The sequence below is a fragment of the Poromitra crassiceps genome (genome assembly GCF_964638095.1).
Source record: "Poromitra crassiceps genome assembly, chromosome: 15".
In the NCBI taxonomy this organism is placed as follows: Eukaryota; Metazoa; Chordata; class Actinopteri; order Beryciformes; family Melamphaidae; genus Poromitra; species Poromitra crassiceps.
Genome location: NC_139634.1, coordinates 22579108 through 22723286, shown reverse-complemented (window position 1 = coordinate 22723286; position 144179 = coordinate 22579108). Strand labels below are relative to the sequence as shown.

Here is a 144179-nt window from a genome sequence, read left to right as displayed (position 1 = left end):
CGTAGCACGTATGCCTGATTTGTTATGAATGATTTGTTATGAAAGTTTTAAACTTTAGACGGTCGCTGTAGCGCCACCATCAGGACTATTGGCGCCAAATTTGTGAAGTTTGGCATGGGAGTCGGGACTGGACCTTTGTGCAAAGTTTGGTTTATTTTCATGCATGGGTAGTCCAACTTCCCAGAAGAAGGAGAAGAATATTGGCAAATAAACAGTAGCCCTGCTGCTTCGCTGGCCCAGCCACTAACAATAATAATAATAATAATCCCTCAAATACTCTGGCGGACCACTAGTTTGAGCCCCGGAGATCACCACTGTTTGGGAACCACTGGAGGGCTATACAAATAAACTAGAGACAAGGCTACACTGGCTTTCGACATGGGGTCCATGGGGGAGTTCCAGGGGGTCCCCAACAAATTGATGAAAAATCACAGATGTTGTACAGTTCCTACTAGTTTGATGCAGGGCTGGTCACTTAGCATTTTCAGAAGGAGCATGGGTGCCCCTAAGTTGAAAAAACTAGGAACACACAAATAATTTAGGGGCATGATAAAAATGTTATTAAATAATGCGTTTCTCCTTAACACGTTGACTGCCAATGACGAGATATCTCATCTTACAGAATCCAACCGTTGAGTGCCAAAGACGAGATATCTCGTCTTAAAAAAAAAAAAAAAAATTTTGACGGTCGGGCGTGGATCAACGCTCCCCCCGTCTCCTATAAAAATATTGGAAGTACTGAATGTGTATAATCTATTTTACCGACCAACTAAGTGGCGACAGTGCTCTCCCGACAGAGAGAAAGCCAACCAAAAACAGCCGCGGGAGGAAGCCATTCTCAAGGAAATGGCTTGGCGATTTTACAGTCATCAGTCACCAGACTCGCCCGAGAGCGGCCGCGCCAGCAGCAGCACACCGAGAGCGGAGAGCGGTGCCTGGGTGCTGGCGTGGGGGATTGCAAATTTGCATAATAGATTATGGGTGAAACACCCGCAGAAAGGCCAGAATCGCACGCATTCCGAAAACCCAGAAACGAACGAGCCTCATTCTCATACTGTAGGCGAAAACGCTTTCACGCTGCTGCACACGGGCGCACAACGGTGGGGGGTTCCAAAAATAGACTGGGTGGGCAGCATAAAGCCTAGAATCGCACAAAGCTTCATCAAAGCTCTCAACCGAAAATCCAAGAAACGATTGATCCCCATCCACAGTCCACACTCGCCACACTCGCCGACGAGGGGCCGCCAGAGAGGGAGGCTGCTCACTGCTCAGACAGGCAGGAGAAACTGGCTTGTGACAAACGCCACCAGACACGCCCACGGAGGGAGGAGTTTGAAGGAGAGGGTGTTCAGAACTATATTGTTCAGATGTCTGATCTCTCACTGATGCCAAAAATAAATGGTTAAAGTGACTGTTCTGCCTGTTTGATTGAATTTCACAAAACTGCGATTATCTCAGCTTCCTGTCTCAGACGCTGAAACCATGCTGTACTCAACGGCTAATATCTACATAACTACTAACTCTACAAACTAACTCTTTTAGACAGAGAAAGCACACATTCTATTAGTGCTTTTGTGAACTTTGTGTTCACAAACTCCAAGCAGAAAATAATCCTCGGCTCTTGTAAAATGAGCCAGAATCCTCAAAAAAACCCTCTGGCAGAACCTACCTACAGTAAAAAAAAAAAGGCTGGCAGTGAATGTGTTAATAAAGGGATATTAGGAGACATTCTTAAACAAAATAACATTTATTTGAATATGAAACGTACACTACGTTTTAAAGTGAATTCATGTGCAACTGAGGTATATTTTCAAAACTGCAAGTTACATTCCTCACAAACCTGTAGAACAAGAGTGCAGAGAGAATACAAATAAAATAAAATAATCAATCCTAGACATGTGCGGGCTGCAGAGAGAGTGCAGAGAGCGTAATCTAGAGAGGAGAGTACATGTGGCTTCAGTGACTACGTTTACATGCACACAATATTCCGCTTTTTGCCCATATTTGGAAAATGTCAATATTCCGACTAAATTAATAATCCACTAATATTCCCGTTTACATGCTCGCCCTCCCCGACACGTGAGGGAGGGGGGGGGGGGGGGGGGGATGCAGATAGGCGGAGCCTCAGAGTTTTTCTGTTGAGAATAAACAGAGCAGCACTATTCTTATGAGCATCACTTGGTCCATTTCAGGAGCTTGCTGCTGAAAAGTTTGGTGTTGCGCATCCAAGTCTTTCATAAAAAAGTGGGCTAGTAGCCTACGTTATTACCACGCAGGCTCGCAACCATTGTGGACCTCCGTGGGCACTGGGCACTGTGACTACTCTCTCTCTTTAAATTAGGGCTGCCACAAACGATTATTTTGATAGTCGACTAGTCACCGATTATTTTAACGATTAGTCAACTATAATCGGATCATATCGCACTATTACTCAATCGCTCTGATTTAGCTATCATCAGCTTCTAAATTTAGCTTCAAGTTGTTTTAAGCATGTGCCAAATAAAAATAAAGACAATTAAGATGATAATTCACTCAAAAATAATATTTTCATGAACTTTAAAGTTTAGAGCATGTAGCAGAATATTTATTTCTGGCATCAATGTACTTGCATGTAATAAATGTAATATAGTGCAAAATAGTACACATTGAAATTGAAAACATATAGTGCAATGAAATATGTACTATCCATTGAATGAATAATGCAAAATAAAATTAGGGCACTACTACGTGGAATGGAAATGGAACCAAAAACTATTCACTATGTATGCAACCAAAATATATATATATAACAAAAATAGATTGTTTCAGTCTTCTCAGACATCAAACACATTTTTAAATGTAGTAAGTAGAGTGCAAACTGCGGAGTAAAATGAGGTTTCCAGTATTCCCGTCAGCAACACATGAGCTTAACGTTGCTATGATGACAACGTTACAGCAGGCTTTTAACGTTAATGGCTGAGTTTCCCAACAAAGAAGCTTCTTAAGAGTTAAGAAGCTTCTTAAGGAGTTAAGAAGGCTCCAAAGAAGTGTTTCCCAAACGCCTTCTTAACAGCCTTCTTAACACATCGCTAAATAAGGCTCTTAAGAAGCATCTTAACTGGAGCTGTCCACCATCTCGGTGTGAGAGGTCCTGTGCGGCCCACTAGATGGCACTCTGAGCCCACCAGTGGGCCACGACTCAGTGGTTGAGAAACACTGTTGTAGAATAATCTAATCGTGGTCATGTTAAACAAGAACTTCTTCTATTAAACATTATTTATTTCAGACATGGACTGCAGTTCAAATTGCTTTATATACACGGCATACAACAAAATTGCGAGAAACACTACAGAATTTAAGCGACCTTGGGTTCTGTGAAAGGTGCTATTATAAATCCACAGCATTCTTATTATAAAAGGAATCCATTCTGATTAGAGGAATATACAGCCTACGGTAAAACATTTAAAACACAAGTAACCATACATACAGGGGAGATTTTCAAGTGTTCTCCAATTTTAAACACTAAAGGGTGCATGAAAGAAAGGAAAAAGGGAAAAACACAAGAGGAACAGTGGACACAAGTATCTCCTTTTGCCTGACACGGCTGGATCTGCCAGTGTTTCATCATTAAGAAGGTGTTAAGAATGCCGCAGACCCTTCTTACAAAACCTTCTTAACGAAAGATCATCTTAGTGCTAAGAAGCTTTTGGGAAACGCAGCCTTCTTAACGGAAGATAATTTTAGGCTAAGAAGCAATCGGGAAACGCGTTGGCTTCTTAAGAAGGGTCAAAGAAGCTTCTTAGCGCTAAGAAGCTTTTGGGAAACTCATGCCTTCATAACGAAAGATCATCTTAGGCTAAGAAGCAATTGGGAAACGCGTTTGCTTCTTAAGGGGGCCTTAAGAAGGGTTAAAGAAGCTTCTTAGCGCTAAGAAGCTTTTGGGAAACCCAGCCAATATCGTTAGCCAATAGCTAACGTTAGCAGCTAGCTAAAACTTAACGTTGCGGTTGGCAGTGAGCTAACAAGCTAATTAGCCTTCATCTGCATTCGCCACAACGTGCTTCCTTTTGAGATGCTCGTGCATCATACTCGTTCTGCCATGATAAGCGAGTTCAGCTTATTTAGCAGATTTTGCACTTCACATTATTGTGGGTGAAATGCTCCCACACTTTGGACGTATGAGGACGGCTAGACATTTTTTCTGTGGTGCACTGGGAGCGAGCGAGCTGCAAGCTGCTTGTTTTTCCGCTGACGAGAGATCACATGCTTTTTTTTGACAGTCACCATTGGTTCAAGGCAACGCTGTGTTGCCTTCAAGTGAACTGGGACACAGGCTCTCAACTTTAATGCCATTCTGATTTTTAACGCTCTGAAAAAAAATATATATACTGTATATATTGAAGGTCGAATTCTGTACTCGCACACGTGCCCCAAAAGGCATTTTACAATTTGCACTGTTCTATTTTTAGTCGCATATGTGAGTAAAACGGGCGCAGTCACCAGCCCTGGTTTCACGTGGTCAGACCCAACGTCTTACGTCAGCACGCTTCCAGCAACAAAGAGATCAGAAAAAAAGTCTGCATTTCTGGGTTTTGCCATTTTTCACATTTTTGCCATTTTTCCTTTATGACATCATATCAGTGAATAAACAGTGACATCATCAGCAATTTATTACATCACTGATGATGTCAGACTTTGTGACATCAGTGATGTCATAAATCCTTTCTTGCTGAGGCTATAAGTTGGACCGGTAGGAATTGAACTTTATAATGGGAGTCAACGTGACAAAACTTTTGTTGCCCATGGCGGAAAACAGCGAGGACTTGGTGGAGAAGGCCAAGCTGGCTGAGCAGGTGGAGCGTTACGATGACATGGCCGCCGCCATGAAGGCTGTGACAGAGGGGGGTGCCCAGCTGACCAAGGAGCAGAGGAACCTGCTGCTGGTCGCTTACAAGAACGTCGTTGGCAGCCGGCGCTCCTCGTGGCGTGTGGTGTCCGGCATCGAGCAGCAAACCCAGGGCAGCGGCATGAAGAAGGCTACGGTCAAGGAGTACCGCAAACTGATTAAGAAAGAGGTGCAGGGCATCTGTAACGATGTAGTGGCTCTGTTGGACAACTACCTCATACCCAACGCCAATCTAGCAGAGAGCAAAGTCCTCTACTTAAAAATGAAAGCAGATTACTTCCGTTATTTCGCTGAGGTGGCTGTGGGAGACGAGAAGAACTGCGTCATCGATAAGGCACGGAAAGCCTACAGAGTTGCGTTAGATACGAGTAAGAAAACCTTGCACCCCACCCACCCCATCCGTCTCGGCCTCGCCCTCAACTACTCCGTCTTCTACTACGAGATCGTCGATTCACCCGAGCACGCCTGCAAGCTGGCTCAAACGGCTTTCGATGACGCCGTCGCAGAGCTCGACGTGCTGAGTGAGGATTCGTACAGAGACAGTACGCTGATCATGCAGGTGATGAGAGATAACTTGACACTGTGGACCTCTGAGGACCAGAGTGATGGCAAAGAAGAAGACGATGCAGATCCCAGATATTGAGGGTGGTTTCTCACTGGGGACCAGGGACCGTTTGTAAGAACACTTCCCCAAACTGACTTCAGGTTCCCTGTTCGTTTGATCAGTGTGAATGTTGCGTTCTTTGCCCAGGCATGGAACAGCGAACCGTGCCCGAGTCCACTTGAAAAGGTGGTCTGGGGGGACCCTTCATCCATGCCCGGGCATGGTACACTTGAGTGTGAACACAATCGCTATTGCTTTACTGTGTGACGACCAGGTATCCTATGGTCTGGACTTTTGTTATACCCTGGGAACCTGACGCTAGCTACCAGCTCATTTGCAATGTGAATGGTTCCATGTCGCATTATTATGAGGTTTTGGCAGAACATGCCCGCCTACGCAGCAGTCAAGCCCTGTGATTGTACTGGAGCGCGCCAATACGCCCCAGTCACATTTTAAAGACAGCTCAGGCTCACACTAACCTCGCGTCACCAGGCTCTCTCTCAAAGGAGAAGGTTCACACATGTCACAAATCTCCCACACTGCATCCACGTGTCATATAATAAATTATGCAGGCTTTCCGCTAGACAAAATAGCTGCAGGACATGTCCTTTAAGATTTCAAATACAGGACAAGTGGGATAAATTCAGGACACATATTAAATCTGTGGTTATTGAGCTTAAAAACAATTGATATAGAGAGCCAAAGTGAAACATCACTTCCTCCTTTCTCCCTGTACTGTACCAGTGCTGCAAAAAATATGAATGGCGGTGGACGGAGGATAAGGTTACTTTTTGGATCCCGTTTGAATTGTGCCACAGGGTGCCAACGCTAATTTTGTCAATTTAAAACATAACTTTGCATGTCAAGAAAGTCACCGTTTGTCGTCAAACTGAAACGTAGGGGTTAGTTTCGTATAAAAACTACATAGCTCGTGGAAGCTCGTGGCATGTCGCCGGTCTTCAGCTTTGCTGGTAGAGAAAGTGACATCACTTAGGCGACAGTGTATGTAGTCTTTCTGATTTATAACTTCTAGTGCAACAGTTTGGCGACAAACTGCGACTCTCTTGACATGCAAAGTTACGTTTTAAATTGACAAAATTAGCGTTGGCACCCCGTGGCACAATTCAAACAGGATAAAAAAAGTAATATTATTCTCCGTCCTCCACCATTCATATTTTTCGCAGCGCTGGTACAGGGAGAAAGCAGGAAGTGACGATTCACTTTGGCTCTCTATAGGCTTAGGCTATATGAAGAATGACATAATTAGGCATGTAGATTTACATTTTTTATTTGAAAGTATAAACAACCAATAACACTCAATTAGCCTATCATTTCCAGAGGTGCACCCGTGCTTTTCCGGTCCCACGGTGCTGGTGTGGCGATGGTCCAGCTTGTCACACGTCGTGTGGAGCTGTTTGACAGTGTTACCAAACAATAAAGTGACAGGTCAATATTCTTAACGTATGCCCATTATAACTCAGGGGATTTAACACGGGGGTTACAATTAATTGCGTTGGGAGATCATTTACAGGACACGGTGTCCTGCAGATTTTAATTTGCAGGATTTTGATTAATCTTAAAGTTGAACTGAACCTGTTCGTCACATGCATATGAGTCCGTTTCAGACTGAAAACATAGTTTGTCTAAGATGACAGGTTGAGAGGCGGGTCATTGTATCATGTCGATGATTTTATTTGACAATTCTGGGGACTGGATTGGGCTTTGGCCAATCCTGGCGTGTTCCGCCTCCAAATCGAGTGGAATTCATTTGTTGTGGCGCTCCCCTTGGGAAGAGCCTGGTGACGCGAGGTTGGTGGCTGAGTGGAGCTCAGCGAGCCGCAGGCAGCCAGCTGCCTTCGTGTTGCCGGGCGGAGAGTGCAGCACGTCGGCCTGGAATCGCCGAAGTGCAACCCCTGACAACCAAGCTCTCGGATGCGCGCACCATTATCGCTGCTGTAAATACGATATCCCTGGAATGTGCGTTTTAACGAGCCAGTTACATTTCTTTGCATTCTTAGAGATTATAGTTTTTGTTTTTTGTTCATGTTTCTAACAGTTGGCCAAGTTAGTTTATGGGATAGGAATTCTACCAGATGACAGGCACTAGGCGCCATTTTCTACTTCATTTGGAAGAGAAAATTATCCTGAAATTAAGATTTGATTGACGGCTGCATGTCGTGATATGATTGGTTGAAATGGGGTAGAAATTTGATAGTACTAGGTGACGTCAGCAAACTGTACATTACTGTTATCAATGAAATCTTGAAAAATGAACTTTTGATGTGAAAAAGTGTGAAAAACTAAAGAAATTAGATTGTTGTGATTTGTTTTGCATACATTATTAAATAGGTGCACTGCATACCCAGGTATTTGAACTAAAAGAAAAGAAAAGTAATTTTTGGGTTCAGCTCGACTTTAAAGGCCAATGTCCTGCAATTATAGGACAACGGAAACCCTGAAATTATGTTCACATATGTTCCTTAATGTAACATGTGAACACTAACGTGGCTTCATTTGATCAATATTGCCCAACTCTAGCTCACCTCAAGCCACCTTTCCTTTGTTGTGTGTGAATTTTGTAAATAAACAAGACACTAGTGCTGCACGATTAATCGAATCGCAAACGCAATCGCGATGTCAGCACGTGCGATTACATAACCGCAAAAGTGTGCGATTATTTTATTTTTTTCACGTCTTTTTGAGTGTGTGTGTGTGTGTGTGTGAGAGCCTCCTCTAAACTAACGTTACACGCGACGCAGCAAACACACGTTTCTCTGCCATCACACTGGGCATCAATACTAGCGGGAGACTTCTCCCATGCACTCCCGCAAATAAGTAATGTTATGTGCAGCAAGGTTAATTATCTACCGAGAGGGCGAGAGAGAACATCCATGATCGCTAACAGCAAGCTATGCTAATAACTAGCTAGCCGTTCGTTCAGAAACGCATGTAAACAGCCGTGTGATCAGAGAACGTCAGTAAAATAAGGAGAGAGCTGCAGGTGCTTATGCAGAACTAGTGCGCGATTAAGTGCACAGTGGGGATGACCCGCTGTGATGAAGAATATAACGAGATTAACAAGGTTGATAGCAAAACACTGTTGCAGCTGCCAGCACTGGCAGCATCACCTCCAGGCTAGCTAACTAGCCTGTCACATGACGCCTTCATGGTCCCTCGTTAAAAGTCTGCAGATGCACGTTCTCACCTCTCTCTCTCAAGAAGCGTCACGTGAGTGTGGCGTTTAAGGCCATCTGTCGCTACAAAATAAATAAACGGGGTGTATCATTCATTAGTATTGCTGGACAGACATGTAACTAACTTTGCAACTTTGCTGAGCCATCTTCTATGTGCTGTAACACAGTGCAGTTTCTATTTGACTGGTGTTTCTTTTTTTACATGTTTGGGACAGGCAAATGTCTCAAAATGTTTTATTTTTTTGTAAAGATAATTTAATTTCAAATTGTTTTATTTTTTTAGTTTTAATATATTTTAAATTGTAACATATTTCATGTATTTTATGATGATATGTGAAACCGTGGTATTTTTGTCGAAGGTTATCATACCGTCAAAAACTCATGCCGGCACATCCCTAGATACCTCTTGTTTATTATATCGCAATCACAATCGCAATCGCAATATTGTCCACCCTAATCGCTAATCGCACCTTTTCCCCAAATCGTGCAGCACTACAAGACACGGACGTCGTCTGAACTTCGGTTTTTACCCCGAATATTACAAAAGACCTGATTGATTCATAACAAGCTTAAAGTCATGTTATAGCAGTCTGGCGCAATTAGTGACAAGCAAGACAACACTTTTTATGCCTCCGCCGGCGATAGCCAGGCCGAAGGCATTATGGATCCGGGGGCCGTCCGTACGGCCGTCCGTCCGTACGGCCGTCCGTCCGTATGATGTTTGTGTACGATGTTTGTTAACGCGATATCTGAGGAACGCCTGGACGGAATTTCATCAAATTTGCCTCAAACATCGACTTAGACTCAAGGATGATCTGATTAGATTTTGGTGGTCAAAGGTCAAGGTCACTGTGACCTCTCAAACGCCATTTTCAAGCTTGTTAACGCGATATCTCAGGAATGCCTTTACGGAATTTAATCAAACTTGTCTCAAACATTGACTTGGACTCAAGAATGAACTGATTACATTTTGGTGGTCAAAGGTCAAAGCTCAAGGTCACTATGACCTCTCAAACGCCATTTTCCAGCATGTTAACGCGCTATCTGAGGAACGCCTGGACGGAATTTCATCTAATTTGCCTCAAACATCGACTTAGACTCAAGGATGATCTGATTAGATTTTGGTGGTCAAAGGTCAAAGGTCAAGGTCACTGTGACCTCTCAAACGCCATTTTCAAGCTTGTTAACGCGATATCTCAGGAATGCCTTTACGGAATTTAATCAAACTTGTCTCAAACATTGACTTGGACTCAAGAATGAACTGATTACATTTTGGTGGTCAAAGGTCAAGGTCACTATGACCTCTCAAACGCCATTTTCCTGCTTGTTAACGCCATATCTCACGAATGCCTTGATGGAATTTCATCAAATTTGCCTCAAACATCGCCTTAGACTCAAGGATGATCTGATTAGAGTTTGGTGGTCAAAGGTCAAAGGTCAAGGTGAGCTCTCAAACGCCATTTTCAAGCTTGTTAACGCGATATCTCAGGAATGCCTTGACGCAATTTAATCTAACTTGTCTCAAACATCGACTTCGACTCAAGGATGAACTGATTACATTTTGGTGGTCAAAGGTCAAGGTCACTGTGACCTTTCACACACCCAATTTCCAAGCTCTGTAACGCAACATCACAGGAGCGCCTTGACGGAATTTCTTCCAATTTGCCTCAAATGGCGATTTGGACTCAAGAATTAACTAATGGCGGAGGCATAAGTCCACGTTGCGGTCGTTCTAGTTTTGTATTGAGTTTGGTATCAGTGGGCGAGTGTGAGCCCCATACACTCAGCGTTGCGTAGCAACAACACCGGAAGTCCACCATGTCCTTGTGAGTTCCTAAACCATGCAATACAACACTAATGTTAATGTGGTGATGATGTCATCAGTGAGTTATGTCATCAGTGATCCCATCAGTGATGATGATATCACAATTGCTCAAGTGACATCACTGGTGAGATCTATTGCTCACATGTAAACGTAGAATTTATGCCAACATTATGACATCATCGATGATAATGTGATATGACATCACTATTGTAGTGGTCGACCACCGGGCTTCATCACTGTCTGTGAGATCACTGATTTATGACCTCATCGGTGATATAGTATACTATAGTAGTGACCTGCCCACCAGGTCGACCCATCTAGAACTGTATGGCATCATCGGTGACCTGGTCACTCAGCCACTAAGGCCCCACGTATGACATCATCAGCGACCACTTTCTTTCTTTGGGACAGACGTACATACAGACCGACTTACATATGGACAGACAGAAGGTAATCTGCGCTGGACTTTACAAGTGCTGCACAAAAACCTCAAACTCACCCTCTGCTACCAGACAGTCTTGCAGTCTCGCGCAGAGAGTATTGAAAGTCAGCGAGGCTCATGAACATTTTTAATTATTGAAACAAACAAACGGGTAGACCGGGGTCGATTCTTTCTAAACAACAGTTCAAGATGGCGCCGGCATCTTCTTCTTGGGTGTACACTGCAGTCATTTGAGCCTGTCTCTCTCCATCCACCTTCCTCTTGTTGTTAAATATAGCAGCTCCCAAATCATATTATCTACAGAAACAAGCTTCCATTCTGCCTCTCCTCCCATCGATTCAACACCGGAATGTTTGACAGCCAGGCTGGGGGGGTCATTTTTCACTATCCATTTGGTATACTCTGAGTGAGAGAGAGAGAGAGAGAGAGAGAGAGAGAGAGAGAGAGAGAGAGAGAGAGAGAGAGAGAGAGAGAGAGAGAGAGAGAGAGAGAGAGAGAGAGAGAGAGAGAGAGAGAGAGAGAGAGAGAGAGAGAGAGAGAGAGAGAGAGAGAGAGGTGCCAAACTGTAACCCAATATGAGGGTGAAATATCACTCTGTATAACACACTAATCGGAAATATCACTCTGTATAACACACCAATCGGTGTCTGCCAGAGTGCACACGCACACTCACTCACACACACACACATACGCACACACATGCAAATTAACACATACACACAAGACTGTATGCCTACATGCACACAAAGGTGCAAGTTATTACAGATTAGTGTGTGCAGTGCGGACAAAAAAATCACACATTTTCAAAACAATTCTGTAGACACACACTTGCCTGCTGTGCTGACAGGGCAAAATCTGCCTCATTTGAGGCTCATAAAACAAATGGTTTCTCATCAATCTGTTAATGAACTCTTTATCTGGGAGGTGGGTGATCTTTCCGACCACACGTTTTCAGCAGCGTCGGTGATAAACGAGCATTTTGGAGCGCGCCATCCCATAATTGGCCCATGTTTGTATGGATGTACAGCACCTGTTACAGAGGTATTCCCAAGGTCCCACCCACTGGATACATCGAAATAAATCACAGCAGGGGCCTACTGAGGGCAGAGAAACATCCCAAATAGTGGAGGAGGAAAATAAACTAACCTGTCACAGGCTTATCATCCTGTATATCTGTCACAGGCTTATCATCCTGTATATCTGTCACAACCTTATCATCCTGTATATCTGTCACAGGCTTATCATCCTGTATATCTGTCACAGGCTTATCATCCTGTATATCTGTCACAGGCTTAACCTGTATATCTGTCACAGCCTTATCATCCTGTATATCTGTCACAGCCTTATCATCCTGTATATCTGTCACAGCCTTATCATCCTGTATATCTGTCACAGGCTTATCATCCTGTATATCTGTCACAGGCTTATCATCCTGTATATCTGTCTCAGGCTTATCATCCTGTATATCTGTCACAGGCTTATCATCCTGTATATCTGTCACAGCCTTATCATCCTGTATATCTGTCACAGGCTTATCATCCTGTATATCTGTCACAGCCTTATAATCCTGTATATCTGTCACAACCTTATCATCCTGTATATCTGTCACAGGCTTATCATCCTGTATATCTGTCACAGGCTTATCATCCTGTATATCTGTCTCAGGCTTATCATCCTGTATATCTGTCACAGCCTTATCATCCTGTATATCTGTCACAGGCTTATCATCCTGTATATCTGTCACAGGCTTATCATCCTGTATATCTGTCTCAGGCTTATCATCCTGTATATCTGTCTCAGGCTTATCATCCTGTATATCTGTCACAGCCTTATCATCCTGTATATCTGTCATAGGCTTATCATCCTGTATATCTGTCACAGGCTTATCATCCTGTATATCTGTCACAGGCTTATCATCCTGTATATCTGTCTCAGGCTTATCATCCTGTATATCTGTCACAGGCTTATCATCCTGTATATCTGTCACAGGCTTATCATCCTGTATATCTGTCACAGGCTTATCATCCTGTATATCTGTCACAGCCTTATCATCCTGTATATCTGTCACAGGCTTATCATCCTGTATATCTGTCACAGGCTTATCATCCTGTATATCTGTCACAGGCTTATCATCCTGTATATCTGTCACAGGCTTATCATCCTGTATATCTGTCTCAGGCTTATCATCCTGTATATCTGTCACAGCCTTATCATCCTGTATATCTGTCACAGGCTTATCATCCTGTATATCTGTCACAGGCTTATCATCCTGTATATCTGTCTCAGGCTTATCATCCTGTATATCTGTCACAGCCTTATCATCCTGTATATCTGTCACAGGCTTATCATCCTGTATATCTGTCACAGGCTTATCATCCTGTATATCTGTCACAGGCTTATCATCCTGTATATCTGTCACAGGCTTATCATCCTGTATATCTGTCTCAGGCTTATCATCCTGTATATCTGTCACAGGCTTATCATCCTGTATATCTGTCACAGCCTTATCATCCTGTATATCTGTCACAGGCTTATCATCCTGTATATCTGTCACAGGCTTATCATCCTGTATATCTGTCACAGGCTTATCATCCTGTATATCTGCCTCAGGCTTATCATCCTGTATATCTGTCACAGGCTTATCATCCTGTATATCTGTCACAGGCTTATCATCCTGTATATCTGTCACAGGCTTATCATCCTGTATATCTGTCACAGGCTTATCATCCTGTATATCTGTCACAGGCTTATCATCCTGTATATCTGTCACAGGCTTATCATCCTGTATATCTGTCACAGGCTTATCATCCTGTATATCTGTCACAGGCTTATCATCCTGTATATCTGTCACAGGCTTATCATCCTGTATATCTGTCACAGGCTTAACCTGTATATCTGTCACAGGCTTATCATTCTGTATATCTGTCACAGGCTTATCATCCTGTATATCTGTCACAGGCTTATCATCCTGTATATCTGCCTCAGGCTTATCATCCTGTATATCTGTCACAGGCTTATCATTCTGTATATCTGTCACAGGCTTATCATCCTGTATATCTGTCACAGGCTTATCATCCTGTATATCTGTCACAGGCTTATCATCCTGTATATCTGTCACAGGCTTAACCTGTATATCTGTCACAGGCTTATCATCCTGTATATCTGTCACAGGCTTATCATCCTGTATATCTGTCACAGGCTTAACCTGTATATCTGTCACAGCCTTATCATCCTGTATATCTGCCTCAGGCTTATCATCCTGTATATCTGTCACAGCCTTATCATCCTGTATATCTGTCACAGGCTTATCATCCTGTATATCTGTCACAGCCTTATCATCCTGTATATCTGTCACAGCCTTATCATCCTGTATATCTGTCACAGCCTTATCATCCTGTATATCTGTCACAGGCTTATCATCCTGTATATCTGTCACAGGCTTATCATCCTGTATATCTGTCACAGGCTTATCATCCTGTATATCTGTCACAGGCTTATCATCCTGTATATCTGTCACAGGCTTATCATCCTGTATATCTGTCACAGGCTTATCATCCTGTATATCTGTCACAGGCTTATCATCCTGTATATCTGTCACAGGCTTATCATCCTGTATATCTGTCACAGGCTTATCATCCTGTATATCTGTCACAGCCTTATCATCCTGTATATCTGCCTCAGGCTTATCATCCTGAAAATCTGAGAGATGTGTGTGGGAGGTCTCCGGGCCCTATCTTGGTACAAGCGATATCCGCTTTTTATATCGATCGATATGCGGCGTGTCTATGCTATTGTCGGACGAGCACTCTGGCCACGATAGCGGCCACTAGTGCGCTGGTTTTTGTACCTTGGCGCACCTGTGGGTGTGCCTACCTGGCTTGGCTGCGCTAAATCCTCATGTTTGCTATCGTCCCTATGTGCACAAATTCTTTGCGCTTAGACATCTGCGCCTGGGCGCACGCAGCAGAACATCGTTGCCTCGGCACACACAGGACATGGATTAGAGTTCTCAATGGTCCAAAAATATCTAACCCGACCCAACCGAACCCACAAACTATGAATTCCTTTAACCAGAGACTATAATAGAATATAATAGTTTAGATTAGGATATAATATAATAGTAGGCTATTGTTTAGAATAGAAGAAAATAGTTTAGAATGGAATAGAATAAATCAATCATCAATAAATCAATAAATCAATCAACAATACACCATATCATGTTCTATCCCTGGGTGGACCAGTGGAAAGGATATGAGTGAGGCGGGGAGTGGATGAGAGGAAAAGCAGAGGGCAGAAGTAGAAGAGAATAGCCTACTTTGTATCTTTATTGTGCATGTGTGAGAGAGACAGAGAGAGAGAGCGTGAGCGGTGATGGTCACCGCGGAGCGGATGATCCTGGAGAATACAAGTGTTTCCGACACGGAAAGGTGGATCTGCACTAGGGCTGCACAATTAATCATATTTTCATCGGCATCGCAATATGAACATGCCATGCGCAATAAACAACAGGCAAAGACTGCCTGAAACGCAATGAATAACAAAAGTGGTTTTATCAGAATCAGAATCACTTTTATTGCCACAGTATGCAAGTTACATACGAGGAATTTGTCTTAGTGTCTGTATGCAGCGTAGCGGTTACATCAATATACAGGGATAAGAAGTAGGAAGATAACTAACGGCAATCGCAAGGTTGCAAGTGCAATCAAATCGAATCAAATCGAGTCAATATATACAATATGCACATGAGTGGTGAATTGTTCTGTGGATGAACATTATTTACATGGGTCATGCATTCCCACTCAGCATCTGATCATTTTGTCTTGTGTTGTAAATCCAGCGTACACCTTTCCCTTACAACAGTGCGCTCCGCCCCTCTACCAAAGCCCAAACACGCTGTGTGTAGTTTCAGCTAGAGATGGGCCGATACCGATACTGGTATCGGTACTTGGCGCCGATACCGTACTCAAGTACTCGTATCGGTATCGGGAGAACGTCCTGATACTCTGGCCCGAGTACTGTGTAATTTACAATTAATACAAAAACTCAGAGAGTTACAGAGAGAGTTACAGAGAGTGACTACTAAGCATTTATTTGACTGTTTACTATTATTTAACATACTGTTGTACTCAATTCTGTTTTGGGTTTTGGCTGTGCTGGTGTGTGCTGCTTAAAGAAGGTAAAGAAACTGTAAACAAATAAACAGTATCTTAAGAATCAGCAGTGTTATTATTTTCATTGTGGTAATTGAACATTATAGTATCATTAAAAGTACAAGGCATGACAATGAAACGAAATTGGGGGAAAAAAGGGGGTAAAATAAGTGGTTACTCAACAAAAACAAAAAGTACTCGTATCGGTACTCGGTATCGGCGAGTACCCAAAATTAAGTACTCGTACTCGGTCTGAAAAAAATGGTATCGGCCCATCTCTAGTTTCAGCTAGAGTCAGTGTATATTTAATTTCTTTATTCAGTGGGCATAGGCTATGTTTGGAGTCTATGTTAGCATTATTAAAGCAGAAAGACATAGGAACTGTATAGCTAATATGCATACTTTAATATTTGTTTATTTATGACAAGTCATCGCTATATTGAACAATGTTATCGCACATCGCAGATTTTCCTCATATCGTGCAGGCCTAATCTGCACTTCCGCTTTCTCAGCTCACTGTATTTCTCCGTTCATTCGCCGTGACCCGATAACAATGGCACAGGTTAGACAAAATCGGGGATGTAACGTTCCATTTTGTTCATAATCCAGGAACAAACAACCATATCTATCGTTTCATAGTTTTCATACTGAGGAAAAGTTACAAAAAAGATAGATTTTTGCTTTAGAAGAGACATAAACTACAGCGTTACCAGTGGACAGTAGAGCGTGAGTGTGTGTGTGGTTCTGCTCCGTTTCATGCGTATCCGTAAGCTTTCAGAGGACAGACAGAAATAAGCACGAAATGAACGCAGAGTACGGACAGAAGGCTCTCTCCATCTCCGTCTTTAATGTAGAGTATAATTGGGCCTTTACAGTATGCTTGAGAAGTTGTCGACAAGGGACTTCCAGAGTTCTCGGTCATTTGCTTTCTTTTCCATCTGATACCAGGTGTAGTCCAGCCCCATGATGTCTGCCTGGAGATCCCGTTGCCAGGTGTTCTTTTCCGGCCTATTTTCCTCTTCCCTTGAGGGTTCCATGCTAGAGCTTGTCTGGTGTGTTTGACATTGGTTTTCATAGTGTGCGCCCGATCCATCTCCATCATCTTCTTCCAATTTCGTCTGCTGCTGGTGGATGTGTCTTCGTCCACAGATCGTTATTTTTGGTTGTCTGGCCAGTGAATGTTAAGAATTCTTCTCTGAAGAATATACATACAACTGGCTAATGTACATATACACCCTAGACACCGGCTGACTATTCTCACTGCAATCAAGCTAAAATGAATGGATGCTATTACACCACATATTACTTTTGTTTTCTCGGCTATTTCTTAATGCATCACTCTCTGTGTGTGTGTGTGTGTGTGTGTGGGTGTGGGTGTGTGAGGATTATACCGTGTAGGCTTGCTTGTTGCATAACACTGATAATCAGCTGATGTTGTTGCGCTAGCTAACATTAGCCGCTAACGTGAGGTTGCGCTTTCCATTTCTCATCACAAGAAGCCACATCAAAAAACGTTGCATGAATGCAGCAATTAGCCATCATAATGATCAACTAGCCAGCATTACAACTAGTCTTAATCTTGATAAGCAATCATATTGATTTACTAACTTAACGTTAATTACCTTGTCTCGGGTAGGGCATTCACGACTAGTGAATTTTACTAGTCAACTAGTCGTCCCTACAGGTAGTAGTCGGAGTACCCCCCCTCCCCCCCCCCCACCCCCCCCCCCCCATAAAAACGCTCAGCTCACATCAAAAGGTCTCACATACAACCAGGCAGATTTGAGATTGTTGAGATGCAGGCATAACTAATGTAGTAGACCTTTTCTGACCAAGCTTTATTCCCAAAGCATTTGGCAATAACTTGGTATAAAACGGCATGGCTGATGGCTGTTTTCTCTAACGTTATACTTTTATAATCCAGATAGGCCGAGGCTTCACACGCTAACATTTCGTTGTTTTTCCACTTTTAATTTGAAGATGAAAAAGGGAAATGGTACGTGTGAAATGATAGAATTGACAGACCAGTGTCAATTCAATTTACTATTACACCATTTCCCTTTTCGGCCTTCAAATTAAAAGTGTGAAACCCAGCTAACAAAAACGTTGCATTATTCACAAACAAATTGGTAACGTTACTTAAGTAATGACAGCTAGTCATTTAATAAAGCATGGTTAAAACAAACTCCACTTACACTTGAAGGTCTGACATGCTGCTATCCTGCTGGCTGTGTAGTCCTGCTTTGGGGCGCTAAGTAACGTTAATGTTAGTTAGCAACCTAGCCTGGGCTGCTCGCTGCTGTCCACATTACAGTCCGGTAGGATGCTTCAAAAGTGACTCTCCTGACACCGTACAAACAACTGGCCGCACTAAAATGAAGTAATGGTTTATGCTATTGAGTATTCTAAAATAAAAACGAAAATGTGAGGTTTGTTATTTAGCAAATGGTTGTTGCACTCCTTCTTCTTTGTCAATTGGAAGGGTCGCAAGGAACCCACAGCGCCCCCCAGTGGCATATCTGCTGTACTGCATTATTAACACTGCACTGTGGAAAGAGGGAAAACCAAGAATGACGACTAGTCGACTACTAAGCACAGTGTCGACTAGTGGTTTTACTAGTCGACTAGTCGGTGAATGCCCTAGTCTCGTGTCCGTCTGTATAATGGATGTCTTCTGTTCTGGTAGGTAAGTAGCGTTACGGTCTTACAATAGATGCACACTCCACTGAGTTTTTGTTCTTTTTCAACTTGAAGAGATCCCAAAACTTAGACAGATTCTGTCGTTTTCTCTGGCCTGTCTGGCCAGTTTCTTCGCTATTTTCTCCACTTGGCAGCCATTTGCAGCCTTGTCTTCCAGGGCGGAAGCGTGTTGTGCCACACTAATACTGTAAGTGTCCGTGTGGAACAGTCTAAAAATACAGTCTATGGTCTAAAAGCCGTCAATAGTTTTTTTCTAATCAAATTACTTTATTTCCTCGAGGAATCATTTCAGCCCTAATCTCTTTCATTGTCCTCCTTGAATTTCAACCTTCATCGCATTCATTCATTCATTCATTCGTGCCCTATTTTTCCTTTGCCCATTGAGGTACTCTTCAGTAAAATGTTCTCTGTTTATGTTGACTTTTTTGAGTTGGATGATTATGAGAAACGTGAGCTGTGTTTTAAGAAAGGAGCCTTCTTCATAGGACATTTTTGTTTTGTTTAGAAAGTGATGTAATGATCTGTTTTGTAGTTTAAGGAAAATGTTGACTTGTGACTTAATTGTACCACTATAGCGCTGGCTTATATATATTGTATGTTTCATATTTTGTGTGTCTTGTAAGCCCATGTGGGCTGGGCACTGTTAAAAGTGCTTGACACAATGAATCAATCACTCAATCAATCAATCAATCAATCAATCAATCAATCAATCAATCAATATTTCTGTATGCAATTAGCAACCCTCTGGATGGGGATAATTCGTTAACTCAAATTGCAACATGAAGAAGAGCTCACAGGGGGTATTTGACGTCTCTTACAAGGAAGACATACTGCTTCATGTTTTAGTGGATGACGGAGCACCTAGGGTACAGCCTGTCCCATATACTGTAAATTTAACCACACATACACACAATTAATCATAACACTACCACAAGGGGTTTTCCATACTTTGGTTGTACAAAGCTCATGTCTGCAAAAAGTTTCAGAAATTGAGAAAGAGTTTAGTTTGATTTGGCATTTTGTAATGTGTGGTCATTGGAGTGGCTTAGTTTGAGGGGAAAATCTTTGGTACATGTGTTACAAAGTAACGTGTTACTGTAATCACTCATTATTCCACTGCAGCATAATGACTGCAGCGCGGTTCTCTCTATGTTCAACTCTTTGTCTGCGTTCATGAACAAGGCTTCAGGGCCCTATGGGCCAAATCTCAACCATCATCAGGCGCTTTCTATCATCCCTGCCTCAGTCTAGACTGCAGACTAAAGGTGGTTTTGTAGACTGGCTTCAAATTATGGATTGAAAAAGCGTTACTGGATCCAAACATTAATCAAAACTTTGATCAGCGATTCGTGGTTGTTCCCATGTGGGTGTGAGAGAAGGTCTGGAAAGCGCCTGACAGGTTTATCTGATTGGATGATGCAAATTGAAAGGGGTCATACATATGAATGAAAGGCTGCAGGGATAATTGTGAAGTGGCACCAAAGAGGTGTATCCTTAAAGCGAGAAAAACATGATTCAACATAGCCTCGAGTTGGGACGTTGTCGGCGGCAGCTAGACATACGTACTCGAATGAGCAAAATTAGTAATTGTGTGATTTCAATGGATTAAAATGACTAGAAGTTAGCCCAAGGAGAGAAGTGCATATAATTGGTCAAAGCTTTGACTCCTGTTATCTCCCCATCTAAATAATAGTGTACTTGTGCTGTTCACGTCAGCTGCATCGACATGACGATTTCGTCACATTCTCTGGGGAGCTGCATGCCGGCAGTCTCGCTGGCCACGGCGTAGCCTTACAGCACACACGGCGAGGGCTTTCACGTCCGTCCGTGTATAAATTACGCAGTGCTTAACCGATTCGGAAGGAAGTTGTGAATGAAAGGTAGCAGCGAGAAGACATGTTAATGCTTGAACTTACAGTATGCTAGCTTCCAACAGGGAGAACCCTCTTGTCCCTCCTAGTGCTATAGCACTTTGCTAAGGGAAGATTGTCCTCGATCTGACAGGGCTCTCGGCCATGGCCTTTTCCAGGTCACGTTGGCTTAGTCTACTTTCTGTTAGTTCAGTCTGGATCTCTTGTCCAACTGTTCCTGCAGCAGCCTGTCTTACTTTGGATTCAGTAAACCAGGGGAGATTACAGTAGGTTAGAGACAGAAACATTCAGCCCCTTCTGGTACGACCTCTATACCCACGACTGCATGGCGCAGTGGCGTGCCTGACCAAGTTGGTGCCCTAGGCAAGATTTTTGCTGGTGCCCCCCCCCCCCCCAAAGAAAATATAATAAAAATGATATCGCAGCTAATTCCACCACTGCAGTGCAGGCTCAGAATCGGCCTTCCCCAGTGGTGCTGGAATTACTTTTAGGTAGGGGGTGGTGTAAGGAAGGGACTCTCTGTGCTGCCCGCGAGGGCAGCCCCGAAGAAAATTTGACGTTTTTTGGACTTTCATCCATATTTAGAAGAATATTTAATTTTAAATTAACATTAGGCTTATACTGTTGTGATGTCATTATTCAGTATCTTCTCATTTTCTCACTCACTTTCATGTAAGCACCTGCTCTCCCTTTAGTCGTTTTACACTACAACAGACAGCAACACAGGCATAAACACTCAACTTATTATTATTATTATGGAAAACCAGATTATGATGAAAATCAAACACTTTTGAAGAGAGAGTGTATGAAATAAGATTAGAGCTGGGAAGCACAAACTGTTTTTTAATGCATTTTGTTGGTGGTATAAACACAAGACAGCCAAATCCAACAACCCACCTTCCAGTTCCCTTGCCCTTCCCCCACTCTGGGGAAAAAGCTCCGAGCAGGTAGAAGGGGGCGCGGCCGCGGCCGCACAGTGGGTGGGGTGATATGGATTAGGGACCATGGTGAAAGTGCTGCAGCCCAGGCAGCCAGAAAGCATGAATTAGAAAAATGATTTAACTATTATTTAAAGACTTAAGACGTTGTTGTGCTTATTTTTTGTCTACTATTGTAAAATAATAGTAGGCCTATTATCATGAAAAAGTATTTGTAAAAAAAAAAAAAAAAAAATTTTTTTTTTTTTTTTTTACCCTCCCTGGCGCCCCTAACGGCTCAAGCGCCCCTAGCATTTGCCTAGTTCGCCTAATGGACGGGGGGGGGGGGGGGGGGGGGGGGCGCGCACACACCCCAATCACCATCAACGGCACAGTGGTGGAAAGGGTGGACAGCTTCAAGTACCTGGGAGTCAACATCCACCAGGACCTGACTTGGGCCGGCCACACCGCCACTGTTGTCAAAAAGGCCCAACAGCGAATACACGGACTCAGGCGCCTGAAGAAATTTGGGCTAAGGCCAGAAATCCTTAGGGACTTCTACAGAGGCACCATTGAAAGCCTGCTGACTAGCTGCTTCACCACCTGGAACTGTACTACGGGAACTGTACCACCATGGACCGCAGGGCGCTACGGAGAGTGAGACGCGCGGCCCAGCACGTAACAGGATGTGAGTTGCCAGAACTGCATGAACTGTATAAACAGCGGTGCCTCAGGAGGTCCCTGAAGATCATCAAAGACACAAACCATCCCCACAACAGCCTGTTCTCCCTGTTACCCTCAGGGAGAAGATACAGGGTTCCAAAAGCACGCACAAATCGCTTGAGGAACAGTTTCTTCCCGCAGGCCACGAGACTCCTTAACATACACAAATAGTGTAGTAGCCGTACTGTACCGTACTGTAGCTGCTACCATTACGTATGTCTAATGTTTAATTGTATGTTTAATAAGGAATATGCTATTTGCACCTGTATGTCAAATACGCCAAATTTAAAACGCAGAGTTTAATTGTATGTTTAATAAGGAATATGCTACTTGCACCTGTATGTCAAATACGCCGAATTTAAAATGTTTAAGCACGTCTAAAGTATGCACATGACATGTGCACCTGAACAGTGAATATGCCACTGTCTCTGACTTGTCTTATCACTATACTGCCTTATTGCTTGTTGTGTCTCTTGTTGTTTTTGCACTCATATGCCCTGTTATATTTGTACTATGTTGTAAACTGAGTCCACAGCACAATAATTTCACACGTGATACTTGTACCATGGAGTGACAATAAGAATCTTGAATCAATTTAAAATGAAATAGATTTGGCAATTTGACTGGGGAGGTGCTTTGCGACCTGTGTGTACTGTGTGTACTGTGTGTACTGTGTGTAGCTAAACGTAGTCGATTTGGAAATGCCACAGTGAGGCATCATCTGGGGAATGGTATGGCAGAGACCCAGTGAGGCATCATCAGGGGAATGGTATGGCAGAGACCCAGTGAGGCATCGTCTGGGGAATGGTATGGCAGAGACCCAGTAATGCTGAGGCAGCATACAACTATAAACTGAGAGCAACTGTAAGATAATTGTGTCATTTATTTTGTGTGTTTCAGTGAGTTCTTTCTGAAAAACCTGTTGTAAATCCCACTGAAAACACTACATTCAGAGAATGTTGGTGGAAGAACAAGACTACTGGGGGGGAATGTCCATCTTAACAAGTAATGTTACCCTATATTCAGTGTTAAAGCATATTTTTTCTTTAAATAAGTGACACATTTTATGAATGGGGTGACAATGTATGACTTAATGTATACTGGACAGCTAGTGTCATTTCTGTGCTGAGAATCCCACCCACTTACTGTATTTCATGCTCTCAAACCTGGCTTGAATATGGTACCTCATTCTCATCCTCTCTTTACAGAAGATACTTTTTATTCATTTACAACAGAATGTACACATGCTGAGGCACAACCAAGACAGTGTTAGACTCGGGTGTCAAACTCATTTTAGTTCACAGGTGCAATTTGCTCTCAAGTGGGCCAGACAAAGAAAAGCAGGGAAGTAATAAGGTATAGCTATAACTTTCACAGCTGCATCACTGACCTCTCGGCTACGACTAAAAACAGATTGGTTCCTCAAACCCGCCAACAATTCATTTATCTTCTGTATTCTCAGTTGTCCTCGTATGTTGTATTTTTCAGCATGAGTCTGATAGTGGCACCGAATATTATATTCTTTGAACAGTGACAGGTGATCTGAACACACCATCACACTGACAGGTGCTGTGAACACACCATCACACTGACAGGTGATGTGAACACACCATCACACTGACAGGTGATGTGAACACACCATCACAGTGACAGGTGATGTGAACACACCATCACACTGACAGGTGATGTGAACACACCATCACACTGACAGGTGATGTGAACACACCATCACACTGACAGGTGATGTGAACACACCATCACACTGACAGGTGCTGAACACACCATCACACTGACAGGTGATGTGAACACACCATCACACTGACAGGTGCTGAACACACCATCACACTGACAGGTGATGTGAACACATCACACTTACAGGTGATGTGAACACACCATCACACTGACAGGTGATGTTAACACACCATCACAGTGACAGGTGATGTGAACACACCATCACACTGACAGGTGATGTGAACACATCACACTTACAGGTGATGTGAACACACCATCACACTGACAGGTGATGTGAACACACCATCACACTGACAGGTGCTGAACACACCATCACACTGACAGGTGATGTGAACACATCACACTGACAGGTGATGTGAACACACCATCACACTGACAGGTGATGTGAACACACCATCACAGTGACAGGTGATGTGAACACACCATCACAGTGACAGGTGATGTTAACACACCATCACACTGACAGGTGATGTGAACACACCATCACAGTGACAGGTGATGTGAACACACCATCACAGTGACAGGTGATGTTAACACACCATCACACTGACAGGTGATTTGAACACACCATCACAGTGACAGGTGATGTTAACACACCATCACACTGACAGGTGATGTGAACACACCATCACAGTGACAGGTGATTTGAACACACCATCACAGTGACAGGTGATGTGAACACACCATCACACTGACAGGTGATGTGAACACACCATCACACTGACAGGTGATGTGAACACACCATCACAGTGACAGGTGATTTGAACACACCATCACAGTGACAGGTGATGTGAACACACCATCACACTGACAGGTGATGTGAACACACCATCACACTGACAGGTGATGTGAACACACCATCACACTGACAGGTGATGTGAACACAGCATCACAGTGACAGGTGATGTGAACACACCATCACACTGACAGGTGATGTGAACACACCATCACAGTGACAGGTGATGTGAACACACCATCACAGTGACAGGTGATGTGAACACACCATCACACTGACAGGTGATGTGAACACACCATCACACTGACAGGTGATGTGAACACACCATCACACTGACAGGTGATGTGAACACACCATCACACTGACAGGTGATGTGAACACACCATCACACTGACAGGTGATGGGAACACACCATCACACTGGCTTCCCATTGATCTCTGTGAAGAAAATATAAACTGGTCCATTTGTCTGGAAGACCCGGCACTCTGTGTCCACTTTTCTCCTTTTTGACAAAGTTTCTCCTGCATGAACATGACGCTTGATAGTGTTGTCGAGTCACATAGCTTACAGTACCTTCGCAAATGGGATCTATTCTACAACATAATAGCGTCCAGGGCCTGCCCAGTGGACAAGTCAGGAATAGCAGTGCATTTTATTGAAACATTGGAATGAGTGCAATTTTCACACTTTGCAAAGTCATCCTGCAGGCCGGATTGGACCCTTTGGCGGGCGGGCTGGTTCTGACCCGTGGGCCGTATGTTTGATACCTCTGGCTTCGAGCTATCAAAGTATTTATTTCTCTCTCTCTCTTTTAGTAAGTAGGCGAAGGCACTGAAAGTAAAAAAAAATCGAGGAGAATTGTGATGACTGAAATCATCATATTCTTATTCTTCCATCCCTGACAGATACTAATGTTTGTACACTGGGCTTGTTTGGAAATGTCATTTGTCCGCTCGCCCTTCTCGACAGGACATTTGCAGAACACACATAAACAGACACACACACACAGTCTCTCTCTCTCCCCCTCTCACACACACATACACACACACACACACACACACACACAGCGAATCTGTTTGTGTGCGGCAGGCAGCTGCTGGGTTTGCATCTTATTTCCTGAGGTATTGATTTCTTGCCTGGCATCATGCCTTGCTCGATCCCTCGTCATTATGCCCACTCTGACTTGAACAGAGCGGAGTGCAGCCAACATCACTGTTGGATTGGAGATTGTATCTGTTCCAAACAAACAGGAACAGATCAATATATTGTAAACCAATGAAAATTCAGTTGTACTGTAGAAAAACATTTCTCTCTTTCTCGCTCTCTGTCTCTCTTTATATTGGAAATGATCAAGTTATGGCTTGGAGACATCTATAACCAGGGATGCAGTGAAGGGTAAATCCACACAAAAAATTGTCTACATAACTTTTTCTTTGCAGAATAGTTTGCCCGCATTTTTAGACAGACATAAACCAAAAAATAAATAAAAGAGTTACCCACACACACACAACAGTCAAAGTTCAGTTTTGGAAACCATTTTCAACTGATTCCAGAAAGATATTTAAAGCTATGTGTGATTACTTGGCATGTCAGCGGCTACTCTGGTCAGAATTAGCAACTGCACTCTTTCAATCTCACTGCCGTTGCACTTTGTGTGTGTGTGTGTGTGTGTGTGTGTGTGTGTTTCAATGTCGGACGGACAAACCCGTCTTTATTGTCACACGACAACTAGGGCTGTGCGATTAATCGATTTTGAATCGTAATCGAATTAATTAGTTAGGACGATGTTAAAAAAATGAAAATCGTATTTTTTTTTTTTTTTTTTTTTTTTTTTTTAATTTAAATTTAATTTTCACTTTAACTAGGGTAAGTACGTTACGCGGGGCGGCTCTCTCTCATGTACGCATGCTGCTACTTGTGTAAAGTCTCTCTAGAGCAGTGGTTCCCAACCTTTTTACACCAAGTACCACCTGAGAAAGTAGTTGGCTCTCCAAGTACCACCATATGACCGACGTTAAAATACAGTCTATTCAGCCAGGCCCGTAGCCAGAGTTTGAGAAATACCCAGGTCATTTTAGCGCGGTGTGGGGGGACCAGGGGGGGCTGTGCACCCCCGGATAGAAAATTTTGTCCATTTTAAAGTAAAATGCTTCAATCTGGTGCACTTTGAGAGCAAAATGAAGAGGCTAGATCTATAAAGAACTACATACATCATGTTAGATTAATATCCTCTTTACTGTGCTGTTGCTTTAAAATGATACAAAAAATAAATGTCTCCCCATATGATATAATTTATATTCTGCATACAGGTCACATGGCAGAATACTGCTCAATTAAATACAATGGCCCATCTACACAAACATCACTTACAGGGGAGTTACTTACCCATTCACTTCAATAGAACTGTCCCCAAAGTCTAGCCCCAATCTAGCCTCAATGCAAAATCTGAATGTTGTGAGTTATCTCTCTTCTATAGCACACAGAGAGGAAGCAAATTGTTGCATTTCCGATCAACTGTCGCATTAAAACATCAATGACAGATTAATAGATCTGGGGACCAGGGCTATTAACACATTAAGTGCCAGAGACGACCTAACTCGTCTTACATAATCCAGCGCTTAAGTGCCAAGGACGAGCTAACTCGTCTTACATAAACATTTTTTTTTTTTGACGGTGGGACATCAATCAACCCCTTTTACATCTTCGAGATAACTATTTGGAGCAAGAGCATGTGTGTAATCTATTTTACCGACCACTAAGTGGCGACAGATACAGAGAGAAGCCACAGCCACGGGACCCGTACAGCCGCCTCCCGCGGAAATGGCTTGGCGATTTTACAGTCAGGAGCCCGGAGACACACACACAGAACGGACAGAGATCCCCTCCCCCCCAGAGCCGCGGAGCAACGCGCGAACACACACACACACACACACACACACACACACACACACACACACACACACACACACACACACACACACACACACACCGCGGGAGCAAGCCATTCAAGGAAATGGCTTGGCGATTTTACAGTAATCCATTTCAGACTCGTCCCCGCACGCAGGCAAGCAGGCAGGCAGGCACGCAGACAGACAGGCAGGCAGCACAACGCGCTTCTGACACGCCCGCTGTTAGGAGGAAGGAGGAGAAGACACACGGAGGGAGGAGTTTGAATGAGAGGGGTGTTTCCTGTTGTTATGGAGGAAATTACTGTTCAAAACTATTGTTTAGAATGTCTGACGGTCTTACTGATGCCAAAAATGAATGGTTAAAGTGACTGTTTCACAAAAAGCCATTTATCTCTGAATAAATTTCCAGACGCTGAAACCATGCTGTACTCAACGGCTAATATCTACATAACTACTAACTCTGCAAACTAACTCTTTTAGACAGAGAAAGCACACATTCTATTAGTTATTTTTAGATGATTGGTGTTCATGAATTCTTAACAGAAAAGAATCCTCGGCTGTTCTAAAATGAGCCAGAATCGTCAAAAACACCCCTGGCACAACTTACCTACAGGAATGAAAACATGGCTGGCATTCAATGTGTTAAAAAAAAAAAAAAAAAAAAAAAAAAAAATTGGTGTGGAAAATACCGAGGTCATGACCTCGGTGTGCTCAATGGTAGCTACGGGCCTGTATTCAGCTATGCACAGTTCACGCAGGAGGCAAATTTATTCCAACCTGCAGCCTATGTGCAACCTGCAGCAGCTGCACTTGTGCTGGGTTGACTGCTGTCTTCACCTCCTTGTGCTTCATCGTTGCTGCTCTCCTCTACTACAGCTCTTTTACGATTCCCTCCCGTTTTGATCCACTTCATAATTTAAACATTGGGATTCCAGGGTTCAAGTACCACCAGCAGGGGGGGCGCAAGTACCACCTACCTTGAGAAACACTGCCAATAATATTAATAATTATTATTATTATTTCACTTTCACATGTTTGAAAACTACTACTAATGACCACCATGGATTTTGCACAAAAACTAATTTTTTTTTTTTTTTTTTTTTTTTCACAGAGCCTTCCAAGTACCACCAGCAGGGGTCGCAAGTACCACCTACGGTACGCGTACCGTAGGTTGGGAACTAGGGATGTTCATTTTGAAAATTTTCCAAAATCGATAATCGGTGAGAATTAACGATCAATTATCGATTATCGATTTTATTAATACTTAGAAAATTTTCAATATTTTCAATTTTTTTTTTTTTTTTTTTTTTTTTTTTTAACAAAATGAATGCCTATGGCAGAAAATACGAAAGACAACGTGTTCTCCTCAATGAACTCTTTATTTCAATGTGTCTCCTCTCCAACACTGCTGTCCCCGGCGCATGCCGGTTTGAATTTCTCATGTTTAAAACAGTTTTGTTGGCACAAAGGCCCGTGCCCAGCCAGAAAACTAGAGACTATATGAAGCTCCACCTCACGTTAGTCGGCTGTGCAATGGAGTGGGGCAAGGAGGAACGAATTCCACCCAAACCTAGTCCAAAAAAAAAAAAAAAAAAAATTTTTTTTTTTTTTTTTTTTAATAATTAAAAAATCGATCCAAATGCCACAGGATCGATTCCAATCCTTAACGATCGATTATCGATTTTCGATAATTGATGAACATCCCTATTGGGAACCACTGCTCTAGAGGCTGTGATACTGGCTACTAAAAACAGCAGCACAATGGACTTATTTCAACACCTCCGACCAAAAAGCAGCTTGTTGCACTGCAGGCTGTAGCCTACAAGATAACGATTGCCACAACACACTCACGCGCGCACACGAACACAGACATTATCACCGGACGATGAAACGTTGCCAGTTCACATAATAACAAAACAACACGTGAGGCCACCGAGTACTGATAGATTGGCTGTATTCATGGCTGCCTCAGCTGACTCACCTGTCCCTGTGTGTCTGAATTTCCCCCTAACTGCTATCGCAGTTCCACGCATTCCTGTTGTGACTTTGTGTTATTCTAGTACAGATATAACTCCGAGCACGGGTGGTCGCTTAGACACTAATATAATTATCTCACGGAGGAACACGCAAATCCACCAGTGTCAAGTTAGCAAGCAACAGCCAGGAAGTTAAGCATAGCAGCGGCAAGCTAAAACAGGAAGTTGAGTTGTTCTACCTTCAGAGTAAAAGCGTAAATTGTCAATTATGGAAAAAAGGGGGGAAAAGAGCTCTGCAGGGCAACAAATGTTTAGAGAAGTATAATAGTATAAGAAATCGAAATCGAAATCGAAAATCGAGTTTTGAGAGAAAAAATCGTCAATTTTAGTTTTAGGCAAAATCGCACAGCCCTAACGACAACCCAACACATGCTGCCAGCCACACACACATGCTGACGGTGGCCGGTGAAATATAGTCTGCTTTTAACACATCCAGGGTTGTCCTTCCTCCGGGGGGCAGCTTTCTTGTGTACAGCGCCCGGGGACCAACTTCAGACGTTGTCGTCACTGGCCAGGTGATGATCTTCTGCATGTTTTTAGTGGGGGTCCATACCGATGTTGTATGGCGGAACCCCAGGGGAGCACGTGGTGAACATGCAAACTCCACACAGAAAGGCCCTTTTGATGAGATAGCCCACCTGGGCCATGGGCACTGAGGACATTCACACCCTCAGCGCCCACAGCTTCCCAGGCGGGAATCGAACCCAGGACCTTCTAGCTGTGAGGCGACAGCGCTGTGTGTGTGTGTGTGTGTGTGTGTGTGTGTGTGTGTTTGTGTGTGTGTGTGTGTACACTACTCAATGCCTCCAAAAAACAAATTCATTATTTTTTCCACTTTATTTATTTAACCTTTATTTAACCAGGCAAATCATTAAGAACACATTCTTATTTACAATGACGGCCTGGCAAGAGACAAGGGCTCTTGAAGGGGGGGGGGGCTGAAAAAATACATCAGAAACCTTCTCCAGCGAACTCAACTCAGTAGGCTATTCCCAACATCCCCATAGAACACGTCCACTCATACAAATACCTTGGCATCTGGCTTGATGACTCCCTCAGCTTTAACATTCACATCAGCAATCTTCAAACCCAAATCAGGGAATCTACCGCTACACTACCCGGACACCATATAAAATGTATTTTTTCAGTAAAAAAGAAAAATGTTGTAGCTTTACTCACTTCCCGGTGTTTGCATCCCATCTACTACAAGAAAATAGGTTGTTTACATAAGCAGCTTCTAATGTTAATGAGCTAGTGCTCTGGTTGGCTGGCTATTCTGGAATCATTTCCCTCCTCTTAGCATTGATTGGTCGATTTCACACAGCTGGAGCAAAATCTGGCTGCTTGTACAAGGTTTATAGTTGGTGATTGGGGGGGAATGTCCAAGCACAGCAGAAACCATGGCATAATTATTTGCTGCAAACCTTCAAACACAACACTATCCAGAATACAAGGGAAAAAAACATGCCTCATTTGCATATTTCTATTCGTTGAAATCATTAAGCAGAGGATTTGTTGTGGGGAGAATTAACTATGAGACTGATTCTCCAGTTGTCTCCTATTAGGGAGATGACCTATTCGTGTTGTATCTGCTCTTTCCCTTTGAAGTTTTGCCTTTCCTTTGAAGAAAAACTGACACCCCTGCAAATGATAGCTTATCTGCATAAACATGGCTTCGTACACGTAACTTGCATAACGCTCTCTGACTCCCACCATGTTTACGTGCAGGTAATAAGTTGTCTGTTTTGTTTGTGTTTTGTTGTTCGCTCAAGGTCGAACCCATGAGCTCATCATCATTTGTAACAATGATTAAACCTTTTTTTTTCAAGTAAAATTGTGTTATGTCTTAGCCAGGCTATGTCATGCAAACTAGTAGATTTGAGTGAGTTTTTTTTCTTTATCACTTACAAATTTCATTTTAACCCCAGCGCATGAAATGACGAATGAAGTGACGTCACTGCCACCCAAAAATGCATAACCCCGCAGCAGTTAACTAGTATGAGTTGTGCCAAACAAACGTTAATATCTCAAAAAATATACATCACACGTGAGTGAAGTGCTGCTTCTTAGATGCTTTTGGTGTGAACCAAGATGTAACACTTTTTAATCAAAAAACCATACAAAACGGCATGGCTGATGGCTGATTTTTTCTCTGCTTAGTCTACTTTTCTAATCTAGAGAGGTCTGCTTCACACAGCACAGCCTATACGAGCAGGGACTGACTGTATGTAGTGTTTGTCTTTGCTAACACGTTCTCTAGCAGACTGACAGACCAGCGTCAGTTCACATGTAGCATTTCCCCTTTCCGCCTTCAAAATAAAAGCGTAAACTACTCTGTACTAAACTAATTCTAACCTTGCTTGCAAGATGGATAACCTCGCGAGATCAAAAGAGACTTCTCTCGACGTAATCCATCTTGTCATGCACAGGCAGTTAGGATGATTGGCCGAACCATGCCGGCTCGACGAATCAGCGGCAGCCTTAGGCGGGCTTAGACTCGTCTGGGCAAGTAGTGGGTACATGGTCTTTGTAGTTCTTTTCGCTCGTCAACATGGCTGCCGCCGCGGAAGTGACAGGCAGTCTGAATGAAATTGAATGTAACGTTCCCGATTCTATGTATTAAATTCTAAAAAACGACCCTCAACATTTGGGAAGGCTAAGCCACACAACTAGTTCGTTATAATCGAACGTCATGCTTCGAAGGCGACTTTACGATGGTGAGGACTCAATCAATGATAGACTACCACGGAGATCAGGCACAGGCACCTTCCTCCGGTCGCGAACGTGACGTCAGAGGCATGGCGATCTGATTGGTTGAAGTTAACACGCACCAGCGGTGATAGACAGATGGGTCATCCAATCACCTGCCAAGTACCGTAAAATACCAATTAGAAGCCGACTTCCAAATTGCCGCGGGTCCCATATATAAGCGGGGTCTGGATACATATTTTGTACATAAAAGCAGGTCCCAATTTGACGCCCGGTTAGTTTTTTCAATGTTTTCTTTTTACCTTTGCGACATCCTGTTGAATGCATCTCCCAAACACAACGAAGAAGAAAAATCGGATGAAGAAGACGAACAACGAGGAAACGAGGAACAACGAGGAAAAAAAACACATGCACGAAACTTGCTGATCAAAATTCGTTTTCCGTCAACATCTGATGATTCTGAAAATTGTGTAGGCATTTCCTGAAGATTTTTATACACTAAAACCGACATCTCTGGTGTAATAATTATTTTGAGAAATGTGCCTATATGGTATGTTTCCCTGCCAGCGGGCATAGAAGTCGGCTTCTAATTGGTATTTCACCGCACACTGCAGCGGAGGGGGCAGCGCATGCAGCCAGCGGAGGAGGCAGCGCATGCAACAAATAATCTGCTCACATGATGATCATGTTCTCTCACCTTCAGCGGAGAAAGTTTAGTGGTAAATACCGGTAGGTCACAGTTCAGCTCAAATTTTATTTGATTTCATGTACAGGCCAGAACTGGCATGCAATGTGCTCTGCTGCGCTGAGAGGGAGGCGCGGCTCTCCCCATAGACAAGCAATCGTGTGGAGGGCTGTAGCCAACTCATTAAAATAAATGGTTTAAATAAACAATTTCATACTATTTACAATCTTTTCTGAGCAATATTTTTGTACAAAAATAATTAAAGCAGGTCCCAAACTGCCGCAGGTCCCATATTGACGCGGGGTCTGGCTACATATTTTGTCAATTAACGCCCGGGCTAATAATTGGTATTTTACGGTAGCTTGCAAAAAGTGCCCTCCTCCGTCAGCGGGTCGGGTTACTGCATTCCCAGATCGACTGGTTTAAAGACAAATGGCACACAGAAAAATGTGTAGACTGAGAAAGAGGAGAAAGGCAGAATGAGAGCGAGCAAGAACAGGCTTTCTTGGAATTTTAGAATTATAATTTTTTAATGCAAAATGAATGAAACATAAGACCAATTTCACAACTGAAATCAAACCAACAAGCAAACAAAAAATAAGTGTAGACCAAACGCAATAGTCTGCATGACTCTGTACTAATTTCCTGGCAAAACAGCGAAGCAAGAAACAACATTCTCCCACTGCGTTTAAGAGTTAACCTACTCAAAATCATTTCAAGCCTTTTCGCTCATATAATTGAATATACAGTAGATACAGACCTTTACAGAGGTGAGATCATCCTGGCCCTGTAGGTCTTAAACACAGGACCTTCGATGGTCTTCGATCACATGCGGAGCCATCAAAGCCATCAGCATGTTCCAGTGCAACCTACTGTGATCACGGTGCATGTCTCTGAGCCTCGCTCCACAAGGCCTGACTACAAACGACTTCAGAAGCCCAGGCATGTACACCAGCCCCTGCTCTTCTACCCCGCCAGCCTGCAATGTGTTACCGTTCAAACATCAAGGAGAAAGGCTAGTACAACACAAGACCCAGGCTGCTCTCCAACAGAGCAACAATATCAATCACAGCAGGAGTTGACTTTTTATGGATTTCTGACATCATCTTCACTTAAATAGGCATGTTGTTACCTATACAGTAAAGTCCATAACATGAATAAATGTCAGTTTTGCTACATTCTTTTCTATCTATAGTGTTACAACATAATACTGTAAATCAACTTACTGTGAGTTCGTGAAAACCAAGATATTGACAGAAACGAGACTAAAACATGTTACGACATTTCTTTGCACTGTGGTCTCCTCTCACAAATAGTGAAACTTCAAAGGGGACATACGTGCAAATGTGATTTGCTTTCATTTTGGGCTTTCGAAATAAATTGGTAAAAATTCCCTGGGGCTATGCAAATCGAGGTATCCTGAAACAAAGCAAAATGTACTTTTGCAGCAGTCAGACAAAACAAAAGGCTGGAGCTGGGAAAGTCACTTTAACTTTCTCTGCTGGTGGAGGGAATATAATGTGCTTCATTAAGTACGAGTGTGCTTTGAATCAAATCGATTGGTTGCGCTGTCTATCATAGGACTCAAAACCGGTCAGCCTAAAGCAGTGGTTCAAAACCTTGGGGTCGTGACCCCAAGTGGCGTCACCTGGGTTTCAATTGGGGTCGCCTGATTTTTTTTTCTAGTTCTGAGATTAAAGTGGTAATCTCTAAGATTTCAGTTTTGGTCTCTTGGGTGACACCTATTAATGGCAATGAGTGGTAATTGCAGGTGAGATCCAAACAGTGTTTCTCTGTGACATTAGTCAGTTTGTTCGGCCATACTAGGGGTGGGGAAAAATCGATTCACTTAAGTATCGCGATTTTTAATGTCACAATTTTTTGAATCTATCTTTTATTCCAGAATCGGTAATCGCATTTTTTTCGTTTATGTATGAAATGTTACCACTTTCATCCAGCGCTTCCCTCTGCTCCGTGGCTCATACAGCCAATCATGTACCTTGTTAGTACAAGTGACACGGAAACAGCCAATCATTTAACAGACAAACTCCTCGAGTGCACCCGCCCCATGACCCGCCCCCACTCACACACAGCAAATCATATCCCTTGATCCAGAGCCGAGAGTCCCGACATCTCCTGCAGCACTGTCGAGTTGCAGCAAAATAGACAGTTTGTGTTGTACTCTGAAAGGGTTTCCCCCCCCCTTGAATCAAATTGTACATTATCAGCTTTATTTTAGCATGCAAAAGTAGCGCGATACCCATTCCTGGCTAATGATCGAGTCTCGCATTTTGGTCCTCCGCTGACGCCACTCGTTTGATCTCACCCGGCGTTACAAAGAATTCGATGTGGGCGAGTTTCAATTCGTGTTAACGTAACGTGTTAACATGTGTTCTATTAACTCATTCATGGCCAGTTTAGGACTGCCAATATTTAGCACAGGCCAAAGATTTTCATAATTGTTGGTCATCTTTCAAGACCCACAGTAAATTATCTATTAGCACCAGAGTGATTTGCAATACCTCAAAATGAAGATGTACGTCTCTGGGTTCACCAGGAAAAAAAAAGTGAGCTTTTAGCATGTTCTGTACTCTACTTATATCCATTTATATACACCCTGTTTTCACCCAATAGGTCTCTCTGAGATGACAAACAGGAGAAAATGCAATTTCTGTAAAATACACATTCTCAAGCAGAACTCGCTCTCAATTCTTTTATTTTGAACTGTATTGACATCAGACATGTAAATACTATTCGTTATGACACAAATGAAAAAAAAAAAAAATATATATATATATATATATACACATGAAGTGCTTTTTTTTTACATTCAACAATACAGCAGTGTGAGTGAGTGTGCAGACAGACAGACACACAGACAGACAGACAGACAGACAGACAGACACACCGACAGACAGACACACACACACACACACACACACACACACACACACGATCCCCCTTCGTTGCGTGATTTCTAACCCCACATAGGATAAGCAATAACCACGCCCTGTGGCGCCGGGATTGGCCAGGAGCAACACTGGAGGGCACGCAGCCCAGCGATTTCATGAACCAACTGAATAGCTCTTGAGAACAGACAGCGGGCTGCTGTGACTGCCGCTTCTGCCTTGTGTGTTTATTTTGTTTTGTTCTGGTCCACCCGTCGTCGTCCATGTCTCCCTGTCCTAGTATCCTCCCTGCCTGATCGTTCCCGTTTTCCCCTCGGCTATTCAACACGTCCTCACCGCCCCTCTGATCGATCATTTCCTCATTCCTCCGATGATCAAACGCATCTCTGGATTACCGTTTTCTCCGGCTGGCACACAGGAAAGCGACCAGCTCCTGCAGCGCGCGAGGGGCGTTTCAATGGCGTTTCTCCTGTCTGCACAAGGCAAGCTCCTTATCCGTTTTCTGCTTTTCCTCCTGCTCAATTTCAAAACAACAGCTGCGGTATGTGTTTGTTCACGTGTTGTCTTAGATGATAGGGACCTGATACTATGTCAGGGGCTGGGGAAGTGTTTGAACTACGCCCTGCAGTAATAAAAACAAAAACACGTCAAACACGTCATTGGCCCTCTGGGCTATTCCTGATAACACGTCAAAGACGTCATTGGCCCTGAATGAGTTAATAAGCGCCCAGGAAATGAACGTTAATGTTAAGACACCAATTTCACAAATACGGACGTCTGCAACATTACTTTACGGAATGCGGGGCACCCGCAGCTCAATTCACTTCTGTGAGCAGAGACAAAGTTGAACTGTTGGAAAGGTTTTACTTGTACTTTGGGACAGGAATAACTCATTGTGTCTAGGGATGTCAATTTTCGGTTAATTTCACTTTCGATTAACCGACGCTAATAATCGATTAACCTATCGGTTAATTCATAATTTTTTAATATTAATTTTTTTTTCTTTTTTTTTCTTCTATTTACTCAATGAGCTCATGCCCAAACAAGGCGTGTCTATTTAGATGCTGAAATGTTAATGCTTTTTGTGTTAGAATTATGCCTTTATTTTTTGTTGGCTTTGCTGAAATTTATAAGTTTATTGCCACATTTTGATCAGGTAATCATTCCAAAATCATTCTGGCTCTTATATGGATGACAAGGAAATATATTTTTGAGAGCTTTATTTCCTGTTTATGTAAACATTACAACAACAACAATCTGTTATTTGAAATTATTTGAAATAACAGATTGTTGTTGTTGTAATGTTTACATAAACAGGAAATAAAGCTCTCAAAAATATATTTCCTTGTCATCCATATAAGAGCCAGAATGATTTTGGAATGATTACCTGATCAAAATGTGGCAATAAACTTATAAATTTCAGCAAAGCCAACAAAAAATAAAGGCATAATTCTAACACAAAAAGCATTAACATTTCAGCATCTAAATAGACACGCCTTGTTTGGGCATGAGCTCATTGAGTAAATAGACAAAAAAAAAAAATAATAATAATAATAATATTAACTGATAGACCGACAGCAATAACCGAACAACGACGTTAGCGACGGTTAATCGATTAACGGTTAACCGTTGACATCCCTAATTGTGTCATCTATTGAGCACACAGCTTATGACTTTATGTCTTCTGCTTGGGTGGGGTCTTGATGGGTATATAAAACTATGGAGAAATGTATGCATTTTCAGCGAGGCAAGGCGTTTTCTCGCCCAACCAACGACGCAAGGTCCCCAGCGCGGTCGCCCTCCACCCCTACAGCCTATGACATATTTGTAGTTAAGCAAGTCAAAGCAAAACCCAGGCTTTTCCACACCTCTGATTCACCTAACGTTAACACTACAACCCTGAAATACACGTTACCAAACGGTTTTTTAGAAGGCTGGCAACGCTAGGCTGTCATCAAAGTAAAACGTCACCATGTCTGTAAATAATGCTTGCAGTTGCACTTAGAGCATGTATGTGTGTGTGTGACAAATTAGACCTACCTGTGTGCCTTGAAAATAAGGTGGTTCAAAATAAAGTGGCTAAATGCAACCTTTTTCTTCTCATGTTTTTTATTCATAAAAACAGGTAATTAAAATTATCAATAATTATTGATATAGACTGATATGAAAGATGTTATATCAATATACTTTTTAACTATATCGCCCATCCCTACTCATGATATAATATACAGTCTCTAGAAGTGTATGATTGAACTTTTCCCATGTTCTAATCTAGTGTAAAAAAGCAAACAAACTGAAAAAAGAAAAAAAGAAACAAAAATCGCAATCAATCATAATATCGAATCGCAATAATCGTAGAATCGCAATACTTAAGTATCGCAATATATATCGAATCGGCACCCAAGTATCGTGATAGTATCGAATCGGGAGATAAGTGAATCGCCACAGCCCTAGTAACCACCCGTAATGCTAGCAGAGACTGGAAAAAGGCAGCTTGTTATCCTACTTCATACAGGAATTGTCAAGAACCTACAGTAACCTACAGAGTGAGTATATTGTGTTAGCTCCGCCCACCCTGTGTCACCACAGAAACCATGTTCATAAATGCTGCAATACTGAAAATGCAAAGGCTTCCATCAAGGCTCAATGGCTCAATCACCATTGTGTTAACTAAGATAGATCGTGACTTAACAGACATTTATTTAGATGAAAATCTTTGAGATTATAACTTTAAACCAGGATTCTGAGAATAAAGTCAGAATTCAGAAAATAAAGTTAGAATTCTGAGTTTAATGTCAGAACTCTGAAAAAAACAAGTCAGAACTCCGAGATTAAAGTCAGAATTCTGAGTTTCTTGTCAGAATTCTGAGATTAAAGTCAGTATTCTCAGATTAAAGTCAGTATTCTGAGGAAACAAGCAGCATACTGTTACATGTCACTGATGATATTACTGATGGTTTACCGGAATTTGAGTGTCTAAGGTCCCTAGATTTTTGTGATGTCAAAGTGGGGTCCCAAGCCAAAAAAGGTTTGGAACCTCTGGCCTAAAGGAATACGAGTACAACAGAATTTAAGAAAGGTGAGAACAAAAGCAAGAACTTGAAGTCTGCATTGATAAAATATACAGTATATGAAAAATATTTGGGAGTTTATATGACCAATGACCATGTGGCCTTATAACAAAATAAATAATTATTTCTCTTTTTATGCACCTTTAAAATTAAACAAACTCGATCACCACATATATATTTGTTTCACATAATATTTCTGCTTCACATAATCTCTCTGTACACTCCTGTGATGTGTTTCATTTATTATTCTGTATTATATCGTACTTCTGCTTCGCCTTCAGCCGCCCACATCAAACGGGACGATCCTCTGCTCGCCCTGAGAGTGCTAGCCATGTCTAAATAAAGCTTTGTGATTGAAGTGAGCTGAAATGATTTCAATCGGAGATAAATCCTCTTATTCTAAGAAGTGTTGGAAATACAGCCAGGCCATCTGCTGGGAGTTCCCGACTACAAAGAGCAGATAGCTTTTAACTTTCCGTTTGGCTTGCTGCTTTGGAAACGTGAGTGTCAGGAGCACAATCAGCCTCTGTGATATCGAAAATCATCGGAGAGCTCATATCATCAAACTGTTTCACAAACTGCTTTATAATACACATTATAATACGGATTCATAGTCCCATCCCTGTCACCAGAATAAAATGTTGGCATTGGGAGGAAAATAGAAAGATACGTAAAATGTAAAAAGTGCCTCAATTTAAGTTTTCTATTTGACGACCAGGGATGCAGTGGAGGGTAAAGCCACACATACTGTAATCAATTATTTCCATATTATCTTGCCATCTGTTGACTGTTTTAAATATACGTTTGGTAAAATATGTTGTCTTGCAGTGATGGAAATTAATTGCCAAGTGAAGACAGGATAATTCCACAAAGTTTCCTTGCTTTTTGGACTACCCTCTGTCCTATCTATCTATCTATCTATCTATCTATCTATCTATCTATCTATCTATCTATCTATCTATCTGACAATCTGTCTAGCACGCTCGCTAGTCTAATGTAGCTGTGAGGCATGATGCAACAAAAGATGACAATTCGTTGACTGATTTAATGAGCTGAAGCTGTTCTTTGGCTTGGCAGCAAACATTTAGACTATTTTATTAACAAGAACTGCTGACTTTCAGAGTAATGGCTCACAATGTGGCTGACATTTCCCACTCCAAAGAATTCATTGCAAACCAATTCCCCATCGCTGATGTTAATTTTGATATTCACCTTTAATGATAGGCCAGCGTAATTAGCCTATAAATCATTGTGAGATTCAACAGAGAATACTCATAGTCTAATAACAGTGTGGAACGAAATGTCGCACTCCATCATTCTGTTCTCATAAGACCAACATCATCTTAAATGCTACTGTATCAAAATGTTTGTCTGTGGACAGTGTGGTGTGGCGCTTTCCACTGTTTGGACTGTTTAGACTAAGCATTGGGAATAGCTGATTTATAGTCGTACCACTGCTGACAAAGCACTGTGTTTGTGCCTACTGGGGGTAATTTGTGGAAACCTGTGGATTAAATATACATTATGAAAGTTATTACTCAGGCGGAGATCAGCATTGTAACAGCTAAACCTCCCAATAGCGCTCAAAATAGCCCTGTCTGTTTCACACATTCAGACAATAGCTCTCAAAATAGCCCTGTCTGATTCATACATTCAGACGTCAACATCAGCAACTTTGTTATTGTGTAACTCATGAGAAAAGTTTAGCAGTAATAACATTAGGCACATTAGGCACCATATTATTTCATGTAGCTAGTGAATGTACTTCATGCCCACTGGCACTGCTGAAGAAACTCCTATCTTCAGTATCTATCTATCTATCTATCTATCTATCTATCTATCTATCTATCTATCTATCTATCTATTCACTGATACCTGCATAGCTTTACAGATGTAGAAAATGCATAATGACCCTGGAACAAAGCAACAATTGATATTAGACTAAATAAATACTCCTTAGTAAATTAGGGAGGCAAATACGCACTTGTCTCATTCTCTCTCCACAGACCTTTTGGGGATGCAAAGTTTCGACACTGACAATGGGATATTTATTTTTGCTGCAGTTTAAAATCCCCAGCAGCAAAGCCTGGGGGTGATGCACATTAAGATAACATTCAACCTCCCATCCTTATTAAACATTGTTGTCTTACTAAACATATCTCGATGGGGAAAACCCACAGGACACAAAGCAGACCTGTGCATAGAGTAAACAGCCAGTAATGCATTACAAGTAATGCGATTACAGTTTATTGATTATATACTGTAGTAACTTCATTACAAAGGAAAAATAAAGAAAAAAAGGAACCTAATCTATCCAGGTGAGGTTTGCTGAGTGTGCATGCTCTTTTGCAGCACAGAAACCTGAAACTGCACATATATTTCCACCAGGGAAAAGTGGGAATAAAGTCAAGTTTATTATTGTTACTGAGTAACCGTAATAGAACAGGGAATAGTGGGAATAAAGTCAAGTTTATATCGTTGGCTACTGAGTAACCATAATAGAACAGTTGGGGTTTAAATCAGCCTGGTCGCCAGAATAAAATGCAATCTACGGATACATAGAATATTGAGGTTTCTGAACCAAAAAGATGTTGCAAATCATGTTTAAAGATACATGACATACTGAAATAGCGCGGTGGCCATTAAAGGGTGCTGTGGTCGGGGTGGATGGAGGGTGGAAACAGCTTTCACACTGAATGGGCCGTGTTCAATCCTTCCAAAGTACATTTCATCCGTACGTCGCATTTCACGTTTTTGTTATTTATCCCTAACAAAAACCTTAAAGTCGAACTGAACCCGTTTGTCACGTGCGTCACAGTCCGTTTCAGACTGAAAACATAATTTGTCTGAGATGACAAGTTGAGAGGCGGGTCATAGTATCATGTCGATGATTTGATTTCTGCGGACTGGATTGGGCTTTGGCCAATCCTGGTGTGTTCTGCCTCCAAATCGAGTGGGATTGAGCATGTTGTGTGGCTCTCCTCGGGAAGAGCCTGGTGATGCGAGGTTAGTGGCTGAGTGGAGCTCAGCGAGCCGCAGGCAGCCAGCTGCCTTTGTGTTGCGGAGAGTGCAGTGCGTCAGCCTGGAATCTTCGAGGTGCGACCCCTGACAACCAGCAGGCCCTCAAGCGCGCGCCTTTATCGCTGCTGTAAATACGATATTCCTGGAATGCGCGTTTCAACGAGCCAGTTACATTTCTTTGCATTCTTAGAGATTATAGTTTTTGTTTTTTGTTCATGTTTCTAACAATTGGCCAAGTTAGTAGTTAGTTTATGGGATAGGAATTCTGCCAGATGACAGGCACTAGGCGCCATTTTCTACTTCATTTGGAAGAGAAAATTATCCTGAAATGAAGATTTGATTGACAGCTGCATGTCGTGATATGATTGGTTGAAATGGGGTAGAAATTTGATAGTACTAGGTGACATCAGCAAACTGTACATTACTGTTATCAATGAAATCTTGAAAAATTAACTTTTGATGTGAAAAAGTGTGAAAAACTAAAGAAATTAGATTTTTCTGATTTTTTTTTGCATACATTATTAAATACCTGTAGGTGCACTGCATACCCAGGTATTTGAACTAAAAGAAAAGAAAAGTCATTTTTGGGTTCAGCTCGACTTTAACCAAGTTGTTTTGCTTGCCTAAACATACCGTAACCAAACCTGTTGAAGTTGTTTTATTTGCCTTTAATAGAGCTGTCACGATTCCTCGAGTACCTCGAATAACTCGAATAATTAAAATGATCGAGGCCAAAATGATTCGCCTCGACACGGCATTTAGAGACTGTGTTTCTCACGGACGCTTACTGGTGTGGCACAGCGCTCTTCCGGTGTAAACACGTGAGGACACATGATCGCAGACAGACCAGAGAGCAGCTATAGCGAGCGGACCCCGCAAAATGGAACGAGGTGGCGGAGAAAGCAGACAGGAGGAGCCGGGAAGGGAAGAACCAGGGCCGAAAAAGCGACCGAAACTGTCTAAAGTGTGGGATCATTTCACGCTGAAAAAGGACACAAACTCAGTGGTGTGCAAGTACTGTAACGATACTTGCATATCACAACAGTACCTCGTCAATGCTTCAGCACCTGAACCGTAAACATCCAGTCTACGCATCCACCAGCGCATCTACGTCGAGCGGAGCAAGGTAACGTAACGTTAACTATACACAACGCTAATGTAAATGTATGCTAATGATTGCTACTTGATATTAAGACTAGTAGTAGTTGTGCTGCTGGCTTGCCACGTTGCCAATATGACTATTAGTAACTGCATTCACGCTGCATTTTTTTGATGTGGCTTGCCGTTTTCTGTGAGAAATACAAAGCTCAACCTAACATTAACGTTAGCGGCTAATTTAACAGCGTTGTGTGTGTGTGTGTGTGTGTGTGTGTGTGTGCGTGTGTGTGTGATCACACTAGCCTGTTGGTGTGTGAGAGTGAGTGTGTGTGAGAGAGAAAGAGTGTGTGTGTGGAGAATGTACATTTACACACCCTAGACCGGTCGACTCTTCTCATGATGATTGCAAACAACTATTTAATTGGTGCATTTTAGGCCCCAATTATTACACCACCTGACCTGTTATCTTGCTATTCTGATATTTGTGTCAATAATAGGCAAACAGGTCTAGGGTGTGTAAATGCGCATTCTCCAGTTTTGTTATGAACTTAACTAATAAATATCAATATTAATTATTATTTCACCTCTTTTTCAGCGGATCACAGCGTACTATGGACAGCTTTGTAAGGACGGGTGAAAAAGATGAATGGTGCCACTGCCAGTTCTATGCAATTTAAAAATAAAAATGTTGTTTTTTCTAAGAAAGAAACTAATGTAGTTGTTTATTTGAAGAGATTTATCTTATTTTTTGGTGTATTTTTACGATAAGCCTTTGAAAACACAAAAAAGGGTTCTTATCCGATTACTAGATTCGGTAGAATACTCGATTACTAAAAGAATCGATAGTTGCAGCACTAGCCTTTAACGTTGAAAAGGCAGCGAGGTTTTCAAATTAACTGCCGTTTTGTTTCAAAGTCATGTTGAGATTGTTGGTTTGGTTTTAATGTACATTAAAAGGCTTGACATTTTGTTTCAAATGTTTCTGTTGAGATTGTATCTCTCCGTGGATTGCAGAAACGTAAAATGGTCACTCACTTCTACGCTAGCTTCTACACTGCTGCCACTTTTCTTGAAATATAGCTAGATCCTGCTTCACACAAAATGTTATTGACATAAAACGACTATCCACAATGCTAATTATTTTAGAGAACTGCATCTTTACCTGGAGACATCAAATGGAATTCAGCGTTTTGCTAACTACAGTATAACATGTGATAGTGGTGGTAAAAACTAACAGCTCACTGCTATAACACTCACACAGCTCTACATGACATGTAAACAACACGATTGAGGGATGGCTAACATTACAATGCTAACTTTAGCTGCATGGTACAAGTAGCTAACTAACTTGCTATCCAAATTATGCCTATAATATCGAACAGCATTTGATTATCATGTTTGAAAAGGGGATTGATACTCTTGTAGGGACGACAAAGGAGCGGAGGTATGGTTGACCCAGAAAGTCTCTGGTGTCCTTTATTTACCAAGTCCCTATCATATTACAGCAGGTTGTGGCTAGCTAACAGGGTTCGAGCTCGCTAGCTGTGAGCTGTGGCCTAGTTGCCTCCAGTGCGGAAGCGTAGATTGGAGAGCAATGACGTAGCTTATAGCCCATCTGCCCATCCCACCAGAGTCACGTGACTGCACTTGAGGTTTCTGTCCCAAGTCCGCTGAGGTCGCTAGACTCGCTACTACACTCTACTACTAATGACCACCATGGATTTAGATTTTTTTTCTTTTTCCAAAAAATCTGAGGGAGCAATTGCTGCCTCAGTTTTAATGGGCATTATGCCTCTGGTTAGAATGGACGTTGCCTTTCCTGTGTGATCTGGGTCTTCAAATCAGCAACTTTTCTGTAAAGCCTACTTCTCTAAACGATGCCATTATTAATTAAAGTGTTCCAGTATCTCCTGATTGAACACACAGCCTGTGAAAAAGTGATAACATTGTCTCTGTGTTGTGCTCCCGCCCACACACACGCACGCCCCCCCCCACACACACATACACACGCATACATGCACACACGCACACGCGCACACACGCACACACACACGCACACACACACACACACACACACACACACACACACACACACACACACACACACACACCGTTCACCTCTGAAGACATCCTAATCCAGATCATATCTTGACAGAATTCAATTTCCCATCTGAAATTAAAACACTTAATTGCTCTGAAATTGATAGCAGGAAGTGAAGCGATAGCTGCTTTGCACTTTGCCTCAGTAATGTAGTTTATTTTCTTATTTTGCTGTAATATATAAAAAAAAAACACCACAGTCATACTAACACTGATGCATAAGTGAAGGAGCTATAAGCCTTATTAGCTTTTCTTTTAGATTACAGGCAGACAAGCTGTTTTTTTGGCTGAGGCTGCAGTCAAATTAAATTGTGCCATGGGAGAGGAGACAAGAAACGAGAGGGAAAATGGAGTAGAGCACATCAAATCAGGCTAGAAAGGATTATCTGAACCAACCAACCCGTTCTCTTCAATCTGCGTACAAATAACATGACTTTCCACTTCAGATTACGTGCAGTGAATACAGCAAAAGGTCCAATTGCGTGCAGTGCATAATACCAAACAGTCTTTTGCTGCAACCACCAGAGGTCACCGCAGTCTCATATTGCAATAGGCCGCTGACATGTAAGGGCGTGGGGGTGGATTGGGTGGACCATGTAAGGGTGTAGGAGTGGGATGGGTGGGCCCACGGTAGCATCCTCGTCTTAGTTCCTCGTCACGACAGATCCAGTTCGAGTCGTGATGTGTACCATTATTAACCCTGTTTAAACAGTGTCCCGCCCCCGTAAGATTATTTTTTGGGGGGCATTTTTGCCTTTATTGGATAGGACAGTAGATTGACAGGAAAGGTGGGGAGAGGAAACCCGTTTAACCGGTTACACAGAAGCTGCGTTCCGATCTGCTAGTAGTTCCCCTTCGAAGTGGACTAATAGTGGAGTAATATGGCTGAATACTAGAGATGCACCGATTGCCATTTTCTTGGCCGGTTCCGATTTCCGATTTTTGAATAGTCTGACTTGCCGATACCGATTTTGGCCGATTCCGATTTTCTTTCTAAGAACAACAATTGACGGGTTATTTTTTGACGTCTTTTTTTTTTTTTTTACTTTGCTTTAATAGAAAATTGAGATTCATGTCACATTTCTTATCATTTGCATGAGGTAGGACGATCTCACTCAAAAACATCTCAAAATAAAAGTCTTCCAGGTTACTGGAGTGGACAGAGCTTTTCTTTTTTGTGTAAATACAATGAATATAAAACAACCAGTATATCCCACAGCTATCATGCTTTTATTTTTCCAAAAGAAAAAAGGTGCAGCAGAACAGGGGCTCCAGATGGAAAGTAGCCTATGGCTAAATCTGTTACAAAGTATATCTTCCCCTATGGTGTTTAATGTTTTTTTTTGTATATGACCCTGCCAAATAAACTAATAAAATAAAATAAATAAACGTCAAAATGTTATCCATGGACAAGGAGTTTATAGCCTACAGCAGGGGCACTCAATTAAAATTCAAAAAGGTCCAGTTAGAGAAAATGTCCTCAAGCAAAGGTCCGGAACATTGTAACGTAGCTTGCGCTATGATTCAGTGCCATTGAACTCAATGATTGAAGTAGCCTAATGGTACAATGTCTGTATGTAGTCAACAACTGACTGTTAAATCAAAATAAACATCAACAATGCTTATTTACAGTTTTCATATTTAACTGGATTAATTATAGCTACATAACTAGCCTACTATAATAAATAAATGTTCTTTTCTCATTTCAAGTAAAATAATGCATTTACAAATAACATACAACAGAGTGCTTTGGAAAAATGTTTATCTTAAAATAAAGTGCTTTAATTTAAGAGAAATGCGTTTCCCCTTTTCTTCACTCCATTTCACATTTAACACTCTCAGCCAACAAACAACCTTTTCTCTTGAGATAAGTGAGCTCCGTATCTGTCTGTCGGTCTGTCTGTCGATCAATGCAATTGCAATGCAAACCTCGCATGCTGTTGCGGTGGGCAGTGAGTGTGCCCTGGTGTGTGTATGTGTGTTTGCTCATGTGTGGCGCTTCCATAGACCGGTCAGGATCGCACCGCACTTCACACGAGACATACTGGTTTTGATCTGCCCGTAAGAACAATGAATGGACGTGTAAGAGTGGTTTCTTTTGAGCACACCATGTGAAATTACTATCTCTCGCCTCAACTCGCCTCTGTCCGTGTGTCTCGCAGCACCACTGAGAACGAAGCAACAGAGAGAAACGATTCGCTTATTTGATTGGCCGAGAACCAGTATTACCGTAAAGACTAGAAAAGCATGTGCCGGTTAAAATAGAAACGCTCCGTGAAAATGTAAGTTATCAATGATTTGTAGGTTACAGGGCTCGGTCCGGATAGGACGGCATCTCGGTCCGGATGCGGACCGGAGTCCGGACTTTGAGGATCGCCGGCCTACAGTATATAGGTCTGGAGCCCAGAGACCTTCGAAGCCATGCCCACTCTACAGTTGTGGATTTGGCTGTTATTGAGTAGATGAGGAAATGAGTTTGAGTTGACTCAGTTTGAATATCGTAGTTTACACACAGAGTCCGTTTTTTTTAATCCGCCATTCGGGAAAAAAAATCATCTCCCATAGAAAACCTTGCACACTGGTCCGATGCGTTTTATTATTATGTTCTTCGTTCTATTCGCAATACGAAAACAAATAGTCCTCTCCTGTATCCACGTTACAACGTGACTGACAGATAGCAGCAGGCAGCGCTGATGTGGACTGCAGCTGGTCGGGGAAGAGGTGAGGCCGGTGAGGTGAAGCGAGCCGCTCAGACTGGAGTGGACTCCAACCTACCCTGCCCCTCCTCAGCTTATTTTTGACTTGCATGTGTGACAAACTGCTAGCTTTGTATCGTCTTCACTGACGGTGAAAAATGTCCACACTGACGAAGACATGCTGTGGCATGTGTGTAGTGGCTGCTTTTGTTTTGGCTGCAACTCATCCGTCTCGGTCTCCCTGCTTTCGGGTGCGCGCACGTCACGTGGAAATCGGCTCACAGAATCGGCTATTTAGAGTGACCGGCGCAGATCACCGGTCGAGGGCGATCACGTGGAAATCGGCCATTTCCGGTCACGTGCCGATCGATCGGTGCATCCCTACTGAATACCCTGTGCAGTCCACTTCGCAGGGAACTACTAGCTGATTGGAACGCAGCCAGAGTCTCCCTGTCTCGCTGTCACGACCGCATGCTTCCTCCGATACATGCGCAGTCACCAGCTACTTCTTTTCACCTGACAGCGAGGAGTTTCACCGGCAGGACGTAGCATGTGGGAGGATCACACAATTCCCCCCAGTTCACCTCCCCCTGAACAGGTGCCCCGACCGACCAGAGGAGGCGCTATTGCAGCGACCATGACACGTACCCCACTGGCTTCCCACCCGCAGACACGGCCAATTGTGTCTGTAGGAACGTCTGACCAACCTGGAAGAGCCGAAAGTACGACTTCCGGGAACTGAACGCAGGTCTCCGTGGTGGTAGGTGAGTACACTACCCAGACGCCCCAGTCAGATGTTCTGTGATCACCTTCTAACAACTTTTTCACTACACTAGCCAATGGTAACGTTTCGTGGTGCTACCTTGCAGATGGAGCCAACCTAAATGAACTGCAGACTCACTCTGGTACAAAGACTGTGGAATCTAAAACACATATCAGACTAGATGACTTATACTCACTTAGATGAACATTTGTTGCAGTGAGCATTGCGCCGGCCTCTGAAAACATTTTTGCGTGACCGGCTGAAACATTCATCATCACAGGACAGACACAACAGTGTGTTTTTATGACCTGACAAGAGTAGAATGATGATCCATGTGTCCCCTACAGCAGCATGTCTCTCTGGATATCTGGATAGTTTGGACATCACACATGGTCACAACTGGGGGAGCCTAAGGCGGTGGCCACACTGATCTGTCGGAAAACGGACAGAATGATTGATGGATAAGTTTCTGTCTATCTGGACGTGGCAGAAGAGACCCTCCTTGACTGTGATTTGCTAAATGGATGGTGACGAAGTCATCGCCCAGAAAAAGTTCACCTGGGTTGAACTTTGCGTCAGGACGACACACGGCTGTCATCGAAAATGTCAATGAATTGAAGTGAATGGAGACACAACGGATCAGTGTGTGTGACTTAAAGGAGAATTCTGTTTTTTTACAACCTGGACATTATTTCCAGTTGGATTTATGTTTTACAAGTCACCCTCAACAGAATTTTCTGAAAATAAAGCATTGTCGAGGCAGAATTGCCTGCGCAACGGCCTGAAATAGAGGCCGCAGGGCAGTGGTGTCAATCTCATTTTAGTTCACGGGCCGCATGCGACCCAATTTGGTCTCAAGTGGGCCAGACAAAGAACCAATGAATAATAACCTATAAATGACAAAATCTCAAAATGTACTGGTTTCTTTTAGTGTAAAGAATTACAAGTACATTTTTGTAGGGTTATCTCAGCTACCATCACACAAATTATCAAATTTACTGTCTGTAACTGTGCATTACAATTGACGGCAACTGTGCAATTCTCTATATTCGAGGGTAATGAAAATAGTTTACCATTTAGTGATGAACACAGAAAACATGAATAGGCTACTTAATATTTATCTTGCTCCTGAAACCTGGTACTTCTTACGGCGGAGACACACCAGAAGCGTCTCCGTCGCGGAGGCAGTTTCATTTCGGCGTCCTTCTTAACAGGGGAAAGCGATCACACCGTCCACGGTGCGTCGTGTCCGTCTGGTCTAGCTTTGATGCGAGCCGCCAGCGGCCACGTGCAGCCAGGCATGTATGAAGACATGTATGTTAGGGTTATGACTCCTGTCAGTGTCCCTGACCAAGGCAAAGGCAAACGAACTGGAGTTGGTCCCCGGGGGCTGCACTGCGGCTGCCCCACTGCTCCTAGTTCTAGGAAGATTCCTAGCAGAGGATGGGTCAAATCAAATGCAGAGGATGAATTTCCCCAAGGGGATAAATAAAGGATAACTTAACTTAATGAAGTCAGTACAAGTTGTGAGCGACGCGGAGCAAAACAGAGCGCTTCCTTATACTGGCATAAATGTGAGCCAATCTATTTCCCTCTCTCACCCTGCTGTCTGGGAGGTTCCACATCCGGGGACTGTGTAACCAAGTCCTGAGGAGCTTCTATCTTTCAATGTGAGAGCAGACAGAGACAGGGTGAACAACACGCTGGCTGCAGCAAGGTATATACAGCATTCATTTTCTCATTGCCTCTATAATGTGTCTATAATAAGGATATGAGCCGCTGCGTGGCATAAACTATTTACAGGACGTTAGCAGGTGCCCCTACGGCCTCTGTTTGATTGTAAAACATAAATCCAGCTGGAAATAACGTCCAGGTTGTAAAAAATAAACAAATACAATTAATTATCCTTTAAGCCGTGCATTGGGTATACAAATCTGATTAAGTAGAGATTAATCATACTAAATGCACCAATTACTGTATAGCTGTGTAACTGAAGTCAGTTAGCAACTCCACTAACAGACTACGCAGGATTGTCTGAATTGGACTGAGTTACATGAGTCATGGATGAGATGAGATGAGATGAGATGACAACTGTATTGTCCCCTAGAAGAAATTTGTCTTGGGCAAAAAGTGCATACAGCCACATCACAACATTACAACGTCAGACGACCACAAACAAAGTTACACAGAGACACTGCAGTATTGCACTAAAATCACAGTGATAAATGCACTACAAGACGTGATAATTGCACAAGCCCCATTGCACAATTTGTTCAACTCTATTCGAACGAAGACAGACATTTTCGAAGGTATACAAATAAACAAAGTAAAAACAGTTGAAGTCACACACAAATCAGCATCACATTCATGTATACCAAGGGAGGATGCAAATAGTGTACTGCACATACATACCCAATAGGAAGATTGCACGTTGTTACCTCATGCGATAGAATAGTAAAAGAGAAAACCATGACCATACTTCTTAAGAAGTAGAATATAAAAGAGTAAAAGAATAAAATCATAAAAATCATAAAATAATCAAATCAAATACAAGAGCTTGAGTGACAATACCTCCTTACATAGAGGACCTCCTCCTATAATCCTTTGGGATGCTACAACCATGAGGTAGAGCTGGTTGTTTGTTAAGTAGTGCAATAGAATTTGGGAGGAAGGAGAGCTTATAGCGGTTGCTCTTGGATCGACTAGCTCTGTAAGGTCTGCCAGAAGGTAACAAATCATATTCAGAAAAGAAAATATGTGATGGATCCTTCAGAACTCTATGTGCCAGACTGATTACCTTTTTCTCAAAGATGGTCTGAAGTGGCAGATCTTCCTTCTTACCTATCACTTTCATGGCTGTTTTAATCATTTTTACAATTCTAGATTTTAGCTGGACAATGAAAGTACCAAACCATGCTGCCATACTGAATCTAATATCATAGCATGTGTCCAGAGGTGAAAATCAACCGCAGTAGACAATTAGACGTTATTCTTTGACCACACATGACGTGCTCAGTTCAATACAATGGTAGTGACTCCAATATTTGATTCAATCCACTAGATGCCCCTTAACTAACCTTTGATTCAATCCACCTATGCCCCTTCACTAACCTTTGCAGAAAACAAGATTCTGAAGATACCAAATTCCTCAATTTACAAAGACTTTCGTTTCCCTGTTGATAGGGAAGATTGCTTAATCCTCCCTATTGTGAAAATGGAACTTTATTGTTTATGTCAATTACAGGCCACCATAGCCCCAGGGTTAAGGAGGCACGGACTTGATGCCTTTTTAAAAAGTGAAGTCACTCTGTTCTTTTACAGGAGCACAGCTGGCAGGTGAAGGGAGCACCCCATTACTAATCTCCATTCATTCCTATTGATTCACCTTCATCAACCATTTAGCCCCGCTCAGCCCCGATCATTACCATTCGTTCCAAGCCTCTGGACCTTGGCCTCTGTATTCACAGCATGATGGTAGCATCTGACATTTGATTAAATCCCCATTCGCAAGCTTCTTGTTGTGGAGCATCGTGATGGACTGATGACTGCCATAGCCATCAGAATGCAGTGTGGGTGTTTGATTTGTCTGATGGACGATGCATCAGGATTCTATGTGGGCCAGGCTGTTGTCCCCAGTTGCTCTGTCTCTCCCAAAACCCAGACAATTGGTCAATATAACCTTTGGTGGCCCAGACATTCAAAATCCAATTCAAACTTTATTTTCCATCGGTGGCTCTGCATGCTGCATTCATTTGTACAATAGTCAAGTCTACTTTTTCTTTAATGCATCTGTAATGATGAAGACAGACAGTTGACAGGTCAGGGTAGCCTGTTGTTTAGGGAGACTGTCCCGGACCGTCCCCAGTTCAATCCCAACACTAGCAGATTGATCAAATAGTGTTCAATTTACTGCAGGAAACATGGATCATAATCTGTAAGGCTCATATTCAGGGATTTATCAGCAAAATTCTCCTCTGGGGAAAAGCTGTAAAAAAGTTTGTGTACATGTAGTAAGTAATTATCACATACAGTATTTAATCATATATATGACTGTCAAGCATTTTGTAAGAGGTGATCTATATAGATTAATAATGATATTTAGAATAATTCCTTTAATCTGCTTGCGTGGTTGGCGTAATATAGGCTGCAGTATTTTCTTTATTTATTTAACCCATTAGGCTTGCAAGCCATGCACCTAAAGCTGCCTTCCCATGATAAGCAATCTTCTCTTCTCCTACCACGAGAGAGCGGAGAAAGGTCAACATTTAAACAATTAGAACTTTCAGCGCAGCACACGGTGGCAAATTCAAGCAGTGCGCGATGCCAAGGATAGCGCTGCTGCATATTTAGGAGGGATCACTAGGAAAACAACGGCACAGCGGGCGCAGAGCTGTTTTACCACGGATCGTGTGGGGGGCTTAAGAAACAGCAGCTTGCATTCAACACCCGCTATAAAGACATTCATTCTATGTAGACTTGGATCAATATAGGCAGCCTATTAAGCCTCTACATGTAGATTTCCAAATGATGAGATATTGAAATAAAGTTAGACCCCTAAAGTCATGTTTTACGATGTATGTACCGGTAAAATACTCTACGTAGTCATTTGTCTGATGGTTTTTCCCACAAAACGTTTAATTATCTTGTTAAAATCAAAATTATATCTACTCCTCCCTCATTAAAAATGCTAGAGTATATGAATATGCAAATATATTTAATCTCAAAAGTTTGATGATGGACGCCGACACATTATGGGCCCTATCTTCGCGCACCTGTTTGCGCGTGCCTTAGGGCAGGGAAGATAGCAGTCCGCCTTGCGCTGTCCGCCAGGTGTTATGCCGAGTTTTGCACCCCAGCGCCGGCAGCATCCCCACCTCACAGGAGCATATTGTAATGATTTATACAGAAATGTAACTGTTTAAAAATGATATAATTGTCTGGTAGGCGTGACCTCCCTGACTTCTAAGTTAAAACAGCCCCGAAATATGTTGGGGCTGCAATTCTCGGCCGGGATGCGGAAACGTTCACGGCACGAGTCGCAGACGCAAATTAGAGCCGTGCCAAAATCATCTGGGCCCCAAAATGCCTGCGCAAACGGGGTTTGGGCGGTCTTAACTACCAGAATTATTCACAGGCGTGGCCAGGCAATGCTGGGCATTACGTCAATCAAAACCAATCAGATTCCCGTCTTGCAATGGCTGTTTGCGCGAGGCATGCAATATGCTGTAATTCTCACCATGCATAATAGAGTGTACTCACTCGTGCGAGGACAGAGAGAGCTTATTGACAGATCGTCTGTGGTGCCAACGACCCTCCGGGTTGTGAAGGTAAATAGCCTATGTCCATTGTCCAACAAGTTTTCTCAATTCATTTCCCTCTTTGCGATGTGATAAAAGTTTCTCAGTGACTGAGTTATAGTTGATTGCCTCACTGAATTATCTGCTAATACCCAATTTTAGCAGCATAATTTGATGTCTAGGCTGTGCGTAATAATACACGATTTTCAGACGGCAGCCCGTCTTTTATTGTCACACAACACACTACAACACATGCATGCGGCCACTACACACACTCATGCTGACGGTGGCCGGTGAAATATGTCCTCTGCATTTGACCCATCCAGGCTTGTCCTTTCCTCCAGGGGGCAGGCCAGGAGCAGTGGTCGCTATTTCTTTCCAGCGCCCGGGGACCTTCATTGGACCATCATTGGACCAACTTCAGATGTTGTCGTCACTGGTCGGATGACGATCTTCTGCATGTTTTTAGTGGGGGGTTATCTGGCCTGCATTTAAATGGCCTGCATTTATATAGCGCTTTTATCCAAAGCACTTTACAATCAGTAGGTAGTCTACATTCACCCATTCATACACCGATGGTGGCAGGCTGCCACGCAGGGTGCCTACACACCACCGGGAGCAATTTGGGGTTCAGTATCTTGCCCAAGGACACTTTGACATGCAGACTGGAGGAGGCGGGAATCGAACCACCGACCTCTTTGATCCAAAGCGATTAGTGGACAACCCGCTCTACCTCCTGAGCTACAGCCGCTACAGCCGCCCCTACAGCCGCCCCTATCTACGGAGGAACCCCCTGGGCATGTGACATCTAATGACATCTCCAAAAGGAATTCTACTTTGCACTGCACTGCGCTCAGCGCTGCACAGAGATTACGGGTGCGCTCCCAGCGCAGGGAGGTATTTGCGCATAAGAGGTCCTTTTCAAAGCTCTTAGCGCAAAGTGATTGCGTGCTGCTGACGATAGGGTAATGCCATCTATCCCCACATTTTAGCGCTGAAACGCCTGTTTTGGCATGTGGCAGCCAATGCCCAGTACAATTATCACAGGCATGCGCTTGTGTCCGCCCCCAATTTGCATTGCGCACGGCGTTAAACGAGCGCAAACGCTAAATTAGTGCTTTTTCGAAGATAGGGCCTAGTGTCTCCTATAGACGGTTTTCACTGAATGGTCAGTCCTCCACGTTAATGTCCCCCCCCTTTATGTCCATAGCAAACACTGCAACAGGAAGTAAGCTGGGGTTCAATTTGGAATGTTTTTGTTGTCAAGATAAAACCGTCTGTACTTCACTGTAAAGTCCATTCTCAGTACTGGAGACTAGGTACTCTGAGTATTATGGTTGTAACGATAGGATTGTTAGTTCCTAGTTCATGTTGTTCCGGGGAACAGTAATACTGTGGCACAAGTCAGCGCGGCTAGGCTAGAGCCAACTTTATGTATAATGTTCAGACAGATTATGCTGATAATAAATGTCAGTAAGTAAGCAAGAGACTAATGCTTTAACCGTCCGTTCTGTATGGTCAAAGAGGCAAGACGGTGACATGGTTAGGTTTAGTAGGTAGCTTCCACCTCAAGTGTCATCTCCGACCATACAGCGCCACCAAAGAAGAAAAGCCAAACGTGGAGAGGAAAACTTTTCCAGCATAGGAGTGAACAATTGGAAGAAATGCCAGATTCTGGACAATCATGAGAAGAGCGATCACCACAAAGTGGCAGTGCAGAAGATGCTGGCTTACACACAGGACACGCCAATCGCTGTGGAGCTAAAGAAATATCCAGTTTTGTTGTATTTTATTTTGTTTATTTTATTGTCCCCCATTTCAAAACTTATTCTGGCGCAGATGCACTGCGCATCATTCTGCACAGAGAAGCTCATAAATTCAACTGAAGTAACACTTTTTTTTTCAACATCAGGAGGTCTTTGAATAAAAACAGATTAGCCTATTATGAAAGGATGTCATACACATCGCTATGTACAAATCATCTGTCCTTTTGGTAATGAATTGGATAAAATGTCATTGTATAAAAAGTAAACCAGGGTAAATGAAAATGTCCCCTTTCATGCTTAAATAGCTTTCTAAAGACATATGTTTCTTTAGAAGATCCCACCCAATATCCTGCAAAATTGATTTCTGGGTCATGAGGCAAATTATTTTGGAAACACTGGATGTCTTTGGAAAAGTTTGAAAAGCACTGACTTTGAAGCCCCCGGCGGCAGCGGTGGTGGCGGGCTGCATACATGAACTTTTTTCCATTCATTTTTCAGGGTTCTTCATCCACGACTCTTTGATGTATAGGCAGCCAATTAGACAGACCACTGGCAGGTTGGTTTGATTTAAGGTCATTCCCCATTTTCCTTGATTCTCTTTATAGACCACGGATGTGTTCTCTCTCTCTCTCTCTCTCTCTCTCTCTCTCTCTCTCTCTCTCCCTCTCTCCCTCTCTGGTATATTGTCGAGGGTCCTTTCCTGTTACTCTTTATAGACCAGAGATGTCAAGCAGTGAGGCAATTAGCACTATACTGTACGTACCTCTGCATGGTACGACCGATATTTTGGTTTGCCTTTTGTTAAAAATCAGGTATCTGTCCATCATTCTTATTCACCTCTGTTATGATGGATATGATCCAGGGTGATGGAGTACATCATTGTATCATTTCTTTCATCACAAAATGATCTTGGTTTGGCTTTTATTTTATGGCATTTTAGGGTATCCTAGTTAATTTTATTTCTGTTCTTAATGTGATTTGTCTTTGGCATTTAAGTTAATTTATTTAGTTGTATAATGTGTTTGTTTGCTTGGGCTTTGTGCATTTTAATTATGTTATGTTAAAATCAAGGGGAAATAATAGATCTCGACAATCTTATTTCAGTAACTTTTGAAAGAGATTGTTATGTAGCTGTAATAAGTCAAATCAATAAGAAAAAACATTCAAGCATACAAAATAACATTGGGCGGGGGGTGGGCCGCGCCGCGTCCATCCCGAGGACCCCCATTCTGCGTAAATAGGGTTCCCAAAGCAAATCTTGGCCATTTCCACCACTGATAACAGCCAACGGGTGTTTTCGACCCTTGGGTATAGTACAGAGTCCTGCACCGGGTCGGGGTTCCGCGGGTATAAATGAACTAAATGCGGACGGGGGGCGGGTGGAACAACGACAACGTATGAGCCATGTATGTTTTTCTGTTGCACTCAGACTGAGGCAGGGGGTGTGTCTGGCAGCTGGTCTGACTGGAAGTCGTGGAGGAGGAGAAAAGTTTCTGACGCACGTTTTCCGCTTTGTTTACATAACCGGCATTGTTTCAAGTATGCGGATACCGTGCATTGTGTGACGCTATATGGACTCCACAAAACATTCAAAACTCAGCTGCGGAGTCAAGGTGATTGATTGGAGACAATACGAGTCAGACAGATACTGTAATAGGCTAACATTAGCCTCCACTACAACCATAGTACCATACTAGCTGGCTGTTTTCATAGCAACAGTCAACAACATGTCATGGATGGATACCGTGAAACTGGAGAGGTCTCATCCCAACGTGGATTTACGTTCCTGCAACAGCGATCATAAAGGCAGTATGGATTATACCGGACATATTGGAAATAGCTGGTAAGTCACTTTGCTTGCTGTAACTGTCTGTAGTGTCTGATAGCAGAGCTATCCAGCTGGTTAGTCAGCTAGCAGCTGCTAAGAGCTAATTAACGTACATCAGCTGACGAGTCTCGGCCAGAAAGACTGCTATTCGCCTCCCGTATGAAATGGTGGCAGTTTCGTTAGGGTCACTACAAAATGTTTGCACTGCAGATTAACGGTTATTATATATATGCGGTTCCGGGTCGGGGCGCGGGTCTCATGTCTGCGGGGCGGGGTGGGTTGCGGTACTGATTGATCATATGTGCGGGTTCGCGGAGCGGGGTCGGTATTGCACGTCGCGGGGCCGGGTCTTGAAAATCAGACCTGTGCAGGACTCTGGTGTAGTATAATAAGCATATACCACGGCCTGTCGTGAGCTATTGCTTAAATATATCTACATATAAAGGAGTGGTATAATGGAGATATTACCATCTATACTGTTTTTTTTTTTTTTTTAAACTGTGTTTATTATTTTTTAACACATAAGACAAAACAGTACAAATCATATACATACGCACAGGCTTAGAAACATATTAAAACAGACAACCACAAAAACAAAACAAACAAAAAACAAAAAACAAAACACCTGACAAAAAACAAAACTACAACACATACTTGGATGCACATTAAAAAAAAAATATATATATATGTATATATAAACAAAATACTGTCAGTTCCTCCTTGACACTAGTATTCAAAGGAGACTTTCTCCACTCCTGTCCGACATATTCATACTCCTGAAATGATCTACAAAAGGTTGCCAAATCTTGTCAAACTTGTGTTCCTGCTTCCTCAGAGAGAACTTTATTTTTTCTAGTTCCAAATGCTTCATTACATCATTCATTAGGTTTAAATGGGTTGGTGCAGATCTCTGCTTCCAGTTCAGTAAGATGAGCCTCCGTGCCAATATACAGACAAATGATACCATATAATGTTCGTCACCACTAATTTTTTCAGGATCAATAATTCCCAGAACTGCCGTTAAAGGGTCTAACTCAATAGGTCTGTGCAGAATGTTTGAAAATGTTTGAAATATGCTATTCCAGTAGTTTGATAACCTTGGGCAAATCCAGAACATATGAGCTAATGATGCCGGAGCAAGCCCACAACGATCACATGAAGGGTCAATATCTGGGAATATCTTACTAAGCTTTTGTTTAGACCAATGTAACCTATGAATTATCTTGAATTGTATAAGACCATGTCTTGCACATACTGAGGAAGCATGAACCTGCTCCAAAGCCATCTGCCACTGCCACTCCTCAATTTCCCCACCCGAATCATCCTGCCACGCCACTCTCAGGTGTTCTACAGTTTCTGTACATGTCAACTCATACAAAATCCTATATATATAAGATATGCCTCCTTTGTAATGTGGATTCCTCAAAAGAATAGCTTCCATTGACGACTGATCTGGAGAATTAGGAAAGGATGGATCATTTTTTTTAACAAAGTCCCGAACCTGTAAATATTTAAAAAAATGTGTCCGTGGTAAATCATATTTGTTTTGTACCTGTTCAAATGATGGAAATACATTTTTAATAAACATATCTTTAAAAGTAAAAATTCCTTTTCCAAACCAATCCTCAAAAGTTGTATTGTTGAATGACGGTGCAAAGGAGTGATTCTTCGTAAGAGGACCCTGAAGAGAGGCAGTCTGCCATCCATAAAATCTTCTGATCTGAGACCAAATCTTAAGTGTGTGAGAGACTACTGGATTATCTAATGTTTTAGGATATGTAGAGGGTAATGCTGAGAAAAGCAAAGCAGAAAGAGAGGTAGGAGAACAAGAAATCTCTTCAATGGCTAACCAGAGTGGAGGTTTCTCTTGTAACCAGAAGGCCATCATCCTTATATTACTCGCCCAGTAATAAAGCTGAAAATGTGGCAAACCCATTCCACCTGTTGTTTTTGGTCTTTGCAGAAGTGCCTTCCGGATCCTGGGAGGTTTTTTATTCCAAATAAACTCTGAAATAATTCCATCTATACTATTAACACATTCAGTGCCAGCGACGCCATATGGCGTCATTAGAAATTTACCGTACAGTGCCAGCGACGCCAAATGGCGTCATAACTCGATTTTTTTTTTTTGACGGGGGGGTGTCGATCTATGCCTCTTACATCGCCTCTTACAATATTCAGAGGTATTGAATGTGTCTAACCTATTTTACAGAACCCTTAGGTGGCGACAGCGCTCTCCAGATGAGAGAACGTGGAGTGAAACACACAGAAGAAGTCATTGGGGGGAAGGAAATCGCATCGCATCCGTCCGTATGCAGCGGCTTCATTGAAGCAACGTTTAGCTGTGCCCCTGCAGCAGCCAATCTGCTATCACAATTGAGCACCTCGATGTCCGCTGCAACAGCCTCCGTGTCCGCTGCAACACATGATCAGCCGTGGATTTGTTATTATTCTCAACTCGAAGCATGGGAGCTGGTACACGCGGCTGTAAAAAAGCAGGATCTAGCTGACTTTTTCAGTGCTGAGACACTCCTCCCACAACGGGGGGGGGGGGGGGGAGGAGGAGGGGGGGAGGTGGGCACGCAGAGCCAAGTACACAACACAGACCCAGACAGCAGGACAGGGTTGGCAAACGCAAGCCAGAATATCCGATGCCCACCAGCAGCAAAAGATCAGCAAGAAGCTGCAACCAGCAGCGCATGCAGGCGCCAGCGCTGCTGGTTTCAGCTAAAAATATTATTCTTCCAAACAAAATTCCCTTGCCTTCACTGTTTTATTGAAGGAAATTATTTTTGAGGTGTGACTACATCAGAAAATTAGCTTCAGAGTCAGTGATGTGCTTGAAATGTTTAATTTCACAAAAGGCTCATTATCTCAGCTCGTAGAAAAAAAGCTCTGTTTTTCGTTCGATCAAGCTATCTTCTCCGGCTCATAACTAAAGAACGGAAAATGGGATCAATAAACTTTTTTTTGCAGGTGATAGAAGAGAGTCTCATCGTTATTTGTGCGTGTTCAGTGTTTACATAGTAATTATTAAAGAAATTATATGACTGTTTTAAAATGCATTGCGGCCTATGTGGCACAGCAAGCAACCTTTTGCCCAAGGGCCGTGGCACTGAAAGTGTTAAAAAAACTTTTCTTAATGTATAACGGGATGCATTGAAACAAAAATAAAAATCTTGGAAGTATGGTCATTTTGATTATATTAATTCGGCCGGCTAATGATATTGGCACTTGTGCCCAATTCTGTAAATTTTGTGTTGTTTTCTCAAACAGAGTCCCAAAGTTCTCCTTGTACAGGTCTGAAAATGATTTGGTGACATTGATTCCTAAATATTTGAATTCCCTTGAAACTTTGAAAGGGTAGGACTCCAGGGGTTGTTCACTGATTAACACTTTAATTGGAAACAGAATACTCTTACTCATATTTAGCTTATATCCGGATATACGTCCAAATGAACTCAAAACTGTAGTTATTGCAGGAATTGACTTAGAAGGGCTGGAAATGTATAATAATAAATCATCCGCATATAGCGAGACCTTCTGCTCATTCCCTCCTCTAACAATCCCGCTATAATCACGTAGATTACGTAAACTGATCGCAAGTGGTTCAATTGCTAACGCGAAGAGCATCTGCGAGCTCGGATCTCATCTATACTGTTTTCTATGGTGTTTTCAGAATACAGTGGCACACAGAGAAAATAGACCAGACGGTGAAACTGGCGCTCCAGATCATGAGCTGCGAGCGGAGCTCCGCACCACAGCCAGTGTGAACCACCGGATCCTTTTGTTTTGAGGCCAAAACAAAATCTTATTTAGGCCCACCAAAACCCTAGAGCCAGCCCTGATCAGCTGCCTTCACTCTGTTCATGAAGATCAAGACTGTTGTTTAAAGGGGAGGTTGGGAGGTGGGAGGCAGACTGTTTTGACATATTCCGTTTCAAGTTTGAGTGTTCTTTGCTAAATCAAAAGGTTAAGAACACTACGTTTGCATCAAAGTTCCCTTGCATCTTTCTTTGAGCTCAATATTGTCAAGATGGGATCCCAAAGAGCATTCATAGACATGGCCACACTGGAGATTCAGTTTGTGAGGATTTCCACAAAGAAAACTACATGAGGCTAAGGTTAAGGAGAAAATATATGCATGTAAATTGTATTATATTTATAGTAGCATATTCTATTTATTTTAATTTCTTCTTGCATAATTTATGATTTGTAATGTTCTCCCCTCCCTTAAGAAGGGACATGATTATAAGGTCCCAATGTGCCCAATTATATGCACAATAAGGCACAAGCTCCTGTTACAATGTGTTCTCGGAGTTAACTGTTACTTATTGCCACCAAAGGGGTCACACTCACTGTGAGAATAAAAACATTTCAGGATTAAAAAGAAGCCTCTCTAAATTAGATTTCAAACAACTACAAACACATTTTCAAATCTAAATAGAGGACGAAACACTCAAACTGATTTAAAAAATGTGGATTTCTCCCTGTTTCTGTTTTTCCTGGCTGCCGGTGTTAATATTGAAAGCAGTGGTGTCGGCAGAAATTGTACAGTATTTTGGGTGGGCCAGCTTTAACAGAAAAAAAGTCCAGCCTATAAAAACTTGGAAGTAGAAAAAGGACAAACGGACAAACTGAAAAATAAAAAAACTGCAACAATTTTACTTGGCAACATTCTGCATTACAAAGGCAGTCACAGCAAAACACTGCGTATACATCATGCTCAACCAACAGAGCTCATTTGAAAGTCATAATTATCATATTATGCCACCATCTCCAGCAATACCATCATCAGGCATTGGCGAACGCCACAGTATGAGAAAATGTAAAACAGCCCATTAAAGTGAAGGCCCACTTTCTCCCCAAACCATATGCAAATAATGATACTTTCCAGCAGCTGCATCTGCATTAAACTCCTAAAAGTGGATCCGGAACAGGGAGCAGGTAGTGACGCAAAGCCTCCAAAGTCCCAAACCTCACTTGCTCCAAAGCGTTACAGGAAACACTGAGCTACACTGTACGCTCCACTTCCCCAACATCAATCACTGTTGCTGGAGCCAAACACGGCGATGCATGAGGAAACCATCACTGTTGCTGCAGCCTAACATGGTGATGCACGAGGAAACATCACTGTTGCTGCAGCCTAACATGGTGATGCACGAGGAAACATCACTGTTGCTGCAGCCTAACATGGTGATGCATGAGGAAACCATCACTGTTGCTGCAGCCTAACATGGTGATGCACGAGGAAACCATCACTGTTGCTGCAGCCTAACACGGTGATGCACGAGGAAACCATCACTGTTGCTGCAGCCTAACATGGTGATGCACGAGGAAACATCACTGTTACTGCAGCCTAACATGGTGATGCACGAGGAAACATCACTGTTGCTGCAGCCTAACATGGTGATGCACGAGGAAACATCACTGTTGCTGCAGCCTAACATGGTGATGCACGAGGAAACCATCACTGTTGCTGCAGCCTAACACGGTGATGCACGAGGAAACATCACTGTTGCTGCAGCCTAACATGGTGATGCATGAGGAAACATCACTGTTGCTGCAGCCTAACATGGTGATGCACGAGGAAACATCACTGTTACTGCAGCCTAACATGGTGATGCACGAGGAAACATCACTGTTGCTGCAGCCTAACATGGTGATGCACGAGGAAACATCACTGTTGCTGCAGCCTAACATGGTGATGCACGAGGAAACCATCACTGTTGCTGCAGCCTAACACGGTGATGCACGAGGAAACATCACTGTTGCTGCAGCCTAACATGGTGATGCATGAGGAAACATCACTGTTGCTGCAGCCTAACATGGTGATGCACGAGGAAACATCACTGTTGCTGCAGCCTAACATGGTGATGCACGAGGAAACATCACTGTTGCTGCAGCCTAACATGGTGATGCACGAGGAAACATCACTGTTGCTGCAGCCTAACATGGTGATGCACGAGGAAACCATCACTGTTGCTGCAGCCTAACACGGTGATGCACGAGGAAACATCACTGTTGCTGCAGCCTAACATGGTGATGCACGAGGAAACATCACTGTTGCTGCAGCCTAACATGGTGATGCACGAGGAAACATCACTGTTGCTGCAGCCTAACATGGTGATGCACGAGGAAACATCACTGTTGCTGCAGCCTAACACGGTGATGCACGAGGAAACATCACTGTCACTGTCGTTCAGTATCTTGCTGAAGGACACTTTGACATGCGGACTGGAGTAGCCGGGGGGATCGAACTACTGACCTTCAGATGAATGGATGACACACTCTACCTCCTGAGCCAAAACCACCTGAAGGGAGTACACAGGTCCTTGAAGGTGTTCCAGGCTCCTTGAGGGGGTTCCAGTGGTCCAGAGGAGGCCCACCACACTAGATGCCTGATAATCTGTTATAAAAAGAATAAGAAAAAAACAAAGGAAAAGAGAGGGAGAGGGAGACAAAAAGGTACACTGAGGGAGGCCTCTGAGCACACCCAGACTATCTCATATATCGGTGATGCCATTTTCTTGGCACCACCATATGCCACACAGTGAATGGGAAGTCAACACCAGCTACATAATTACCAAGGCCCACCAGGGGCGTCACTTTCTGCACCAGCTTCAAAAGTTTGCGTGACTGGGGGAGGCGATGCTGCACTTCTGCAAAGCTATTGACAGAAAATGTGTACAGGTAGTGCAGTGGTAGATTCCCTGCCTACCAACATGAAGCTCACAGGTTCAAGCCCCCGTGTTACATCCAGCTTGATCGGACGTCCATACTGGGACAATTGGCCACGGGTGGGAAGCTGGGTTAAGGTTGTGTGTCTTGGTTGCTGCACTAGTGCCTCCTCTGTTCGGTCGGCGCAGCTGTTCTCTGCCTTCTATACCTCTCTTCTCCTCCTCACTCATATTCTCTGCCTTCTATACCTCTCTTCTCCTCTGCCTTCTATACCTCTCTTCTCCTCACTCCTGTTCTCTGCCTTCTATACCTCTCTTCTCCTCCTCACTCCTGTTCTCTGCCTTCTATACCTCTCTTCTCCTCCTCACTCCTATTCTCTGCCTTCTATACCTCTCTTCTCCTCTGCCTTCTATACCTCTCTTCTCCTCCTCACTCCTGTTCTCTGCCTTCTATACCTCTCTTCTCCTCTGCCTTCTATACCTCTCTTCTCCTCACTCCTGTTCTCTGCCTTCTATACCTCTCTTCTCCTCCTCACTCCTGTTCTCTGCCTTCTATACCTCTCTTCTCCTCCTCACTCCTGTTCTCTGCCTTCTATACCTCTCTTCTCCTCCTCACTCCTGTTCTCTGCCTTCTATACCTCTCTTCTCCTCCTCACTCCTGTTCTCTGCCTTCTATACCTTTCTTCTCCTCCTCACTCCTGTTCTCTGCCTTCTATACCTCTCTTCTCCTCCTCACTCCTGTTCTCTGCCTTCTATACCTCTCTTCTCCTCCTCACTCCTGTTCTCTGCCTTCTATACCTTTCTTCTCCTCCTCACTCCTGTTTTCTGCCTTCTATACCTCTCTTCTCCTCCTCACTCCTGTTTTCTGCCTTCTATACCTCACTTCTCCTCCTCACTCCTGTTCTCTGCCTTCTATACCTTTCTTCTCCTCCTCACTCCTGTTCTCTGCATCCTATACCTTTCTTCTCCTCCTCACTCCTGTTCTCTGCCTTCTATACCTCACTTCTCCTCCTCACTCCTGTTCTCTGCCTTCTATACCTCTCTTCTCCTCCTCACTCCTGTTTTCTGCCTTCCCAGCAGTCATTTATTGAAAAGCCACCAAGGCCATTTTGTTGCTTTCAGCACTGCACTCAGTGTGTGTGTGTGTGTGTGTGTGTGTGTGTGTGTGTGTGTGTGTGCGTGCGCATAGTGATGTGTGTCTTTTTCCACAAGTGTGTGAGTGTAGAGTGTGGATTTATTGTCTCCCTACTACAATAGTTTCTGGCAACCTATGGCTTTATTGATTGGATGGAACAGTGATGGTGGAAGGTGTGTGTCTCTGGGGCCATTATGTCAAATCCCTGTTCGTACACACACACACACACACACACACACACACACACACACACACACACACACACTCACACTCACACTCACACACACACACACACACACACACACTCACACTCACACGCACACACACTTTGGTGGTGTTCTTGACATCTCATGTTGCTTCCACATCAAAAAGCCTGTCTTTTTTCCTGTGGAAAATGTGTTATTTTACGGTCTCCTCTGAGATGATGACTTTATTTGATAGAAGTTTTATTGAACCACTTAATGATCTGCTGCATTGCTGCCTATGGTAATTTTACTTTTTGGAGGAAAAACAGGCTCAGTAGCCTCATCAAAGTGGCTAGTAAGATTTCTGAGAGGAGTCAAACCCAGCTTACAGACCTTCGTAAGAGGCAGGTGTTCAGAAATTATTGAGGGTTATTTCCCTTCGGCACGGTGGCTCATTGGTTAGCACTATTGCCTCACAGGTCTCTGGTTCAAACCCCGGTCCATCCCAGGTCCTTTCTGTGTGGAGTTTGCATGTTCTAATTAATACTCCTGTCAAAGACATGTATGTTAGGCTCAATACTCCTGTCAGTGCCCCCGAGCAAGGCACTGGCAATCCAACTGGAGTTGGTGCCCAGGCTCTGTACTGCGGCTGCCCAGTGCTCCTAGTTCTAGGAATGTTCCTACCTTCCTGGAACTGGGTCAGAGGATGAATTTCTCCACAGGGACAATCAATCAGAATCACTTTTATTGCAACAATATGCAACATTACATAGGAGGAATTTGTCTTAGTGTAAGTATGCAGTGTAGCGGTCATATCAATATTCAGAGATAAAAAGAAAATGTCTAAAAGACAAAACCAGATCATTGCAAGTGCAGTCCAATATACGGATATGAGGATACAAGGATAACTTTAAAAAAGTGCCAACACCCCCCTCTTTGGACAGTTTGAACTGTTACCCTCAGGTCGTCTGTTGAGGGGACCCGTTATGATGAATAAGCAATATAAGGTCCCCTCCCTGCTGCCATTCAATTCTTAAGTCTGCAAAAATCACACTGCTTACTGACTTCTCCACTTTGACCTTGATGCTGAATTAGGGCTGCACAATATATCGTTTCAGCATCGTCATCGCAATGTGCACATGCGCAATAGTCACATCGCAGAGCGTGCAATATCAAGTAAGGTAAATTAACTCATAACATACAGTAATGCATGCCCTCTCGGTGACGTTCTAAGCTCTTTTCCTACTAACTATAGTACCTTTACTCACTTAGGATCCTGCAACTCACCCTGTCTGTGGCTAAAAACACACTAACTTCCTACTACGTCAACCGTGCACGTTACCCACTAGGCCACCTTCTTAAATGAGCAAGGCTTGATAGACCTATTCAAGACTTTTGGTGAAAATTCCTGTATTTTTTCATATCGCAATATATATCGCAGAATAAAAAAATATTGCAATGTCAGTTTTTTCCAATATCGTGCAGCCCTATGCTGAATGTACTCTTTTCAATCACTGCCCACTATGTCCTGTTGTTGTTGTTCTTGTTGTTTTTGTTGTGTATCAGTATGTTGGTGTTGTGTGTGTTTTTGTATGATTTGTGTGTTTTTATATATCCTGGCTCCAAACCAATTTCCCTGTAAGGGACAATAATGATACTTTGACTTTGACTTGAGTATTCTATTGCACCTGCATGGACATAATGATAAAAATCGTGTTTTCCAGCTAAGTTAAATCAATTTGTCTCAGGCGTCCATTGTGAATTTGGTGGCAGAGCTTCTGGATGACTCATTCATCTTTTTGGGCGGGAATTTCATGTAGATGTGATTTCTTTAAATTCATGATGATGAATAGTGTGAAATAAAAAGGCAGGATTTTCCAATTAGATTGTCCCAAGCTGGCCTTTTCATCATCCCTCATCTCTCATAATTACCATCTCTCGCCTCTTATCGCTTTCTCTTTCAGCTTTTTATTTTCCCTCTCTCCCTCTCCCTTTCTGTACTTTTGTATCTTTCTCTCTCTATCCAGCCTGGTCGCCTGTTTATGTTTCTGCAAAAAGTCAACATTTGTGAACCAAAATATGTTGTATATCAACATTTCTAGATAGATCAAAGTATACACGTCATACAGCTATTGAAATAGCGTGGTGGCAGTAAAAACAGTTGCCTTTCACACTGGAGCGCCGTGTTCAATCCCCAGCATGTTCAAAGCCTACATTTCAACCGTGAGTCACTGATTTGCGCCAAATAACTTAATAATAGCTTGTAGGGTAATAGTTGTTCCACTGCAACATCATGGCGGCTGGGCTGTTGTTAAAAAAGCAGAAGAGCTTGATCTCTTGCCTTCAATACTCTTTGTCTGCGCTGCAGCGGAAGTTACTTCGGAAACAGTATTCTTCTTTCACGTTAGTTTAGCTGCAAGCTGCAATATTGCTTTAATATCAACAACCGGCCAACAGATTTTAAAGCTGGTGGGCTTAATGGAAAGAGCGTGACTCAAACTGGTTAACAGTTCAATCGAATTTGTCATTGAGTGGCATTTTGAGCCCAGCGAACATTGTTACAACAGCAGGCAGCGGTACGGCAACCATTTTAGGGCACATCCTCCTCCATCAGAGTATAGGCTATCGTTCCTCAGTTTAAGCGTTGTCAGTTGTCATGTCTCCTAGTAAACTATATCGAGTGTGCTCTGAAACACCTTCAGTCCTCACACGAAAACCCTGTCATTCTTCCTGCATTACTGTTTCACTCCTCACACGTCGGTCATCGCACAATCATCAGTCCTCATTCCTCAGTCATCACTCCTCACATCTCACACCAAAACATTGTCATTCCTCCTGCCTCACTTATCACTCAAACTAGCTGTCAGTCATCACTCCTCACGTCTCACACAAAAACGTTGTCATTCCTCCTGCAGACTAGCTGTCAGTCATCACTCCTCACGTCTCACACAAAAACGTTGTCATTCCTCCTGCAGACCAGCTGTCAGTCATCACTCCTCACGTCTCACATGAAAACGCTGTCATTCGTTGTTTTGGTTGTTCTTCCGTGTGTGATGGGGAAACCGCAAGAATGCCTCTGTGAATTTAGCAACAATTCTTTACCACTTCACTTCAGGTTGAATGATTTTGCCTTCAAAATAAAAGCGCAAGTTTTTTAATATTTACAATATACATTAAAGTAGTAATCTATGAGACCCCACAGAATTAACATAGTAACACTAAGAGGAACATCTAGTTTAATGTTTGATGACAATAGACTGGACTAGTTGGGTCTCATAGATTACTACTCAGCGACTCAGCGACGTTTTCATTTAAAATAAATGTCAGTTCATTTGACATGTTGATATGCAACATATTTTGGGTTCCCAAACGTTGAATGTCACACATCCGTGGTTTGCAGAAATGTAAACTATCAATATTAGGGTCCCTTTTCACAGCAGCCAACACAGGGGCAACCAAAACATTAATGAGGGCCCCAGCACTGGAACACCTAAATGGATTGGAAGTTGGAAAACCATTAATATTTTGGTTGCACCTGTTCACCCTGCCTTTTAGACACAAAATGGCTGCTGTGAAAAATGTCTATTCTGGCAACTGAGTTGCCCTATGCCTTCTTCCCTCCTTCACTTCCACAGACCCTTACCTTTCTGTCTATCTGGTGTTTCGCCTATCCTCTGTCTTTCCCCCTCTGTATCCTATTTTTACTTTCCCTCTTCCTTCCCTCTTTCTCTCAATATCTCCGTCCCACCATTCTCATTCAGATATCTTAAGGTGAGAGGTCAAGGGACCCCTTTGAAAATGGCCAGTTCTTCCTTCACCAAAATTCTGGGTTGTACCAAAGGATGCCTTATGCCTGGTTCAGACTACACGAATTCAGCCCGATATTAGACCGATTTGGTCGTGCGCGACAGATTTTCAGCGTCGGGCCCGAATATGACCGTCGGGGACGACGATCGGCCGTCTTCACCTCTTGTAGTGTGACATAATCAAAGACCAGCGTCGGGACCAGTCGGGACGTCTAGGACGCCTCACGACGCCCTGACGAAAAGACTGGCATGTCAGTCTTTTGGACATGGTTTCGCCTAGTGTGACACCCCGGAAGACAGGTATCAGGTCCTGGGGAGACCGCTCCCTGCTCGATACAGATTTCACCCGCTCGCACTCACCGCTCCGCTCCGCTCAAAAGAATAAAAGAGATAAAAAGGCCAGGGTGTTTTAATTTGCGTTTAAACGCCTGGGCAATGGGCATTGCTCACTACAAATAACATGAGCTCAGCAGAGTCGGCTGCATGTTCGTTTCTCTTCCTTCTCGTCTCGCAGCAGCTGGCAAGAAAATAGTGGGCGTGCACATGAAGTAAGTTGGAGGTGGAGCGGACATCACAGTGCATCACAGTAGAGCCTGTCACTCATCCAAATAACGTTAATTCTGCAAGGGATATATATAGCACCTGGATTACATACATGTTTCACATAGGGTTGTGTTTGGATTTCAATGTTTTATTTTGCCCAATATTGAAATGTTCTACAATTGCATGTTGGGCTAACATAAACATTATTTCTATCTACCACTTTAGCCTATTTAGGCTGATTTGGTTGCTATTTCTTGTCAATGTATTGGCCTCAATGAATGCTGGGAGATTTCGTTCAAAGGTCCGCCTCCCCGACGACCTGTGAACTCGCTGACGACAGCAGACGACGTGATGACGGTGGCATACGATGCTCTGTCAGTGTTAAGTGAGAATACACTTGTAGTGTGGCCAGTCTCCCGACCAAGACATGTCACGAATTTACGGCAGTATGATGGCCTCGTCTGACATGGTGACATCGTGAACGACAAAAAATATCGTGTAGTCTGATCCTGGCATTAGGTCTTCTAGTTTCATATGATACCAGTATCTTCACTCTACCTTTAAAACTGAGCCAGCTACAGCCTCTGAAAGATGTCGGCCGCGCAGGACACTGGACACCAAGGGGCAGAACGACAGGTGCTCAAACCCCCTATGCCCCCCGCACGTGGCATGCACACACAAAATGTAGAAAAAGAGTAGAGTCCGCACACTGCTGAACAAGATGTCTCCCAGACGGATAGATTTATTTCTTGATGTTTCGGTCTCACACGACCTTCTTCAGACCCCTTGTCCTGCACCTGCAATTTTGACTGGATGTGCGCGCTCTACTCTCTTTTGTACTTTGTATGCACACACAGACACACACACACACACACACACACACACACTTTCGCTTTCTTCTTTTTTTATGCCCTTTCACGACATATATGACACCCATCACATAGAACCTGAAAGCGTGTGTGGGTGTGGGTGTAGTGCTGCACGATTTGGGGAAAAGGTGCGATTAGCGATTAGGGTGGACAATATTGCGATTGCGATTGTGATTGCGATATAATAAACAAGAGGTATCTAGGGATGTGCCGGCATGAGTTTTTGACGGTATGATAACCTTGGACAAAAATACCACGGTTTCACATATCACAGACTAAAATACATGAAATATGTTACAATTTAAAATATATTAAAACTAAAAAAATAAAACAATTTGAAATTAAATTATCTTTACGAAAAAATAAAACATTTTGAGACATTTGCCTGTCCCAAACATGTAAAAAAGAAACACCAGTCAAATAGAAACTGCACTGTGTTACAGCACATAGAAGATGGCTCAGCAAAGTTGCAAAGTTAGTTACATGTCTGTCCAGCAATACTAATGAATGATACACCCCGTTTATTTATTTTGTAGCGACAGATGGCCTTAAACGCCACACTCACATGACGCTTCTTGAGAGAGAGAGGTGAGAACGTGCATCTGCAGACTTTTAACGAGGGACCATGAAGGCGTCATGTGACAGGCTAGTTAGCTAGCCTGGAGGTGATGCTGCCAGTGCTGGCAGCTGCGACAGTGTTTTGCTATCAACCTTGTTAATCTCGTTATATTCTTCATCACAGCGGGTCATCCCCACTGTGTACTTAATCGCGCACTAGTTCTGCATAAGCACCTGCAGCTCTCTCCTTATTTTACTGACGTTCTCACTGATCACATGGCTGTTTACATGCGTTTCTGAACGAACGGCTAGCTAGTTATTAGCATAGCTTGCTGTTAGCGATCATGGATGTTCTCTCTCGCCCTCTCGGTAGATAATATGTAACCTTGCTGCACATAACATTACTTATTTGCGGGAGTGCATGGGAGAAGTCTCCCGCTAGTATTGATGCCTGTGTGATGGCAGAGAAACGTGTGTTTGCTGCGTCGCATGTAACGTTAGTTTAGAGGAGGCTCTCACACACACACACACACACACACACACACACACACACACACACTCAAAGACATGAAAAAAATAAAATAATCGCACACTTTTGCGGTTATGTAATCGCACGTGCTGACATCGCGATTGCGATTCGATTAACGGTGCAGCACTATGTGGGTGTGTGTGTGTGCGCGCGCGCACGTGAGTGTGTGTGTGCACACGCACATTCGTGTGTGTGTGTGCACGTACGTGTGTGTGGGTGTGCGCGCACGTGTGTGTGTGTGTGAGCGTGCGCACACTCATGCGTGTTTGTGTGTGTGTGCCTGAAAACAGCATTAGTACAGGCAACAGTCCCTTGTAGAGGAAGAGGAAGGAGAGAGGAGGGGGAAGAGGAAGGAGAGAGAAGGAGGGGGAGGAAGAGGAGAGAAAGAAGGAGGGGGAGGAGGAAGAAGAGAAGAAACAAAGATCAGATCAGAGAGAAAATGGGAGCGAGAGGAGAAAAGAGTAAACGAGAGAAATACATAATATCCTTCTATCAGCCTATCCAAGCCTTTTGAACACTAAATGTAAGCCTCTTAAACATCAAATTCAATGACTTTTCAAGGTCTTTGCAGGCCCAATTCCATCAACTTCCAGGACCCAAAACAGCATACACCCAGACACGGATCAGGATTAATGACTGTTACAACACTGATCATTTCTATAATGAGAACGAGCAGGTGTCTGTAAGCCGAGTAGATCCTGTACCTCCACAGGCTTTACACAAGCTCACAGACAACAATTAAAAACAGGGAGAGGCTTGAATGTGTCAACACTTCTCAACTGTGCTGTGTTACAGTGATGCCAGACTACATGCAGACAGCGGAACACAGCGTATTTACTCATGTTAAGTAAAAAAAATCTATAAAAGGAACTTCAATTTATATTTCTGTTCCGTTTTCTGTTCCGTTTCCACTACTACTACTAGGTTAGGCTTTATGCTCAAACGATGTTGACATTATTAGTAGGTAAAATTAACGGATATAATAATAAGCTTCAGAGGACGTATCTTAGGCGTGCATAGCTGTCTGTGGCGAGTTGGTCTTGAGGATATTCCCTCTGGAAACCAGCTCCAGAACTGCAATCTGTCTAGCTAGCCTGTTGTGCGTTCCCTTACAAAAACACTAATGTTAGTAGTTGTGTGCATTTATAGCCTATTCACCTTATCTAGCCACGCCCATTTGACCCGGTTGTGTGGTCGTGTCACGACTTCCGGCAAAAAAAAAGAAAAAGGCCGGCTGCTCCAATATCATCTAACTCTGAATTAACTAATAATTTAGCCAATTGTATGTAACATACCAAATAAAAGCAAACGGCAATGTCTAAGAATGCAATGCTATGTAACTGGCTTGTTAATTCTCGCATTCCAGGGAATTATGTTAACATCTGCAGGTCTTATAGGCGTAAATGGCTTGCGCTGCGCTCGGAGGAGAGAAAACCATCTGAAGCTTTCTTTGTTGGAGTCCAGGTATGTTTTACAAAAAAGTGCCCGTCATTGTCGACGATAACGTTATCTGACCTGGCTAACAGTGGATACTCCGCTTGCTTGCTGTGTACCGAGCTCAAAGTAGTAGGCTACGTTCTTTGTTTTACCCCCTGCACTGTCCGCTACAAAAACAACTTTCTTCCTTTGACGTTCTTTTGTATTTCGTGCCGTGCCCGCCGGAAGTGTTAACACGACGCGGAAGAATTTGGCCCACCCCCGCGTATGAACATAAGGTGAATACTATTCCCCAGACGAACGTTATGCAGACTGCAGCTGTTTGATATGCGGGCGTCGTCTTTCAGAACGGACGCTAATTAGGCTACTTCATGTGAATAATTTGCTTTACAAAAAACTGGAACCAAAAGATAAGAATTAGCCTTGTACCTAATACATGATGGTGCATCTGTGATCAGATGAATAATGAAAGCCTTGTTACCATGCTGCATGTGGAGAACACTTTCTGCATTGTGGGCATATTAAGGTGAGCTCTGATCAGACTCTCTTTTATCCTTTGATGTTCTTAACGACCAGCTGCACATTGAGAGCTGCTGGCGTACATCGGCGATGTTTGGTTGTTGAATGAATTTGTTCATCATACATTAGCCTAGGCTACACTATAACCTATGAAAATATTAATTTAGGCTACTATAGGAGGAGCTGTGTGGAAATGCCTCCCCTTTGCTTCATTTCAATCTGGGAGGGCTGGATGTAACCTGAAAGCACACCCCGGGGCGGAAATTTGGTGGAGCTGCTTGGCTGTGTGAAAACAATTTCTGTGGCAAGGCTGCCGCCGTTGCGGGCCTTCTGAATGGCAATATTGCGCGATCTGTGTGTGAAACTGGCTAGAGGGAGACACACATGCACACGCACACGCACACACACACACACACACACACACACACACACACACACTGTGTGTTGATTGGTGATGTCCATCTCCAAGCATGGCAGGCACTAAAGTTATTTTGCATTATGACTCTGAGAGCTAGGGACCCAGCTGGCCCACAGTCCTGGCTAGCACAATGAGTACACCATCAAAATAAGTGCATAAGCTCATAAACTGATTTTCATCTTGTACTCGGTATTAAAGTCTTACATTTCCTTGAATACAGTTAAAGCATCCCAAACAACAGTATCCCATATACAAACTTATCGTTTAATATGTTCACTTCCAAAGCATTTGATGACAAAGTGGTACAGCTGATACTGACTTAATCCTATTTGTTCCCTGTGGAACATGAGACTGCTTCCATCTGGTCCTATCATGTGCAGCCTGTTGTGCCTTGCTGCAAGTTAGGGTAGCCATTTTCACTTCCTAGGTTACAGTTCTCCACCAGGTTGTTTTGGACCACCCTTGTTTCCTCTCTCCAGGTGGAGTCCATGTCGTGGCTACTTTAGGAATGCGGTCAGGGTCCATTCTGAGGACATGTCCAAGCCATAGGAGCAGCCATTGTTTAATTTCCAGCACCACAATGCAACAGTTTGTGTACTTGTACAGATCCTCTTTGGAGATCTTCTCTGGCCAGAGGCTGTGGCATATCTTCCGGAGACATCCATTGTTGAATGCATTGATCTTTTTCATGCCACTCTTGACCACTGGCCAGCATTCTAAATAACTTGAAGTTCCTTTTATAATTTCCCAGCATTTTGTAATAAATTATTACATAGTGCGGTAACCATGAGAAAAAGTGGCAACTCCCACATAATAACCACTGCAGTATGTAATAAGTTAATGCAAAATGCGGACTACAGTATTACAAAATGTGGGTGTTATTACATAATGAAGTGAAAATTAGATACAGAGTGTTCTCATGTTATTACATAATGCATTGTTACAAGGTGTAGCTACACAAGTTTGAGAGTGAGGGAGGTCCTGGCCAGAGGGAGTAAAACGAGCACACACAAACACACACACACACACACACACACACACACACACACACACACACACACACACACACACACATACACACACACACACACACACAGGGGCTTTTATCAGTGGTACCAGACAATAAAAACCTGATAAAAGCAGTGATGGGTGGTAATGGAGCAAAAACTGGACACACACACACACACACACACACACACACACACACACACACACACACACACACACACACACACACACACACACATATTACACATACACATAACACAAGATTACACACAGACAAACCCCACAACTTTTATCAGTTTTTCCAGAGAGCGGAGAAAAGGAGTGATAGGTAATATTAGAGCAAAAAGGTCAGACATACACACACACGCACAAACGTACGTACACACACACACACACACACACACACACACTCACACACAGCCTCGACAGAGACTAAGCATGATTCTCGATGCTTAGTCTTGCTCGAGCAGGCCATTATATCGACCATACCTTTCCATACGAGCTATCACAAAGAAACAGAACATGGGCCCTATCGTCGCAAAGCGGTAATTTAGCATTTGTGCTTGTTTTGTGCTGTTTTGTAACAGTTGTATAACTGAGGGAAAAAGATCCGATTGGATTGGTATCGGTATTGGCAGATACTCAAGGTTGTGGTATTGGTATCGGATCGGATATGAAAAAGTGGCATCGTGCCATCCTTATCGGGAACCATGCTTAGTCTCTGTCTATAGGCCAGTAGTTCCCAACCTTTTCCAACTCAGGGCCCACTTTTATGTCTCAAAAATGTTCGCGGCCCACCTCCGACCCCATAAATACAAAGGCCATACAATGCTTTTTCAGAGCACTTTTTTATTGAAAATTGAACATAAAGGACTGAACTGAATACAGGAGAAACATGTTGGAAGCTCCACAGTCACTAACACAGCACCTGTAACATGTTGCAACACCTTCAGTATTACAGTTTTCAAGGAGCTGTCCACACACACACACACATACACACACACACACAGACACACACACACACACACACACACACACACACACACACACACACACACACACACACCAATCATTCAAGGAGCTGTCCATCAGCACCACACAGATGTCAGAAATGACAAGCAAGGGGCTGTCTGTAACAGGCTAATTAACAAATGATTAATAAATAACGGTATCCTTCAACAATGGAAAAATGCATTCTCATAACAATTTGACATCCAATATCAGATCCAAACAAAATCCAAATATCAGAAGAAAGCCCATTAAATCGATAGGGTTACAAATAAACACAAACCCAATATAAAGATGATGTAAAGATGAAACTTCAATTCAAGCAAAAGCAATAACATCAAAGAAACAAAAATCATACTTTTTCAAGTATGATTTTTCAAAATCATTCAAAAAAAAAATTGAAAAAATTTTTTTTTTGATTTTTTTTTTTCAAAAATCATACTTTTTTGGAAATGATTTGGTGGCCCACTTGCAATACCTTCGCGGCCCACCAGGGGGCCGCGGCCCACAGGTTGGGAATCACTGCTATAGGCTAACACGCACACTGTGACTCTGATACGCTTTCAGTATAACACTGCCTTCATAAATCACCATTAATCCAGTTTGTTTTCAAGCAACACCAGCGTCAGTTTATCAGGGAAGGAAATACTTCTACTCTTCCACTTCTTCCATTATTCATGTCTTTCCTGAAGGACAGAGAGAGAGAAGTTGAATGGGAGGACAGAGAGAGCGTGATAGAGCGCTATGTGATGCATCCATGTGGTAACCATACTAGTGCCCTAATTGGTGCGATCACACTGGCAACAACAGACACAGCAGTCTGTTAGGGGCCGGCACTTAAAATATGAAGAGATTTATGGGAATGATGGACAGAGAGAGAGAAAGAGAGAGAGACGGTGAAAGAGACTAGAGCGACTGTGTAGAACCTACACAGTCGCTCTAGTCTCTTTCGCCTCAAATGATCTACACTGTAGATCATTTGAGGCGATCAAAGCCAGGTGCCAAATCCCGCTCCTGCCTTTATTTCTTCTTCTCCTCCTGTCTCCACTCTCCACCTCACAGTTGCTGACTTCACATGGGGGTGTTCACACTCCATTGGTTACTGGAATTATGGCCCATAATAAAAATCCCACCTCGAATGAAGAAAATGACACCTTTATCAATAATTGTAAATGGGGGGGGGGAGTGGGAACTCCCACAAAACATTACTTCTGGTTGTGTCAGTAGCGGCTCTACAAGAAATCCCTGAGGCACCTGCCGTCCTGGTACCTCTTCAGATCAGTCAACATGGCGTCCTGGTACCTCTTCAGATCAGTCAACATGGCATGTTCAAATAACATCTACCAGGCCCCTGTGTCCTCTGTCTGCCTGGGCTGGGCTAGCAGCTAAATGCTAGCTGTGCTGCCTGGGGAAAATGGGAGGATTTCCCCCATGCTGACGCATTGACCATACATCTCTATGATGAGACACTGCCTGAATGTATTAGTAGAACCTGCTTTGTTAGGCCTTGTCTCCCAGCTTTTTTGCCTATTTACATATACTGTAGGTATACAAACATGTTATATGTTTTGTTGGCGTTCCTTTATGTGCTGGAAGTGTGATTTCAGACTGTTTCTATGATAGTCAATGGAGAGACAAAAAAAATGCCAAGCTACTAAGTTCAGCATCCCTAAGGGAACAATTCACCTCAAATCAAAATGACACGGTATTTTTCCTCGTGCTATTTCCATCTAGATTATTTTGGTGCGAGTTGCCAGGGGCGTCATGCAAGCCAACAATCTGAGGGGGCGAACTCTGGCGCCACCCATAGGGCAGTGCCAAAAAAATTTTTGGGGGGTTGGAAGCCAGATTTAGAGGAATATCTCATTTTAAATTAACAGACTGAGCAGGTGTAACCATGAGGCTATTTTCCAAACTGCTCAGCCTCCTGGAAAGATCCATAATCACCAGACACCATACACAGTAGGGCTGGCACGGATCAGAAAACCCACGGATCGGATCGCGTGACGGATTTTGAGCCACGGATCACGGATTTTTCGGATCAGCAAAAAAATATATATATCAGATTTTTTCTCTCAAAATTAGATTTTCGATTAGATTTTTTTAATACTATTATAATTCTCTAACCATTTGTTGCCCTGCACAGCTCAAAAAATATTTTTTTCTCATAAGTGACACAATGTATGCTTTTACTCTGAAGGCAGAACGACCCAACTTCCTGTTTTAGGTGGCACTGCTATGCCTAACTTCGTGGCTGTTGCTTGCACCAGTCACATGACACGGGTACAGACCTACAGACCAGACCAGGTCAGTCTGGAAATATAACGTTGATGCTACGTTAAGCTACTCAGTGGCCCCACGTGTTGTTTTGTTGTTATGTGTCCTAAGGCAACATTTCACCGTCCGGTGATAATGTGTTTGTGAAACGTGTGCGCGCGCGTGTGTGTGTGTGTGTGTGTGTGTGTTGTGACTCTCGTTATCTTGTGCAGCGCGCAACACGCTGATCGCATTCCTGTGCTTTTTCAGAGGTGTTGAAATAAGTTTGTGTGACTGTCTTTAGTAGCCACTAGCCACAGCCTTCAGACATACTTTACAGCAGCGACAAGGGATGAGGAAGCTCAATTGTGCTTGCCATGATTATGCCTGTCTGTGTCTGGCTGCGCTGGGCGTTCTCATACACTAACGTTAAACGTTAAATGAAACGAAGGGGGGGGGGGGGGGGGGGGGGTCCGCGGACTATTGATGTTCCGAACCGCGTTCCGAACCGTGAGGGCTGATCCGTACGGGTCACGGATTATCCGTGATCCGTGCCAGCCCTAATACACAGCCTATAATATTATAGCCTATGTTTATAAAAAATATATATATATATCTCAAAAATCTCAGTTACAATCGGCATGACGCTTCTGATATTGGCCGTAGAGATGTCTGCCTTCTCAAATACAATGATGTCTGCCTTCCCCAATACAATGGAACAATGGGCGCCATTTGAAAATCTCAACAGCAGTTCCAGAAATCATGACCCGGTTTTAGATAATCAACTGGCCTTGTGAGCAGTTTTGTGTACACAGGACCTATTTTCTTTCGACTGAACTACACCAGCTGCAGCTAGCAGGTGTAGATCAGTCGAAACAAAATGGCTACATGAAACTGCAGCTAGCAGCAGCTAGACTTGTAAGGTGAAATAACCTAACAGAGAAATCCTTTATCCATGTATGAAAGCTCCAGGTTACAGCAATACTTCCCCTGATGGTAAAACATACCCAGTTCCAGCCACAGTAGGTGTTTGTCTTTCTCTCTCTCTGTATGGTAGATGGATCCAGCCACAGTAGATGTCCGTCTCTCTATCTCTCTCTCTCTCTCTCTCTCTCTCTTATTCAAAGTAGAGTTTAGATTTATCCACCTTATTTTTGAATGCCCCGCTGTAAAAAATAATTATGGGTACAAGGTCCGGTTTAAGTGACCTGATTGTTGCAGCTTGCCATTTCCTAAAACGGTTGATTTGAGAACTCTGCAGGCAAGATGGCCACCTACACTTCCTTCTTTACCCTGGCAGAATTCCTCCACCATAAACTAACATAACTTGGCCAATAAGTGTCTTAATTTGATGTAGAATGCAGAGGACATGTAACTGTTTAGTTAAACTCGCATTCCAGGAATATTGTATTTACTGCGCTGCTCCAGATAACGTAGTTGGCTCGAGCGTGTTTCGTCGTGGAACCCACTCGCTTTGCGCCAGAACACAATCAATTTGGGAGTGGAACACACCAGGATTGCCCAACAACGCCAGTGCCCAGAACTGTCAAATCAAATCATCGACAGAGACGCTGTGGCCCGCCTCCCAGTATTTTCAGTGTATCAGAGTTAGATAGAGAACGTGACAAATATAGCCACGTTATGGTTATGAACAACAAACTAACGCTGGTGATCAGTATGGAAACAGTGTTACTCGAAATGGTTAAAAGTTATATCAATGTGGTCATTCAGTGGCGTTTTACTGCCATGTAACATAGCTAGCTAGCCGCTAACATTAGCCACAGCAGGCGATTACACATGATGCTCTACGCTCTTAAAGGGATATTTATTGACAAGATTTTTGCCAAGCTGGACCTGATTAGTGATTTGCTCCGTTCGCCCAGACGGGTGTCAAGCTGTCAGCAACAAGGCTGGGAGGATCACACCGGAAGAAAAACGCATAGGCATCATGGCAGCCAGAAATAAGGTGGATATAGATCTTAAAACATGACTTTAGGGGGTTCTTAACAACCAACCTTTGTGACATAATTCATGTTTCATCTGGGGATGCATGCCAACATACGTGCATGCTTAAGTAATGAGCATGGACATATGGATGATATCTCATCACTTAACTACTAATCTACGACAGCCTCAAATAGTAACTAAAGACTATAGGCCTATTAGAGACTGACAACATTTTCTAGGCTATGTCTCCTAGGCTAACTATGAGTCTGTGCATATTACATTCAAGAAACACCAGAGCAGCTTACAGAGGAAGGAGTCAGGTCAACTGAAGGAATTACCCTTTTGGACTGGTGCCACACAGCAACCAAGCTCCCTGTAATTAGGCCCTATGGAGGAACTGGGTTATGCTGCCTTGATTAATTCTCATATATTCTGTTATTGGTTTAATCTCTGTGATGTTCCACATTACGCATCTTCCGATGGGTTCGCTCCAGTAGTATCCCCCATGCTCGGCACAGTGCCAACTGTTGTAATGCCCCTGGCTACAGGCATATACCACAACACGATGTCATGCCCCTGGCTACAGGCATATACAGCGACACCATGCCATATGTTAAAGCTTCAAATAACATCATCAATCATTTCAAGTTACGCAAAATGCTGTTTGTGTCAATATTGCAGCACAACCTTAATACATGTTTCCATGTAATCCAAAGAGTAACATTATCATAATTTTTGAAAGCATGGCTAATGTGATTAGGGTGCTTCACTTGACATGTTCCCCTGTTACGCATTTCTCTGTTGGTGTGCTGGAATCTTATGAGATGATGCTCTGCTCCCCCACACTTGGCGCAGTGCCACCTAATATACTGTAATGCCCCAGGCTGGCCACATATAGGACAGATGGCACCATATCTTCATTACCCTTCTTGGCGCGTGGCGCTCATACCAGTACGGGTGGTGTGTACGAGCAAACTGCATCCCCCACTGAGTGAAATGACAATTACTCCTCCTTTTGTGTTGCAATTTGAAGATGAATCATGAAGCCATGTGTCTTTGTCAACCTTTCTTAGTGTGATGTACATTGGTATCGAGAATGACCCTTATGGTTATTGTGGTATTGATTTCAACCTGATCGCCCAAAGCCAGTATACCCAGTTTGTTCTGCTCTCTCCATTCTCCCCCATTCTCTCTCCCATCCTCTCCCCCTATTCTCGCCCATCCTCTCTCTCCCACCCTCTCTCTAATATAAGATGGTTCAATCCTGTTTTTGATAGACATATTCCCATGCTTAGGGCTATACAAAAAAACTTGACTTGACTCAACTTGACTTTCTTGTCACTCTGAGATACCGTAACATGCTTTCAAACATGTAAATCTGCTTCATCCTGATGATTCTGAACACTCAGGGCAAAGATGTTCTGAACATGGAACAAATTAGCCTAGTAAAGCATCCTGATGATGTGAACTCACAATTCTGTTTAATTCTACAGATCAGTCTGGCCCGCCGCCAGCGATTTCCAGAAATGACAAACTGCACGGGCCAATCAGGTAGTTGACGAGACCGGCCAATCAGGAAAGCCACTGCCAAAACTGTATGGCGGCTCCGGAAGCAACGAGCTGTAATGTTAACATTAGTAGAGTAAACACAGCCATAAGGTGCACTGCAGATATAGTATTGCAGACATAAGGTCCTTACACATCAAGAGCGATGCGAATATATGGCACGAAATTGCGATGCGAGTTTTAACCCACCTGTCAATCACAGCCACAGATGTGTACACGTCAGAAGCGAATTTCTGAAAAATCGACCGTGGTTAGAAAAAATAAATACCGCAATAACGCTCAGCGAAACTTAGCCGTTGGTATGCACGGTTGCATTGACTGATATAGGTTCGGAAAATATTGACGTGCGAATTAATCGCACGAAAAAAACGCTCCCGATGTGTAAGGACCTATAGACTCAGAGTATTGCAGACATAGTGTGTTTACATGCAAACAATAAACAGATAACTGAGAATAATCAGGCAACTGGCAATAATCTGATTTCCGCGTTTACATGCACTTAGTAAATAGCGGGAGCTCACCTCAAAAGTGCGTGAGTGGACATTGACGACAATGAATAAACCTGATGACTCAGCAGTAACCTAGGTGTGTTTATCGGTCTTCTCATAAACTGATAACGGTCTTTATCTGATAAAAGATGCTGTTTACATGACACTTGAATAATCAGGTCACTCTAGAAATCAGCTAATAAACAGATTATTAGTGTGCATGTAAACGCACTCATTGACTCAGAGTATGCACCAGCAGACTTTCTTAGCAGAAAATATGTTTTGTGACGTTCTTGTGGATTTGGCGATGCGTCAAGGCAAGTACTCCGGCCCACTGAAATCACTGTGGGCGGCTCGGAGTCCAGACTGATCTTCAGAAGGAAACAGAATGTGAGTTCAGGTGATCAGTATCATGTGATCAGTATGGTTTACCAGGCGAGGAAAAAAATTAAATTGCACAATCCCTATACAGTAAATGGTGGATTACATGCAATAAATTGAATAGAATTAGAGCAATCTGGTTATAAGTGAACCTGTGTTGGATGTGTCCAGGTGCTGGAGATGTTCCAGATCCCCCGCCACATGTTTTTCTTACGGTCTAGAAGAGTCCAATCAATACTGTATCTGTGAATGTGAACTCTCCCAAAGCTAGACATCAGGTAATTTATGATCTTTGGTAATAAACCAGGTTCACACCCCTGTTTCTCGCATGGAAATCCCAAAAACTACCAGACGGCCAAGGGCGGGGTGTTCTGTAGCAAGTTTAGGCTACTAGCCAAGGGAGAGATTTAGACTTCCAAGACCTTAATACCTCATACAGGACAAGTCTTCTGTACATGGACAGTTTCATCAATATCTTTAAACTGTCTTACAAAGCAAGACACCAGAGAGCTGAGGCCTTACATTGGTGATGTTATCAAGTGAGGCAGTGAAATAGAGACTGAATTTGTAGAGCTATCGAATGTGTGTTGCATATTTTGCACTGAATTGATCATTATCTTACTCTACAAAAAAAAAAAAAAATTGTGCACAACCAAAAATGACTGGACATTCCCATTAAATCCCCCAAGGTGGTGCACCCGTGTCCACAACATAGATTCTCCATTTGATGCTGGAGCAACCACAGGTATTGTCTTTTTATGGCAACAGGGGTAATGCTGCTTTCAAGTGCTGTCAGAAATACTGTATCAAATGTATAAGTTGAGAGCACATGAAGTTGAGTATCACAGACTTGCAAGTCAAATATACCACTTTCATACTACAAAGTAGGCGTTTTTACGAAGAGAGCTTAAAGGCCACGTCACTCTTGTTTATAGTTTGAGGAGCAACTCCTCCATCAATCTTGACTGAACTGAAGGACACATTGTTTAATGGTATTTGCACTAGTTTTATTGGGAATGCCTTGAGTGCTGACAAGGGTTCAGGTACAAGGGTATATGGTTAAATAGCATCGTTTTAAATGTCTTTCCCCTGGAGAAAAAAATGAACATTTGCAACATTTGCTGTCACTGTTCACAACATTTTCACATTTTCACTCGCATCCATTTGTTTTTGGTTGTATCAGAAAGGTTAAGAAACACTGTTTTATTACGGAGTTGGCGCCCCCCTAATGTTTTCCATTGGCAGTGACAGAAATGCGAGAATTACTCTTGCATAAATTAAACTTTAAAAATGCCTTGGGGAGACAAAACATTGGGTCTGGGTTGCCCCCTTTAAGTCAATTCTTCCACATCTATTGTTATATGTTTAAATCCCTTATCCCCAAGGATCCATGCATCATTGATGGGGATTCTTTGCTGGCACTATCCTGTTGTTTTATGCAGGTTGGTCATATAATGACATTTGAAATGGAGCTGAGCTAATTCCATTGCACATTTCCCCCAGTCTTACACATAACGCAATATCACCGTAATGTATCTAGTCTAACACACAATGCAATATCACCGTAATGTATCCAGTCTCACACACAATGCAATATCACCGTAATGTATCCAGTCTCACACACAATGCAGTATCACCGTAATGTATCCAGTCTAACACACAATGCAATATCACCGTAATGTATCCAGTCTCACACACAATGCAGTATCACCGTAATGTATCTAGTCTAACACACAATGCAATATCACTGTAATGTATCCAGTCTCACACACAATGCAATATCACCGTAATGTATCCAGTCTAACACACAATGCAATATCACCGTAATGTATCTAGTCTAACACACAATGCAATATCACCGTAATGTATCCAGTCTCACACACAATGCAGTATCACCGTAATGTATCTAGTCTAACACACAATGCAATATCACCGTAATGTATCCAGTCTCACACACAATGCAATATCACTGTAATGTATCCAGTCTAACACACAATGCAATATCACCGTAATGTATCTAGTCTAACACACAATGCAATATCACCGTAATGTATCTAGTCTAACACACAATGCAATATCACCGTAATGTATCCAGTCTCACACACAATGCAGTATCACCGTAATGTATCCAGTCTAACACACAATGCAATATCACCGTAATGTATCCAGTCTCACACACAATGCAGTATCACTGTAATGTATCTAGTCTAACACACAATGCAATATCACTGTAATGTATCCAGTCTAACACACAATGCAATATCACTGTAATGTATCTAGTCTAACACACAATGCAATATCACCGTAATGTATCTAGTCTAACACACAATGCAATATCACCGTAATGTATCCAGTCTCACACACAATGCAGTATCACCGTAATGTATCCAGTCTAACACACAATGCAGTATCACCGTAATGTATCTAGTCTAACACACAATGCAATATCACTGTAATGTATCCAGTCTAACACACAATGCAATATCACCGTAATGTATCTAGTCTAACACACAATGCAATATCACCGTAATGTATCCAGTCTCACACACAATGCAGTATCACCGTAATGTATCCAGTCTAACACACAATGCAATATCACCGTAATGTATCCAGTCTCACACACAATGCAGTATCACCGTAATGTATCCAGTCTAACACACAATGCAATATCACCGTAATGTATCCAGTCTAACACACAATGCAATATCACCGTAATGTATCCAGTCTCACACACAATGCAGTATCACCGTAATGTATCCAGTCTCACACACAATGCAATATCACTGTAATGTATCCAGTCTAACACACAATGCAATATCACCGTAATGTATCCAGTCTAACACACAATGCAATATCACTGTAATGTATCCAGTCTAACACACAATGCAATATCACCGTAATGTATCCAGTCTAACACACAATGCAATATCACTGTAATGTATCCAGTCTAACACACAATGCAGTATCACCGTAATGTATCCAGTCTAACACACAATGCAGTATCACCGTAATGTATCCAGTCTCACACACAATGCAATATCACTGTAATGTATCCAGTCTAACACACAATGCAATATCACCATAATGTATCCAGTCTAACACACAATGCAATATCACTGTAATGTATCCAGTCTAACACACAATGCAATATCACCATAATGTATCCAGTCTAACACACAATGCAGTATCACCGTAATGTATCCAGTCTAACACACAATGCAATATCACCGTAATGTATCCAGTCTCACACACAATGCAGTATCACCGTAATGTATCCAGTCTCACACACAATGCAATATCACTGTAATGTATCCAGTCTAACACACAATGCAATATCACCGTAATGTATCTAGTCTAACACACAATGCAGTATCACCGTAATGTATCCAGTCTAACACACAATGCAATATCACCGTAATGTATCTAGTCTAACACACAATGCAGTATCACTGTAATGTATCCAGTCTCACACACAATGCAGTATCACTGTAATGTATCCAGTCTAACACACAATGCAATATCACCGTAATGTATCTAGTCTAACACACAATGCAATATCACCGTAATGTATCCAGTCTCACACACAATGCAGTATCACCGTAATGTATCCAGTGTAACACACAATGCAATATCACCGTAATGTATCCAGTCTAACACACAATGCAGTATCACTGTAATGTATCCAGTCTCACACACAATGCAATATCACCGTAATGTATCCAGTGTAACACACAATGCAATATCACCGTAATGTATCCAGTCTCACACACAATGCAGTATCACTGTAATGTATCCAGTCTTACACACAATGCAGTATCACTGTAATGTATCCAGTGTAACACACAATGCAGTATCACTGGAATGTATCCAGTGTAACACACAATGCAGTATCACTGTAATGTATCCAGTCTCACACACAATGCAGTATCACTGTAATGTATCCAGTCTCACACACAATGCAGTATCACTGGAATGTATCCAGTGTAACACACAATGCAGTATCACCGTAATGTATCCAGTCTCACACACAATGCAGTATCACCATAATGTATCCAGTCTTACACACAATGCAGTATCACTGGAATGTATCCAGTGTAACACACAATGCAGTATCACCGTAATGTATCCAGTCTAACACACAATGCAGTATCACCGTAATGTATCCAGTCTCACACACAATGCAATATCACTGTAATGTATCCAGTGTAACACACAATGCAGTATCACCGTAATGTATCCAGTCTAACACACAATGCAGTATCACTGTAATGTATCCAGTCTAACACACAATGCAATATCACTGGAATGTATCCAGTCTCACACACAATGCAATATCACTGTAATGTATCCAGTCTAACACACAATGCAGTATCACTGGAATGTATCCAGTCTAACACACAATGCAATATCACTGTAATGTATCCAGTCTAACACACAATGCAATATCACTGGAATGTATCCAGTCTCACACACAATGCAATATCACTGTAATGTATCCAGTCTAACACACAATGCAGTATCACTGTAATGTATCCAGTCTAACACACACTGCAGTATCACCGTAATGTATCCAGTCTAACACACAATGCAGTATCACTGTAATGTATCCAGTCTAACACACAATGCAGTATCACTGTAATGTATCCAGTCTAACACACAATGCAATATCACTGTAATGTATCCAGTCTAACACACAATGCAGTATCACTGTAATGTATCCAGTCTCACACACACTGCAGTATCACCGTAATGTATCCAGTCTAACACACAATGCAGTATCACTGGAATGTATCCAGTCTCACACACAATGCAATATCACTGGAATGTATCCAGTCTAACACACAATGCAGTATCACTGGAATGTATCCAGTCTCACACACAATGCAGTATCACTGGAATGTATCCAGTCTAACACACAATGCAGTATCACTGGAATGTATCCAGTCTAACACACAATGCAGTATCACTGGAATGTATCCAGTCTCACACACAATGCAATATCACTGGAATGTATCCAGTCTAACACACAATGCAGTATCACTGGAATGTATCCAGTCTCACACACAATGCAGTATCACTGGAATGTATCCAGTCTAACACACAATGCAGTATCACTGGAATGTATCCAGTCTCACACACAATGCAGTATCACTGGAATGTATCCAGTCTAACACACAATGCAGTATCACTGGAATGTATCCAGTCTCACACACAATGCAGTATCACCGTAATGTATCCAGTCTCACACACAATGCAGTATCACTGGAATGTATCCAGTCTCACACACAATGCAATATCACTGTAATGTATCCAGTCTAACACACAATGCAATATCACTGTAATGTATCCAGTCTAACACACAATGCAATATCACTGTAATGTATCCAGTCTAACACACAATGCAGTATCACTGGAATGTATCCAGTCTAACACACAATGCAATATCACTGTAATGTATCCAGTCTAACACACAATGCAGTATCACTGGAATGTATCCAGTCTCACACACAATGCAGTATCACTGGAATGTATCCAGTCTCACACACAATGCAGTATCACTGGAATGTATCCAGTCTAACACACAATGCAATATCACTGGAATGTATCCAGTCTCACACACAATGCAGTATCACCGTAATGTATCCAGTCTAACACACAATGCAATATCACCGTAATGTATCCAGTCTCACACACAATGCAGTATCACTGGAATGTATCCAGTCTAACACACAATGCAATATCACTGTAATGTATCCAGTCTCACACACAATGCAGTATCACTGGAATGTATCCAGTCTAACACACAATGCAATATCACCGTAATGTATCCAGTCTCACACACAATGCAGTATCACTGGAATGTATCCAGTCTAACACACAATGCAATATCACTGGAATGTATCCAGTCTCACACACAATGCAGTATCACCGTAATGTATCCAGTCTAACACACAATGCAATATCACCATAATGTATCCAGTCTAACACACAATGCAGTATCACCGTAATGTATCCAGTCTAACACACAATGCAATATCACCATAATGTATCCAGTCTCACACACAATGCAATATCACCGTAATGTATCCAGTCTCACACACAATGCAGTATCACTGGAATGTATCCAGTCTAACACACAATGCAGTATCACTGGAATGTATCCAGTCTCACACACAATGCAATATCACTGGAATGTATCCAGTCTCACACACAATGCAGTATCACTGGAATGTATCCAGTCTAACACACAATGCAATATCACTGTAATGTATCCAGTCTAACACACAATGCAGTATCACTGGAATGTATCCAGTCTCACACACAATGCAGTATCACTGGAATGTACGGACAGGTAAAAACTGGAAGTAAAATACTCTAATCTTAGGCCATGTCCACACGGAGACGAGTTTAGGTGTATCCGCTAAAGTTTTTTGTCATATAGACGTTTCGTCCAGATGGAACCGCGTTCTGGGACTATACGTTCTGGGAGTATATGCTAATTTTTCAAACCGGGTCCCAGAGTGATTAAATCTGAAGACGCCACCCTTGCATTTCCGTGTTTACAACCCATACGCATCTTTCCTGAACCGATGACGCCATAGCCCCACCTCTCTCCACCAGCAACAATAACAATCATGGCACTAGCGTTCGTGCTACAGCAGTGAGCCTGTTGGGGATCTTGCAGCAACATATAATGCTCCTCTATTACCACCGTCAGCAACAAGTGGAGGACACGGAGAACAGCGTGTACAACATTCTCAGGGCTCCACAGCTGACTCTTCCCATCCACCCCTCCCCTCCCTTCATCGGATATTTCCCAGAAGGCTTAGCGGCGGCTAAATTTGTACAATAACACAAACAAAATCAGGCTTAACGTGTTAGATAGAAAATACATTTATTTTTAATACAACATGCAATTCTGGAATATTTTAATATTGGACAAAATGAAATGAAATGAAATGTAAACCCTGAGTGTAACGGACATACTCGGCTTGCCCTATATATAGCCCTCGCAAATACAACGTGAATAGGAACACATGGTTGCACTGTGATGTCTGTGATGTTCACTCGTGTCCACTCCAACAAGACTTTAGCTTACTTGACGCCACTTTTTCAATAAAAACACATTTATGCCATGAGTTTATATAATGTATATTTATGTTGCATCATTTAGCCTGTGCTGTGATGTGCAGGAGCGGCCAATATGCTGGGATGTGTTTGCAACATGTCTAAAGATCATGGAAGTGGATGATATCAGAAACGTCACCGATAGTTAACGTTCTATATTGTAGGCTACAGGGAGACCATCAGCCCTGCTGAACAGCTCTGCATTTGCCTGTATAGGTTTAATCATTTTATTCATCGACATGGCAAACCTCCCCGCAAAGCCAAGGGTTTAAGCTGCTCGCTACAGTGAGATAGATACACATTATAGACTGTGCGCCCCTAGAGGTTGTATGCCATTATTGACGAGATTGTCTTATTCTCTGTTTTTGGTGTACTTCGTGGCAGCGTTACAGCGCCACTTACCGGCCTGGCATATATTCTACAGCGGTTTCAGTGGTATTCAGTGGTTTCATGTGGATACACACATTTCTTGAAACGATTCCATGTTTATGGAAAACTTTTCTGAAACGAAAAAAAAAAGATTGCTTCCGTCTCCGTGTGGACATGGCCTTACTATAATACTTGCACTTTTCAGTGATATGATTTATTTAAAGTGCAACATTTGTGCTACTACAAAGCCTCAAAACTTTGCTCATTCTGCCATTTTATTGAAAGGACATTTTAAATACATGCACTTAATTAATGTATACATAGACGGATGAACTGAATTCACCCTTAACTTCAGGATGCTATGGCTCAATGTGGTTGTGGAAGGCAGTTCAATTCATTAATCAGCATTAAGCTTTCAAATGAAAACTGATGTAGATTTAGCTAGTGTGTACGTGTCTAGTATTCCAACAGTCTGTGCCATATTGTAATTACTGCATGAATAATACTGTTGCTGATTTGAGGCATTTTTCAATTAAATTCACATTAACCTATTGTAAACGGGGATATGATACAAGAATGTTGCCTGTGTGTGTGTGTGTGTGTGTGTGTGTGTGTGTGTGTCATGCTGAAATGTGTGCACCTAAAGAGTGTTATGCCCTCTATAACTATATAATATTACCACAGCCTGATGCCTAACTTCTAAAGGTCAGTTGGTATAGATTCACAAATTACAGTACTTTGCACTTATAACTGAGGTCAGTGTGGGTAAGATTAGTTCCATGACATTTCTGCTTTATTGGAGAATCAGGAAGATTTATGACAAAGTCACTATGTCTATGACAAAATAGGGCTTTTAAATTAAGCCGTCTGACTGAGAGCCACACACACAAAAGATTGGGTTGGCAATCCCCTAAACACTGTGTTATGGAAAACCTTTTCCAGAATATGCTAACAACATTAGGAAGTCTTTTCCTGAATATTCTAACACCATTAGGAAGTCTTTTCCTGAATATTCTAACAACATTAGGAAGTCTTTTCCTGAATATTCTAACAACATTAGGAAGTCTTTTCCACAATATTCTAACAACATTAGGAAGTATTTTCCATAACAACATTAGGAAGTCTTTTCCATAACAACATTAGGAAGTCTTTTCCTGAATATTCTAATAACATTAGGAAGTCTTTTCCACAATATTCTAACAACATTAGGAAGTCTTTTCCACAATATTCTAACAACATTAGGAAGTATTTTCCATAACAACATTAGGAAGTCTTTTCCATAACAACATTAGGAAGTCTTTTCCTGAATATTCTAATAACATTAGGAAGTCTTTTCCACAATATTCTAACATTAGGAAGTCTTTTCCTGAATATTCTAACAACATTAGGAAGTCTTTTCCTGAATAATCTAACAACATTAGGAAGTATTTTCCATAACAACATTAGGAAGTCTTTTCCTGAATATTCTAATAACATTAGGAAGTCTTTTCCACAATATTCTAACATTAGGAAGTATTTTCCTGAATATTCTAACAACATTAGGAAGTCTTTTCCTGAATAATCTAACAACATTAGGAAGTCTTTTCCACAATATTCTAACAACATTAGGAAGTCTTTTCCACAATATTCTAACATTAGGAAGTATTTTCCTGAATATTCTAACAACATTAGGAAGTCTTTTCCTGAATAATCTAACAACATTAGGAAGTATTTTCCACAATAATCTAACAACATTAGGAAGTCTCTTCCATAACAACATTAGGAAGTCTTTTCCTGAATATTCTTATAACATTAGGAAGTCTTTTCCACAATATCCTAACATTAGGAAGTCTTTTCCTGAATAATCTAACAACATTAGGAAGTCTTTTCCACAATAATCTAACAACATTAGGAAGTCTTTTCCATAACAACATTAGGAAGTCTTTTCCTGAATATTCTAATAACATTAGGAAGTCTTTTCCACAATATTCTAACATTAGGAAGTATTTTCCTGAATAATCTAACAACATTAGGAAGTCTTTTCCACAATATTCTAACAACATTAGGAAGTCTTTTCCACAATATTCTAACATTAGGAAGTATTTTCCTGAATATTCTAACAACATTAGGAAGTCTTTTCCTGAATAATCTAACAACATTAGGAAGTATTTTCCACAATAATCTAACAACATTAGGAAGTCTTTTCCATAACAACATTAGGAAGTCTTTTCCTGAATATTCTAATAACATTAGGAAGTCTTTTCCACAATATTCTAACATTAGGAAGTCTTTTCCACAATATTCTAACATTAGGAAGTCTTTTCCACAATATTCTAACATTAGGAAGTCTTTTCCAGAATAATCTAACAACATTAGGAAGTCTTTTCCACAATATTCTAACATTAGGAAGTCTTTTCCACAATATTCTAACAACATTAGGAAGTCTTGTTTCACCCACATTTGAGGAAAACCTCATGATGCTAATTGCACAATGCATATGTTTTCAGACCATGCACTATTAGAGAGCCAAAGTCACGCTCACCTTTGTTTTATTCATATGAACCAAGGGATTTCATCCACCATCAGACCAAAACTTAAAAACTTGTTTTTGTGGTCTGAAATTTTCTATGGTCTCACGTGATTCCAAATATAGCTGAATCGCTTGGTTTGACCAAGTAAAACAATTTGTATAAGCATTTTACGAAATGCCTATGGAAAAAAGAATGGCAGATTTAATCTCTTGGTCTGTATGTCTAGAACGGAACTGCGTGTGACTTTGGCTCTCTATAAGCTTTGGATCTGGTAACATGAGCTGATGGAGTGTAAGTTAAGTGAAATAAACGCCATTGAGAGATGTTTGGATGTATTAAGTTTTATAATTAATATTTGGGTTTTCAATGTCTAAACACTTGCTTTGGCAATATGTATAGTGTTACGACATTACAATAAAGCCATTTGAATTGAATTGAATTGAAATTGAATTGAGTGATATTCTATTAATGAACAAATAGAGCACTCTGTTGGTTCATGCAAGCAGGTTGTCATGGGAACAGTTAGCAAGGCCAACAGACCACCCAGAATCATCAAAGTCACTGCCAACAACATAATAAATATAGTTAGCCAATAATTAGTTCCGGCCCTCAGTTCTGATTGGCTGAGGCAAGTCCTTATAAACACAATAAAGCATACAAATGTGGTCACATAACAGTTAATTTGAATATGAACGATATAATTAAACAAGCTCCTATGACCGCATAACAGTTAATTCTCTACTAATACCTCCATCACCTTGTAATTGAAGCAGCAGTGTACAAAACCTTCAGGGTAGCTGGGCTGCTCTGTGCAGCCCAATGTAACCACTGACCAACAAGATCACAGCATCACAAAGGTGTGAGAGAGCTTTCAGGACCAGCATTTCATGTCTAGACCTAGTTTAAGTTTTTGAATATTTATGAGGAACGCAAATAGAACATTGCATAGTGTCAATGTCCTGCAGAAACCTTGTATCATACATGTACCACAATGTACACTTTACAGGAACTGAAAAGGAAATTGTGGATTTTCGCACTTAACACCATGGTTCAAATTCTTTAAAGCATCGGTTCCCAAACTGTGGTCTCCACGGCGCGGCCCACTGCGCCTGATAGTCAGCCAGAGAATTGCAAACAAAAACAAAGCAAAACAAAAAAACAGACAAGAGTTTTTACATATATACACATTAACCGTGAGGACTAGCCAGCTTGGAAAAATCACAATATTTGGGAAATATCACAATTTTGAAATTTTGCTCTGTAGGGTGTAGCGGGCTCAGTTTTAAAGCCAGGCTGAAGTTTCTGGTATCCTCTGAAACTATAAGACCTAAGAGGAATCGATTGGTACCAACCATGTCATGTCATGCTTGTCAGGAAGGTAGCTAAATAACACTCCAAAGTGATGCTACATTTTGGCAAAGGAAAAAACATTTTCAAAGGGGTCCTCTTTTTCACAGCCTTATGTTGGCAGGTGTGTGCACCCCCCCCCCCCCCCCCCCCCGCACGCAGTTGTTACATAAAGCAATTCGTTTTTTTATTCTTCTTTAACCAGGGCTCATTTCAGTATGCCAAATCTGACTCTGTAAGACTTATTTTTCCCTCCTTTGTCCTGCATCTCTTTCCTCTCACAGGGGCCTTGTAAAGAGCCCAATTTCATACACTGTTTCCTGCTCTTTATTACCATCCCTCCCTTTCTTTCTATCTACCTCACTTTAACTCTCCCCCATGTTCTCTATGTACCCACCTCCCATTCTTTACACAATGCGGCCTGGTGGTAATAACCCAGGACGTGAACTGACTTTAAGCTCAGGAGCAAACAGGAGAGAATGAGAAAACTGCTAGCTGTCTTGTAACCTAGGCAGCGCATTAAAGAGCATGGTGCAGGTAAAAAAATAAAAAAATTACAGTAAGGACTCTTAAGATTCTTATGGGAAAAAAAACATGCCCCCAGGGCAGAAATATGGAGAAAAGGGTGACGATAGTTGACAGTTGACGATAAAAAAGACTACAGTATCAGCTTATTTGATGTCTGGCTGAATGCAGCTGAGTGTATATTTGTCTTGTGTTGTGATGGTACGGCTCAGACTTATTATAGTTTTGTATTCATGTTATTTTAATTTTTATTTAATTAAATTTTTCCCACTCATTTGACCAAATCTTTGCATCATGACAACATTGATTTATCTCTTAGCGCACATAATAGCACTTGTGCGATCAATGCACATTATTCTGCAGAGTTGGTGGCCTTTTGCAATTGCATGAAAACATACACAATAGGCACATGTCTGGGCAATTTGTTGTGCAGTGACAATCACAAGACGTCTATGACTGTTGGAAATCATGTGTGTGTGTGTGTGTGTGTGTGTGTGTGTGTGTGCGCGCGCGCGCGTGTGTGTGCGTGCGTGTGCTGGAAATCATAGCAATTCCACATAAGTGGGAACCTATTCAGTGGGTCCTTGTGATGTGTTTCAATATAGATGGCAAATTAACAGCAGGAGAAAGAATGGAGAGAAAATGGAGTAAAGTAAAGAAAATAAATTGAGAAGAGGATATATCATTTAAACACATGTTCTTTGAGTCTGCAGACTTTTCACATGTATTCCTGTTTGCGTGAGTCTTTCATGGTTTGTGTGTTCATTCATTTGTGTGTGTGTGTGTGTGTGTACTGTAGATGGGTACAAGGGTTCAATTGATATGATCGATACCAGCCGGTACCACCGGTATTGATACAGGCACCATTACCCGACCGATACCAGCCCGGCCGTGACGTCGGCCCGGGCCAACCAAGACCGATGCCTGCCCAATACAGATACCGACATCAACATCGATACCTGACCGACACCAAAACTGACACGATATAACACCGATACCTGACCGATACGATAACCAACCGATACGATATCCACAACCATACCGAAACCGATAGCTACTGTACACACACAACCGATGCCTGCCCGATACAGATACCGCCATCAACGTCGATACCCGACCGACAGCAAAACCGACATGATATGACACCGATACCTGACCGATAGTAACCACCCAATACTGATACCCACAACCATACCGAAAATGATACCTACCTTACACACACACTAGGGCATTCACAGACTAGTCGACTAGTCGACTAGTCGACTAGTAAAACCACTAGTCGACACTGTGCTTAGTAGTCGACTAGTCGTTTTAGCAAAAAAAAAAAAAAAAAATTTATCTTTAAGAAAGAACATACATGGACTATCATATCCCATATCCCCCACAAAGAACATCAAAACACAACAAAACAAAACAAGAAAACTGCATAAGTTACACAATAATCCAAGAACAAACAAGACTATTGGACAAACAACCAAACAAAAACAATGCATTCAAAGTAAATACATAGATCTTGCCCTGTTGGCAGCTAGGAAATGCATAGCTTTAAATTGGAAACCATCCAATCCCCCAGCTGTAGTTCACTGGTGGAATGAACTCTCAAGCTACCATACGTTGGATAACATTTACTACAAGAGCAAAGGCAGATTCTTAGACATCCCCAAAATATGGCAACCACATACAGAGTTTGACTTTAAGAACTTTTTACCCCAGTGTCATTAGGCTTATCAGGATAGGAGCTGAATGCATTGTTTTTGTTTGGTTGTTTGTCCAATAGTCTTGTTTGTTCTTGGATTATTGTGTATCTTATGCAGTTTTCTTGTTTTGTTTTGTTGTGTTTTGATGTTCTTTGTGGGGGATATGGGATATGATAGTCCATGTATTGTATGTCGTGTAAATACCTCATGTTCTTTCTTAAAGATTAAAAAAAAAAAAAAAAAAAAAAATTATTAAAAATAAATTAAAAACGGTTAGTCGACTAGTCGACTACCTTTAGGGACGACTAGTCGACTAGTAAAATTCACTAGTCGTGAATGCCCTAACACACACACACGTGTGCCCCATCCTTTTTTCCCCCTTTTTAGCAGCTCTATAAGTCGCTGTTGGTTGGTTGGTCAGTCCACAAAACGTTCACCACGCTTTCGTGGGCACAGCCCTAGGAGGCTTAAATTTAGCGTGTGTGTGTGTGTGTGTGTGTGTGTGTGTGCGTGTGTGCGTGCGTGCATGTGTACGTGTGTGGGTGCATGTGTAGCCTCCTGTCGCAGTGCTGAACTCGTTCTGCTATATGATTGCTTTGGTTTTAATTTAAATAAAGTTTCTTCTTCAATGTATTGAGAAAAAAAACAATGGAGTGTTTATAGATTATCCCATTCATATTCCTGTTCACATGCTACAGAACAGTGTGATGCTGTGTATACAGGGTTGGAATTACGTGGGGGCTGAGCTCCCAGCAGGAGAGTCTGAGGCTGCTTTCTCACTGGGAACGATTGCTTTTGTTCCGTTCTGTTCCGCACTCGGTAACGATTGCCCCCCCGCCCCTCTCTGGTCATCTTTCACATTACAGCATTTCTTCCGCGCTCGGAAATGGAACAGAGTGCACTTGCATCATCAACTATGGAGTTTATCGTCACCCTGAGACCCCATGAACACATACACCTGTGGGGGTCTAACATAGTAACAACAACCGTTATTTTAATCGCAAATAATGCATTTTTCATTGTAATTAGTATTATTTATGTTAACGAGAAAAATGGGCTAAAAGAAACATGTTTTCAGTTTTCCAAAATAATGAAGCATATTATCTTGGCATCCTTTCAGCGCTTGGACAGTGCCCTTTGTTGTGTGGGGTGCAAAAATGGGCTGCTGTGTGTGTGTGTGTGTGTGTGTGTGTGTGTGTGTGTCTTTCTCCTCATGCTCCTTTCTTCCACCTGAATTGTTCGATTGTCTTCTCTCCCCCTCTCTCTCTCTCTCTGCCCGTCCGTCTCCTCCTCTATCTTCCTTTCTGCCTGCCTGGGTTCCTTTACATCTTTTTGCCCCCCCCCCCCCTCTCTAATGACTTGCTGATGGTTCGTATCAGTAGATCAATGGGGCAAAGACAGTCACATGACTGCAGCCATTACACTTAAATACGGAGGGAGGTGAGCAAGGGAGGAGAGGGCGAGTTAAATAGATGACAAAATGACTCATTATAGTCCTTGAGCGTTTTCCTATGGTCCTTTTTTACAGTAAGTGAAGGAACAGCTAGTTCTCTCTACAGTAAGTGGACCAAACAGAACCTGGGTCTGTATTTGGCTGTGATGAGCTCGTATTCTTTTCACACCTCCATTTTCCTTCACAGCTCACTTCCCCTTAAAGCTGTTATGAATTGAAACAGTCATGTGACCTCATGTCATCATAAAGCTAGTCTCAACGCCAGACCAATGAGAGTTCTTCTTACGCTGATACACTATGTTACTGCATGCTGCAGAGCTCTCTCTGGGTCTGATACACTATACTGTACTACGTTACTGCATGCTGCAGAGCTCTCTCTGGGTCTGATACACTACGTCACTGCATGCTGCAGAGCTCTCTCTGGGTCTGATACACTACGTTACTGCATGCTGCAGAGCTCTCTCTGGGTCTGATACACTACGTTACTGCATGCTGCAGAGCTCTCTCTGGGTCTGATACACTACGTTACTGCATGCTGCAGAGCTCTCTCTGGGTCTGGGACACTTTCCCAGTTTGAAATGCAGGGTGGCAGAGGCAGAGTAGGGTGGGCTGCCCCTGTAACCCTGCATTTTGGAAATTCACATATGTGCTCACAGCTGTTGTGAATTCCCACTTGTTTTTACTTCCATCCCATTACTCATCCCAACCACATTGTGTTGGGCAAAGGTAAAGGACTTAACACCCAACAAGGCTCTGGCCATTCTGTCAAAGGACTTAACTTGATTTTACCTGCAGAGCCTTGATTCGCTGCCTCTGCCCAAAGTTGGGCCACAGGCTTAAAGTAAGTTGGTTATGATTTTCCCAGCTCAGACAAACTCTTTGCCCATCAATAATATTTGGCATGTGGGATCATTCGTTGGAGGCTGGCATGGCACTGGGCAGCAGGTATGCAGGTAGGCTTTTTTCTCATTGACGTCTGATTATATCTCCGGTTCTATTTGGTCGATTTGCCTCAAACAGAAACTAGCATGGAGTGTGAAGCCTCGCCTTTTGCTGGGAGCTGTTTATAGTGTTCATTGTTTGCTGCCTGAGGCAACTACCCAGCTGATGGCAAGTCATGGTTAGTGTGGCTAGTTGAGGCGGAGAAATATGTTTGACTTCATTAAGAGAAAGCACTGGTGGTATCGATACTGTTACAAATGAGTATATTGTATCCGTTTAAATCTTTTAATATCGATACTTATCGAAGTATTGATACTTTTGACAACCATATTACCTTGTAAAAGGGTGCTGATGAGTAACTTTACATCAAGATTTCCCATGAACAGATGAAAGTGCGCGGGGTGATCAAGCAGACTCTAAAGCAAGCTGACCTGTGGTCAACCTCTCACGGAAGGCTGAGCTCAGCTTGGCATGCAGGGGGCTCACTTCAGTCCGACTGCTTGCTTTATCTGCAACAAAAGAGAGAGAGAGACAGAGAGAGAGAGGATTAAATAGATGACTCTATCACCATGGTCATAAATGCCACAGCTTCATATGACTTTGGCTATAGAAAGAGAGGGAGATGCGGGGGTGGGAGAGAGTGAGCCCAGGAGGGGTGGGGTGCGGGGAGTGATAACAAGTGAGTGTTTACAGACCTTTTATTTTGCCGTCATCCTCGGCGGTGGAAACGAGAACATCCAGCGCCAACGACAACAAAGGGAACAAAAATATCTAATCAGACCCTGTCAGGAGGATAATAATGTATTAATATCTACACACACACATGCAAACCTCCACAGGAATATTTAACTCTCTATGGGGGTGTCATGGCCCATGAACGCCCTCTAGTGGGCCGGAAAATATTTTTCAAGTTGAAGCTCAGAAAATTAGTGGGCTGCGAGTCCATGTTTAAAGAGCTCTAGGTATTGGTGGGAAATAGCAACAAGTTCTCCCTCCGAGCTCGTCTCACAGAACCTTTGGTGACCTTGTTAATGGAGTGCATTCCATCAAATGCTATAGGCTCTGCAGAGCATTGAGGCGCTCGGCTCTGAGGCTGTAACTAGACATTCAATAGGCAGGTACACCTACCAGCCATGCTATGCTAGCTCGCTGGGAAGCGGGTGTATCATAGCTCCAAAGTCGGCAAAGTTTTTGACAAAGGTAAATGAGCATGACTACTCAAATCGGTCCCTTGACCTCTCATATCAAGATATCTGAATAAAATTGGGCTAATCAGAACCACATGAGTCTTAGCTTTACACCTATGTCTGACATATGTCAGCTGCATATGGTTTCAGAGCTCCAGCGTCCTAAAGACAGTGTTCTGCATGCAGTGAAAATGTTATCGCCTTTTTGTCTTTCCCAATTTCTGCACAGTGTGGTGTACACCTTACCTAAACATAAATTAATTAAATAGCAGAATTTCAATGGCCAGTTATCTAACGTAAATCGAATGTTTTTCCGAGATGCGGCCAAACTGTCATGGCGGCTGTTTCCGGTATTTCCGCACTGGGGGCGCAGGCAAAGAGTTGAACAAAGAGAGAACAGACAGAGAGAGCAGTTTATTGCACCACCGGTGCAATAAAGAGAAATCTCACTGGAGCCCTTGCAGTGTGCGAGCTGATTTATTTATTGTTCCAGCGTCTCATTCCAGCCCTGCACTCGACTGGGATGTGCGTGTTTTTAACTGTTTTCATGCTACCGCTAAAACAAACACTTCTCTGGACTCTTCATTGACCACTACAACATCTGCCGTTTTGGCAGACAGATGTGAAAAAGTGCCTGAGTTACTATTGCAGAGATGGCACATGGAAGGTTTGACACAGGAAAGCGTGTGCTATGAGGCCCACTATTCTGTAATTTAGCAGTACTGCGGCAGGGGTAAAAGGGGGGTCTTTTTTATTTAAAGACCCTGGCAAGCAGAATGCACCAAAACTTTCCAACTATGTAATTTAGGGTCTTATCTGACTAATTATAAGCCTCAAATAAGTAGGAGAAATTAGTTTAAACCCAAATCCAAAATATCGCCATTTCCCAGTTTTTACTGTTTGTTGAGGCAGGGTTTGAAGTAGGGATGGGCATTTCTAGCAAAAACACTATTCGAAATTCGCTGGCCAAATTCGAATTTAATTCGAAATTCGAAAATAAAAATAAAATGTAAAAAAAAAAAAAAAAAAAAAAATTTTTTTTTTTTTTGTGAGTGAAATGTTGCATTGTCTCCCCTGATTCTAAGTCTACGGCTTTATTAATTAATATAAAAAGCTTCTGCTGTGGATTTTTAGCTCAAACAAGCATTGCACCACTGAAGTAAAGAACATGTTACATGACATTGACATTTTCGAAAATAAAAAACAGTTTTGACAATCATGAGTGGTTCATTAAATATTTAGTAGGCTCAGGTCTGAGTGCCAAAGGGGTGCCAAAGTCACCCCCTCTCCCTCTTCATGGGATTTCATCCGCCATTCATTTTTCCATAAACCTTGCTTAAAATGCTTATAAAAATTGTTTTACTTGCTCAAACCAAGCGATTTGACTATACTTAGAATCAGGGGAGACAATGCAACATTTCACTCAAATTTTTTTTTTTTTTTTTTTTCGAATTTCGAATTTCAATAATAAAAGTCGACCTTGATAATAACAACGATTATTCGAAAATTCGAAATTCGATGCCCATCCCTAGTTTGAAGTGGGCGGTACTTAGGGCTCATAACTCACTACCATATCCCGTCATGAAAGGATATTCAATCATAAAGTAGCTCTCAGTTGAAAAAAAATCCCACTCCCCTCCCCAACGTTACTCGCGCATGCGCTGTGTCATTCAGAATTTGCTAGTCCGGGACTGGTTCTTGAGTGACAGAAATGATCAGCAGAGGGAAGACATGCAAGTTACACACACACACACACACACACACACACACACACACACACACACACACACTAATCTTTGACTTGTGAAGTGAGAAATGAGATGCTGCAGAGAGTATGTGCTGTAACAAGCCTTGCCTGGGTGTTGACTTCAGGTGGGCTGACTTCCTGAGTGTGGGAACAGGTTGACAGCTGCGTAACACTATGCTCTGTGTGTGTGTGTGTGTGTGTGTGTGTGTGTGTGTGTGCGTGTGCGTGTGTGCGTGTGTGCATGTGCGTGCGTAGGAGGAATATTTTTGCTTGTCTTCACCAATGTGCCTATTCATTGTCTGAGATTGCACGTGTGTACCCTGTGTGTGTGTGTGTGTGTGTGTGTGTGTGTGTGTGTGCGCGCGTGCGCATCCTTGTTATCCTATAGCCTGGGAGACTATTGTCTTGAGAAAAAAAATCCATACTTTCTCCTGAAGGTTTAAATAGCTCTTTCTCTCTACAGTACCTTATATCACCTGGTTGTCTGTGCATATGTACGTGCATGGTGATGTTGTTATCCCTGTACTAAGATAGCTTTACTTAATCCCCCAGGTTTCATTAGCTGTGGCCATACCTTACTGTACATCACCTGAGGGAAACAGAGAAGATGAAAGAGAAGCAGAGAGCATAGGAGTGGACAACAAACAGAGGCAAAGAAAGACAAGAAGAGGGGCAAGGAGAGGACAGGTGTTGGACAGGATAAGACAGAGAGAGGACAAGACAAGAAAGACACAAGGAAGATCCCTACCATATAGCATTGAGCGAGTGGCCAGGGGCACCAGCCAATTGCCTTACTGGGCGGCACAGCAAATGATTCACCTCTTAAAACACCTGGCTGTTGACATTACTGTCAGAGGCTGCAGTGCAGTGGGCTCAGTGAAGATACTGGTCTCACATGAAACTAGAAGACCTAATGCATCCATAAAGCTAGAGTTAGGCCTTGGCCACACTGATCCGTCAGAAAATGGACAGAATGGATAGACGGATAGATTTATGTCCGTTGCATGTACAAGTAACCTACTTGTACAGCAGGTGGCGGTAAGCACCTTGAAGGTGTCAGCGACCCGCGTATAAACCGAGAGAAGAAGAAAGCTGGCGTCAGCTAGCTGTTAGCTCTGTGCGCTACGTTACTTATGTGGCAATAAAATGCCACCGAATGACCAGATTAGATGGTGAAATCAGACGGTGACACTGACTATCACGTTGTACAACAGCGGGATGGTGTACACAGCATTAATTCTAGCCTCCTTCACTGCCTCGGCCGCCATCTTCTTTGAAAAGTTGAAACAAATCTCGGAACGCCTCCTCTCGAGACCTCGACTCTGATTGGCTAAACGGACAGTGACTATCCGACCATCCGATACGTCCACCTAGAAAAAGTTCATCCCTCTTCAACTTTCTGTCCATCAAAACGTATGCAAATTTTCTGGATATGTACGCTTCTGAATGCTCCACAGACAGTCGGACAGCTGTCATTGAAAATGAATGGAAGTGAACAGAGAAATGAACGCACACGGACAGACACCACGGATCAGTGTGGCCAAGGCCTTAAGATACTGATATATCATATGCTCCGGTATGATATCATATGATCTGGTATGATATCATATGATCTGGTATGATATCATCTGATCTGGTATGATATCATGTGATCTGGTATGATATCATGTGATCTGGTATGATATCATGTGATCTGGTATGATATCATGTGATCTGGTATGATATCATGTGATCTGGTATGATATCATCTGATCTGGTATGATATCATCTGATCTGGTATGATATCATGTGATCTGGTATGATATCATGTGATCTGGTATGATATCATGTGATCTGGTATGATATCATGTGATCTGGTATGATATCATCTGATCTGGTATGATATCATGTGATCTGGTATGATATCATCTGATCTGGTATGATATCATGTGATCTGGTATGATATCATGTGATCTGGTATGATATCATGTGATCTGGTATGATATCATCTGATCTGGTATGATATCATGTGATCTGGTATGATATCATGTGATCTGGTATGATATCATGTGATCTGGTATGATATCATGTGATCTGGTATGATATCATGTGATCTGGTATGATATCATGTGATCTGGTAGGATATCATGTGATCTGGTATGATATCATGTGATCTGGTATGATATCATCTGAAACAAGAAGACCTCATGCTTCCATTGGTGCCAACCAAGTCATGTTAGCTTGTTGGGAAATATCTGTATGATAATGGGTTCTACACACGAGTCTCCCTGTGGCCAGCCTGGTTTCTCCTCCATCTCTTTTCTCTCTTGCTTGATCTCTCTGTCCCTCTCTCTCCCTTTGGGGTTCCTGCTACAGCTCTCTCTCTCTCTCTCTCTTTCTCTCTCTCTCTCTCGATCACCTAAGCAGGGGCACTTGGAGCCAATTAGCCCTTAGCTTGTGTTTAAATGAAGACTGGAATAGATGGCATCAGATTCTGATCTCGCACACCACACAGCAGTGCCTGCAGAGGAGTAAACCCTTACCTTTTTTTTGTTACTTCGTTTGTTATTTTAGTTATAGGCTGGGGTCTCCAGTAGTCCTGTTTTCTGCTTTTTTGTTCCATTTGGCCGGATCTCCAGTCCTTTTGGTTTGTATTGTTTGATAGTTGGAATATTTTGGGTTTATTTAATGAACATTCTTTTTATTTGCACAACCCTTGTCTGGCGTCATCGGTATGTTTTGGTCTCCTGTTTGAGCTTTTTCTTCTTGTGCTTGGAGACCAAAACATATTAATTACAGACATGCCCACTTTGTGCTAATCCCATGCTGTTTTTGGCCCTTCCCTGTCTGTCCATCTCTCTATCTCAGCCACTTCAGTCAGTCAGTCAGTCACTCACTCAATCCTTCAAACAGTGAATCTTCATCAATCATTTACCCTCAGCCCTTGTACTTTCCACTACAGATTGGAGGCTTATTGCTGAGGCCTGTAATCACATCTCCCCTGAGCCAGCCAAGGCTGAAATAGTAGGCTAATGGAGGATATGTAAGACACAACATATTGGGATATCATCCACACTGTAGGCTAATGGAGGATATGTACTGTAAGACACAACATATTGGGAAGTCATCCACACTGTAGGCTAATGGAGGGTATGTAAGACACAACATATTGGGATGTCATCCACACTGTAGGCTAATGGAGGATATGTACTGTAAGACACAACATATTGGGAAGTCATCCACACTGTAGGCTAATGGAGGATATGTAAGACACAACATATTGGGATGTCATCCACACTGTAGGCTAATGGAGGATATGTAAGACACAACATATTGGGATATCATCCACACTGTAGGCTAATGGAGGATATGTACTGTAAGACACAACATATTGGGAAGTCATCCACACTGTAGGCTAATGGAGGATATGTAAGACACAACATATTGGGATGTCATCCACACTGTAGGCTAATGGAGGATATGTAAGACACAACATATTGGGAAGTCATCCACACTGTAGGCTAATGGAGGATATGTAAGACACAACATATTGGGATGTCATCCACACTGTAGGCTAATGGAGGATATGTAAGACACAACATATTGGGATGTCATCCACACTGTAGGCTAATGGAGGATATGTAAGACACAACATATTGGGATGTCATCCACACTGTAGGCTAATGGAGGATATGTAAGACACAACATATTGGGATGTCATCCACACTGTAGGCTAATGGAGGATATGTAAGACACAACATATTGGGATGTCATCCACACTGTAGGCTAATGGAGGATATGTACTGTAAGACACAACATATTGGGAAGTCATCCACACTGTAGGATAATGGAGGATATGTAAGACACAACATATTGGGAAGTCATCCACACTGTAGACTAATGGAGGATATTGTTAAAATCTGATTTAGGCCACCGTTCATCTCTCGGACATGAGCTTCCATATATTCTGAAATTTTACGGTTGCTTATGAATGTATCTATTTCATTTAGTAATTTTGGTATAATTCGTTCGTTGTCTAGGGGTGAAACATACAACTTCAGCGCTACCATAACACACACATATATGGTATATTAGTTTGGGACTGGGACTTAGCATTCAGTGATTATGAGAAAGGAAGGCTTTCTTTACCTGCGCGGCCCACTGTCGACTCTCGCAGTTGCCGACCAATTCTCTCTCTGCGTCGGGCTCATTTGGCCCGGTGCCCTGATGTTGTTATGTTGGGCTGGAACCCAATGTGAACAAGGGATCCGAAGATCCGAGAAGAAATGTACATAACTTCTCCTGGTCCTCAGGAAAAGGGACAGGTCCTTCAGTCTTTACTCCAACGATGAAACATAGAGTCCTTACTCTCAGGCAACATGAAATAATAGTTCCATAGAGACAGTCCGCATGTCTGGGAACGCCCACAAAATGTTAAATGGCCATATATCTCATGGGCCTTATTTTCTGCTCCTCACGGAGATTTATTTCTGCTTTACTTCCTGATTTCCAAAACTACGGGGCGGACCAAGGCGCAAACATCACAGAAAGTGCATGCGTTAATCGCGCGTTAAAAAAAATAGTGGTTTTAAAAGGAATTTGCGTTAACGCATTATTATCGCGTTAACTTTGACAGCCCTAATCATATCTAAGAGGAAAAGGGTGATGGTAGCATACCCCCTCCCGTAGAAAAAGAGAAAAGGCAAAAAAACGATACATCATAAACTAACACAAGTTTGTCACACAGCCTTGCTGGGATAATATTAAAAGTGGAACTAAAATCAATAAACAAAATGCGTGCATTTTTGGCCTCTATTGTGCTGCAGGACGGAGGACCTGCAGCTTTTCTGCAGTTTTGACGCTTTAACAGATTGCTGACTTCATGCTCCTCTATCAGAAATGGAGGGGCGCTGTGGAGCTGGGGAAACTAGAAACAGCCTTAGGCTGAGCATTAAATCTACAATAAAATGCATTAAGTTTGTTGGGGAGTGAGGGGTCATCATCAAGGATAGCATTATTAGTTTTATAGTTTGTAATCTGTTTTAGGCTATGCCAGACTCCCTTGCTGTTGTGAGCATTTAGTTTGGATTCTAGTTTGGCTCTATAACTGGCTTCAGCCTTTTTAACTGCTCGTTCAAACTTGTACTTAGTAATTTTGTATTGGGCCATGTCCCTGCACTGAAATGCATTCTTTCTCTCTAGATATAGCAATTTGATTTCCTTGTTAAACCAAGGTTTGTTGTTACCATAGACTGATACAGTCTTGGAGGGAATGCAAATATTTTCCACAAAATGGATATATGAGGTCACGGTATCAGAGTATGCATCTAGATAAGGACAGCTGTCTTTAAAGAGCCAGACAGACTGGCCGGCCTCCGGCCCGGCGCTTTCCATGTTTGCACACAACCAACCAAACGCTTTAAAGAGCCAGACAGACTGGCCGGCCTCCTTGCCGACCCGGCGCTTTCCATGTTTGCACACAACCAACCAAACGCTTTAAAGAGCCAGACAGACTGGGCGGACTCCTTGCCGACCCGGCGCTTTCCATGTTTGCACACAACCAACCAAACGCTTTAAAGAGCCAGACAGACTGGGCGGACTCCTGCCCGGCCCGGCGCTTTCCATGTTTGCACACAACCAACCAACCAAACGCTTTAAAGAGCTAGACAGACTAAGCGGCCTCCTTGCCGGCCCGGCGCTTTCCATGTTTGCACACAACCAACCAACAAAACTGTTTAAAGAGCCAGACAGACTGGGCGGACTCCTGCCCGGCCCGGCGCTTTCCATGTTTGCACACAACCAACCAAACGCTTTAAAAACAGACCAGTCTGTAGAATAAAAAGTCATTTAGGCGATTGCGCGCTTCATTAGACCATTGCTTCACTGTCCTTTTAGATGTTTAACAGATTTCAGTTTTTGACGGTACCTGGGGATGAGGAAGATGGTATTATGGTCGGACTAGTCTCGCAAGCCAGCCTCCTCTCCCTTCCGTCCGAGGAGTCTATCCCATAACTGGGATAAACCCTCCCCTGCTCTACTCTGCTCTCCCATTGGAGTGTTTCAGTCGCTGCCGGATGTCCGCTCCCGGCTTATTACAAGCTCTGTCATTGGCTCCGACCATGTCAATCAGAGCGGCTTCCGCTCCCTCCTCCCTGTGTGTCACTGTAAATAGTGCCCTGCCGCCGCAGTGAAAACAACAACGCTAATTAGCTAGCAAGCTAACGGCAGAAACCTACACGCTAGCTCATTGCTACAGTACACGCTGAAAACGGCAAGTTGGATTGTTTGAAACTATTTTCAAAGGGCACTGCCGCTAAGCGCCGCCCATCGCAATCCCACTATGGAGACCTGCGGCGCCAGACTCCTCGGACGGAAGGGAGAGGAGGCTGGCCAGCGAGACTATGGTCCGACTGACCCAGAGGGGGCCACGCTACAGAGTGAGCATCGGAGATGACACAGTAGCAGTGGTACAATGTTTTGTCTCCTCTGGTGGCAACGCAAATTTGTTGCTTGTACTTGGGCAGAGATTTCTTCATGTTCACCTCATTTAAAGTCTCCTAATTTTAAAACCACAGAGTCCGGGTTGGACTTCTCCACTTTTATGATCTGTGCTGCTAACAACGCACGTGACCAATTGTGCCAAAGAGCTAAGCCTAAGAAACGATGATAGTTAGTTCCACTCATGTTCGACTGAAACATAATAAGACTGTAGGCGCTGTTGTAAAAGAAGCAGAAAAGTGTCTCTTCTTGTCTTCAGTATTCACCTTATGTTCAGACCTTACAGTGGGCCAAATTCTTCCGGGCCCTTTTAACACTTCCGGCGGTCACGGCGCAAAATAAGAGAGTTGCTTTTGGAGCGGACAGTGAAGGGGGTAAAATAAAGAAGAACATAGCCTACTACTTTGAGCCGGTACACAGCATGCAAGCGAGTATCCACTGTTAGCCAGGTCAGATAACGTTATCGTCGACAATGACGAGCACTTTCTTGTAAAACATACCTGGACTCCAACAAAGAAAGCTTCAGATAGTTTTCTCTCCTCCGAGTTGCGCTCGAGCCACTAACGTCAATAAGACCCGCAGACGTCAACATAATTCCCTGGAATGCGAGACATAACGAGCCAGTTACATGGCGTTGCATTCTTAGACATTGCCGTTTGCTTTTATTTGGTATGTTACATACAATTGGCTAAATTATTAGTTAATTCAGAGTTAGATGATATTGGATCAGCCAGCCATTTTATTTTATTTTTAGCCGGAAGTTTTGATACGGCCACACAACCGGGTCAAATGGGCGTGGCTACATAAGGTGAATACCCTCGTCTGCGATAAAACAGAAGTACTGGCCATACTGTTTCCGGTCATATCTCCGTGAAAAAAAAACTTTACTTTAGAACAGTGGTTTTCAACCTTTTTGAGCCACGACCCCCAAAAAACTTTAGGCTGGGGTTCACGACGACCCTCCTGCCGCAACCCAACCCAATGACAGTGTGCACGCATTCACACACTGATTTCACTCACTCACGGAAATAGTTTTTATAGTTTATATAGCTTTAATACATCAAACCATTGGTATGGGAGATTTAATCATCATGGGAGATTTTTTTTCCTCTTTTGACAATCATCCCGCGACCCCCCAAAATTATCTCGCAAACCTCCTGGGAGGGGGGGGGGGGGGGGCAGCTAGCAAACGGCAGATGGTATTTACTGTAAATATTGTATTTGTCTATGACACGTCACTCTTTTGACAACATAATGTCTGACGTCATCCCCCGTTTTAACAAACACATTAGTTTTAGGACTTTGAGCCCAAATGAGGTTATTTGTCAACAAAATACACTGGGGAACACTGTGGCTAATCAACACAGCAGCATTAAAAATGACAAAATACACTGGAGGGAAGCTTTAAGACAAGTCAGTTTACTATGTCACTCACAGTAACCTACATTTGGAAATAAATCTACCTGATCACACTATTCATTTTCAATAATAATATTTGCCGACAGGCACAGGTATTTTCGTTTCTCTACAGTACATGGCCAATTTTCAATGGACCTCCATGATTGTGCAAACAATGATAAATAGGCAGTGGGCTTTACCCTCATCTAGGGCTGTTCGATTTTGCCTAAAACTAAAATTGATGATTTTTTCTCTCAAAACTCGATTTTCGATTTCCATTTTTTTATACTATTATACTTCTCTAAACATTTGTTGCCCTGCAGAGCTCTTTTCCCCCCTTTTTTCCATAAGTGACAATGTACGCTTTTACTCTGAAGGTAGAACAACCCAACTTCCTGTTTTGCCGCTGCTATGCCTAACTTCCTGGCTGTTGCTTGCTAGCTTGACACTGGTGGATTTGCATGTTCCTCCGTGACATAATTATATTAGCAGTGTCTAAGCGACCACCCGTGCTCGGAGTTATATCTGTACTAGAATAACACAAAGTCACAACAGGAATGCGGGGAACTGCGATAGCAGTTAGGGGGAAATTCAGACACACAGGGACAGGTGAGTCAGCTGAGGCTGCTGAGCAGCATGCGTACATGAGAGAGAGCCGCTGCCCCGCCATAACGTAATTACCCTAGTTGAAGTGTAAATCGATTTTATAATTTTCGCGTTTTTAACATCGTCCTAACTAATTAATTCGATTATGATTCAAAATTGATTCATCGTGCAGCCCTACCGTCATCATTGACACAGCCATTATGGCATCACTGAGGTGCCAATAGCTAATGACGGTAAAGCACACCCTCTCGTGTAATAACGCTTAAGTGTGTGTGTGTGTGTGTGTGTGTGAAGGAGTCAGCTGATATGGTGAGTGATAATGCTTAAGTGTGTGTGTGAAGGAGGAGTCAGCTGATATGGTGAGTGCAGGGTTACAAACAATGATGATAGATGGTCAGGTGTGTGTTCACGCTTTGTTTGGTTTCCTCTGTAAGGAAGTATAATTTTACAGGGGAAAGAAAAACAGAAGCTTGTGTGTGTGTGTGTGTGTGTGTGTGTGTGTGTGTGTGTGTGCGTGCGTGCGCGCGACTATAGGTGTGTGTGTGTTTGTGTTACTGCACGCTCATTGTGTTGGAAAACCTAATTTAACTTAAGTACCTGCAGAACAATTGACATGTTGAAACTATTAAACTCTCTGTGCAGACTTGTCATCAGTGGCACTGGCAGCCGTCATCCTGTACGCACCGTGTGTACTTTTTTCAAGCAAAGAAAAACAGCAGCTTTTGTGCGCGCGCGACTATAGGTGTGTTTGTGTTACTGCACGTTCATTGTGTCATAAAACCTAATTTAACTTAAGTACCTGCAGAACAATTTACCTGTCGAAACTATTAAACGATCTATGCAGACTTGTCATCAGTGGTGTAATCCTGTACGCACCGTGCATACTTTTTTCAAGCAAAGATAACCAGAAGCTTTTGTGCGCGCGACTATAGGTGTCTCTGTGTTTGTGTTACTGCACGCTCATTGTGTTGGAAAACCTAATTTAACTTAAGTACCTGCAGAACAATTGACATGTTGAAACTATTAAACTCTGTGCAGACTTGTCATCAGTGACGCTTGCAGCCGTAATCCTGTACGAACCGTGCATACTTTTTTTTTTACAAGCAGTCACTAATAATTCATTTACACCAATAGTTTCCCCCATGCGGAACCATTTCTGCACTGCCGCAGCATCATTGTCGGACACTTTAGCTGCGTGCATATCACATGTTGTCGTTCAGCAGCCAACACATTCTCACTCCCAACTCGTCAAACGTCCGACATGCCCAGAGCCCTTGTCATCAATTCCAGAAGAGAAGGGCAGCGTCTTCACTCCCACTGGGGCATCTGAAAGACAGTAATGTCGGCTGTAGATGAGGAGTAGAAAATCAGGGACATTTTCGGCCTTTCGGCGACAGCTCCAGCCGGGGACAGGTGACCAAAAACGGGGACTGTCCCTGAAAATCAGGGACATCTGGTCACCTTACCGTAAAAGGTAAACATGGACTGGCCATGGATGATTCTACAATCTGACAGTGTGAAGCTGGCAGAGCTGACTCTTATAGCCCTTGAACGTGACAACATTACCGTATGACCGTATGACATAAGTGAAATCACTAAACTTCAACAGTGACATGTCCGGTGTAAATATTCAATGATGAACTTATCATCAATTATGACATCATCACTGTTGACGTCTTCAATGATGACATCATTAAAACCTTCGACAGTGACTGACATCATCACTGTGATGTCATAACCTTAACATCATCAGTGAAATCATCAATGATGACATTATCATTAGCGGTGACATCATCATTGACAACAGTGCTGACAGCATCCATCATCATCATCGGTGACATCATCTAACAGTCGTCATCATTGGTGACATCATCTAACAGTCAGGTAAATTAGCTACTACACTAACGGTGGCATCAGGTAAATTAGCTGCTACACTAACGGTGGCATCAGGTAACAAGGCCATGACATTCTAGAAAGTTCAGAGGTGTCTTAATGAGATTGAGGTTTGGACACAATGCCAGCGGCAGAGGGAGGGAGTGAATTACACACACACACACACACACCTAAAAACACAGGAAAAAAATAGCGAATTACCCTTTGTGCTGAACAATGTGTGCACTGACATTGATTGCCGTGTATACACGAGAGTTCACATTCATTCACATCACATGCACGCATCACCAGGCTGTTTTACACACACCAACAAGCGCGCACGCACATACACGCGCACACACACACACACACACACACACACACACACACACACACACGCACACGCACACACACACACTTCAACCCTAAGATATCAGATGATGCTACAGGAAGCGTATACTGTAGGTGGTTAGCTCAGTTACTTTTTGGATCTACAGAGCACTTTGTAAGGAAGAACTACAAATTAAATACCGAGTGGATGAGTGTGTGTGTTATGAAATTTCCCGATCTTTGTGCATGTATTATTGTTTGTGTTCAAGGATTTTTTTGCCAATGTGAACACAGATAAAGGTGTGCGTGCGTGTGTGTGTGTGTGCGTGCGCGTGCGCGTGAAAGCTGCTTGGCTATGCATGTAAGTGTTTGTATTTGTGCATGCATTGGGGGGGGGGAGCATCAGTGTTTGTGCCTGCATGTTTGCAGGTTTGCAGGTCAACTCAATTAATTAAATGATTTAATGACAATTTAATGAATTAATCACAGCTATGAGTTTCCTGTAGTTGGATCGTGTTCAGGCTGTAGCGGGTGACACAGGGCCAAGAAACACTGACCTAATAATAATAACAATGGGGTTGATCCACTGGCGCTGGGCGAAGGCTATCATGTTAAGTTGCACTGGGTTAAATGATAGTTCTTCTACACACATGCAGGTGAGGCGATATGCTCGGTGAGTTGGAATGGAGCAGCGTAAAGCATGCTGGAAACTCCATTCACACGCCCCACTGTGGATCAGCTCAAGTAAAGACAGAGGCTACGTTTACATGCACACTAATTATGCAATTATAATGCAATTAAGGCAAGTAAAGTAGTCTGACATCGCCAGACCAAGTCTGGAAACTCTCAGTTCAATTTTGATTTCCAGGGGGGGCGTTATCAACGGGTGCAGTAGGGGACGCAATTTGATAGACCTACAACCAATCGGAGCAACGGGGTTCTGGCGAGTGTATGCAATCATGTAAATGGATTAATCAGATTATTGCTTTAATTGCAGTATTGGCAATAGACATATTATTGCACACATGTAAATGTAGCCATGAAAAATGGGGAGATTGAATGGCTGAGCGCAATATTTCTACTCTTAGGTTGCTTTCTCACTGGGTGGGAACAATTGCTTTCATTCTGTTCTGTTCTGCACCCGGGAACGATTGCCCCCCCTTCCCTCTCCCCTGCTGGTCAGCTTTCACATTACAACATTTCTTCTGTGCTCGGAAACGGAACAGAGTGCATTTGCGTCATCAACTATGCCTGGAGTTTATCGTCGCCCGTTTGTTGTCTATGAGGTTTGGAACTGTTGCTTTCACACTCGCAAGTGTTCCGGGCACGCCAAAGTGCTCCCCAGACCACCTTTTCAAGCGGATCCTGTCATGGTTCCCTGTTGCGCGCCCGGGCGTGGAACGGAACGCAACACAACATTCACTCTCGTCAAATGTTCCGAAACCGGGGTCAATTTGGGGACAAGTGTGCTCGGGAACAGTACCGGAGGGAGAAAGCACCCTTATAGTACTTCAAATGTAAGTCTATCTGCAATCTATTGTTTTTAGCCCGTGTACATACAAGGCTCATTTTTGTCCTATCAAACAGTGGATTGATAGGCAAGTGGCCTAACATGATGATGGTGATGATAATGACGATGACAATGATGATGTCGATCATGACATTTCAAGAATGTGGCAGTGCTGTGAGAGCAGCTTCATTACCTGAGTCCAACTCTCCCTCAGTAAAGGAAACTAATGATGAGCACCGCCAATGGGCTGTCATAACAACAATTAGCCTCCCAGTATTAATATGAATGAAAGAGAGGAGAATTCACTTGTGAGGTCCACCTGGTAAATTAGAATTAATCTTTTTATGTTGATATTTCTGTTTCTGGTCTTTTAGCACAAGTAACACCACTTTGGCCATGGTGTAATTCATCACCTTTTTATCATGACTTCCATACAAAAAGTCATGAGAAATATCCAGGTTGGTTGGTGTCCAGGTGTTTTGGCAACGGCACACACAATTTTTTGATGCTATCAAGACATTAGGCTACTTTATATATTTGAACCATTATTTATTTGAATTTGTGTCTTTATTAGCTACATGGTACATTCATATATTAAATTAATCCTACTAGCCTACTTGATAGAAAGGAACACATAAGTATTCTGTATAACGGGAGAAATTACCAATCACACAGCACGAGAAAGGGTTAAAAATAGGGAGACTCCCACGGAAATCGGGAGTGTTGGCAGGTATCATCATGGCAGATTGTTCCCAACTTGTCCCTTGGTAACTATGGGCATTTTTGTATTGTAAAGTCTTAGCAAAAATACCTATCTGGGAACAGTACATGTCAGTGCCTGGATGTTAGCAGTAGTCAATCTGTGTGTAATTGTCAGAAATCACAACCACCGTTGGTGCCATGTTGGAGGTTATTGATTTATTGAGTGCAAAACGGTTAAGCAGTTAAATATACAACACTATAAAGGAGAGACATCTGAGAAAAATACCCCACAGCTTGTGCTCTCCAGACAGTTAATTTAAATGCTGAATGTGTTACTTTGTAGTAGGCCTATCTGTAAGACATTTGATTTTGGAAGTAGTGTTTTTGCTTTTTTGTCGTCAGGCGTGGATTCTTGGGAACCCAGAGTCTATTAGTCTGACGACTAGAGGTGGCCCGATAGATACCGATACCAGTATCGGTATCGGAGCCGATACTGGCCTATTTTGCTGTACTCGTACTTGCCCGATACTGACACGGCCGTGCGCCCGATACCACTTTACACCTAGAGCATGCAACATGACATTAACCTCAAAGTAGCAAGCCAGCGTCAGGCTCACACAGCTGTTAATGCATGCAGAGAAGCTTCACTATAACAGCCTGTTCGTTTGCATCTCTACCTGGAGCGCTTTGTGAGGAGAAATAAAAAGCTATCAGGTCAGTAATCAGCTGAGTGAGCTACAGCCTGCACCGCTTCGCTCGCCTATTCACTGTCTGACTGATTAGCTCTGCAGTTAGCCGCGTAGCCTGCAACAAGCTAAAACACTTTCTGTTCAACTTACAGGTTAACATTAGTTGCTCTTCTAGCAGACAACACAGTGCTGTGGAACAAGCAAAGGCTTACCAGATCGTTGTAATATGTGCTATATGTCCCATATCCATACTGCCTTAAAGTTTAATATTTTAAAAGTGGAACGTAACCTTAAAGTGGAACGTAACGTTAATGCAAATTTTGCAACAATTGTCACAATTTCATTTCGGTTTTGCCTTCAAAATAAAAGCATGATAAAGTTTGTTTTTACAATAAACATTAAAGTAGTAATCTAACTACGAGACCCAACATAATGAACATAAGAACACAAGGAACCTCTATTTTAATGTTTGAATGAAAATAGACCAGCAGAACAAATACAAAGGAGATGCACAGCTATGTGGTTTAAAGGTTGATTCATAGCATACTTCTTTATTTAATTGGAAACCTTATTTCCTTATTTAATGGGAAACTTTTGTTTCATAAGGCATCAAGAGAAGAGACTATCAAGTATAGGTGATACCCATTATGCGAAATTTCTGTGGTCTTGCGAAAACTAGGTAGCCTACTTCTGCAGATAATATATACTAAAGAAAATCACTAAAACCCATAATCTTGAAAAGTTATCTTTTAATTAACCATACGGTGTAACAAAAACACACGTTGTCGACCACAAATTAAATACTCGGTATCGGTATTCGGTATCGGCAAGTACCCAGATGTCAGTACTCGTACTCGTACTTGGTCAGCAAAAAAGTGGTATCGGGACAACCCTACGACTAATATGACTCTGGGACAGACGGCCGACATTTCAGGGTTTCTGGCTGTGGAGCCCCTTCCATCATTGTTTACAGTCCGATGACGTCTCATTATGCAGCTATTTATTATTATTATTAGCCCAAATGTCATCTAGACCTAAAACACCTACAATCCAACTCCATTCTCACGCCAATTCGATTGTAAACAATAACTGCGGCGCACGGAAGCGGAAATATTGTCCGTCTGTCCCAGAGTCATAAGTCGTCAGACTGACTCTGGGTGCCCAGATTGCACAATGGGAAACACAAGAATGCCTCTCTCTCTCTCTCTCTCTCTCTCTCTCTCTCTCTCTCTCTCTCTCTCTCTCTCTCTCTCTCTCTCTCTCTCTCTCTACACATTTGGTTCATAATTTATTAAGGACACATTCATATGCATGGCACTCCTCCACCCCTGCTACATTCATATTCACTACACTGTCTGGTACAGCAAGGGGATGGAGAGAGAAAGAGAGAGAGAGGGAGAGATAAATATAGGCCTATGTATAGAGAGCCCATCTGTGTGTGTGTGTGTGTGTGTGTGTGTGTGTGTGTGGTACATCAGGGATATAGATCAGATGCCTGAGCTTAGACAGCAACCAACTCTCTGTGTCTCTCACACGTACGTATGCGCGCACACACACATACACAACAGTCTGTCTTATGGACTGTAGCTAAATATAAAATCACTAGCCTGGTTTCCACTGAAGCCATAGTTTTGAGGGGTTGTCAAACTATACCATAGCTCTACTTGGCTGTCAAACTAGACCATAGCTCTACTTGGCTGTACGATTATGTGCAAGAAATTATAGAACAGCAGTGAGGTCAGTGTATGCAACAGAAAATGGAAGTGCCAGCTGATAGACAGTGAGTGGCTGGGGAACTGGGATGGTTGGAAACGAGCCATACATTGACACCATAGAGCTGCTTGACAACAACCTAAAGTCTTAAAGGACTAGTTTGGATTATTTGACGTGGGGTTGTATGAGCTACTTATTGATAGTCAGTGTGTTTGCTGCAGTAGATGCCAGTCAGCGCACCCACAGTGTGGAGAAGTGGGGAGAGCCACGACACAGAAGCACAGCAGCAACGGTGCCAGCAGCAAAACATATTCTAGACATTTAAAAGAAGGGCCGCCCGGTATCACTCCACAACGTTGGCACGTTTCTGGCCCAAATAGCAATCTGCAGCGTAATACCATGCGTAGCATGCATAGGAATACAGAAGTTCTATGGTTGAGAGTTGACATTGACATTGAAATTATCGTCATCATAACCCAAAGCTGGTTCTGTTCACTTGACTAGCTTTTTACTCAGATGGCAATAGATGGTTTTGGAGTGATGTAACATGCTGGAGTAAAAAAACAAAAAAAACACGATATAAAATAAATACATTTCAGTGTTCATCCAAACACCATCATCAGTTGTAAATCCAGGAGGAAGTAACCCTGGAAAACAAAGAAGAAAAGAAAAGCAAACAAACACTATGACTGCATCTGAAGAAGTCATGTGACTTCATGCCATTTGTCATGGGACTTTTCTTGTGTGGATTTATTTGCCAGAGTTACTACCTGCTGGATTTACAACTGATGATGAGTGTTTGGATGAACACTGAAACATCTTGTTTTATATAGTTTTTTAGTCCAGTGTTTTTAAAAAATAAATTATTTTTAAAACTTCTATATTACCTGGATGTCTGAGAAATTAACTTACACAGACATTTTTAGAGCATCTTTCTTCCTCCATGTGATGTTTTTCCTTAAAGTATCAAGTTGGGGAGAAAAATGGAGGGGCACACAGAGGAACAAACCCAGCAGCGACTTGCCCAAGATCATCAGCGACGTGGTGGATATCTCGCTGTTGAGACTGAGGAACAAACCTAGCAGCGACTTGCCCAAGATCGTTAGCGACGTGCTGAATATCTGGCTGTGTTGATACTGAGGAACAAACCCAGCAGCGACTTATCCAAGATCATCAGCGTCAAGCCGAGCTGCGTATACGATCCCGTGCAGCGTGCGAGCTGCAGGGCGAGCGCGGGCGAGCCTAGGAATCGAGCGCACGTAACACGCAAGATTTCTATTCATATAAAAGGCAACAAAGAGACATTGATTGCGGTGTGTTTTGTTTTGATGGTGGATTTGGCACTGCATTGTGCAGGGAGTTTGTTTTCAGAGAGCATGCCCATTTTTAAACTGAGAGAGGATGAGTGCATGTAGGTACATTTCAGGGGCCTGTTTTACCAAACCTCTGCCGTCAATGGACTGCATGGACTGCATTTATATATAGCGATTTTATCAAAAGTACGTGGCTGTGGGTCACAGCCTCGGTCGGGTTGGGTTCACATTTGAACCGATACCCGTACCTGAAATTTGGTGACGCCGTGACGGTGGTCCTAGTCCCAGCACCACAGCATTTCCTCTGACACTGAGTCAGTATGGTGGGCCCGCCCTACTGACTCAGTGTCAGAGGAAACACTGGTGCTGGGACTAGGCCCACCATCGCGTTAATCGCATGCCGCTATTTTGTCCCTTGGTCGCACCCGTACTTGTAGTCAAGCCGTTCGGTTTCTTGTCTCCTGCTTATGCAGGCAGGCATGGAAAAGAACGACAGCAATACGCTTCTAAATGGCTCGTTTTACTTTAAAAAACTCCCCAAATGGCACAGTGGACAAGTCAAGAGCCGTAGTTTGCACCTTGTGTAAAACGGAATTAAAATATCACCGAAGTACATCGAGTTTGAGGCGAGCCATCACCTAAAAGTAGCTAGCGGCCAGCTAGCAGCCAGCTAGCTAGCGCGAGACTCATCACTCATTCTTCCTTCAGAGTCTCGGAGGCGGCGGGTCCTCCAACCACTGGGAGGTCACCGAGCCATTATTCACATGGAAGTGCTAAAGTTTTTAGCTCAGACACAGCCTTCTTCGGCTGTGTCATTTTGGGTTTCGACTGCTCCACAGCGCCGCCGCCGGAAGTATCGGTTCTAGATATATTTTGTAGACATTGTTACCTCCTGTTCTATCTACACGGCTCTGCTGTCTACATTCCACTTCTATTGAATTGAAAATAAATCTAAAATTCAAGATCACAAAGTAGATGTATTTGCATTAATTTGATTCCCAATCACGAGACACTGGTAAGAATTAATATCTAATTAAAAATTATTTGAAATGCAAAATAATGGCATTTTAAACATGCGATACGAAGATGCGATTAATCGCGATTAACTATAGTTAATCGCAAGATTAATCGCGATTAATAAAATTAATCGTTTGACAGCCCGAGTCTAAATGTATCCATGTCCTGTCATGTGCTGTTTCATGTTATTTCAGAGCTATAGTATATCTGTACTGAAACTAAATAATGTACCACCAACCTGGTTGTGTGCCAATAAAGGTATCTTGATCTTCTCTTGAAAATCTGTAGGTTCGATTTTTGTATTAACTCATTCACCGCCAATGACGTCTTTGACGTGTTATCAGCAATGGCCTTCCCCGCCAAGGACGTGTTTGACGTGTTTTTGTTTTTATTGGTGCAGCGCCTGCAGCAAACACTTGCCCAGCCTGTCACACAGACACAGGTCCCTGCCTTCAAAGGGTAGCCGACAGCACGCGATCAAACACATACCGCAGCTGTTGTTTTATAAATTGAGCAAGAGGAATAGCAGAGAGCGGGTAACGCTTCCTTGTGCAGACAGGAGAAACGCCATTGTAACGCCGAGCTGGAGTCGCCTTCCTCTGTGCCAGCCAGGAGAAAACGGGAGAAAGTAATCAAGAGATGTGTTTGATCATCGGAGGAATGAGGAAATGATCGATCAGTTTGCGAGGGCGGTGAGGACGTGTTGAATAGCCGAGGGGAAAACGGGAACGATCATAGATATGACAGGGAGACATGGACGAGGACGGTGTACCAGAACAAATCAAAATAAACACAGGAACAGCTAGGCAGCAGCGGGCAGAAGGCACTCACAGCAGCCCGCTGTCCTTCTCAAGAGCTCTACAGTTGGTTCATGAAATCGCTGGGCTGCTCGCCCTCCAGTGTTGCTCCTGGCCAATCCCAGCGCCACAGGGCGTGGTTATTGCTTATCCTATGTTGGGTTAGAAATCTAAAAGGGGGATCGTGTGTGTGTGTGTGTGTGTGTGTGTGTGTGTGTGTGTGTGTGTGTGTGTCTGTCTGTCTGTCTGTCTGTCGGTGTGTCTGTCTGTCTGTCTGTCTGTCTGCACACTCACACCGAGTAAACTATTGTTGAATGTAAAAAAAAAGCACTTCATGTGTGTATATATATATATATATATATTTTTTTTTTTGTCATTTGTGTCCTAACGAATAATATTTACATGTCTGATGTCAATACAGTTCAAAATAAAAGAATTGAGAGTGAGTTATGCCTGAGATTGTGCCCTTTTACAAAAATGCTTTTTTCTCCCTTTTCTCTTCCCAGACAGGCTTTTTTGGTGAACATGGGGTGTATAAAAAGGGTTATAAGTAGAGTACAGAACATGCTAAAAGCTAACTTTCTTTTTGGGGGTGAAAGTAGAGACTTAGATCTTCATTTCGAGGTATTGGACATCACTGTAGTCCTAGTACAGAATTTACTGTGGGTCTTGAAAGATGACCAAACATTATGGAAATACTTGGCCTGTGCCAAAAATGCCAGTCAGATATTGGCAGTGAATGAGTTAAGAGACAGCACTGCTGCTATCGATACTGCAAGTGAGTATTGTATCCATTTCAAATGTTTAGTACCTGTTGCCAGTGGCACCAGCACCCGTAATCCGGTGCTTGTGCCTGCTATGAAAGGATCCTGCCAGCACCACTGCCTGGTGCAAATGAGTATTGTGTCAGTTTCAATTTGTTTTGTATCGATACTTACCAATACTATGGACAAGCTTAGTTTGAGTGCACTTGACTTGACTTGCAGGTGATGCATTCAACCCAAACAAACATGTGCGCCGTGTACATTGCCTTCTGATCCGGGGCCGTTCCGATCCCGGGCTTTAGATTGAGTGGCGCATGGTGCTACACGCTGCTTCAAACAGTTTTTCATGCTATGTGTTTAATGGAGAGTTTTAATGTCAATAAATGGCGTCCTTCCCAAACAGCTAAGGTAACACTGAAGCGGCTCCATCAGCCATCTCCTGCACCGCTGCACCTCTGTGCCTGTTGATGAAGAGATGATTTCAAGCTGATGAGTCATGACAGAGCCACAATAGATGTGTGTCAGTAGTGTCCTTGGTGCTCATAACCATGTGCCTCTATCTCTACAGCTTCTCTCTCTCACCTTATATCTCCCCTTTCCTCTCCGTATCCCCCCTCCACCTTCTCTTTCAGCCTCTCGCTTTCAATGAGCTTTTCAGCTGTGTCCTTAGAAACTCTGCACAGTTTATAAGGAAACTGTTTCTTTTCAGTTTGTTTACCGCCTCACTCAAAGCGATTTCATATCATCTATCTGTGCCAAGGGTTATGACATAAACGTGCATGCGCCACACGCACAAGCACACACACGCATGCACGCACACACACACGCACACACACTCACTCACACGCACGCCCATTTCCTAAGGTAGGAAAATCGGCAGGAAGAACCTTGCATTTTTTTCTTATTTACAATTAAATTTTCGTAATTTAGCTGATGCTGTGATGTTCTTATCCAAAAAAGCTTATAATGGGTGAGCAGGTGTCAGTGTCTTGCTCAGTAGGGTTAAGCTTCAACTACTTTGTAATTTTGATAAATTTGGAAGTAGAGATGTAACGGTATGAAAGTTTCACATCACGATTATCATGACCAAAATTATCACGGTTATCGTATTATCACGGTTTGTGAAAATGTTCAAAAAGTACTAATACAATCACAGAAATTTCACCAAGTTTTATATTGAAAACTCAGACCCAAAAAGGATTGATACATTCACTGAAATCATTTCTCCAAGGCTGCGCGTTTGCATCTGGGAGACGGTTGCCAACTTTGGTTGATGATGGACAGTATTTACCATGTTTTTCAAAGCACTGTAATCATGGTAACATGGTAATCACGGTACCACGGTTTTAATGACAATGAAAAATGTAAACGGTACGGTTATCGTAAGGAATTTTTATCATTAAAACGATTTTCCTCAACAGGCAAATATTTATACATAACAATTATTTTTTGTAATGAAATACTTACATGTGAATGTTCTATGTTTAGAAAATATTTATGATTGCCAATTATATTAATTGCATATCAAGTGAAATACTATTGAAACTAATGAAGGAAACCACTTAAGGGATATAAGTAAAGGTGCTAGGTAGACTTTTTAAATATCAGTGTGGTCAAATTAATCGTGATACATTGGTAGACTATAATTACTGTAAACAAATGAGATCGTGTTCGAGACTACTGTTAGCAAAACAACTTCACAACCATCTTCAAATCGGTCGTGTTGCAGTGGCTTTTATTGTGAAAGTTATGGCCAGAAAACAAATGTCATTCTGACTAGCTTTACACTCGTGTTGCTGGACACGCGAGGTCTATCATCTGCACGCAACATTGGCAATTGGCGTATTTGAATGTGTAAGGTTGTGTTATTTGTACACATATTGGTGAGATCAGGTTAATTTCTGCAGTATGTGTTTTGTTTGTGCATTCTATATGTGCCTGTGTGCATTCTATGTGCCTGCGTGCGTGTGTGTGTGTGTGTGTGTGTGTGTGTGTGTGTGTGCCCCTGTGTGCGTGTGCGCCTGCGGGTGATTCTGGCCTTTTCTATCTGTCAGTAACAGAGGTAATATGAAGTGTCAGAAAGCTAAGAGGTTTCCTACACACTCCACCAGTGACATTATGTCACCACACAGTGAGAGAGACAGAGAGTGACCATATCACCACACAGTCAGACAGACAGAGAAACAGACAGACAGAGAAAGGGCTGAGGGAGACTGAGAGAAAGAGGACGTTACTATAGGAGGTTTAGCACAACCACTTGACATCAACTACACACCTATAGAGACAAGGACAGAGAGCAGAAGCAACATGGAGGGAGGAGAGAGAGAGAGAGAGTTAGTTGGAAGAAGCTTCACAAACAATCACTGCTAATGTTTCTATCGTAGATAGGATAGAGTAGGATTGGTGTTAAAAGACCATTTTATAAAATGATTTAAACTCATTTTCAGTCCTAATCTAGTTACTCCTAACACACACAAAAAATCATAAAACACATGTGGCCCTTATCTTTCACCTGGTGCAAGGGCAAAGGCAAGTGTTGTCATTGGTAGTTTCTAGTGCACAGTTTGTTGCGCAGTTGGTCAATGTGTGTTTTTTGTGTGTGTAGTACACAAAAGAGGATTTGAACTATCCGTTCTATATAAAATGAAGACGTTTTAGGATCAGTAAATAAATGTACCTTGTTCAATAAAATTCAAGTTATTTTCTGCTGAACACGGATTCCAGAAACAGCAGTCTTGTATTAGCATAACTAGTTTCGATTGGCTTTTGTTCAGCTTTTGTTTGAGTATCGGCCAATCACATGACTCGATGTACATCAACATAAATATTCAAGTATAGCCACGATCTCCTGGCTGCTCTCACAACAACACTGAACAAGGAAGCATGACGACAAAGAAAGACGCTGCTGTGGCCGCTCTTCTGAACAAAGTCACTCTTCAAGGCGGAATGGACAGTGAAACATTTATGAATTAGTTCATCCTGGATTACATGACAGGCGACAGAAATTATTCTGTATCGGAAGGTGACGGTGGCGATGACGAAGATGATAACATTCCAGAGCTGGCCCTGAACACAGCAGAGGAGAGAGAGGACGACAGCGACAGGACAGTGATTGAACGCGTGGAGGAGATTTGAACATAATTTGAACCTGTAACAGTGGACACTGATTATGAAAAAGAAATGGATAAGATACAAAACTTTGATTGCAAATGCCAGGACAGACGAAAGGAGAACTCTGCTCGTCAGCCAGTGTCCTGCAGTAAGAAACTTTAAGACAATGACATTTACAACATGAGGCTGGATTACGCTGCTATGTCGCCAGAATGCAAAGATATTGCTGTTATGGCAGTCTATCACGCATTGACGAATGTTTCCGACATGACTCAATCCACGAAGCAAGTAAATAAGCGAAAGTTTAACCGAACAACCTATATGAAGAAGGGGACTGTCGTCTGCCGTCGGACCTTCTGCTTTGTGTTTGGCTGAGTTTCATATCTATCTAACAACTTTGTGTGTCTGTCTCTCTGTCTGCCTGTGTGTTTATCGCACAACCAAATGCATTGTATTGCAAGATAAGCGTACAGATCCGCCATTTTGGGCTTGGTTTGTTTTCACGCCAAGATGGTGGCAACGTGTGTGTGTGTGTGTGTGTCTGTGTGTGTGCCATGTTGGACCGTCTTTGTTTGTTTTTCGCGTCAAAATGGCATTAATGCTATTGTCTAAAGGCATTGAGTTGTCGACTCTTGCCTTCAATACTCTTTGTAAGCTGATAGCTAGTGTTGCTAGTGTTGTTGTTGCTGGACTAACAATCTATTTGGTCCTTATTCTTATTTTTGTTTTTTTGTTTTTGTTCAGCATCAGCACAAAGCTTCTGAAAGCCCTTATCAAATCCTATAAAGAGAATGGGTTGGTGCCCTGCCAGTGGAAGCCTCATCCACGCACAAACAAGAACTTCCTCAGCACTGACGACATCAAAAGAGTTGTGACATTCATAGCAAACTAAGCAGAGGACCACGCTATTCCACTGCCTGGCCGCCATGCCGGGCATAGAAACTTTAGGGCAAAGCTTCTGCCAACTGATTTCTCCAAAGCTTCAGTCTGGCGCCTGTACAAAGATGCTATGGAAAAGCTTGGTAAGTCCAAAAGTTGTATTATGCTCAAGGCCTATGATTATGCAACTATTGAGCCAAGATAGTTTTATATGAATTAACTAATTTTATTTGACCGATGTTAAAATACATAATGAACCCATACACCAGTATAAAATTGTCAAGGAATTCACACACAATAAAGCCCCGGGGCTGGTTGCACAAAACACTTTGATTTAAGATTTCTCTTAGAGTTAAGATTTCCATAAAATAAATCGGTTGCACAAAACATCCTTAAGTCATGTCCTTATGTTTTCCTTCAAATGAAAACCTTAAGGAGCAGAGTTAAGGGTGTTTCGTGCAACCGTTCTCATTGTATTGGCTATTCTATTTGATGGAAATCTAAGTATTTTGTGAAAATGACAGTGGACAATATTTTAAATGTACCGTCTTTTTTGTATTCTTTTACCGCTTTGGTGCACAGTGGTTGTTGAAGGTGTGGTTGTTGAAATTGAAGGTGGTTGTCGCCAGAAAACACTGTGAGGCAGAACCAGTCGAGTTTCAGCTGCTACGCAACGCAGTCCGCCGTCTGCCCCGAGATATTCCTGTGCAAGGCCTTGGAAGTTTGTGAACTTGAGGACGGAGGGGGGGGATGGTGGCAATACTGCGAAAGTTTTTGAAACGCAGATCGCCGTCGGCCCATTAAGCATATATGCATATATTCTTCAATTATTTTCAGATTTCAATGTGTAGCAAATCATTTGAAAGCTTACAATCTGCAGTTTCTTAATCTGTAAAAATAAACTGATAAAAGACCTTAGCCTACTTGTCGGTCGAAATACCAGGAGCTGTCACATCCTTTTGTGTACAACAGTAACATGACACGGCTCTGTGCGTTCAGGAAATGGTCAAATAAAGCAGATATCTGAAAGTTCAAAGCACAGAGATTCAGTTAGAAGCACCAAAAGTACTGAGAGCTGAACACATACAGTATAGGGTCTTTTAAAAAGCCCTTTCTCTCTGCTCTCTCCACTCCAGCACAGACATGTGAGAGTTTTGCATCGCACCATCGCAACCTACACTCACAACACAGCTGTTTGAGGGGGAGGGAAGGGGTGTCATCCCGGGGGGTTGGCCGTGGTTGGTGAGCCGTCACCACAGCCCGTTTGGGGCGGGTCCAGCACGCTTTGGCCGCACTCCAGAGTAGGTTGATCTCAAGCGTGGCATGGCACGGCTTGGCACGTAAAAAACATTGTGATGGAAACTGAAATCAGCGTGACATGGCACGGCTTGGCACGGCCAAAATGCCAATGGAAAAGGCTTAAGCTGTGTTCACACCGAGATATTTATTTTTCGCTCTGTCGCTTGATTCAACCCTTTGGAATCGCTCTGTCGCTCTGTTTAAATCGCTCATCAACAGGCACACGAAATGACGGACATGTGGGGGATATAACGTTACACAATGTCATGCTGTTTGTCCACTACGAGCCACCGTCATTGTTTACAAGCTAAGCCTATCAGCGTGCTCCTAATGCGAGCTGCATACCGGTAGTACAGACTTCACTTCATGTCAGCTGTCAGCCTGTCAATGCGGTTTGTTGCCACACAATAAACCAGCGGTTTGTTCCAAGCCAGAGTGATCCTTGACTCGCTCTCACACGGCAGCCAATCAGCATTGAACAGCGAGCGACTGATGCCAGCGTATTTTCGCTCGAGTTGGGATATTTCATCTTGAGCGACGAGCGTATTTTCTCCCTGTCGCTCTGTCTCTGCCGCTCGGACGCCCAGCGATTTTTCTCCCAGGCGAATATACGCTCAATCGCTCGTTTGCATTGACTTTGTATGTAAACTCGACGCCAGCGACAAACTTTAATAGGTCGGTGTGAATGCACCTTTATAGGTGCTGACTTGTCAGGCTATGTCACATTTGATCTAACGTCCAAATCACGCCTGTGCAACCGGAAGTCGATTCAGAATTCCTTTAAGTGAGAATGCAATTTGTGTTGGTGTTCATTTTGGGAAGTTTAATCCAAACTGCACTACTGCAAACAGAAGTGCAGTTTGGATGGAAAGTGCTGACGCAGATAGATACATCTGGTGTGTGTGTGTGTGTGTGTGTGTGTGTGTGTGTGTGTGTGTGTGTGTGTGCGCGCGCACCTGCATGTGTACGTGTGCATGCGTGTGTGGTGTTGTAGCCTCTCCGGTCTATCTGCAGAGCAGTAATTTTATCTTGGTGCATACATTCTTATCACTGTGACCAAATAGTACACACGCGCACACACACACGCGCACACACACACACACACACACAAACAGATACACACGCACCCATACATCAGACTGCTACCGAGTAATAGCCTCCTGTGATTACATTGTGTGTTCTCCTAGGACTTGCACATACACACTTCACACTCTCTTTCTCTCACACACACACACACACACACACACACACACACACACACACACACACACCCACCTACCTGACTGCTACCAAGTAATCGTCTCCTGTGATTACATTGTGTGCTCCCCCTGGGGCCCACACACACACACACACACACACCAATGCACACTGCCATTTTAGCCTGAGGAATAATCTCTCTGGTTGGTATTTAGAGTGAGTTTCCTCTAACTGGATTACTGTAGCCACTCCTACATGCTGCCACAGGGGAGATACAGCGGCTGTAGGGGCTGGAAAAGCTTTCCAAAGCACAGGGAATTTGGAGGAGAGGCGAGGTGGGGAACGTGGAGGAGAGGAGAGGGAACGTGGAGGAGAGGTGGGGAACGTGGAGGAGAGGTGGGGAACGTGGAGGAGAGGAGAGGTGGGGAACATGGAGGAGAGGTGTGGAACGTGGAGGAGAGGAGAGGTGGGGAACGTGGAGGAGAGGAGAGGTGGGGGAACAAGGAGGAGAGGAGAGGGAACGTGGAGGAGAGGTGGGGAACGTGGAGGAGAGGAGAGGTGGGGGAACAAGGAGGAGAGGAGAAGGAACGTGGAGGAGAGGAGAGGTGGGGAACGTGGAGGAGAGGTGAGGGAACGTGGAGGAGAGGAGAGGTGGGGAACGTGGAGGAGAGGAGAGGTGGGGAACGTGGAGGAGAGGTGAGGGAACGTGGAGGAGAGGAGAGGTGGGGAACGTGCAGGAGAGGAGAGGTGGGGAACGTGGAGGAGAGGTGAGGGAACGTGGAGGAGAGGAGAGGTGGGGAACGTGGAGGAGAGGTGAGGGAACGTGGAGGAGAGGTGAGGGAACGTGGAGGAGAGGAGAGGTGGGGAATGTGGAGGAGAGGAGAGGTGGGGAACGTGGAGGAGAGGTGAGGGAACATGGAGGAGAGGTGTGGAACGTGGAGGAGAGGAGAGGTGGGGAACGTGGAGGAGAGGAGAGGTGGGGGAACAAGGAGGAGAGGAGAGGGAACGTGGAGGAGAGGTGGGGAACGTGGAGGAGAGGAGAGGTGGGGGAACAAGGAGGAGAGGAGAAGGAACGTGGAGGAGAGGAGAGGTGGGGAACGTGGAGGAGAGGTGAGGGAACGTGGAGGAGAGGAGAGGTGGGGAACGTGGAGGAGAGGAGAGGTGGGGAACGTGGAGGAGAGGTGAGGGAACGTGGAGGAGAGGAGAGGTGGGGAACGTGCAGGAGAGGAGAGGTGGGGAACGTGGAGGAGAGGTGAGGGAACGTGGAGGAGAGGAGAGGTGGGGAACGTGGAGGAGAGGTGAGGGAACGTGGAGGAGAGGTGAGGGAACGTGGAGGAGAGGAGAGGTGGGGAATGTGGAGGAGAGGAGAGGTGGGGAACGTGGAGGAGAGGTGAGGGAACATGGAGGAGAGGTGTGGAACGTGGAGGAGAGGAGAGGTGGGGAACGTGGAGGAGAGGAGAGGTGGGGGAACAAGGAGGAGAGGAGAGGGAACGTGGAGGAGAGGTGGGGAACGTGGAGGAGAGGAGAGGTGGGGGAACAAGGAGGAGAGGAGAAGGAACGTGGAGGAGAGGAGAGGTGGGGAACGTGGAGGAGAGGTGAGGGAACGTGGAGGAGAGGAGAGGTGGGGAACGTGGAGGAGAGGAGAGGTGGGGAACGTGGAGGAGAGGTGAGGGAACGTGGAGGAGAGGAGAGGTGGGGAACGTGGAGGAGAGGTGAGGGAACGTGGAGGAGAGGAGAGGTGGGGAACGTGGAGGAGAGGAGAGGTGGGGAACGTGGAGGAGAGGTGAGGGAACGTGGAGGAGAGGAGAGGTGGGGAATGTGGAGGAGAGGAGAGGTGGGGAACGTGGAGGAGAGGAGAGGGAACGTGGAGGAGAGGAGAGGGAACGTGGAGGAGAGGAGAGGGAACGTGGAGGAGAGGAGAGGTGGGAAGAGGAGAGGTGGGGGAACAAAGAGGAGAGGAGAGGTGGGGGAACAAAGAGGAGAGGAGAGGGAACGTGGAGGAGAGAAGTGGGGGAACAAGGAGGAGAGGAGGGGGAACAAGGAGGAGAGGAGAGGGAACGTGGAGGAGAGAAGTGGGGGAACAAGGAGGAGAGGAGGGGGAACAAGGAGGAGAGGAGAGGGAACGTGGAGGAGAGAAGTGGGGGAACATGGAGGAGAGGAGAGGTGGGTGACGTGGAGGAGAGGAGAGGAGAAGTGGGGGAACGTGGAAGACAGGAGAGTTGGGGGAACGTGGAAGAGAGGAGAGGTGTGGGAACGTGGAAGAGAGGAGAGGTGTGGGAACGTGGAAGAGAGGAGAGTTGTGGGAACGTGGAGGAGAGGAGAGGTGTGGGAACGTGGAAGACAGGAGAGGTGTGGGAACGTGGAAGACAGGAGAGGTGTGGGAACGTGGAAGAGAGGAGAAGTGGGGGAACATTGAAGAGAGGAGAGGTGTGGGAACGTGGATGACAGGAGAGGTGTGGGAACGTGGAAGACAGGAGAGGTGTGGGAACGTGGAAGACAGGAGAGGTGTGGGAACGTGGAAGACAGGAGAGGTGTGGGAACGTGGAAGAGAGGAGAGGTGTGGGAACGTGGAGGAGAGGAGAGGTGTGGGAACGTGGAAGACAGGAGAGGTGTGGGAACGTGGAAGAGAGGAGAGGTGTGGGAACGTGGAAGACAGGAGAGGTGTGGGAACGTGGAAGAGAGGAGAGGTGTGGGAACGTGGAAGACAGGAGAGGTCGACTTCAACCTTGATCTCCGACCCACAATTTCAAAACATCTCTGCGGTGGATATTTTTGAGTGAGGCCTCATACCAGTGAGTTGAGTGAGGTTCATACCATTCTGCTTATTTTGCAAAAGAAATAGATGCTGGCTCAATCCAATTTTGTGCTGATCATGAAACGATTATGTCTGCTTTGACCTATCTATGTGTGTGCGTTTATGATTAATAACTAATACCAATAACTATCAAACTATGTGCATCTGTTATAGCTTATTGATTATGAAATGAAGCCAATGGAACTTTATATAACTGTGTGTGTGTGTGTGTGTGTGTGTGTGTGTGTGTGTGTGTGTGTGTGTGTAAAGTCTAAATTCTAACCTTAAATGACAGATTCTGCCTGAGAGCCTGTCAAACTTAGACAGTTTTTGGGGACTCAACCATATTTTCTACTTCCCCTTTATCTAAAAGTGACAAGTCATTTTCAGCTGTCACATCGTCATTGTCCCATGGAAGCCAACACGCAGCAGGGGCTATAGGTTAGAGAGGGCAATTTGTCACCAGTACAATCAAATCCCACACTGTCCGGAAAACCACAGCACTGCTAATTAAGGATAACCTACTCAACAGCAGTCTGTGTCCAGTAGTTCTGTCCAATGTCCATGCTAACCCCTTAGCTTGTTAGTATGCTAACTAAGCGCAGGTGATTAGCATTATCCAAAATATGAGGACAAACCTTTTAGAAACCTTTTTTTTTTTATTCTATGGCTTGTTACAACTTATACAAAATAAAATCGAAATATGTATCATTAGTTTTCTTTGTCTTTTTTGTCCCCTGCATTACCTGAACACAGAGCCTCTCCACCTTGTCTCCACCATGCCGCTGTAGGTATACCACATGTGTTCGGCCTGCCAGATCTGTTTGGGGTCCCGCGACTACAGATGACATCACGGCTTCACGCATTGCGATTGGCTGTACGTCGGGCACATCGGCTTAACATGCAAAACATGTCTGACAGCTTTAGATTTAGCTAAAAAGCTACTGATGTCACTGCTACTGATGTTTCAAGTTTTATTTCAGCGTTCAGGGTTAGGGTTAGGGGTCACTCCGCCCAAGTTAGCGGGCTGTCGTCATTGCGGGTTGTCAGCATATAGACACGGCACCGTGTTCAGTCAGAGCAGATGGTTTGATTGTACGCATTTGAACTGTATTTTTGTGGGTTGGTGGTGATGCGTGTGTGGGTGTGTGTGTGTGTGTGTGTGGGGGGGGGGGGGGTGTGTGGGTGTGTTGTTTATTGTTGGGGGGGTGTGGGGTGTGTGTTTGTGTGTGTGTGTGGGGGGGGGGGGGGTGGGGTGTGTGTGTGGGTGTGTTTATTGTTGGGGGGGGGTTAGGTGGTTTGGATTTGATGAACTTGTGAGTTGTGTGTAGTGTGCTGTGTTTGTTAAAGTGAGATGATTAATTAAAAAACATCTAAAGTCAAAAGTCTTTGTTCTCCCTCCTTGCTTGCTCTCTTCACGTTGGCCTTAATATCTGACTTTCTGTTTCCCCAATGTCTGTCTGTCTGTCTGTCTGTCTGCCTGCCTGTCTGTGTCTGTCTGCCTGTCTGCCTGTCTGTCTGTCTGTCTGCCTGTCTGTCTGCCTGCCTGTCTGTCTGTCTGTCTGTCTGTCTGCCTGCCTGTCTGTCTGTCTGCCTGCCTGTCTGTCTGTCTGCCTGTCTGTCTCTCTGTCTGCCTGTCTGTCTGCCTGTTGTCTGTCTGTCTGTCTGCCTGTCTGTCTGTCTGTCTGCCTGTCTGTCTGTCTGTCTGTCTGCCCGTCTGCCTGTCTGTCTGCCTGCCTAGCTGCCTGCCTGTCTGTCTTTCTGTTTGTCTCTTTCTCTCTTACCTAACACTTTGCAACCTTCCATACAACATTCACTCTGTGTGTGTGTGTGTGTGTGTGTGTGTGTGTGTGTGTGTGTGTCTTGTACTTGTTCTAACACACTAATAGGGCATGGTAAATTTGTGCTGTGCTGACACTGGCACATTCACATTACACTCTAAATGGGCCTGCCACTAAAGCCGCATATCATTTCCATATTACCCTGCTGCATTTATGTGTTGTCGGAAACATCGGCATTACGAGTTGAACGTTACAACAAAACAATAGGCTTAATGATTAGATCATCATCATTTTCTTTATTTCTCTGTATTAAAGTCCTTCTATGCCGGAGGAAGGTCAGGTGAAGTTTTTTAGTCCAGAAAACATTTTTGTCAAACCTTTTTTGGCTGCTACCGATATGCACTTTAAATATGACTGGCTGCTACGGATATGTACTTTAAATATGCCTGGCTGCTACGAATATGCACTTTAAATATGGCTGGCTGCTAGCGATATGCACTTTAAATATGCCTGGCTGCTACCGATATGCACTTTAAATATGGCTGGCTGCTACCGATATGCACTTTAAATATTGCTGGCTGCTACCGATATGCACTTTAAATATGGCTGGCTGCTACCGATATGCACTTTAAATATTGCTGGCTGCTACCGATATGCACTTTAAATATGGCTGGCTGCTACCGATATACACTTTAAATATGGCTGGCTGCTACCGATATGCACTTTAAATATGGCTGGCTGCTACCGATATGCACTTTAAATATGGCTGGCTGCTACCGATATACACTTTAAATATGGCTGGCTGCTACCAATATACACTTTAAATATGGCTGGCTGCTACCGATATACACTTTAAATATGGCTGGCTGCTACCGATATGCACTTTAAATATGCCTGGCTGCTACCAATATACACTTTAAATATGGCTGGCTGCTACCAATATACACTTTAAATATGCCTGGCTGCTACCGATATACACTTTAAATATGGCTGGCTGCTACCAATATGCACTTTAAATATGGCTGGCTGCTACCGATATGCACTTTAAATATGGCTGGCTGCTACCGATATGCACTTTAAATATGGCTGGCTGCTACCAATATACACTTTAAATATGCCTGGCTGCTACCGATATACACTTTAAATATGGCTGGCTGCTACCGATATACACTTTAAATATGGCTGGCTGCTACCGATATGCACTTTAAATATGGCTGGCTGCTACCGATATGCACTTTAAATATGGCTGGCTGCTACCGATATGCACTTTAAATATGGCTGGCTGCTACCGATATGCACTTTAAATATGGCTGGCTGCTACCGATATACACTTTAAATATGGCTGGCTGCTACCGATATGCACTTTAAATATGGCTGGCTGCTACCAATATACACTTTAAATATGCCTGGCTGCTACCGATATACACTTTAAATATGCCTGGCTGCTACCGATATACACTTTAAATATGGCTGGCTGCTACCAATATACACTTTAAATATGCCTGGCTGCTACCGATATACACTTTAAATATGCCTGGCTGCTACCAATATACACTTTAAATATGGCTGGCTGCTACCGATATGTACTTTAAATATGCCTGGCTGCTACCGATATGCACTTTAAATATGGCTGGCTGCTACCGATATGTACTTTAAATATGCCTGGCTGCTACCAATATGCACTTTAAATATGGCTGGCTGCTACCGATATGCACTTTAAATATGGATGGTTGCTACCGATATGCACATTAAATATGCCTGGCTACCGATATGCACTTTAAATATGCCTGGCTGCTACCGATATGCACTTTAAATATGGATGGTTGCTACCGATATGCACTTTAAATATGCCTGGCTGCTACCAATATACACTTTAAATATGGCTGGCTGCTACCGATATGTACTTTAAATATGCCTGGCTGCTACCGATATACACTTTAAATATGGCTGGCTGCTACCGATATGTACTTTAAATATGCCTGGCTGCTACCAATATGCACTTTAAATATGGCTGGCTGCTACCGATATGCACTTTAAATATGGATGGTTGCTACCGATATGCACATTAAATATGCCTGGCTACCGATATGCACTTTAAATATGCCTGGCTGCTACCGATATGCACTTTAAATATGGATGGTTGCTACCGATATGCACTTTAAATATGCCTGGCTGCTACCAATATGCACTTTAAATATGCCTGGCTGCTACCGATATGCACTTTAAATATGGATGGTTGCTACCGATATGCACATTAAATATGCCTGGTTGCTACCAATATGCACTTTAAATATGCCTGGCTGCTACCGATATGCACTTTAAATATGGATGGTTGCTACCGATATGCACTTTAAATATGCCTGGCTGCTACCAATATGCACTTTAAATATGGCTGGCTGCTACCGATATGCACTTTAAATATGGATGGTTGCTAGGGCTGGGACGGATCAGAAAACCCACGGATCGGATCGCGTGACGGATTTTGAGCCACGGATCACAGATTTTTCGGATCAGCAAAAAAAAAAAATATAGGCTATATCAGATTTTTTCTCTCAAAATTAGATTTTCGATTTGAATTTTTAATACTATTATACTTCTCTAACCATTTGTTGCCCTGCACAGCTCAAAAAATATTTTTTTCTCATGACACAATTTATGCTTTTACTCTGAAGGCAAAACAACCCAACTTCCTGTTTTAGGTGGCACTGCGCCTAACTTTCTGGCTGTTGCTTGCTAACGTAACGCGGACCACGACGTTCCGAACCGTGGGGGCTGATCCGTACGGGTCACGGATTATCCGTGATCCGTCCCAGCCCTAATGGTTGCTACCGATATGCACATTAAATATGCCTGGCTACCGATATGCACTTTAGATATGCCTGGCTGCTACCGATATGCACTTTAAATATGGATGGTTGCTACCGATATGCACTTTAAATATGCCTGGCTGCTACCGATATGCACTTTAAATATGGCTGGCTGCTACCGATATGCACTTTAAATATGCCTGGTTACCGATATGCACTTTAAATATCGCTGGCTGCTACCGATATATACCTTAAATATGCCTGGCTCCGATATGCACTTTATGGCTGGCTGCTACCGACATGCACCTTAAATATGGCTGGCTGCTATAGATAATTTGTATTATTGACTGCTACGATTTGTCTGTTTTTGTCATGTGATTTTAGTGTGTGTGTGTGTGTGTGTGTGTGTGTGTGTGTGTGTTGTGTTGTGTTGTGTTGTGCCACAAATTTCCTCCTTGGAGGAAATTAAAGCTTTCTACTAAGACAAATCAACACAAATGTGAACAAAGCAAAGCAAAGCCCACAGTAGTGAAAGTTATGTCACCTTTGCTATTGTTTTCATTATATCGCTGATGTCTAATTATGAGCAGCAGGCAGCATAATTACATTCTAATGAGTTAAAGGCGATAGGCGATTTTTTCAATTAGATGAGTAAACACTGCACCTGTATAGCATTTCAAGCAACTCAAGTCATTTTGCATTGAATTATAAAGTTTACATGGTATGTGTTTGTCTGTGGGGTATGGTTTACATGTTCAATATACAATTAAAGTATGCAATTAGAAGAAAAGAGACTTAAAACATAGTTTCACTCAAGTGAATGCATGGATCTAGTGCATTTCATTTTCTTTTTGTCTGTTGAAATGCCTTTTCTGTCCAACTCCAATTAGTGTGACTGACATTACGATAGAAAGATTAGTTTTTGTTGTTCCATAGAATACAACTTCTGCTTAAACCTGTGATAGCACGTCTGTAGACAGTGTTGGGAGGTAACAGCACAGTAACATTGCAATAATGTTCCAATTCATAATACAACAGACTCTGGATGATGATCTGCCCCAGTAATGATCCCTGTCATGATGTAGCAGGAGTCTATCTGTAAAGCAGTGATGTAATGGCATCGGGTCACTGGAGGGGTGCTTCAAGAATCATCTCCACTGCTTGCATCGGTGATTTTCACCCAGTGCAGCATAAAGTGAGCGTTCTGTTAATGTACCTTGAGAAAATCAATGTCAGACATAAGGAGAGAGGAACTACCCGCGTGTCAATAGAGCACCAGTTATGTGAGCTTTCTGCAGGAAGCTTATTGTCAGGGTTGTGAGCGTTACTTAAAGGGTAACGCCTGGGACACACCACAAACGTCTCTGTCGCAGCGCCTCACAGAAGCGTTGAGGAGGAGCTAAAAAATCTGGCTCCGTCAGGTCACCTGCATGGGTGCTCTTTCCACTCCCTGAAAGTTTCAGCGTGATCGCACCTAAAACGGCATAGCTGTGGCCGGACAAAATTCTGCTCTCTCACACACACACACACACACACACACACACACACACACACACACACACACACGGGAATGTGGGCACGGTGTTGTTCTCGCAGGGCATCTGCATGAGCTGTGTAGATGCCCTCATTCATGTGCTGTTGCTCCTGAATTTGATCTGGCTGTTGCGGACTGTGGTCAGCCAACTTAGTTAGTTTAGTTTCTGGTCAGCTGCTGTTGTTTTTTTTATAATGTGCGCTTTCACTTAATCGGTGCTGGCTTTGACCTGGTGACTTGAGTTCCATTGGAAAAACATGGTCCTGTATCTGTGTTATTCATTTTCAGGATATTTTCCCACTCCTACTCTCCCATCTCTTATATAGCCTCAGCCTTATGACATCACTGATGACATCATCACTGAATGTATATAGCCTCAGCCAGGAAGGATGACTGATGACATCACATCAATAGGTAATTAGGGCAATTACCTAATAAAAAAATCCGGCTCTGGCAGGTCACCCGCACGGGTGCTCTTTTAAGTTTCAGCCCGATCGCGCTGCAATTACCTCCATTCTCAGCCATGGCTGCCAGCTTTTAGAATGAGAAGTCGACTTGACATTGCTCGCAACTGAACTCTCTCGCCTCTCGTTCCGTCCAGATCTTTATAGTCCCACAGGGGGAGAAATTCATTCAGTGCCTCGTTCAAGAGTCACCGGAGCAAAGCAGTATTCCTGATGCTCCTGTAACACAAAGATTATTGCAAAGTCAATGGACCGTTGACAAGTCACACCTCACTAGTGCTTCGGGTGACCTGTAGGTGAAGCCAACTCGACTTTTCAAGCCGTCCAAAGCACTCTTATGTGAAGAGAGAGATTCCTTCACTGACAATTTGACATTGCGCTCGCTTTGTTCTATTTTCTATAGACCTTCTATGTGATGCTGTTTGGCATTTCTGGCTCTCAGAAGAATATATATATATAAGACATTGACAACTTAATCAAGTCAGAAAAGTTACAACTTTAGGACAACTGAATATAAATTTTTTCCATTCGTTTCGTAAAATAAATGTTTATTTTACGCTTGTTAGATTGTTTATGACACAGGGTGTGGTTTGAGGGGGGAAACATCCTTTTTTACCCTCTAACTGAATATTTACTTCAAGCTTGTCAGAGGATACTATGTGGAAGCATGCAGTGTGCTGCAGAATAATTGAGTTGCAACTATGAGATTTTCTATTCGGGCTATTTTTCACTGAGAGCACGCAACGCCCCAGGGCAGGGCCAAAACTGCGTAGCTGGAACGATTCCAGAGTGCAAATTGTTGCTTTGAATATAGCTTGCATTTCATTTCATTGCCTTTATTTACATCTTCCTTTTTTTCTATATCTGGAGTGGATTTTCAAGTGCATGAACCCAAACAAATCAACCTGATTGCAAAGGAAGTACATTAGGTATTGAAGTGTGAGTAGAAGAAAGGAAAAATTCACCATCGTAATATTCAAAAAGTGCTGTAGTGTTGATAAGTTTTTGTTCAATATCATTGTCTTTAACCATTTGATTTGTCGTGATCAGCTCCCGGCGAACTCTTGACGCGTTGCGACACGGGGGTGCGGCGAAGAAAAGCCGAGGTAGGGTAGCGGAAACTTCAAAGATCAAATTAAAGAGAAGCATGATTGTAACAGATGAATTAACTGATGAATTAATTGGTTCATTAGCGCCGAACTCCCCTGCTGTGAGTCTCTGTATGGCTCAGAGGTGAATGGGGATAAATAGACTGGAAGTTACATTTACTAAGTGAAAAATGTTTGATTAATATTAAATAGTGCTGTGCCTTTTCTTCTAACGACTACGGGGAAATGGGGAAAGTGCGCTGCCTCCAAACGCGGTCGAATGGTATTAGGAGCCTGTTTAATGCAAGTTTCAGCCCTTGTTGAATAGCATGTAATTGAATAACAGCAGGGGGGGGGGGCAATACAAAGCTATGATAAGCTTTAATTGTGCCATTTGGCATTCCCAGATGTCGACAAAAATCACCCAAAGGCTTATGAGGCATGTCGATCTGCAGTAGCTTTCATAAGCAAAGTAATAAACACATCTGAACATAATCCACAACAAATAAATAGCCATTTTACTTTAGTTGATTACTTTATACAGCTTGCAACTGACTCACAGCATCTTGATTATGATGTTAACAGCATGCAGTTGTATTCCTATGACTTCGAACATTTTGTAATTATCAGTATTTTCCAACTTTTTGTCTGGCTTCCCACCTCATATCTCCTCTTTGATTTACCCTTCATCTTTCCTTTCATAAACTCCCCAGTATTGTTCCTTTCCTTCCTCCATCGTCCTCCCCATCTTTTCTCCTCTGCTTCTGTTTCTCCTTGGCTCTCGCATCACTCTCACCCTCTCAATCTCTTCCTCCAGTCATCCCCCTTTCCTGAGCAGAGTCATTATGTGTCAGTCATAATATTTACCTAAACTCTGATTAATGCTATTTCTCCACCTGCCCTGCAGTCTTTCCCCCCCGCCCCCAGTCCCAGGCTGTTATCCACAAAACTCCAAACCCATATCACTGAAAAATTCCCAGTCCTCATTTTCTGCAAAGCACATAATCCCCATGTTATTTTCCAGGCCATATCTTCAATAATTGGCTGCAAGTGACTGTTTTAAAGTGAGCAGCGGCAGGAAGATTCAACCCCATAAATGGCAGGGAGACGAGCAAGATGAGAGACAAGGAAATGGATTAGAAGAACATACAGTAGTAACACTGATTCAAAGATGCGGTTATCAGCCATGTCACATCATAGACTTAGAGGTTATCAGCCATGTCACATCATAGACTTAGAGGTTATCAGCCATGTCACATCATAGACTTAGAGGTTATCAGCCATGTCACATCATAGACTTAGAGGTTATCAGCCATGTCACATCATAGACTTAGAGGTTATCAGCCATGTCACATCATAGACTTAGAGGTTATCAGCCATGTCACATCATATAGACTTAGAGGTTATCAGCCATGTCACATCATAGACTTAGAGGTTATCAGCCATGTCACATCATATAGACTTAGAGGTTATCAGCCATGTCACATCATGTAGACTTAGATGTTATCTAACTGGTTATCTAACTGGTCCAGACAGTGACACCAACTGGTCCAGAACTCAGCCGCCCGCATCATCTCCAAAACCCCCTCCTTCCATCACATTACCCCTGTCCTACAGCAACTTCATTGACTCCCAGTTAAATTCCGCATTGACTTTAAAATCCTCCTGCACACATTCAAAGCCATCCACAACCTCGCCCCTCCTTATCTGTCTGACCTCCTCCACACTGCCACCTCTACCCGCTCCCTCAGATCCTCCTCCTCCATCCATCTCTCTGTCCCTTCTGCCCGGCTCACCACCATGGGGAGCAGAGCTTTCAGCCGCTCTGCTCCCAAACTCTGGAACTCACTCCCTCCTGACATTCGCAATATTGACACCCTCCCCCTGTTCAAATCCAGCCTCAAAACTCATCTCTTCAAATTAGCATATTCCCTGTAATTTCCATGGTGTTTTCTTTGTTTACTGTTTAGTTTCTTTGTTTTTGTTATATCTTATTTCCCTTCCACTCTTTTATATTTTATACTGTTTGCTTATACCTGTTGCTCTGCATCTGATTTTAACCCTGTAAAGTGTCCTTGAGTGACCTGAAAGGCGCTTTTAAATAAAATGCATTATTATTATTATTATTATTATTATCAGCCATGTCACATCATAGACTTAGAGGTTATCAGCCATGTCACATCATATAGACTTAGAGGTTATCAGCCATGTCACATCATATAGACTTAGAGGTTATCAGCCATGTCACATCATATAGACTTAGAGGTTATCAGCCATGTCACATCATATAGACTTAGAGGTTATCAGCCATGTCACATCATATAGACTTAGAGGTTATCAGCCATGTCACATCATAGACTTAGAGGTTATCAGCCAAACAAGGCGTGTCTATTTAGATGCTGAAATGTTAATGCTTTTTGTGTTAGTATTATGCCTTTATTTTTTGTTGGCTTTGCTGAAATTTATAAGTTTATTGCCACATTTTGATCAGGTAATCATTCCAAAATCATTCTGGCTCTTATATGGATGACAAGGAAATATATTTTTGAGAGCTTTATTTCCTGTTTATGTAAACATTACAACAACAACAATCTGTTATTTGTTGTTGTTGTAATGTTTACATAAACAGGAAATAAAGCTCTCAAAAATATATTTCCTTGTCATCCATATAAGAGCCAGAATGATTTTGGAATGATTACCTGATCAAAATGTGGCAATAAACTTATAAATTTCAGCAAAGCCAACAAAAAATAAAGGCATAATTCTAACACAAAAAGCATTAACATTTCAGCATCTAAATAGACACGCCTTGTTTGGGCATGAGCTCATTGAGTAAATAGACAATTTTTTTTTTTTTTTTTTTTTTTTTATTAACTGATAGACCGACAGCAATAACCGAACAACGACGTTAGCGACGGTTAATCGATTAACGGTTAACCGTTGACATCCCTAACTTAGAGGTTATCAGCCATGTCACATCATAGACTTAGAGGTTATCAGCCATGTCACATCATAGACTTAGAGGTTATCAGCCATGTATCACATCATAGACTTAGAGGTTATCAGCCATGTCACAACATATAGAGTTATAGAGGGCTTTTAGCAGAACCTGCAGGTTGCTTCCATTACACAGACGGGAAGCAGTAGATTTCCCCTGACAGCTGTCACAGACCTGGACGGCTCTGGAATGTGTGGCTGCCGTCTATTATGACAATGATGGCGGCGGCTGGTTTGAGCTCGTGAAACAAATTGAGCTGATTTCCTGAAAATGACTGACAAAGCGTAAGACTAAAGGCCTAATTTGTGCCCAAGGCAGATTGGAGGACAACCAGATACTTTCTGTCGTAACTGTTAGCCTGTCTTATATGTACGTTTGAGTGTATTCAATCTGGATTGAGCGTGGTGGAATGGCGTCTTCTTCACGAGGGGGAACGGCGTCTACTCGAGTCAAAGGTGGTTTGCGTTCTGGAAGCCAAAATACTGATGGCAACTCGAGCACAAAAGACAATCAAAAGGCGAAAATGATAGAGGTGAACAATACTACGGCAAAGAGACGTGAGGCCGAGAACAACGAAAAAGTTAACACAAAGAGCAGCCCCGGGCGCGCAAAGCCTGCCATTGATATGGAAAGTGGAGCTCGAGGAGGACCATCAAAGTACAAGAGAGACAAGGTCTCGAAACATGGAGCGTTTTTGTCCAACAGGTATGAGACAAGCGACGAAGAGGACACCATGATTAGGAGTATGAGAGGCGAGAGACAGGATGAATCCATGCACGCTGATATTGTGGCAGCAATTGAAGCTGAAACGGACACAATCCTAGAGAACTTCGGTACTGAAGATTTAACTAAAATCGTGCTGATCACTATCAAAGCAGCGGTACCGGCAATAGTCAGAGCGGTGCAGAAACAACTTGCGGTATCGGTGGATTGTTATAAACTTGACAAGAGCATCCTGGACAGCAGATACAAGGAAGACGAACTGGATCAATATAGCCGAAAAGAAAACGTCCGCATCAGCGGGATTGAAGAGGAAATGACCGGCGAGGAGACCGAAGATCAGCTAGTGGAGAAGGTGTGTAAAGTTGCTGCGGCTGCAGGTACAACTATCAAGGAAGAGGACATCTCCACGGTGCATCGCCTGGGGGGCGCAAGAAGACAAGGCAAGGTCCGACCAACGATAGTGAGGTTTGTGAGCAGGAGGAAAAAAGCGGACCTGATGAGGAATAAAGCAGTGCTGAAAGATAATGAATTGCACAAGAACATCTTCATCAGCGACGATCTCACAAGCATGAGACACAGGCTCTTCAAGCACGCCAAGGAGAAATGTCAACACACGTTTATTAGAGACGGCAAAGTTATCTGTAAGAAGGATGGCCAATATGTCACCATTAACACTCCCGACGACCTGTTTATGATTGGATATGATGACGTGGACTATACATTCTTTGGCATTGACGTATAGGACAGATACGGAGGACGGACAGATGAGACGGCATACAATGAGAGGAGAACAGACCACCCTGGGTTACGTATTCTTACTTTAAACGTCTGCGGAATAAGAAGTAAGATAGAGACACCTGACTTTATTGAACGATGTCAAAAGTATGATGTATTGTGCTTCAGTGAGACTAAAACGGACGACATAGATACACCAGAGATGCTGGAAAAATTTAATGCAATGGGTTTTCATATGTTTGTTAGTAATCGCCATAAGCTTACAAACTGGCGGTCGGGTGGGGTGATGTTGGCAGTGAGTAACAAAATAATAGATAAGTGTGTGCAGAAACTGACTAACAGTGAGTTATGTGTATGCTTAAAAATAAATAGACATCTATTCAAATATGATAAAGATCTTGTTATACTGGCTGTTTACATACCCCCCTACAATACGAGATATTCTAATGTAGGTATGTTCGATGAGTTAACACGCATTATTTTGGATATTGGTATTGAAAACCACTATTTTCTAATATGTGGTGATATGAATGCCCACACCCAAGAAAGAGATGATGTTGTACTAGTAGAATGTGATAACCTGGACCGAGACGAAAATTTGGGGGAGAAACTGTGTTGTGGGGCGGAACTGGAAATGCTTAACATCCCACTAAAGAGAGAGTCAACTGATGTGCACAGAGATTTCGGTAACTATGGTACTGCACTACTGGAAATGTGTAGAAACCTTTCTGTTTGTATATTGAATGGTAGATGTGGTGATCATTTAAACGTTGGGAAACCAACCACAGTTGATAGTAGTGTTATTGACTACATGATAGGGTCACCATTTGTTTTGAGTAAGGTGAGACATTTCTGTGTACATGAGTTTGATTCTTTGTTCTCTGATAAGCACTGTATAGTGGAAGTGCTCCTGGAGGGAAATCCTGGAATTGACTGCCACCGGGCAGTCAGTCCAGTGATGGACCAATTAGCACCTACAGTACTGAATAGTGAAAATCAGACATACATTGGTAAATGGGATAAAGATAAAGTAGATGAGTTTATTGGAAACATTCATTTAGGCAAAGTGGATAATATGATGGGTGACTTAGATAAAATGACAGTGGATGAAATAACAAAAGAGATTGGCAGTATTATGATTGATAGCGCAAAGGCCACATTCCCCCCCAAAAAAGGAAAAGCAGGAAAAAACTTGATGTCCAGGAAAAAGGCAGTGTGGTTTAACAAGGAATGTAGACAAAAAAGGCAAGAATATTTAAAAGCTAAGAAAATGCTCAAAACACACAGAAATGTGATATGTGCTGAAAACGTAAAGATGACAAGCAGAGAGTACAAGAAAGAATTATATAAAGCTCAGAGGGCATATAGGAAGAAATTTAATGGGGAATTGATGAATATGAAATCCAAAAATCCAAAGCTTTACTGGAAGATGCTGAATGGTTGTGGTAAAGATAAAACCTGTCCAATTTTGCCTCAAGATCTTTATGAACACTTTAAAGGGCTGTCTGACTGGGATGCTCCAATGAATGAGTTGCCCCATGTTGATAGTAGTAATGAATATCTTGACAGTAGTGGTTTAAATGTTAGCTTTACCGAGGAAGAAATTAAGGCGGTTGTTCAAAAGCTAAAATCGGGGAAAGCTGCAGGAATAGACAG

General features: G+C 42.9%; 1 pseudogene across 1 annotated transcript; it reads left to right on the top strand.

Annotated features, from left to right (window-relative positions):
• The first annotated feature begins 4781 nt into the window (after window positions 1-4781).
• On the top strand, window positions 4782-5528 carry LOC310790126 (14-3-3 protein beta/alpha-B pseudogene; annotated as a pseudogene). The gene has a single exon. The product of its transcript is annotated as a 14-3-3 protein beta/alpha-B pseudogene (transcript).
• Window positions 5529-144179: the final 138651 nt, after the last annotated feature.